The 144,179-nt window shown below is 23.8% G+C and overlaps 2 protein-coding genes across 2 annotated transcripts; both read right to left on the bottom strand.

Annotated features, from left to right (window-relative positions):
* Window positions 1-330: 330 nt before the first annotated feature.
* LOC129611580 (chymotrypsin-2-like) lies at window positions 331-1,173 on the bottom strand. The gene has a single exon (XM_055524786.1). It carries the CDS (start codon window positions 1,128-1,130, stop codon window positions 345-347), a length of 786 nt encoding a protein of 261 aa, XP_055380761.1. The 5' UTR covers window positions 1,131-1,173; the 3' UTR covers window positions 331-344.
* A 30,571-nt stretch (window positions 1,174-31,744) lies between these two features.
* On the bottom strand, window positions 31,745-100,193 carry LOC129611575 (GATA zinc finger domain-containing protein 8-like). Its single transcript, XM_055524780.1, has 3 exons — window positions 97,928-100,193; window positions 77,713-77,769; window positions 31,745-31,831 (listed from the first exon to the last, which is right to left on the bottom strand). Exons 1-3 carry the CDS (start codon window positions 99,266-99,268, stop codon window positions 31,745-31,747), a joined length of 1,485 nt encoding a protein of 494 aa, XP_055380755.1. The 5' UTR covers window positions 99,269-100,193.
* Between the last annotated feature and the right edge of the window lie 43,986 nt (window positions 100,194-144,179).

Genomic DNA, 144,179 nt, shown 5'->3' on the forward strand with positions numbered 1-144,179 from the left:
TAAGGCAAGAAATGTTGGATTAAATATTGAACAGACTGTACTGTTTATTATAGAAAGAGGTACTGTTTTTATAACAAATTTAAAATATTCACATATTAGCAGAAATTCCAGAAAAATATGAAATGTTTTAGCAAGATAACTGTTTCCGGTTCAGTTGATTTCTACAACAATTAATGTATAAGCAGGAGTTTATGAAATAATTAGCTTTTAATAATTAGATCATAAATTTCAGAACACTGAGCCTCAAGTTATTTGACTCTTTCAAATATTTTTAGCTTATTCAATAAATACATAACGAACTTTAAACGTAAAAACTACTTTATTTTTATTTAAATTGTATATCTTTAATGTCCTTGTAATTTATTTAATGTTGGTTTAATAAAATCTTCATAATAATAATAAACATCGGCATGTGCATCTGGATTACCACGTGCACATGGTGTTCCCCAATTAACTAAAGCAGCAACTTTACCATCAGCGACTAATGGACCACCGGAATCACCATGGCAAGCACCTTCACCGACTCTATTAAATGTACAGGCATGACCTTCTCCTACCCAAGGACTACCACCATGAGCTGCTTTACATTCGGCAAATGGAACATAATTAACATTTAAAATTTGTAATTTATCAGGCATAGCTCCACCCAAACTTAAAGTACCCCAACCAGTTAATCTTAAAACATCACCAGCTACTAATTTACGATCATTCATTGGAATAATTTTAACTTTTTCACTTAATTCGAATTTTTCTTTGACACATATTACAGCAATATCATGATGATAAGCTGGATTCATAAAACCTGGATGACTAACAATTGATTCAGCTTGATGTCTTCTACCAACTTCTAATATTCTTTGTGATCCAACTACAACGAATACATCAGATGGTTGTTTACCCATAACACAATGTGCTGCTGTCAATACACATTTATCGCTTACGATAGCTCCACCACAGAAATGTGATTTTTCGTATGTACCTTGTAATGATACTTGATATGGTGCAATACCGTCAGGTGCATCTTGACCGCCAACAATACGTCCACGAGTCACTTGTGGTGGAAACAAAACTTCAATTTGTGAAGCAAATGTCAGTCCAACAAAGCAAAGTGTTAAAATTATTTTGAGCATTTTAATTAGTTCTTCTAGTGATTTTATTTTAAATTAACTTTAATATCTTGAAAGAACAACTAATTTCTATAATATTTTTCAATCTCCTTTTATAGAATTAAATTGATATCATACTTAATCTATGAGGATTATGATTACAATATCATATTTATAGAAAAATCAGTTGAAACAATTGTAATTTGGCGATAAAATTCTTTTGATTATAGTTTTTAAATTAATTTTCAAAATTATTTAATTATTTGATTCGGTAGTTAATTTCGGAATTTAGTATAGTCAACAAATCATGAAAACTTTTAATTTACAATAAATAGTTGAGAGCTTAAGTTAGTTGAATACTGCAACGAAATTTTGTTTTTGTATTCAGAACCAACAATAATTTGCATATAATTTAAAGGTATTAAATTTGAATGCCCAATATCGTAAGAATGCACCATTTATGTTTTCGAAAGTATTACCGTATTACGTTATGACAACTTAATCAATTATTGGACTTATTTTTTTTTGCCACATAACATTTTATTTTGAATCGTTTATTAAATCCCTTTCTGTATTTAAAGTATTTTTCAACATAGAAATATAAGAGACAATAAAAACAGTAGCATTTTTTCAAGTGGCATAAAGCAATTTAAATGATAATTATGTTAAGCTATTAAAGTTGAAAAGTAAAAGAGCTACAAAAACAAAAATTTCAATTTGATTCACAGCAAAACATAACTTTTAACAGCTACTATCATAATAATGTAATATAAATATTGTCGGCATACAAAACACTTTATAAGAAAAAAAAGTAAAAAGAAAAATAAGGGGTCGATGTTGTGATACAATATGACAATTTAATTCTGTATGGAAATTTAAAAAGAAAAATTTGAAAATGAGTTTACACACAGTAGAATGTAAATTTGATGAACACTATACCACAGTCGAAAAATTATTTCTTATTTATTGTTTGAGTGAGTACAATGTATAAGAAAAGTATTTTAATAGCAATTTCAATGAATTCACTTTAGCAACATTTACTCTGAAAACACTTTATTCTTCATGATTACATAGTGTAAACACTTACATTTTATTTCATAAAGTTGAAGACACTGTAAAATAAACCAAATTCATATTTTTTGACCATTCCTGAATATAGACTAGCCTAACTTGCTTTATTCGATTTTCAATGTTTTTTTTTTTTGTAGAAAATAAAAATCAAAATTAAAGGTTGGGTCATACCTGGGATTGCAATGGGTTTTACGATGATATTTAATAACATTTCTGCAATCACGTTAATTTATTCAGTTGGAAAAACAAAAAGTCAATAGTTACAAAGATTTTATATAGTTAGGTGACTCTACGGGAAAGTTTATAATTTAGTACTAGATTACTGAAATTTGGAAGAATTCAAAGAGCGATTTTCCGTTATTACTTAAAATCTTACATCAAATAGTACGATCTAGGAAATACGAGAGTAATCTCAACAAGAACATAGTCCTGAAATAAAATTAACGAGAAATAAAAGATCAAAAATCTGATTGCAAAAATTTCTCTATACATTTATAATGACATTAATTCTCTGAATTTAATTTTTTGTTTAAATCTTTATTTCGCAATTGTCAGCGCACTGTCCAAATACTATTTTGAAATTTTGGGAAAAAATTTACTATGGTTAGATTTTTGGGGAATCTACTGTGTCTCATTAAAATGCTTTTTGAAAAATTTATCTTTTGTTTTATATTATAATAAAAGACCAGAAAGTGGAAAACATAACGCGTAGGGAGCACATAAAATTTATTTTTATTGCATATTTTTCTATAAAATCGTAATAAAAAAAGAGAAAAACAAAAGGGAAAGAGAGAGAAAGAAAAAAAATAGAGTTAAAATCTGACTTAGTTGGCAGTAAAAAAGTGAATTTTCAGTTTTTTGTTTTGATTTTTTTTCTTGTTTGTTTATTGAATGAAGTGAATGCATTTTTTAAATGAATATTGTAGATATACGTATATTTATGTACAAACGTTTGTATATACATAAATAATACACATACTATAATTATTAAAATAAAATTATTTATAGTAGAAATGTGACATTATTAAGAGTCATTTTATGACAACTTATTTTATTCATTTTTTTTTTAGTTTTCTTTGACAATTATTATTTATTTCTTGTTGTAGCTTTAAGGCAGAAAAGCTGTATGTGCTTGCACTTTGCATATATTCAAAATTGAATAAAGAAAGTTATATTTTATATTTAAGTATGTAGTAAAACGGATTTAGGGCAATTAAAACTGTATTCATATGCAATTTACACATAATACACATAGATACCTACATACATGCATAATATTGTTCATTATATAGGGTGTTTCAAAATCATATATCATTAATTCTATTTCACATATATACATTATCATATGTGATTTGAAAAGGTGCAATGAAAAATCATCTGAAAACTTTGCAAATTTATTCAAAAACTTTCTAATTGTAAATGTAAATTATTTTTTAGTTAATAAAAATTTTTACTTAAGTTTGCTAAGTAGAAGGGTCTCAGTGGCTTGATATACTGAGTGTGCACAATTTTATGCTCGTGTGATATAAGATATAGATCTGGTGTGATATTGTTATCTTCACTGATTTTAAATTATATAATTTAGGGAAAACTTATAAAAAAAGTCAAATTGGTTTTCGACTTGGGTTGGAAAATTTTAGCATACAGCAATGGCAAAAATTTTGTATTCTCGTTTATAAGAATACGCATATATTGGTAACAATATTGTTGGTACTTGAAAACTTTTTAATTATGATTTATAATAGTACAAACTTAAAAGTGTGTATATATGTATGTATGTATATATATCAGTAAATTAGAATAATTTGTTGGGCTATCTTTCATCAACTTTAAATCAACTTTTACCATTGTGTTAAAATCGTTTGTTAAAGAGGCAGGCTCTTAATTATATTTTACTGGGAGAGCTCCAACTTAATTGAATGTTTTCTTTTAAAGGGAGTGGCCATTTTTGAAGATTTTTTTTTTCAATTACCGATGGAAGAACAAGTTTTAATTACAATTGATATTTTTGAAGTAAGTTGATATTTTGTAAAGTGTACAAGTATGTTAGTGAGATTACATTGAGTATAGGGTTTTAGTGGCAAAATTTCTTTCAAATGCATGTTTCTTGTAAAAGAGTGTGTACCTGTACATAAATATTTTGGAGAAAACAGTATTTTTTGATTAGCTATCTAGTCTATAATGTATATATTTTAATCCATCCTCACGGACTTAACGATATTTCAATTAACGTTTCTAATTATTGTACACTTTGGAACGTAAAACAGAATTCTTGGGAGCTGATACCAATTCATTAACCATTGGAACCATTCGCTAATTTATTGACTCAAACAAACTTATTGATTCGTAAATTTTGGAATTTAATCGAACACATGAAAAACTATGAAAAATTTCGTTAACGTCTTTGTGAAATTGAGCCTATATTAAAGATATCAAACACGATTCTAAAAATTGAACCGTTCTAAAGTTTTCTATTTTGTTTTTTCCATTCTTTCTATTGTCGATGTACTCCTTATATTAATTGTATATTTAAGAATTTTATATTAAAAGTTTTTTTTATTAATTATTTTAATGATTGCTAAGCTAATATTTCAATTGACGTATGCAAAGTGATTAAAGAATCCCTGTATGGTTTTTTACGTATAAACTAACACGTACACTCTCAATCCTTGCAACTTTTGTACACCAACACAAACGGACATATAATTTCTGTTAAAAGTAAAGCACGTGTAAAATAGAACCTTTTATTGGGTAAAATTTTTTTTTAATTTTATTTTTATTCTAAATCTTTCTTCTTTTTTCTTACCTTTGCATGTTTGCTTTTTCCAAAAAGAGGAAAAGACTTTAATGTTTGTTTATGCGGCTTTTCTTTTTTTTACTCTGCTCTCATTATGGCTTTTAAACCATATATGTATATAAAATGCTATTGAAAAGAAAGAGAAAAAGTTTTATTGCATATTTTTTTCTTTTATTAAAGACAGGAAAAAGCAATGAATGGTTTTTTTTTCAAAAGTGTTTCTCTTTATTCCATCATAAAATTTATTATAAAAAAAAAATATACACGTACATATATGCAAAACTAGGACATTTTCATATACACACGCTTTCATAATTTTTTTCTATTTGCAATCACAAGGAACATTATAAGAAATGCTTTGCTTATTTTATAAATTGTTTACAATTTTTTTATGTATATTTGAGAGTTGAAATATATGTACATATTTACCTTTACTTATACGTTCTGTACGTGCATATCAACATTATTTTATAAAATATTTAGGCATACCTACTTGTATTCTAAAATAAAAGTTAAGTAAAAACATAATTTTTTATATAAGTTTCAAGGACGATCAGCAATTTTGATTTCTTTTTTGACTGCAATTTCGACTTTTTTAGGACAATAAAATGCCACCGGCACACGATGTCGTAATTTTTAACAAATTTGAAATAGATTGATAATATGTAGCGTTGTATTTGAAAGGAAGTTAATTTTCATTCTTGTTTTGAACGAAATAAAAAGGCAATTTAGATCATAAATAAAAAAAAAACAAATTAGATTATGTGCTAAATTGATCTACATACAATATTTTTATAAAAAAAAAAGAGAAAGAAACATAATGTTGAAAAAAGAATTACATAAGAAAGAAAAATTTAATGGAAATGAGTTCAAACTCAGCATGAGAATAACTTTTTACAAAGAAAATATTTCTGTTTTTGTGCTTGTGTGTGTGTATAATGGATTTAGTTTTATCTACCTATAAGTAATTAGACGTAAATATTTACACCCAAAAGAAAGAATGCTTGAAGAAAATTAATAAAATTTAGCACTTCGTTTGTAATGCTAAGAAAAAGATGTCTGAGATACACAGCCGGATCTACTACATATATGCAAAGTAACCAAATGCACTGAACGCCGTGTGTAATATTTATTGCATATTATTCAGTGAAAGAAAGGAGGAGGGGGGCGGGGGGGACACTTTTTGGAAATCACTTATGGTTTCAAACAAGCCAGAACCGAGGCTACTGTGGGCCACTTTTTTAAAACCACCTAGGCCGTCAAACAAGCGAGAACCAGGTCTGCTGAGATATAGACAAAAGTATAATGTTTTTGATTGGCGTCGAATTCTGAATTTATTTAGTCAAGTTTGTTTGTTCGTTCGCCAGTCTGTCTGTCATAACGATAGCTCGCTAATCAAATTTTCACCAATCCACGCATAAACCCTAAACTTTAAGCAAAAAAAGTCGTTCAAATAGCTGTCATTCAATTCTAAAAATAATTTGGTCATATTTCGGAAACTGTATTTAAAGCTAACAGTATTCGAATTGCAATTTTCGAATTAAATTATCCATAGAAATTGAAATATGCACGCAAATTAAGTACAACTAAGTTAAGTAATATGTAAACCCATTCCTTAAAATATAAGTATTCAATTATTTTGTTAAGCTGTCACATAACACAGATTTGACGCGATGAACTCTATTTTTTATCGTTTAAGATTAAAGATTAAAATTGTAGATTAAATTAATTTAGTAAATTCTAATCTTTGCAACTCTATAATTTGCAACTTATTGTACCAGATCAATAATCTGAAATCAGATTATTTTCTAGTAAATATAGAAGATTGCAATAATTGACTATAAAATTAATTATTTGAACGAGAAGATTATTTCCCATATATAGTCGAACGCGATAGATGATTTACTATATAGTATACGTGCGCAATAAGTATTGAATGTATGTACATAATATGACAAATTTAAATATAAATAGTAGAAATCAAATTATTGATTGTTGATTGCTAAATAAAGTATCTAGAAATTATTATCTATATTTTCCAATTAGCTTTTTTATACATAATTACTTCAAAATTTCAAAATAGAACAGTTGCGATTATTGAAATATTTCTTTTACCTAATTAATTTAAGAGAGCGGCATGCGACTCAATTATACGAAATCTTATATCTCGATAATCTTGTTTGAAATAAATGTACTTCAAAAATAATTTAAAATTAGAAAATAAAATATTTATAATTTATGTTTAAGCCCTCTATTAATATTGCAAATCATTTATTTATTAAATCTAAAATTATTATTTTTATGTTATCAGTTTGAAATTCCGAATTATTTTTTTAAATCTTTAAAGTGTTATAAAAATCAAATTTTTCACACTAAAAAAAATAAGAATAAGCACAATAATAAAAATTCACAATGATAATTACTTGTTGAACACTTTCAATGATAATAAAAGTGTGTAAAATTTTGAATGAGTGTAGTAATTAATTTTAAATTGTATAGACTTTTTGAAGTCAATAATCCTCTATTGAGCTTTACTATAATTTACAAGATTTAATATTATATTATAGTGTTATGTTTTGGAAGAAAAATATTTGTGTCAGAGACATTATTGTTAATCAATCGGATGTGACCTTTAATAACTTCACTAAAATATGAAGATTTTAAAATAATTTTTTGTTAAAATTCTTAAAGATTTATTTTAAAAATTGTAATTTATGTATTTAATTTTTAATATGAGCGAATAACATTAAGATTATAAGAATTTGGAAATATTTCCTTGAAATTAAAATTTTTCTATCTTGATTTTTTTTAATAGAAGAATAGACATTAATCTGTTTTTCAGCCTAAGTTGTTAATCCTATATGATTAAAAATAAATACGTACTAAATATTTAATTTTTTTTTATTTTTGAGTACTGCAATTTACATTAAAAATACGTCCTTCTGAGTTAAAATAAATTTACGATTCCGGAACAATAGGGTTTTAACAAGAATATTTTATGCCTGATTGAACAGCACTTTTACAGACCTACTTACTATACAAAAGCAAGTAGTTTCAGTGCCATATAGATTTACTACATTTTATATAATGATATTTTTATAAAATATGTGATTTAACAAGAATAAGCACTACATGAAAAATTTTAATCATCTAAAAACTGTTAAGCAAATTATTGTGATAGATGACCATATTTTTTGTTATTCTTAAAGCCTTTATCATACATAGAATTCTTAAGCTATGCATTATCATAATATGACTTTATTAATTGGCTAACTCTCTAGTGTTCCGACAAGCTACTATTATATATGTACTTATCAATATTATTGTTATTGAATTGTATCAAATTTAGATTTATGAACACTCTGTACGAGCGACTGGGCTTTTTGAGTTTACAAAATAAATAAATAAATAAAAAAAATATGTACCTGCACCTGTTAAGAACAATACACCATAACTGAGAATTTTTCAAAATTATTTTACTTGCATATGTATGTATTTCATGTTCTCACTATCCTTATTCACTACAGTTTAATTTCATGAAAAAAATTCGGAGTTACTACTATCAAATCAACATGCCTAAGTAAATACTTAAGTTATCTGGTAAGCAACTACGAAATTAGATTCAAATAGCTATCTTGAAATCAATTAAATTATGTATAATTACAGAAAAAGTTTCAATTAATTTTATAAAGGCAAAAATAAGCAATTTTACGGAAATTACGTGACATTAATTATATTACAATACTCGTTCTCGTTTTCTGATCGTTATTAAATTTCAATTTTCATAATATTTATTTTCCATTGTATTTCCCGCAAATTTTAATTTCCCTTTCATTTAAGGTACACAAGTAATAATATTAAATAATGTTTTCACTTATTTGTGGTTAAATTTAAACTGTATAATGATCTTCCGAAGATGTATGTATTTCAATTACAATATTAATTATAATTTACAATAATTTAATAATTTAAAGGTTGTTAACATTTAAATAAATAGCATGTAATATTTTGATATTGTTTCAATGAACGTTATATACTTTTAATTTGATCAAATTACTAACCGCAATTGTAATGTCGTTTTTTTTTGATACCTTGGCTTTAAATCATTGTCATTTGATGATAAATCAATTCGTGTGTGCATTTAATTACAATAGAATTGGTAATTATTGTGATTGGATTTGATACATAAAAAAATTTTAATTTAAACGGTATAGGTTTTAATAACGTTAAAGGTTTAATAACATTTAAATTCAATAATATTAAATTTCAATATATGGGGTTGATCACCTTCATTTTCAGTTCAAATACTATTTGTTGTTCTAATAATCTCGCATAAAAATAAAAACCCAACAAAATTTTATTTAAATTTCATTTTTGTTTACTGTTATATATTTCAAGATTTAAGAAAATAATCATTTTAGGCATTACAAAAAAATTAAGACATAATAACAAAAAGTTCATTGCCATAATTTTATAGATAACGTGGGCCTAAGTACTAACAATTGAAAATTCTAGTTTTATAAAAATTTTGTATTGTGAATATTATTATTTAACATGAATTTTGAACAGCTAAAATTACTTTTAAGATTAAGTATTCAAATGCGAGGATTATAGTCAAGGTTACTATACCGTAAATTAAAAACGAAAAATGTATTTATTGTTATCTTTAATCTTCCAGCTTATATATTGTTTATTAAGGATGTTGAGAAACATTGAGCTATTACCTCTTTTATAAAACCAAGTTAGCCAATTTATATTAATATTACAACAATATTTGTATACGTATATAAGCTCTTATTCTGAAATAGTCTTCTGTGGGTATATAAAAATATTGCATAAATTTAGGATCAAAAAATAAAATATTTGAAAAAAAGCGTTTACATAATGGTCGACTTGGAAGTTCAAGTAAATCAATATGAAAAAGAAACGAGGATTAACCTTGCAACTTAACAGATAAATTGGATCACAGAAAAGGAAGTTGTTTCAAAGAACTAAGTAAATTTTCTAAGTAAATTTTAAAATAAATGCTTACAAAAAATTTTTTTCCAACTCCATATCCTCTCGAAATTTTTGAAATTCGAATTTTCGGCACCATATATTTGCGGAACTTCAAGCTTTTCCAAATTTCTATTAATATAGAAGGGTAACGGGAAATGTCAACAAAAAATATGATTATTTCTTTTTTAACTGACATTATTAACTCTTACATTCGAACATTAATATTAACAATTCTTTAATTACCGACCGTACTGTCGGTCTGTCGGTCTGTGTGTGCACGCGTGTATCTCAAGTTCGGCTGAACCGATTTTGATGAAATTTTATATGTAAGTTTGTTTCCACCATGGCACGGATCGATCAACTTTTGGTTTATATCAGGCCTCGGGAACTGCACTTTTTAGCGGGCCTGTTTTACATTTTTGAACATTTTGAAGAAAATATTCAACCGATTTACTTGAAATTTTATAAATAAGCTCAGCTCGACCGTCCGCAAAAATTCGTATGTTTTGGAAGAAATCAGGCATCGGCAACTAGACGTTTACTACGGGCCAAATATACATGTTTGTGTATATAAAGAGAAATAATCAACCGATTTCATTGAAATTTAATATATGAACTCCTCGTATTAAAACAATGAACATGTAAATTTTTTGGAAAGATCAGGCATCGGCAACTAGACGTTTACTACTGGCCAAACATACACTTTTGTGTATATAAAGAGAAATAATCAGCCGATTTCATTGAAATTTCATATATGAATTCCTCATATTAAAGCAATGAACATATAACTTTTTTGGAAAGATCAGGGCTCGAGAACTGATTTGCGGGCCGATTTTACATTTTTCACCATATCCACAGAACAAATTGATGGAATTTCTTGAAATTTGATATTTGAGTTCTGGTTGTTACCGGAACTAACTGGCGAGCATTTCAGGGAATTCGGGTAGCACAAAGCGAAACTCTACTAAGAGCCAAATTTACATTTTTCTAAGTATGTTAACTATAAGCTTACTAATGTCCTAAAAATTGGAAAGAAGTATTTAACAGACATTTTTATTATATTCTGTAACACTTTCATTTAACTAGACAATACACAATGCTGTCGGTTATGTGCTGACCACATCAGATTTTTTTTTTTTTGTTTTATTTTGAGATGGCCTACATTGCTCATCCTAAATGTTGGCAATCTTTGAAATATTTTTGGTATATGAATGAAAGTAGTATTTTCACCTATTGAACGGAAAAGTGCTGATTTGCAAGCCGTTGCTTTTGGCCTATAACTTTATTCATTTAAATTTTATTTGAAAAATTCATATTATGTGAACAATATTTATATTTAATATTTAAGCCAAAATTGCAATTGGAGTCGGCTTTAAAGAAAAATTACCATTAATTCTAAAAATATTTTAATATTCTATTGCTTGTATATTCTAGAAATGTTTGATTGCTTTAATTAATTTCATGTATGTAATCTAACATTATTGTTTGCATGTATGTAATACGTTCATATAATGTACGTTTTCCTCATTATTTTTAAATTGATTTTAATACGAATTTCATCATAATTTAAAAGTCTAAACATTATTTTCATATTGTGTAAATCTTCTACATACATGACTCGTTATGATTTTTTTTTTTTTTGAAATAATTCTTAGAAAAAAAAAATTTCCTTATACATAATTGATATTTTCCGATCTTATTTTAATATACTATTAAATTACAATGCTGCATAATAATAATAAGAAAGAAAAAAAAATTTATATTCTTCGTCTCTAATATTTTTTAAAGATCTATAAAAATAAAATTAATTTTGTATATTGTAAGTAAGTACTAAAATTCGTTCAACTCTCACTCAATATTACTTCCCCATTTTTATTATATTGCTTTAAAATGTATACACACATTAAAATTAAAAGCATTAAACATTTCGCTTTGATATTGAAACTTTAAGAAAAATAATTATGCAAATCACATAATATGTGTGTTATTGCACTTTTCTTTTACTTTACTATATACATACATAATTTATATCGTTCATTCATATTATGCTATTTACTACAATATGATAATAAAATGGCATAATAATTTTATCTGATAGATTGCTGGCTATATTGTTGTTTAATTTGATATTCATTATAAATTTAAGACCTATTAAACAATATGTGTATATATGCAATGTATATAAAATGAGTTTAATAGGAAAACAATATATATGTATATGAAAATTGAAAAAAAAAAATTTTTTATAAAATGTAGATCAGTAGTAAATATTGAATTTATTATTGACGTGTGTAATAACAAATAATATAAAAAGCAATAAAACGTACGGGCCGCTCGCTTTTATACATACAATTTTTCTCAGCATTTATTTTATGAATATAGAAAAAGAATTGTAATGGTCTGTTAAGTGTTTATTTCTTAGAAATTTGTAATATTAATTTTTTATTCAACACGCTCGGCTGCAAAAAATTAAACTATGTGTACACATGGACATGAATATTATGAGAAATTTCAATTTGAAAAAGTATAAACGCATATTGTACGTGTGTAATTCTTGATTTTATATAGAATTAATTCGCTTCTTTCTTTTTATTTTTGTTTATTTTTTTTTAAATAGATTTTGTAATTGTATATATAATATAATAATTATGCATGCTTATAACGTTTTAATGAAATAAATCAGATTTCATATACTTATAGTTAAATAGAAAGAAAATGTATGTTAAACTAAGTGAAGGGTCTTACAAATTCGTTGTTCGGTTTGTTACACTTAAATTTTTATTACACAAAAGCCGCTTTTCATATATACAAATTATTCTGAGACATAATATCATTTTGTAGAAAAATATTAGCATAACAATTAAAATATTAATGACATTATGTTTTTTTTTTAGATTCGCCGCTCGGTTTTTATTGTCCAAAATTTGTGCATTTCTGGTACATATTATATACATAATATACAAATGTAATTTAAATTATAAATTTTTTTCCTTACCAAAATCGTTAAGGTTATATATGTATGTTGAAAATAATTACCTGGAATAAGAAAGAAAAAAACATTTATTAATTATTTATTTTTTAGAATAATTCTTAAAAATTATTGTTATATACAAATTATATAAGAAATGTAAATGTATGTGCTTTTGTTATAGTAAATTTAAGAAATATCTATTCTAATTGTGATATTTTTCGAACAGTAAGGAACAGTTCTCCATAAAATTAACATAAATATTTGCCGCTATTGTCTTAGAAATGATTTCGCAGAAAACATTAATACAAAGGGGGTTTCAAATGACAATAACAACATTTTTCTTTATTGTTATATTGATTCAAAATCCCTCATTTATAATCCTTAGTAAGTATAGTTAGTTATAATTTGTATTTTCAACGATTAGAACGAGATAAAATTAAGCATTTCAGTAATTATTGTATAAAATTTTGGTACTAAAGCTTCACTTATGTCATATGAAATCTTGATTGCTTATAGAACAAAAGTTTCTTCTAAAACTGCAGTCTAAAACTTCAATTCAAGAGACTAAGAGAACGAATTAAATTGAAATCTAATTAGCCATTTAAACTTTATCATGCCGAATGCTAGATTAGTCATAGAATTAAAATAGTGGAATTAAGCTTGTTTTTTGGCGCCAATTCAAAATGCTTACTTTGCATATAAGGCAGATCCGACGCTGTACATATAAAATGATTATTTTAAGTATGTACAGAAGAAAGTACATGTTTACGTTTAAAAAAAATATTAAATAATTTTTCAAAAATAAAAAAAAGCAAAATTTTGCAGTCATGACAAATAAGAAAAAAAATTCCTTTTCAAAAAGTAAGAGAAATTTTAAACACCCTCCTAAAACCTAAAAATATAATTTTTTCCTAATAAATTTTAAAAAAATTCGGGAATTCTGGGAAATATTTGTATATTAAAATTTTTTCATAAATTATTTCATTTTGCATTTTTTTTATTAATTTCTTTAAAATAAACCAATGGTTTGTATTAACATAAAAATCGACTATAATACCACTATTATTAATTAATGCATGCATACAATAAAACTTAACAAATTTAATACCAATATAAAATACCAAAATATTTGATTTTCCTCAATAAAAAACACAGCAATCCGGCATAAGTAGACGCCCTAATTCTAAACAAAATTCAAAATACAATAACCTTATGCCTATATTATGTGCCTATATTATGTTAACAATAACAATACTAGATAATACATTCGTGTGTATGTATATATATATTTAGGTATAGTTTAAAATAAAAGTTGAAAACTTAACCATTATTATTAACAATATTTTTATAACTGCTATTCTCTTTTTTTCATTTTGAGTGCATTTATATATAAATATATATTATTTAATCTGACATAATTTAATTTATTGGATAATCAGTAACAAAAACCTGTGATTAATATAACAATAAGGCTGAAATAACATTATTGAAAATGACAATTTTTCAAAAAAAAAAAATAAAGCGAAACAAGAAGAAAAAATGAATACTCGTACACTGACAAAAAAAAAAGTTACTTACAAAGAATCAAAAAAAAAATTTTTTATTGTAATTTAAGTTGAAATTACAACGAAATTCCCCTCCATTTAAAATGAAATATAAGACTCTGAATTCCATTCATTCAACCATTCATTTTTCTGTTTTCTTTTTTTATAATTTGTTTTATTCATTAATTATTCATTAAATGTCATCATATTCCAATGTATAATTTTATTCATATAAAAAGTATAATATAAAATTCAATTAAGTCAATTTATTGTATATCAAAAAAAAAAAAAGAATATTTTGAATCACCTTGTACATAAATTTTAATCACTTTATTATTATTTTTATTTATATAATGCTATTGGATTTTTTTTTGTTGTTGTTGTTTTTTTTTTTTTTATTTTCTAATATTAAATTTAAATTTAATTTTTATTATATTTTATTATGTAACATTTTTATTGTTATAATAGTGTAATAAAATAATGTAATGGCATTAGATGCACATACATGCATGTGGGGTTAATATATGATAATATGTACTTTGCCATAGAGAGAGAGAGAGAGAGAGTGTAGAGTTTATATTATAAACGTATATTATTGAAATATACAAGCATTTAATGCAAATGTATCTGATACAAAGAGTATTTTCAAAAATTCAGTTCCAGTGTAAATTAAGGCTGTAATACATTTAGAGAAAAGAAAAAGGTCTGATCTCGATAGTCTAATTGGGTTGGTGTGAAGATGCGAAGTTGTTTCAAAATAGTTAATAAACAGTAATAGTTCATTTTCGATCAAAAGAAGCTCAATTTTACTTCGGACAATAAACATCTATGACATAATTAAGAAATAAATTTTTATATGGTAACTTTCCAAAGGATTGGTAAGACTAACAAAAATAAATTTCGAAATAACCGAACAACGTCCCGATAGCTCAAAAATTAAACTTTAAACGAGAGAGCGATTTTTAGATCGATTTTTTTTAAATATGCCAGTGTGTTATATAAAAATTAATGGTAGAAAATTGAAATTTTAGAGATAATAATATTAAAAATGGTATCTAAAATTCACATTAATTAATAAAACTTTGTTAGAATTAGAAATTTGGCCAATGTTAAGAAATTTTACACAAAATTTTTTCTAACGTTGTCACTTCTTCTTAACTATTTAGCCAATGTTTTTATGTCAAACAGAATTTCAAAAACCGAATAGAGGTATAAATTTTAAGCTCACTTTTATCAAATCGAAACAAAATCTATGTTTGATGTTAAAATTTTTTTTGGAACTAATTTGATATTTCACTGCAGTTCATAATTTTATTGTAGCAATAGTGATTTTTTGAATGACAACATTTAATCTTTTCAATCCGACAAAAAAATGGTCATTAAACCTTAAATTCCAAAATAAATTTTTTTATTAATATCCGAAATCAATAAAATTCGAAACAAATTATTTAAAATTGATTTTTATCTAAACTACAACATTAACACTATAACTTATTATTAATTTACGGCGATAATCATTATGTAAATAAATTCTATATTATTTATAATTTTATTGCAATTTAATATCCAATTAAATTGATAATTTGATTTGATAAACGTCATTTGATATTTAATTTTTGATGTTAAATATATTCCATATGCAAACATGAAGTATGTGTGTACGAACCTTAGAAAATTTTTTAAGAATATATGTATATACAAGTTACAACTGATTCCCATTGTATCATACCTGTAACAGTGTATAGTATGATAAATTTTACATCATATATTTTAAGGCATAACAAATACTGCTAGAAAAATTTATAAATTGGTAAACTTACTTGAGAAAGAAAATTGTTTTTCTCATAAACTTCATAAGGGGATGCACTATAGAAAATTTTAGCATAAAAAAACAAAATTCTATGAAATTGAGGACAAAAATATTAAAAATTTTCATTTCATATTTATGTTCAAGTAGGTTGAATCAGATAAGATCTTTTTTTTTTTGACATTTTATTATTTTTGATTCGATTAAAAGTTCAGATAAGGTTCTTCATAAATTTTTTGCAAAACGTCGTATATCAAATTTAGTAATCGAGTTGATTTAAAATGAATTTCAGGGGATTTTTTTCAAAAATTTTAGTGGAGCAATGTGCAGTGTTATCTTGTTCCCGTTTCTTATATGATTAAATTAAATGGAATAGTGGAGTAGATCAAAAATATTAGAAGCAGATTTATAATGTTTATCACAGACATACCCGTATTATAACGATTTAATGAATTTCAGAATTAGCTACTTGAATTATTGCACAACTTACCAATGTTTTAAAGGTAAGTTATTCGAATAATTGGAAAGACATTTTCCTTTAAAAATATCTATCAAATACATACACATACTTGTACATATACGTATACATATACATAAATGATGGTACATTATAAATACATATATGAAAAGGCTATAAAAATTTTCTTTTAAATAGAATTTTAAGTGCCTAGATATAAATTTTGAAAACAACTATAAAATTATTATCAGCGGGAATATTTTTTTTGTAAATAAAAATTAATATTTGAATTAATTTGTATAAATTTCGATATAAAGATAATAAATTTAAAAAAGTGTAATTTTAATAGCGTTATACTTTAATAAAAATTTATGATAATCTGAATCATTTGATTTAATTTTTTTTCGATAAGAATTATTAACATTTTTTTATTACACTATCTATTATTCAATTAACAATTCATCAAATACATAAAAATTAAAAATTTAAATAAGATTTTAGGGAATTCATTTTATTGAAAATCGTTTAACCATTCAAATCTCATAAAGTTCAAATTAAAATATTGCAAAGAAAGTTTCTGCCAAAATAACTTTGTGCAATATGCCTAAACAAGTGCAAATCTTTTCATCACTTCGAAATTTTAATAAAGAGCCATCTATTTGTAACTGTATGAAGCTAATAAGACAATGTATTATTAAACACATTTAATTCAGCTATATTTGCATAGTTTACATATGTACATATACGTACAGTCCCAGTGATGTTTAACACAAGATTTAATTTGTTTTATTCATTAATTGAAATTGCAATTGAAATTTAAAATTTTGATTTTTTTTTATTTTCGACAAGTTGCACTTGGTTGTAAGGGTTTAAGACATCATAAACAAGACCGAGATTTTGTTTCATTTATATGGAGCCCTTACTCTTAGTTTTAACAAACAATTATATACATATAAACAAAATAAAATTGGAGATGAAATGTCAAGTTTAAACAGTACATATGTGTGTATGTATGTAGAAATTTACTAAATTAAATAGAGTCAATGGAGATTCCTTCTATCTAGTTTAAATTATATGACATTCAAATTTGAGAGTAGTAATTTTAAATTAAAACAAATATTACTTAATAACTACATATGTACCTTTATGCTGTATCTTATATTATATAATATAAGAGTGCTATTCATAAATATGTAAATTTTATTCTAATTTTATTTGAATTAATTTTGATGAGTAAGTTTTTCGTGTTTCGACATAAATTTACTCATGCAACACACATAACAATACATAAATACAAAAGATAAATATTTGCAACCATTTTTTGCTTATAACAGTTTTCTAAAATAAATTTTTTTTTTTAATTCTTATAATTTATGATATAGAGATTAGTCTAATTTTGTAAATATTTCAGTTTGTGATAGAAAATTTGCGTAATTTTAGTGAAATATTTATGAATATGTTTTTTAAGTCATTAGTAATTACATTAACATAATGGGTTTAATTTTTTTTTAAATCAAAATCGGCTCGGCTCATAAGGTCGAACAAAAATTTTAGTTCTTGCATTTTCCGTAGGAAGTTGCACTTTATTATATTCTAATTACGCACAAATGTGGGCAATTAGAATATAATTTTGGAAATTAACGCTATTTGTTAATCGTTATGAAAATTTTTCGTCATTAAAAATTTTTGCCAAATATTGGTCGATTTATTTTGAAAATTCAAACTGGTTCGTTAATTATTATTCATAAGTAGCATTGAATGGAAAACTGAATTTTTGAGAATATTTTCCAAAATAGAATTTTATAAAACCGGGTTCTATATACAAATATAATTAATTATATAATTATGTATAAAAATTTAAATCTTGAATGCTATTACAATTAGATTTTGAATTTTCTATTCAATAATTATTTTTCAAAATTTGAATTCATGCATATATGGAGGGAAGAACTCAGCAAATATGTATGTATGTATGTATATCTGAATTAAGGCAAGAACGATTACCCTTCTAACTAAAGTACATACACACTATTAATTTCTTAGAATTTTACACTTTAACAAAGCTTACCTAATTTTGTTGATATTCGCAAAATTTAAAGAATAAATAACAGGAAAAATTTAAAAATTTTGCTATCGTAGTATGTAATTTTTAATGGATTCAAAATTATACAAATGAATTTGAAATAAAGTCAAAAAAAAAATTTTTTTTTAAAAATAAAATTTAAAAAAAAAAATTTGATTTAGAAAAATAACGCGCAACAAACGGATATCAGATTCGTTACACTTCGTAGCTCTTGCGTGAAAAAAAACATAAACTCTTTTTTTTTTTTTTTTTTGTATAAGTTCAAATATTATCAATGTAAATATACGAGTACCATAAACCATACATGTAAGTAGATATATCTTTAATATACATACATCGGTAAATATAAACTTGCATGTCAGTACAATAAATGTAAATATACCTGCACAATACAGAAATACACATGTAAATACGTTATGTTCATAGTATAATATTTTTACAGTACACACATGCATAATTACATACATAGTGTTTATCAAAGTTTGCCTGTTTTCAGATTTGAGGTTATGTTTGATGTGTAAATGATTTTGCATATATATTATACATACTTACATACCCACGTTTTTATTCCACATAAAATATGCACGGTATTTGTGTATCTAACTACCATTTAATGATAACAATAAAAAAAAATAATCAAAAACACAATCAAATCTTTTCGTTCTTGTTGTTGTTTTTTTTTTTAAATATCTATTCCAATCGCTTTTAGTATAAATTACTAACAAAACTAATAGATTTATACTAAGTTAGTATATTATTTATTTGTAAAGGTAAAATATCAAAATTTAACATAATTCAACTGCAGATTTTTTGATTAATATTAAGGAAGACCCAAAAGTCGAAAAACTCTATTCCTTAAAAGGGCTTGTGTTGCGACATAATTTGATCATTGCAAACTAACTCATTGTATTCAAATTATATAAATGAAGTGTAGAACAAGCAACTTTTGATATAAGTACATATTCGAGGTTAACATTAAAAAAATTTTAAATTCACATTAAAAAAAATCTTAATTTATGGGCGATAAGCAGTAACTACAGTAAAGTATGAAAACAGCAATCCTAATTAAATAAATATAAGGTATTCGAAATTTTCTGGCCGATTCGGATTTATAAAAGTGTCTAATACACATTCACATAGTCAAGGCAAGGTATAAACTGCGATCTTCACTACAGTAAACATGCTAAGTCTGTATAAGACATACATGTTGATATTGATTTATTGACACCAAATATAAATGTGAATTTATTTTTTGTGTCAATATTTTATGAAATATGTATACATATAATGTGAATTACTTTTAGCTTTTAAAAATTAAAATCTGATTGTTTATTTTTGCAGACGTAATTTTTGTTGCATACAATAAATAGTTTCAACTAGCCAAAGTGTGGGTATATCCAAATTGGGTAAGCATTTTTCTAAATAAATCTTTTCTTTTAATTGAAAATAATTTTGATGTGCAAGCCCTTACTATAAAAGCATATACTGAAAAACTCTATAGAATTAAAGATCTGCACTATGCACAATTTATGAGCCGCACCGCGTACTATTATTAACTTATTTGTTTTTTTTTTTTTTAAATTTCAATTTCCTTCAAAGAAAACAAATTAAAAACGCGACATTAACTGCCATGAAGGTTTTATGTTCTGTTTTTTTTTGTTTCAGTAAATAATTATTATGTTTATATGCACACTATATAATATGTATGAATAAATGTGTATGTACGTTTGTTAATACACGTCTATACCTATAAACAATTAATGTACCTGTTCATGGTAGTATTTTGCTTGTTTCTAGATCAGTTCTGGCAGAATTTTTTCCCTATTTGTAGTTATTAAATTTAAACAAAAAAAAAAAGGAAATACGAGGGGGAGATAAAAACTTTGTGTTTACAACCTGTCAATTATAAGTCTATAAGAATTTGTTCTCATTTGAATTTGAAGATTTTTAAAGCCCCTTATTTTTTTAAATATTTCATTCGTCTTGTTCTTTGTTTTTTTCCTCTTTTGTTATTTTAGTATGGGAAAATTTAAAGTAGATAAAATAAAAATAATAAATTAATTCGTGTACAGTTATTTTTACACAAATTTTATGTAAATATGTATGTATGTTTGCAATATATACACTAAGTATATACACCAATAAAATGAGCCTTATAGTCTACTGGTTTGAATGCAAGCAATTTTTCCTACCAAACTCCCCTCAAATTTTTAAATATATGCATACATAAATCCAAAAATCTTATATATTTGCATTGTATTTAAAATAAAAAAGAATTTATTATGTAAATCTATATATGTATACGTCTACATATTGTAATAATCTTAGATTTTTGAAACAAAAGAAAATTTTTTAAAAGAAAAAAATTTCATGAAATATAAAAACAGTAACCGTAAGCGTTACTTTATTTTTATGAAATTTTTTTGCCAGGTTATTGTTTCATATTTATTTATAATAAAACTACACTATATATATAGCTTAATATATACCTATACTTGTGTATATATAAGACGATTATGTATTTACAATGGTATATACACAGTTTAAGCGATGGGAGATAACTAAGTTCGTTAATATATTATTAAAAGAACTGAAATGTATGCATGTATGTATGCATGTATGTTTGAAACAGCATTCAGCAACAATGTTGTTCAAAAGCGCCTATAGAACACTGCACTTTAAAAAAAAATCGTAAAAATGTGAAACAATGTAGGTAAAAATTTATAAGATGAAAATTTTACTTCTACTGGCAACAACTTAACTTGTTTTGAAAATATATACAAAAGCTTAATATGCAAGCATTATAAATTCTCAAAAAAATTTTGAATTGGCAATTAACCGAATTTTTATTCTATAGACTGTTCTTAAATAAGAATTTATAAATTATGTATTGTTGTATCAGTTTTATAATAATACTACTAGGCTATTTGATAACCTAAAAAAAATTTAGTTAAAATCAATTAAATCATCAAATTTTAAAATACAACATAAAAAATGCACAAAATACTTATACAAAAATATGGAAACAGAATTTGCTGTTAAAGGCTTAGATAGACAGAGCTCGTATATGCGTATATAACCAGAATATATTGTAACTGTGAAAATACTAGAAAAAAATCTAATGTGGTCAGCACATAACCGACCGTTATATACAGATACAAATATCTGTTAAATACTTCTTTCCAATTTTTAGGACATTAGTAAGCTTATAGACAACATACTTAGACAAATGTAAACTTGGCTCTTAGTAGAGTTTCGCTTTGTGCTACCCGAATTCCCTGAAATGCTCGCCAGTTAGTTTCGGTAATAGTCAGAACTCAAATATTAAATTTCAAAAAATTCCATTAATTCGTTCCGTAGATATGGTGAAAAATATAAAGTCGGCCCGCAGATCAGTTTTCGACCCCGGATCTTTCCAAAAACTTTATGTGTTCATTGTTTCAATACGAAGAATTTAAATATTAAATTTCAATGAAATCGGTTAATTTTTTCTCTTTATATACGTAAAAATGTATATTTGGCCCGTAGTAAACATCCAGTTGCTGACATCTGATTTCTTCCAAAAGTTAGGAGATTTCTTGGACAGTTGAGCGGAGCTTATGTATAAAATTTCAAGTAAATCGGTTGAATATTTTCTCCAAAATGGTCAAAAATGTAAAACAGGCCCGCTATAAAAAGTGCAGTTACCTAGGCCTCATATATCTCAAAAATTGACCAATCCGTGCCATGGTGGAAATAAACTTACATATAAAATTTCATCAAAATCGGTTCAGCCGAACTTGAGATACACGCATGCACACACTGACAGACAGACCGACATGTTGTTAAAAATAGTTTATACACTTCCCTACCATGGAAAAGTGTGTTCCCACCGAAAACTCGATATGCAAAATTTGTTGGTTTCACATACTCGTATCCTACCTATTGCATCCACAATACGGTTGGTAAAAAATATATATATAATATAGTTGAAGATATATCCCAATGAATGGCTTTTGAAGTTCTCACAAGAAGAGAACCTCTGCAATTTCATTGGCATGTCACAGGGGTTTATCTATCTATGGTCAAATCTACTATTTGTTGTTTTTAATTTATTTATATAAAAATAATCTGTATATAATTTTCATAAATTATCATTTATGATATTTAAGCAAATTCGAAACAAATTTATTAAATAATATTATATTAAAAAATTATTAATGAACAAAAATAAACCTAAAACAACGGCATAGCATGATTAAAAACCATAATCTTTTCTAACATAAAATTAAAAAATTATTGTTCACACCTAAAATATATTCTGATAAAGATCATAGATTATTATAATTAGTAAGAAACAACCGACTTTACACTATAAGAACATAAAATTAACTACATAATAAAAACATCAATAAGAACGAAATTCCATTATCCAATTCATTAATGTTGTAATTCTAATGAAGAAATCTGAAGTTTCTTATAATATTTTTCATTTAAGACGCCTTTAACAAAATTTAAAAATTAGTTTCACCCTCTCTTCATAATCTTCTTTTTTGTTTCTTAAAATCTTTTTGAAGTTAATTTTTAAAAATTAAAAGTTAATTTTTTTATGAATAATAAAAAAATAAATACAAGTTATCATTTTATTGCTCAATTAACCATTAAATTCTATCACCTTTTTTTCCCAAATATTAAAATATTATAGATAATAGATAAAATGTTAAAATTTTACATACACACACATACATATTTTTGAAAGATTCATAAATAATATATCGTCCATTAAATAATACGATATTCATAATAATTTCATAAATTATGTAGGTCTCATAAATTGTAAGTATACGTTCCTTCTCTACCTCTTTTTTACCGACCGTATTGTGTAAACAATAGGTAGGTTATGTGATGGCAACAAATTTTGCATATCGAGTTTTCGGTGGGAACGTACTTCTCCATAGTAGGGAAGTGTAAATAAACTATTTTTAGCAACCTGTCGGTCTGTCGGTCTGTCGGTCTGTCGGTCTGTCCGTCTGTCGGTCTGTGTGTGCACGCGTGTATCTCAAGTTCGGCTGAACCGATTTTGATGAAATTTTATATGTAAGTTTATTTCCACCATGGCACGGATCGATCAACTTTTGGTATATATCAGGCCTCGGGAACTGCACATAAGAAGAACATATTCAACCGATTTACTTGAAATTTCATATATAAGTTTTGCTCTACCGGCGATGAAAACTCCTAACTTTTGGAAGAAATCAGGCGTCAGCAACTGGACGTTTACTACGGGCCAAATATACATTTTTGTGTATATAAAGAGAAATAATCAACCGATTTCATTTAAATTTAATATATAAATTCCTCGTATGAAAACTATGAACATATAAATTTTTTGGAAAGATCAGGGCTCGAAAACTGATTTGCTTAAAATTTCATATATGAGCTTTGTTTGACCGTCCGTGAAAATTCCTAGCTTTTGGAACAAATCAGGCATCGGCAACTGGACGTTTACTACGGGCCAAATATACATTTTTGTGTATATAAAGAGAAATAATCAACCGATTTCATTGAAATTTAATATTTGAGTTCCTCGTATTAAAACAATGAACATTTAAATTTTTTGGAAAGATCAGGCATCGGCAACTAGACGTTTACTACGGGCCGAACATACACTTTTGTGTATATAAAGAGAAATAATCAACCGATTTCATTGAAATTTAATATTTGAATTCCTTGTATTAAAACAATGAACATGTAAATTTTTTGGAAAGATCAGGACTCGAAAACTGATCTGCGGGCCGATTTTACATTTTTCACCATATCTACGGAACGAATTGATGGAGTTTCTTGAAATTTGATATTTGAGTTCTGGTTGTTACCGAAACTAACTGGCGAGCATTTCAGGGAATTCGGGTACTAATAGCCAAATTTACATTTTTCTAGGTATGTTAACTATAAGCTTACTAATGTCCTAAAAATTGTAAAGAAGTATTTAACAGACATTTTTATAATATTCTGTAACACTTTCACTTAACTAGACAATACACATTGCGGTCGGTTATGTGCTGACCACATCAGATTTTTTTCTTCTTAATATTTTAATGTTATATGAACTACATATATGAGGTAATATTGGGGGAGAATAAATGTATCTATATGAAATGAAAAGAAACCTTTAAAAATAAACTGGAAAATTTGGCCCTTTCGAAATTCAAATGCAATAAATGAGAAGAACAAAAAAAAAAACATTTCTTTTGTCGAACTATTACAAGTCGAAAAATAAAATTTTTTCTTTATTATATTCCTGTTACGGTTACACCTTCATAAATTTATTCTTTCCCACATTATTTGTAATCTATTTTTTTTTATAATAATATGTACATAGATAAAATGCACATTAATACATACATTGTATGGTACATATCCAATAATAATATTTCTCTCACGATTAAATTTTTCACGGTTTGAACTAGAAAACAAAAAAAAAAACTTCAAGACAGAAATGAGGTTTTCATCTTTAACGAAGATGATCATTATAAATTAAAATAACAGAAAAGAATTTCGAAAAAAAAAATTTTAAGTATAATAAATCAAAAATTTAAATAGTATAAATTTTATAGATGAAATTCATTCATACATACATACTCACTTTTGCTATACATGTGTTAATAAAATTCACACAAAATACAAGAATTGCATTTAGAATTTAATTAAAAAAATATTTAAGAACTTAAATTGAAATATTAAAAGAATAATAATCAAAAACCAAATTTGTTATGTAGGTAATAAATAAATTTTTGAAAAATAAACCATGTTTTAATCGTGAATCATAATCAAGTACTTTTCTTGCACATTTACCTTATCAATTCAGTGTTGCCAATTTTTAAAATTTGCGTTTTAAAGAAAAAATTTTTAAAATTAGTCAAGATTCAATTCTCAATATCGAACAATTATGTGTAATCATAATTCGTTGGCAATTTTTATTTTCTGACATTGTAAGAGTTCGGTTATACCATGGTATCTCCAATATATTCGGTCACTGGCACATTTTCAATATATTTGGCAAAAAAAAAAATTTGATGTAAGATAATAAAGGCAAAAATTTGACAGTGACAAAATGGCCGCTCAAAATTCAGTGTAATTAAACATTTTTTTTTACGAACAATTGTACTACATTAAAAGACTGAGTATAACAAATCCACAATTTGTTTACCTACATAATACTAGTGTCCACACATATGGCAACACTGTATCATAATTTTTAATAATAATATGTATGTGAAAGTCATTAACCTTTAATTTATTTAAAAAATTGTTTTATAAAAATCATATAAGAAATCCAAAATTAAATAATAAGAAACTTAAAAAAATAAAAAAATCAATTAAATTACATAATTATAATTTATTATTTTCGTCATATTTCTTTTGATGTACAAAATTTTGAATACTTTATACGTATACATACGTTATCATATCACAAGTACATAATGTTAATGTATGCGCCTAGTGTGAATACTTAGTTAACAAATATGGACTTAAAAAGAATATGCGATATTTAAAAAGAAAATATTAATGTGTGACGATACTGCCGGAAATTAAAATTACAATGTATGAAATGAAAAACAAAAAATTAATTTATGTCAGTAAGTATGTGTGATAATTAAGAAAAAATATTCTTATTAAAATTGTAATTGAGTAAAATAAGAATCACTTTCATAACGTGTTCTTAATACTCGTATTAGAAAATTATGTTTTGAACCATAAACCATAATTAGATCCGGCCCTGGACCATGATACAAAAACAAAACTAGCTCTACTAATAAAATTAATTTTTCAATAAAAAAATTTGTTTTTCTTATGTGGAAGGGCCAAATAGATTTACTCTTTAATTTGAAATCTTGTACAAATTTTTTTCCTGCAAATTACGAAAAATTATTGCTATTTTCGTTGTTCAGTCTAAAAATTAAATTTTTGTTAAAGTGTTAACAAAAATATTTACGTTTCAAAAGTGTTCCAGAAGATTTTTTAATTTATAAGACAATTTTCAAGATTTTTTTAATCATAAGTAACCTTAAAAGAATTACCTATAAAAAAGTCTATATTTTATTTTGCCTTTGATAATGCAATCAAAATAATGAAATCACCTTAAAATTTTTGTTTTACAAGTTTAAATCTAATTAAGATTTGCTCAATTTCATGAAAATTAAAAACAAAGTAATTTAATCACAAAATAAATAATTATTAAAAACTAATTTTTTAAATAACATTTCTAAGGTCCTACTTTATTATACCACGAACAACATGAGTCATTTTACAATATTATTATGATTCTGGGAATGTTTTTTTTTCATTAAAAGAATTCTATTTTTAAATATTCTCTTGACTCTTGGTAATGTAGACCTAACGAAATTTTAAAATTTTAACGAGAAAAAAAAAATGTTTCACAAAATTCAAAAGAATTTATTGGAAATAATAAAAATTTAAAAAAAGAAGCAAAATGAATAAAATAAAAGGCCAGTCGTGACTTCTCTTGTCATGTTCACCTCATAAATGGGGCTATTTTAGCGTGCAACAGCCACAGCACACTTCATATTTTTTAATAACGAACAAAAAGAATAACAAGGAATGTAATTTTTGTGTTTTTTTTTCTCATATTTTTTTTTCTTTGTTTTTGTTTAGTATTTTTAATTTGTTTACTATGTTTTTTTTTTATAATTTTCTTAATTTTGTTTTCCATTTTTTGACGATTTAATTTTTTTGTTTTATTTTGTGGCGAGTGTTTATTTGCTGTATTTGAAATTTTTTTCTTTGAATGATTTTAACATACCGCACCGCAGCTCTGTAATGTGGTGTGTTGCGTGCACGTAAGTTTGATTGTATATCAGGAGTTGACAGCGTGCAGATCGTGGACCACAGGCCCTTTGAGATATTTTACGTGGCCTGTTAAAGTATCAATATTATTTTAGGAAAAATCAACAAGTGACCAATGACAAAAATGTGTGCTAACAGAAGCGCACATTTTTGTCAGAATCAGAAACACATATCAGAAAACTAATTTTACTGCATAAGTCTAGTCCCCGAGTACGACTTCTTAGCGAATAGGACGGCTCATTTAGCATTATTTCAATTCGCCAATTTGCTAGTGTGATATTAATATCCCAAACACAATCAAACTTGAAAGAATATTTAAATTGCATTTAAATATGCAGCCCGTATAAAAAGTTTTATTTCACAAATGATGCATCATTAGAAAGAGGGTGCCGATCTCTGCTGTATATGATGCATTATATATATAGATATTAAGAGGTTTTGTTGGACATGCGGAAATCTCTTTTTCTGAATCATTATGATGCCTTTTGGAATCCCTATGTCATCCCACAATAGAAAAAATAGTAAAAAAACCAAAGCAATTTTTTCTTTTAATTTTTAAAAATTTTTGATGTCTAAACGTCTAGATCATAATTTATTTTGATTTTGATTTTTTTTTTGTTCTATGTTATTTTTAATATTTTTGTACAAGTATAGGTCTAATGATGTATTTATGGTATCAAAAGATGTAAATTTAAAGATTGACTTCCTCTATCTCATTCGCTATTTTTGTTTATACAAAAACAAAGTGCACAAACATACGTTACACACATTCATACATCATTATTATAGAAAATTTTTTTTTTTGTTTTTGATTTTAATTTTATTTTTAATAAATTTTAATATAATAATGATGGGTTTTAAACAGGTGTCATTGATCTGAATGTGATTTCCATCAAAATAAATACACACACAAAGTTTTTTTAATTTTAGCATTGTACGTACAATCGGTTGATTTTTAATAAAGTCTTGATGATGCGACTGGTAAATTGCGATATATTTAAGATTATGGCATTTTTGAAATCATTTTGATTTAAAATCACTTAATCGCATATTTTTTTTATTTTTTAAATATTTAAGGAATTTTTTCTAAAGTGAATAAAAATTTTTAATAATTATGTGGGCATATGGATTCTTTCATTATTATAAGTAATATGTTTTAGTCAGACATTATAAAAGAATTTCTAAAGATTAATAAAAATAAATTTGATAGAAAAATCCTTGGCGCCAGTTTGGGGTTTTTTTTTTTAAATTTAAGAATAATGGAGTAAAATATTAGAAATATTTGCGTGATTCAATTGTAATAATTTTTAATACTAAAGTTGGTATGAACATAATTCATACTTATGCATTTGTATCCACGTAGAATGTATGTGTGTATTAGAAATTCAGGAAGAACGAGTGATGCATGTTAATTGAATAAAGTAATTTAATATGATGTGTTTTGATATCTTAGCCATTCTTTTTGAATTTTTTTAAATTCTAGCACAGCAGTTAAGAACACGGGACGTAATTTAAGTAAGTTTGAATTCTTAAACACGAAAATGGTTTTCAAAATCTATTCCAAAATGTTAAGAGTTCAGAAAATCATGCCCACTAAGGACAAGGTTAATTTCCGATTAAGTAGCTGAGGAAAAGTTTTTTATTCTTTTTATGGAATGGAATTTTTTTATACTTTTGTCATAATCTCGATATTACTATGTTCGTATAACGGTACACAAGAAAGTTAGACATATGATAATTATTTTTCTCAGAAGATTGAAAGGATTAGTTTGGACACGATGTAGGATTTCAATGTCGAAACGCATTCATAAATATTATCAAAACAAACAAACAAAGATTTAAATGAATAGGAAACTGGTAAATAAGTTTAAGAAAAATTTCAAAATTATATAAGGTTAAATAATAAGAAAAATGAGATTGTTTTTATTGTAAATGTGGAAATTGTAAAAAATTTACTAATTCAGCACTGTTAAATGTTATTGAATTGTGTAAAAAATTTATACAATTTTAAGAGTATGTATACTAGCAAATCTATAGCATATAAGCAAAATGAAAAATATCGTCCCTTCTCATACCAATTGAGATTAACCGTTCTACTTCATTCTTTTTTAATATAATTTATTTCAAATATTTAACACAAAAAAAAATTTACTTTGAACTTTGATACAACACGTAATCCATACAGCAAGTAAACCGACAAGTAAATTTTAATTATAAACGATTTCAAATTTTGATTTCCTTTTAATAAAATGCAATTGTTTTCAGAAACAATTTTTGTTGTTTCACTTGTTCATTTTTTCCATTTTATAATTTACAATTTGCATTCTAACGAGCTGCAAAATTTTTCAATTTACGAAAAAAAAAATTCCAGAGATTCAATTTTTAAATCCAAAAAATATTTTGCATAATTTTATCGACTAAATCTTTTGAAATTTTAATTTCAAAAATTTGAAAAATTTAAAAAAAAAAAGACTTGGGAAGAAAATGCATGAAAAATTACATAATTTTTATTTTAACAGTTTTCTAATAATCTTGAATAATGAGATAAAGTTAACCATCTTTTGAAATTTAAAAAATAGGAAAAATAATTTTTTTTTTAGTGAATTGAAAAGAGTGAATTGCAGTTGAATACAAAAATTGAAATACCGGGGAAAAGTACCATAAATAAGAGTTATCGATTGGAATTTTACAGTTATTTTTTATTATTATCGTACTGTTAAATTGTTTGTTACATAAACTGAAGTAAAATAACAACAAACACTCAACAATGTTAACACTTTTTATTGTGTTAGTTTTTTAATCCCCAATTTTATTTATTAAATATTTTGGTACTTGCTTTGGTTTTAATTGAAGCCAAAGTTGTTTAGTTCACTGGAATAATCCTTGGAATAAATTTGCTTGAATGTTTTTTAAGATTTTTTACACTTTGTTACGTTTGGGAATGCAGGAACATTACACTCGCAAAGCAGATGCTTCACCATGTCATCTTCTTCTAAGCACAGACGACTCAGATCATCCCCCACCTTGCTCATCCTCTTCAAATGAACCATGGTGAGACAATGTCCAGTGCACAACCCAACCACCAGACTCAAGTCTGGATCAGTTCATTCCCATCCTCGTCGTCACAAAGCAAGGCTCCGGCCCAACAACTCATTAGTCTTCTCATTCGCTTCAATTCCTCGATGCACCTCGACCAACCTCATTGTAAATCGGTCGTAATTAGCCGGAGCACCGAGGACATCGGCACACTATCTTATAATATGTGAGGTTATTACATCGAAAGAAAGGCGCCTTAGCACAGACCTGCTATTCGAAAAAATATAAAAATTAAAAGTTGATATATTGCTTTTAATTTTAATTTGAACTCTATAATTTTCAATTCAAGTTTATTATTTTCTTTTTAATGCAATCCACCTTTATCAAGTAAATTTTGAAATGGGCTTTTCAGAAGGGAAAATATATAAATTTTATTAAATTTTACCAAGACACATTATGCAGGGTGGATAAAAGGAAAGGCAATAAACGTTAACATTGGCCTACGTTATATGTGAATCGCAATTCTAAGTAGGTTCGGAAATATATACATATATGTACATACGTATATGTATGTATATGATTATATTTTCAATAAAATTAGTTATAATCGATTGATTTTAAATATTGAATAATTAATTTTACCTGGATTTTACCTGCATCTCAATTAATCAAACAAAAATTTTATTCTTTTCAACAACTATAAATCAAATATTTATTTTCGAATGACTAATAAAAAAATTCTCTTGACATTAAGATATCCTTCAAAATTTAATTTTGTGTACATAATTATTCTAAATTTGAATCATGATTTAAAAAAAAACAGCAAATAAAGATTATATGTATGTACATAAATATTAGCATACAAGATAATTTCCATTTCCCCTCATTAGAGTTTATTTAAAAAAAATTTAAAATGCAAAAAAAATTTATGTCTTGATCTTTTTTAAGAAATCAACAGAAAAACAAACAAACCACCAAAAACAACGTATGTGAATCAAACTAATTTGAATGCAATTCACAAACTTTATTATTTGTATGAAATTTTACCAACTTTGTTATGCCAAATTGTAACAAAAACAACAACAAACAAATGGGTTAAATTGAACACCAACAACTGAAAATAATGAAAAAATTTAAATGAAAATTTTTTAAGAAAACAAATAAAAAAAAAAAACAATTTTGCTGTTTTATTTTTTAATGCAGAAAATTAATTTGAATATTACGTGAAATACCTTAATAAAAAAAAAATAGTAAAAATAAAAACAGAAATGGCGATAATCTTGTTGATATGCAAAATCACGATTCATAAAGCAAACAAAAATGGCAATTGAAAAGATGAACTCGTCTGTTTTGCAATGCAATAAGTTGTGTTTAATTTTATGCAAGTACATGACGTATGTAAAATGTAAAAATTTCAAATCCAATTTATCAAAAAACAAATAAAAAAAAACATTATTCAAAAATATTTAAATTGTATTTGAAAAGATTTAATTTGTATACGAAGATTTTTCAGATTTTTCGAAAAATATTTTGTTAATTTTACATTTTACTATTTTATTTATATTTAAGAGAGACAGGTTGGTTAAGATTTCTATCATTTCCTGAAAAGGATCAGGTTATATTTATTTATTTATAATGTAAATATTTAAATAATTGTGTGTTGGTGTACAAAATATGCCAAAATGTTAATTTTTAGCACTTTTCCATAAAAATTTGAAAAAAAAGTACTTATTATTTTAACTCTGTTCGTCCGTCCGCCCGTGGACATGCTTACAAAACTGCAACATCCTTGAAAATCGAATACTCAAATTTATAGACACATGGGTCTTTAGACATAGGACTAGAAACTTATTTCCGCAGAAGATTTTCACTTATCTCACTCCCTCTAAAAGTTATAGCCCCTCAAAGTTCTAAAAATGCCGCTTAATTATTGTAGCAATACCAGAAAGATTGCATAGATGCTCATCCCAAATATATGCAATTCTTGAAATATTTCAGTATATGAATGAAAGCAATTTTAATAATGTAGTAGAAAAATTGCTATTTTATTTTATACTAATTGTATAAAATTTTTAAAGAGTTTAATAAAAATAATATGCATTTCCTGATCAGATGAATCTTCAAATTTAATGATTCATAAATAAAATTATACTATATCAGTTAATGTTTTATAAAAATGTGTAGAGAAAGTTATTATTTTATAATGCAATGTGAACAAAATAATTTTAAAATAGAAAATTTACAGGATTTCGAGATAATAATAATAAAAATAATGTTCAATTTATCAGGATTAATAAAAATATTTTAATTATCCAAGTTTAAACACTCTGCGCGGTTTTAAATTTCTTATTTGTTACAAAGAAAGTGAGTGTTCATTGTATTTGTTAGCATTATTTTCAAGCCAAAAAATTGTTTTTAGTGTTGTGAATTTCCAAAAAAAGAAAAAAAAAAATTGATCTTTTTGTCAAAATTGAATGCCCGCATAATAATTTTTTAAGAGCTTTGCTTAAGTTATTGAGCAAAAGTTGTAGAGTGAGTGAGATACTAGTTTGTTAATTCTCATCGAATTTTTTTTTGTCTCACTCATTACTGCCATAGTTAATATTTTTATTTTCCAACAGGTTCAACTTTACTTTAATTTTTTATATTGTCAGTGCAAATGCAACAGTATTTCATTCTCCCACAACAGTAAAATAATGTACTAATAATATAAAATAAAGAACAAAATAACAACTAAAAAAGAACAATGAATGCTTGGAATGCTTTTATTTTAAACCCTATTAAATATACCCCTCAAAAATAGAGAAACAATTTTAAGAAAGAAAAAAATTTTAACTGACCAAATAAATTTTTAATTTCCAATCAAAAGAATAATGGTTTATTTTTGAAATATTTTTGTAATAGTTATTGAAGCGAAACAATGTTATGTGAATATTTATGAAAAATTTAAATAGGAACTCCCGCAAGCCTATAATATATGACATTTCGTTGATAACACCGCATAATTGTCTTCCAGGAATTTGTTTTGTATAGTAATCTAAGACAAGTTTTTGCCAATATTATTGGTAATATTTATTTAAAAGGGATCAGATTCGCCCAAAATTACAAGACAATATTTGTACATACTTTTTAAAATAACATTCGTCTAATCGTATGCATACAGCCATCTTAACAAGTTTATAAAGTTTATAAATAACATATTGTATTCGAAAATTCTATTTCAAATTTGTTGATTCATTTGTAATATTATTGACAGTATAAAAAAAACATTAAGGAACTTCTATTTTTCGTTTCCAAGCACAATTGAAGAAAATTCAAAAAGAAATTGAGGCACGTTTTTTGCTTTATATTTTTTAGATTATATGAGCATCAGAACAGCATTTGTAATTAAAACCCAAATTGACTCAAACCCAAATAAACCAGTTCCCGAGAAACAAATTGTGCTATTTGTACCCCGAGAAAAAAATTGTGCTGTTTGTACAATTTTATTAACTACTCATAAATTTTACGAATAGCAGCTCTTTTAAAAATTCCGTCACACAAAATGAATTCAGAATCTAAAATGCAGAGTATCCCATAGTTGAGTTTAACTACTTACTTTATTTATTCTCATTTTTAATTAGAGTTTAAATAAAATCGCGTTATTATAAAAAAAAACCGAAAATATTTTAAAAAATAAAATTAATTTTATTATAAATTTTTTTTTTATTTTTACTTTTTCTTTCAGAAAGTATTGAGAGTGCGGAAATACATTATTACTTTATAAATTGAACTCAAATGACACACCTTAACACTGTATAGTATATGCAAACAATAAGAGCGTAACACCCAAAACATGATTTTTAGAAATTAACAGAAAAAAAAAAGAAAAAAACTGTAAAATTAGTGTACGAATTCTACTGATTTCGAGATCAATAGTAAAAATGGTGGAAAATTAAAAATTATTTTTTTTTTAAATTTTGGGAATGTTTTTCATTTTTCTATCAAAACACGGTTCTCAACCTTAAAAAAAAAAATACAAAAATTTAAAATGTTTGAAAAAGTAACAATTTTTTTCTCAATATTTTTGTATTTATAAATTCACAAATATACTTACATATAAATGTACATATATACACAAATATTTTTAAAAATGACATTACTGGTCGTGATGTTTCTAAAGGCTAAATTTTAATTTAAAGTTAAAAAAAATCTCTAATTTAATTGACTTAATTGCCTTAGGCTTATACGATATGAATAAATATTAGAAAATAAGTTCAATGTTTTGACTTGAATTGCATAAAATTAAAGAAAAAATTCCTTGAATAAAATTTTTTAAATAATTTTTTCTTTATTGAAGACATGGAAAGAGAATTTGACATTATAAAAATAACTGTGACAATTAACGGATGATATTATTTGAGGTTATATTATAATTTTTTTGACATTTTTTCTTGAGCATCCACCATTGTATACATATGTATGTATCTAGATGAAGCGGAAGTATTGATAAATGTTGGTGAAATGGAATATCACGTTTTCTAATAAAATTTCTAGACGTTAATATTGTTAAATTATTCATCGATAAATTTATGTATGTATATAGCTATTTGCTTGTTGGGGTAACATGGGTAATTTTGCAAAGAGCATACCAATTTTTAAACCAATATTAAGCAGTGCTGTCAATGTGGGGAAAATATCTCGTTTTTCAGGAAATCAAGCCACCTCCTCATGTTCTCATTTTAGTAAGTGATTAAATGAAGAATGAATGTCTGAGAAAATTTTTTTTAGTATTTCTTTTTCTCGCAAAGAAAAACCATTTTTGATCTACTATATTAGGTTGCGAGAAAGTAGGGCTCAAATCGGGAAATTTCAAGTAATTTTTCGAGAAATTTAACGATTCCCAATTGGCAGCACTGATATTAAGTCAAAATGCAGCGCTAAAACGAATGACAATGAGTTTGGGAAATGTGACAGTTTATTAAACAAAATTCAGAAAACATTCTATACACAGTTGTATAGAAAAATGTTGGGAAAAAATTTTTGTATTGAGCAAATTACCTGTATTGTATTGAGCAGCAACCTGCTTCAAAAAATTTGAGTAATTATTGCATATGAGTAAGTTTTAATTTGAATAAATTTTTTATAAAAAATATTATAAAAAACGAGTTGTGAGTATCAAGTGAGATCTTAAAGCGGGTTGTAAACAGCTTAATAGGTAAGTATTAATTGAGGCATTAGGCTTTGTTTTGTTAAATAAAACACATTTTGTTTTACATTTTCTAATGTGAGAATATCAAAATTTTATTTTGCTAAATATTTCAGGCAAATAAAAAAATATTTGTGATCTTAAAACAAACTTTTTTATGTTATTTAAATAAGAAAATCACATTCTAACAAAAAAGACCGATAACAATAGTTGGTGAGAAAAAAAATGTAAAAAAAACTTTTCAGGTCTGTATTATTCTTTATTTTAATAAGGTGATTGAAACAGTTTGAATTCATATTAGAAAAATATAGACGTTTACCATTCAGTTTCTCTTCAATCTTTTATAAAAATTTGTGATTCGTTTTCTTAAAAAATATTGTTCAAAGAATAGTCTTTGATATTTAAATGAAAAGACTACAATAAAATGTTGTTTCCTTAATCAATACACAAAAAGTTCAATAATTTTTTTTGCTTTCATCTTATATATGAAGACAAAAAGAACTTCGTGTTAAAATATAATAGAGTTTAAGAAGCTATTCACTGTTTAGATTTGTTTGATTCAAAAAATTTTAAGACACTTCTGTATTATTGTTTATTTAACTTGTATAAGAATAATGTCAAATAATCATGCTGTTTTAAGTGTTAAATGTTACAATTATTCTAAGAATTTCTATCATTAACTATATCATTCTTGTTCGCGATAGAAAATCTAATATTTATTAGAGATCCCTGAAGACCTCTTTAAGCTTCAATATAGTGAAAACTTCCTCCTGAAAGACCTTCGATTCCTTAGGAAAGCGATGTGATTCAGATATCTTATATGTCTTGGAGATAACTATGGTATCGAGTCCATTCCCATTCAGTCAATAAAACCTGTCTTTTTTCATTGACTACAAGAAATAAGCCAGATACGAAAGCTCTTATAGAAAACTATTCTTGGAATACAATAGTCAGAATATCAATATATTTTGTATATTTAGTAAGTGTAATATCGATTAATTGATCATCTTGGTTTAAAATAATGTTAAATTTTTTATACAAAGTTTGATATTTTTTTGTTTGGCTCATATAATTGTGAAATTTCTGTAACAAATTTTCATAATTTGAATAGATTTAAAAATTTTAATGAAATCCCAAATAGCTAGAACGTTCACTTACTAAATTCAAATAAATTGAATAGATTAGAAGTCGAATAAAGAAGTGTGAATGTTAAATGAATTTTTTATTATAATTGTTTTATAGAACACAAATTTTTTTAAAAGTGTAAGTGTACTAATTATAAATTTGAATTAGTTGTGATCGTATTGCTGAGTATTCTAGCATAGTCACTAATTGAGTTATTGATTCATTTAAGAAATCTAGTATTTTTACCTTTTAGTTCTTTAATATTTTCTTAAATCATATGTAACAGGTGGAATACTTCGCCTATTTACTATACTAAACTTTCTCAGCCGCATTTCACACTACACTGTTGCACTAAATAATGAGAAGGTAGAAAAGGAAGCATATTGCTTTTATAAGTAGAGTTTAATATATATCGCGGTATTCGTAGGGATGCTACGAGAACACGATTACGATACGCAATATTAGTTACAATAGTGACCGCTACAATCGTCCCATAATCACATAAGCTTAAAAAATTAATCATATAAGTTTATGTGATTAATTTTCCATTTAACATATTAGTTGTATACAAATTTTCAATAATTTGCGTTCTTCACTCGCTGGGAGTATAAACAAATCACCCGTACGGTCAACATAATTTTTTACATTATTAACAAGCATTTAAAGTAAAAACACAAAAAAAACACAAAATCCATTTTGCGTTTATCTCCGGCTGCATGATTTTTTTTTCTTAAAATCCTATATAAAACTGGTCAATTAAATTATCAAGATTTTATGTAACTATAAATACACTATTGAAGGTCAATTTTACAATTTTTATAAATCAAAATGCACTTGCCATTAAAATAATCGATAGTTTTATACGAATATTAAATAAGAATGAAATAAAAAGCCATTTACAATTTTTACTGTAAACAAACTATACAAGCATAAATCCCAAATTAAAAAAAAAAATCATATAAGTATACGCATATTTTAAAAATAAAGCATAAAAAGTGTTTTTTAATTGTTATTCAAAAAAAAAATTAAATAAATTTTGTAATTTCTGTTAATGCCTTATTTTACGAAAAAAATTTTCAATTTTAAGAAATTCTTTTCGAGGTCAACTTCTTCTCTAAATGTTAACTTTATATAATAAAGCCGGTTCTCATATGAAAATAAATTTTAATATTAACTTCATTGGTGGTACCTACCTATCGTACACTCCATGCAACTAATATTCTATTAATATAAGTAATAATAATAACGAATATTAAATGATGCATGCAAAATATAAAATAATCTTTGAGTGATGCAAGAAAAAAAATTAAAAAAAAAAACAAAAAATTATTCAAGTGATAAAACAACAACACAAACAGTTAAAAAATTTACAATTAGTGACTTTAATTTTACCCTTACTATACTTATACAACAATTATAATCGTAATGCTAAGCCAATGAATTAAGGGTATTGGAATATTAACCGTATTGAAATGATTAAATAATTTTTCTGAGTGTCGATTAATATTTTATTTTCTCATTTAATTCTTCAACTAAATAAAATTCGATTATCGTTTGAAATTAAATAAGAAGTCGACTTATTACGAGTATATCATGTTTCCTTTCTAGAATATATTCCCCATTATATTTTAGTATGTAAGTAATTCATCTCACGAGGGAAGATATTACTCAGTTAAATAAGGCCACTTCAATTGCGCCTTATTAATTCTACTTCAACAGCATTTTAAAAATCAAAGGATTATATTCAAAATTTGGGTGATATTCTTATGAATTTTTTGATATACTCAATTGAATTGAATACTCAATGATATGCTTATATAATTTAAAATGCTGCCAACCTGTATTCAGCCCTCGTGCAATTGCAATTGCTTACTAATATTAGTCCAAAAATTTCAAATTACAGAACAGTATAGTGGAGTTGCGTTGTCGAATTCTTTTACAAATGAAATTTCCAACAACAAGCAGTTGATTGACTGCTCTGTCTACAACTGATTAAATAGAACTTCATTAAATGCCTCTTAATTTGTCACCTATATTGTAAATTATTTATATGGATTGTATAATTAAAGTTGGTTTCATATAGTCTATTCTACACTTCAATTCTGATTAATTAAGATTTAAAGGTAATAATAGATAAAATAACCTTTATTGTTTTATAAAATACAAAAAATAAAATTTATTTTAACGTACTAAAAAATTGGTATTTATTCCGACATTTTTACGTTTATTTATCAAGCAAGATAATATGATGAAGAAAAAGTAAAAGAAGAAGTACAAGAACCTTATAAACTTGTCTTCTATATTTTCAAGTACCATGATCTTAAATTTAAATTACAACCTTTCTTACAGATTTTCTGTGGATAATAAATTTTTTTTTTTTTTTAGGTTTTTCTTTATGTCCAATTTACTCTTATTTGTATCCTTAATTATTACCTTTAGTTATCTATGGTTATGTTAAATTTAAGAGTCCAGCATGTGAAAAACATTTTGTTTTTTTTTCAGATTTTCTTTAAAAATATTTTTATTTTATTATCTTGTCTGTTTTACAATAAATTTTACTTAGTAATTTAGATTTAATTAATCTTAATATATTTTAAAAATTTTAATTTTGAATTCAAGCGACAGTAATTTTATATACCATTATACGGTAAAAACCAAAAAAAAAAAAAAACATGACAAGATGTCATTAAAAAAAACACATTGTGTTAAATAAAAAGTTGGACAATGGCAGAATTACAAGTGATGATTCACTTATTCACTTGTTTTACATGCTTTTGAAGGTTTATAATTTTATGCTAGTAGTTTATGCTAGTATAACTTGTTGATTACGCTAAAAATTATATGTGCATAAATTGGTATAACTATTTTCATAAAAATAAAAATTTTTAATCGCGAAAAGTACTCGTAAAAAGCAAATATTATAAAATGAATGACTCAATATACTCACTCTTCATGCATTTGGGCTCACGCGGGTGGGAGAGTGTAAACAATGTACATGAATTCGCAAAAAAAAAAAAATTAAAATTTTAGATTTATTTGCGACCGCGTGCGTTGTAAAATTTAATTTTGTAATCTCTTTTTTTTTTCTTTTTCTCTGCGGCTTATGTTAAAAAGTTACGGATGAGTGAAAATGAGAAGTGGAAAAAAAAATCCCAAAATTTTATGCTCTTCCTTATACCGGGTGTTAATGTTTAAGAGCATAAAACACGCATATTAATATATAAAATTTTAGAATGTTTCTATACAGTATGTGGTACAATCTTAAATTGTTATTATTATGAACGAAAAGTACCTTATATTTCAATCAAATGTTTTTGTTTTTTATTAATTACGTAATACATATAATAATTATGTGTTTATATATACATATACATATAATTCTATTAAGTCTAACTATGAATTAAAATTTAAAATTGAATTTTTTTTTTTTTGTAATCTCATTTTAATTATATGAATTTTAGGTATTTCCGTACATGTATGGTACACGAGCAATGTTTTCAAAGAATTTCATTTTTAATTTAAATACTAAAAACTTACACAATTCTTTAGTTTCTGGCTATTATAAATTATATTAATTATATAGCCAATTATATTACAATTAAGAATAATATTTTACAAAAAACTGACATATACATTTCTTAAGAACTATATACAATGTCATTTTACTGTAGGAAGTCATTTACAACAGGTGAAAAATTTACTAAAATAACAGCTAAAGCAAGAAATTTTTCTGAATTTTTCTGTCAATTTATCAATAAATTATGTTCCATATTAGAAGACCTGCAATTTTAAAGTTATGCTTGTTCAAAGAAAGCTAAATTGTTTGTTAAAACATGTGGATATTAAATGTACCAAGGGATCTTATTCAAACCTTTAATTTGTCGTGAAATATATCGAAAATAATAAAATATTATTATCGTAGACACAAACCAATTCATTCGAATGATTTGTGTACATATAGAGAAGTTTCAAAATCTTCACAAAATATATGTATATTATTTTCAGTTAGTTATTCGTTTCTGAGAATAAGCCACATATATTTACTTAAGGTATATCACAGTCTCATTAAAAACGTATATACAAAATCTTTAAATTTTAAACATCCATAGTAATCCGTCAGTAAGTTTAACCAATTAAATGTTCTGACATGCATTATAGAACCGTCCATTTTTCAAATTTTGTTTTTTTTTTTTGAAAAAATTCTTTCTATTCAAGATTTCTAAATTTTGCTTTAACAAAAAATGTATAGAAGCACTAAACTGGTGTAGCCATCTAGCAGGCAAATATTGCATAAATAAAATAATGTTATTTTGAAGAACTATCATTAAAAAGATCAACAGGTAAGCTATTATCGTCAAAAATTTAATAAAACTGCTTAGTCGTAATACAATAATGCTATATAAATCACTTACTAGAATTGTTATTTTTAAACTTAATTCGACTCTGTAAGTTTTTACATAGATGCAGCTAAAAACTGTATGATGTATAATTTTTAGCTGCATCTAAAAAGCATGTATTATTTTCATGACATTATACATACACAATTATATAAAAAATATACTAATTATGCGAACAGTAATAATTTAATATTTTGCACTCAATATTTAACGCTATAAAAATCGCATTACTTACACTTAATTTCATATACGGTATGATTTTTTAATTAAACGCAACTATATGTACAATCAAAATATATAATGTTTACAGTAGTTAAACTGTCATAAATTTAAAATAGAAAGAAAACAAGAATTGCACACATAACAAATAAGCGTAAATAATTTAAATTTACGGCAAAAACAAAGAATAACAGCGCTCTCTATATGATAGAAAAAAAAACTTTAAAAAAGAAAACATAAAATTAAAATAGTTTACATTTCCTCGCTATTTAAACCCCATGAGTGATATTGGAATAGAGAATGTATACACGTATTTGATTATGGGGCTATCCATGAAAAATTTATCGAATTGTACAAAATTTCATTTCAACATTTGAAAGTTTTTCATAGCTATTACTTGAATGACCACAAAGTGATTGAAAGTTACTGTAATTTGAAATACGCAAATGAAGACACTTATTTGGCAGATGACGATAATAATTTGACAAATCAATTTTAAATGTCATTATATTAGTGTTGTTTGTGTTATTAATAGATGAAAGTTTTGAATCAAAATCAGTTCAATCGAAAACTATTGAAGTAGGAAAATTATTGCCATAATGTTGTAAAAACGGATCAGTATTACAGTTTGCTTTAATCACTTCCATAACATAATCATTATCGCTTGAAAACTATCACAAACAAGCCAAAGTAAAATACTTCCAACTATGGAAATGCCATCAGTATAGTCAGCTCTGTTAAAACCACTGTCAATTCAAAAGTAACCATCTGGAACAAGATTTAAGATAATGGATTGCCTAATCTACTTTTTTCTTTTTTTTAGAAATTAAAAAAATGGGTTCATTTTTCCTTTCTTTTTTGTGTTTTTCTATCAACATTGATAACTTTCTTGAGACTTAAAATTTATTGTACTGAACTGCTCTTAAAAACAATATTCTGACAACAAAAACCAAATTAAATTTCAAAAGAATTTTTTAATCTTAATTTTTTAGTTCCCATTGTGTTTTTTATTTATTCGATATTGGTACATAAGTTTATCGTTTTTGTTTTCTAGATTATCTTTGTGTGCTTATACGTTAATAAAGCACTCTTGATTTTAATTGAAAAAAAAAAGAAAAATAAGACGCCATAGCTGTTAGACCTTATTTAAAATATCAAACCGAGTAAATAAAAGCGGAAACAGAATTGTTTGCTTAGAAACTTTTATTTACTTTTGAAATTTTTTTTTTTTGATTCTTAATATAAAAGAATTTCGTTATTTCTATCATCTTTCCACTATTTTAATTATTGATTCAACAGTTTGTAATTATTTATACAGTTGTTAACTGACTTGATTATAATATCTCTAATATTATGTAGTTTGATTTTTAAGGTGAAATACAAAAAAAAAGGTAAAGCACACACCGCACGGCAATATAGAATAATGAAAAATGTAAAGAATTATTCAGAAAGAAAAAAAAAAATAGAAATATAAAACCCTTGAAAACATCTGTGAACAATGAATATTTGCTCGGAATTCCGAGGCCATTAAAGAAAATACAATTAAATTATTTATTTTGTTTGGAAAAATATTAAAATTATAATTAATAATTATAGCACACAAGTAGAAACTCAAGTGATTTTTTCTTTAATTTGTACTGTACAATAGAAAAAATATAAGAAAAGAGTTCAAATATTCCAGAATCAAGTAAAAATCAGCAAACATTTGCACTCATACATGTTTTAAAGTCCTCAAATAGTACTTTGTCTTATTTTGAAAATATGGGAATAGCTGTGTATTTTAACCTATAAATATAATGAATTTAGAACTCTTTTGCGATTTATTGTACAAGAACATTTAAACTAATATGGAATTACCCATAACGAAAACTGCATTATTGAATCTTAGAACATCACAATAATATTTCAAACACCAAAGTATTATGATATGTTCAGTCTTAAGAGCAAATTATTCTTTAGCTAAAATCTGCCATCAGAAAACATAAATTTCAATTTTCGCGGTATACTACATAAAACAAAATTAGTTATGCGTATAATTTTATAAAACATTTAATTTTTTACTAACATATTTATAAATACATACATATCACATACATAATACATATCTACGATAAAATAAAACTTTCTAATAATATTAATTAACATCATGTTCGCGTTTTTACAATCATTGTTTTGTATGCCCACATTTAATCGTTCTTACTATATTAACCATTGCGTAAATTATGTTTTCTAAGAAAAATTATGTAAATTCTAAGAAAGAATTTACACAGCGTTTATCTAAAAACTTTATTATATTTATTCATACAATAAGATGTAATATGTATATATATATATATATATATATATATATATATAAATATATATATATATATATTTAAATGTAACCATACAATGTTATTATATAAAATCATGAAATCAAATCCAAAGTAATGGATTTTAAAGGTCACTTAACTCTTAATTATATTATAATTAGTATATATATATATATGTATATGAAAATTTTAAGAACTTTAAATTTAACAGGAAATTAATGGACTGGTTGATGATTCATTTATAATAGAAAAACTAACAGGGCGGAAATTAATTTTTAAATTACTTAATTTTTATAGTGGTGTTAATAAGAATATATAGGAGAATTAAAGTAATAAAATAACCCTCTCAAGTTTAAAATTAATTTGCATTCAATTATAATTTAAATTAAATAGATTTTAATTTTATTTCAATTATATTTAAAGTTGTTTTTACTAGTTAATTAACTATTTTAGAACAATTTGTTATTTAAGAGGGAGTTTTGACTATATTGCGATTAAAACTTGCATTTGTATTTTTAGCATACGATTCTGTAGTTTACAATTTAAAAAATCGTTGTCCTTTTAAACAAAGTCAATTAATGTTCGAATCAATAAAAAGTAAGAGAAAATTAAAAATTCTATATAGTAATGTAAAATTTTGAATTTAAACCCTTTATAAAAAAAACTCCATTCGTAAAACAAAAACAAATTCAATTTTATTGTTCATTAATTGATTTGGCAATGAAATATTGCAATTTAAATTCTATATCACACAAATTCACATACATATAAGTGTTTGTCGGAAAAATGATTTGATTATTTGCATTCATCATTGTTTGTTTTCATAAAAAAAAAAGTTTCTCTCTTAAATCTTCTGTTATAATATTAAAATTTTCCAACATTTTCTATTGTTACCATTACGTACTTGACATTTTGACTTCCTAAGCAATTATAATAAATTTTATTAAGAAAAGAAAAACAAAAATTAAAACTTCCAGTCTTTCACTCTCTTCTCTTCATTATTGTCTGAAAAGTTGCTGAAAACAACAAATTTTAAATGTCACTCATCTGTCACTTGATTTTGGAGAGGATATGAAGTTATAAAAAACTTTAGTTTACTATTTTTTGTTTTTTTTTTAAATAAAATTTTATCAAGATAAAAAAGTTTTGTAATATAATAAAATATGGGTATATAAACAATTTGTACCTATATAATATATATATATAGGGTGTCTCGTGAAAACTGATTTACAATGCTGTATTAATGAAAGATGCCTTATGATATTCTTCAAGCTATTTATTTTTCCAAATGTAAGCAAAACTCGGTTGTTAACTTGAACATTAAGAAAGACATTTTCAAGGATTGTTGTACATTTTTATACGTCATTGAAAAAAAAAATTTGGCATAAAATAACATTTGCAGCACCAATTTTTCTCAACAGCTCCTAAACCAGATCAGGTAGCATGATGATTCATATACCCAATTTAAGTTCAGTTGACAAGACTGCAAGCTTTGCTAAAATTGGATAAAGCTCCAATATTACGTTACCTAGAAAATTAATGTATTTTAAAAAAGAAAAGTTAAAATTTCAAACTTTTCGAATTTTACATTTATGTGATTCTGAAATCTGAGCAGATTATAACTGATGTAAAATCTAATAATGTGCCTGTCTTGCACAGACACGGAATTATACTTAAAATTTCAAAAAATAAAAATATGAGTCGAAATTGACTTTAAACTTCTGTAACTCCAAACCTGTTGAGCTGTGAACATCGTCTGCATACAGAAATTTTGTGTACTTATGAGTGTTTATTTTGTGGTATATACAGCAGTGCACTTTGATATGAGAAACCCTGTATATATAAATATTTGCTCAAGTATATACCGTATGTAAAATGCGATGAATGAAGTTAAAAACTTTTATTTGATAATTTTTATTTTTTTTTTATTCTTTTTTTCTACTACAAATTTTTATTCCTCCAATGCATTTTTATTGCTATATAGATAACGTACATATTTGTATAAAGTCAAGTAAATAATATGAATGAATTAATATAAAATATAAATAATATAATGAATTAAATATTTAAAGTTAAATGTGAAAATTTTTACAAATTCATTTACAAAATACATGTAGTACCTATGTGAATTTTTATATTGAAAAAGTTATTGAAATTTCTTAAAATAAAATTGAAATTGTTTTTTTTTTCCTTAACAAAAGAGATTTAATTTTTTTTTCTTGAACTGTGCAGTAATAATTTAAATTAAATTTTATTTTAGAGATTAAATTTATATTGTATATAAAGAAAAACTTTCTTCTCTAAATTTCTTTCAGTTGAAAAGAATAAAATTTGTGATTTTTATTATTCAAAAGTTGCACTATTTAATTAAAATATAAAAAAAAATAAACAGAAATAGACTAATCGCATTGTATTTGAAAAAAATCATCAGTTTTCTTTAATTTGAGAAAAGAAAATTATCTTAAATAATATTACAAAAGTATACTTGAGAAATTTCTTAATATGAAATTTCTATTAATAATTGTCTTAATTTTAAGCACAAGTTGTTACAAAGCAGGCTTTTCATACCTATTGTACTAAAACTCTTCAATTGTAGTACAATATACAAATTCAGATCTTCAATATTTTTTCTTCTTTTATGTAAACAACACATATTTCGAGTTTGAATATCATAATATTAAAGCGTAATATAATTAACGGAAATGTCATTTCATATAAATCGATTTATCGATTCTATAACCCAAAAATTATTGATTGAAATATGAATACTTCTACGTGAATGGAACAAAACTTACTTGTATCTGTTATTTTATTCCGATTACTTCATTTTTACCAGAAAAATTATTTTTTTGTAAAGAAGTAGTACTTTTAAATTCATAAAAAAAACTGCTGTCTTCAAAAATTCCTGCCTTAACGTGTTTAACATTTTACAGTTAACTCCACATTGTATAGGAAAAATATTTTTTTTCCCTTCACTACTACACAGAGAAGAAAAATTTTTTTAAATTTTTTCATTTAACTTTTGCATATCATCAATATTGTTGCATTATACAAACTGTAAATAATTAATTTAACATGAAAAAAAAAAAATTATTTATTGTTGTTATACTGTCTATGACAGTGTGTGTGAATGTGATAAATATTTATACTTCAACTTACATGCATGCACATAAAATTGTAGTTGAGAAATTAAAGCGTGGGTAAAGAAAGTTCTCAATTCTCTCAAAAAAAAAAAAAAAAAAACAAAAGAGATGAATGAAATAATCATGCACGAAATTTTTTTTCTTTATCAAAGAAAATAAATTATCATGGTTAATAATGGTATCAAAATGAATGACTCAACTAGATATTGTGATTAACAAAAAACTCTCACGATATATACAGGAATGAATAAATATACGTATTTTATTAAAAAGAGAGAGAAAAAAAAATTAAATCACTCACATGTTTGAAATTCAATTTTTTAACACTAACTCAATTTTTTTTTTTAAATTTTAAATTTTTGTAAAATTATGCGTGTGTATGTATACGTAAAATAATTTTAATTAAAAATTTTCAATTGAAAATAAAAATTAAAATTTTGTGCGGAAAGAGCAGAAAATTTTTAAATGTGTAGTTAAATTTAAATTTTTTATTTGATTAACAACTCTAAATTTCTAATTTAATTTCTAAATTAATTTTTTTTTTTAGTAAAATATTCGGAAAATATTTGCTGCACCTCGTTTCAATTCTAAATAAATTTAATTTTGTAGAAATTTATGTGTGGAAGCCATAGTGTCATGCATATTAGAGTCAAATCTGATTATTACATAAAGATATTTGAACAAGAGCACATCTTTACACTACTTAATTGCCAGAGCATTACAAATAAATTGAAATGATTGCATATATATATAGAGTATGACATATTATTATAGATTACGTTCTGAAATCATTTTTCTTGCACAAAATTTTCCTAATTATTTTTAATTCCAGCTATGTTTTAATGTATAGTCGATAATACCAAATTCTGGTCAGCCGCAAGACGGTCACCAATCGGCAATAAATAATTTATGATAACAAATGCTTTTCCATACCAAAAATTTGTACACAACTTTTTCATACAACTGGTTGCAAATTGCTTTAGCAACAAATTAGTTTTGATTTGGACATTTATAGAACTAAATTTCTAGCGCATTTTACATCCTCGAAACACCTTTATTCTTGACAAAAACACCATATTTGGGAACTCCTAAGTCATATATTTTACTATAAAAATAGGAAATATTAATAAACGCAAATCTAATTATGTATTATAGTTTGACATGGAATTTTAATAGGTATAAATTAAATAATTTTTATGTAATTTCTGTCAACTTTCAATTTTTCTGCATTTATATAATAATTTAGATTAAATATATATACTTATTATATAAGACAATAATTGTCTATTATTGTAAAAATTTTATAAAGATTATTATTATATTTTCTTCTTCATTTGGTATGTGATCATAATTATTTATATTTATATATATATATATATATATTATATACATAATATATATATAATATTTATTATGAAATTATTACAAATTGTATTGAATCAATTATGAATTATTATCATCAATTATTATGAAATGTGTATAAATTTTATCAGAGTAAATCGATGGAATTTTAAAAATATAGAGAAATATTTCAATTATAAGTTAATTAGTTCAATAAGAAAAATCATTATTTCTGCACAAATGTAATTGTTTATAAATGTATATGTATGTATAACTTCTTGAAGAAGGAAATTAAATCCAAAAGCAGAAATTTTTATCAATTTATAGCAAGAAAAAATTAATTTAAATGATTAATATCTTTAATATACAAAATTGGGCCATCCATCATATTTTCTTGTATTTTATAAGTCTATTTTTGAATAAATTGAAATATTTTTTATTGATTTTATTGATATTCTCCAGATTTACTCTGAACATATTTTATTGAACCTTTATCTTACTAGATTATAGTTGTAAGAATTGTAATGCTATTCGCAGAAAATAATAAATTTTATTATTGAACATAACAGGGAAAATGTAAATTGTCTGTTGTTTTTTTAGTTTACATAATTTATGTATGCATTTAGAATTTAATAAAATTTGTGAACTCAAACTGATTTATTAGAAAATTGTTACGTTAAATATTATAAAAAGGTAATTACTATAGTAATTTTGAAGAATTTAACCTAACAATTTTATACTTATTTTTACAGACATGTTGTTATTAAAAATTTTTGAAATTAAGACATTTTTTATGAAATTTTATTACAGTCTGACATCAGTATTCTAGCATTATTTTTTTATTAATTACTTTCATATCATCTTAGATAATTTAAATACATATAACATGCACAATTAACATTCAAATTGAATTTGGTACGTAATAGCAACTCATTTTATGTAAATACTTTATATTTTTATTCAAAAAATTTGATTTTTAAATTCTGAAATAGAATTTGAGAATTTTTATGGAAGTTTTCTTGTTCAAAAAATTTTCGAAAATTTGTGTAAATAAGGTGCCGGAAAAACCGTCATGCCCTAGGCGAGATTTTAATTTTTTAAAATGCATGTGGGGAAAAACCAAAAACAAAAAATTATATATTTGCCGTCAATTCACAAAAGCGGTCATGCATTTATCAGTTTTGTAATTTTTTCGTATTTTCTCTTCTTTTTTCATTATTCTTCAACTATCTTTCAGAAAAAAAAAATGTAATGAACTGGTTCATACGAGTACTATCGGCGTAAAAGCACAGAGTAGAAGAAAAAATAAAAAAAAAACAGGTGAAAGAAAAAAACTAGACTGTTAGCTATTTTCAACACGTTTTTAACTATTTTTAGCCATTTAAAACCATTCATTATAGATAAATTGTGTTTTTTCCTTCTTTTCTTGTTGTTGTTCGGACTTGAATTTTCTGCAATATTTAAACTTAAACTTTGAAAAAGTAATCATTTCTTTTTTTTTTTCTATTTTGCACTTATTTAATTGGAAATATTAATAATCTGGTAACAAGTAATAATAAAAAAATCTGATGTGGTCAGCACATAACCGACCACATTGTGTATTGTCTAGTTAAATGAAAGTTTTACAGAATATTATAAAAATGTCTTTTAAATACTTCTTTCCAATTTTTAGGACATTAGTAAGCTTATAGTTAACATACTTAGAAAAATGTAAATTTGGCTCTTAGTAGAGTTTCGCTTTGTGCTACCCGAATTCCCTGAAATGCTCGCCAGTTAGTTTGGGTAACAACCGGAACTCAAATATCAAATTTCAAGAAATTCCATCAATTTGTTCTGTGGATATGGTGAAAAATGTAAAATCGGCCCGCAAATCAGTTCTCGAGCCCTGATCTTTCCAAAAAAGTTATATGTTCATTGCTTTAATATGAGGAATTCATATATTAAATTTCAATGAAATCTGAATCGAGCTGAGTTTATATATAAAATTTCAAGTAAATCGGTTGAATACTTTCTTCAAAATGTTCAAAAATGTAAAACAGGCCCGCTAAAAAGTGCAGTTCCCGAGGCCTGATATATACCAAAAGTTGATCGATCTGTGCCATGGTGGAAACAAACTTACATATAAAATTTCATCAAAATCGGTTCAGCCGAACTTGAGATACACGCGTGCACACACAGACCGACAGACGGACAGACCGACAGACCGACAGACCGACAGACCGACAGACCGACAGGTTGCTAAAAATAGTTTATTTACACTTCCCTACTATGGAGAAGTACGTTGCCACCGAAAACTCGATATGCAAAATTTGTTGCCATCACATAACCTACCTATTGTTTACACAATACGGTCGGTAAAAAAAATCAATTATTTTATCACTACAGCTAGCTTTCAGCTGAGTTGGGATTCAATTAAAGAGAAGTTAATTTGAATGAAAACATTGTATGTTTTATTTAAGTAATTTGTAAAATAAGTAAATTTATAGTGAAAGGGTATACGGAAATGCAAACATTGAAAAGAATTTAAAATTTTTCAATATTTAATTTTGATTTAATAAAAAATCTTATCAAATATGAGGTCAAACAAAAATAAATTATGTATAATTATATTTTATACATATATGTATACATAGCACGTACGTACATATATATTATTAATTTGCTTAAGTTATACAAAATATTTTATATAAAACACCTTAAAAATTAAACACAAATTATACTTGTGAGTTACACATATTTAGAAATGGAGTGAAAATTTCTAACTATTCTTAATCCTGGTCTATGAAAATTTATTTTCGTTTCGATTCTGCAGAAATTATATTCTTGCGAATAACTTTGTAAATTTTCTTCAGAAATGAGCTCTTTTAGCATTTTACATTTCAGTTATTTAACTAGAATCAGAGAATTTTTGAGAATCAGAGAATTTTGGAGAATAGAGGTGCAGGGAAACGCTCATATGAACTAAAATAAAAACAAAAACTTACTAAATTTCTCATGAAAATTAATTTGTAAAAATAAAAAATAAAAATTTTCCCGAATTCTTTATAGTTTGAAACTTGACCATCATGAGTGTCATATACAATATAACTTGATATTAAGATTTCATTTCTAATGAAATAGATAAATTTACTTTTTATATAGAGATGCTCTATATATGTATATACATAATATTAACTTGTATTATACAAAACGTTGTCACAAATGCAACACTCTATATACTATTGAAAAAATTATTATTTTTTATTTGCCGGTATGTACACGTATATATACAAAAATATACGTATTATAAAAAAAATATGAAGCGCAAATTAATAAGCGGTATATAATTCCGCAGATGCATTTTTAGCACGCATATACAGTAGTTTTTTTTATAAATACACATAATATGTGTATAGAAATGTGAAAATGTATTCATAATACAATTAAAAAACTAGTTTTTGAAGAAAAAACGAAAAAACAGATACAAAATATATGTGTATGTATGTAGATTTCCTTGTAATAAAATAAATGAAACATTGTAATGGTTTATAAATACTTTAATCTACAACTATATATTGGACATTATTATCATTTGACGACCGTAAAAGAAATTAAAATCTACTATCATTTCTTATATATTTTTTTTTTTAGAGATGTAGGTACATGTGCATCATTCATATATAATATGTAGTATGTACATGCGGTAGGATACTGTCGGTATGACAACGGTATACAGTTGTATAGGGTAGTGGACTCACATGAATGATTTTAAAACTTCTATTATTACAAATTTGCGGTATATTATTTAACGTTACATACAATTGAAATTTAAAATACAGAGGAAAGGTGTATAAAATATTATGTATACTTTGATATAAACACATTGACATACATAATATCTACATGAATAAATTTATATGTATATATATCAGCTATTTTAATTTTTCTTATATATACACATATAAAATGACTATGAGAAATAAAAATTTCATAACCTGATTTGTTGCCTATACATTTATTCATAGCTGGACCGACAAATTAAATTCTTTTCCTATAGGGTAAATGCGTAAAATATGGCATGTAGCGAAGAAATTATATACATTATGTAAGACTTAAAGAATTAAACGGCATCTTTATACAAGTTTGATTCCGAAACATGCAATTGTTCTCATAATTTTTAGGTAAATATCAAATATAAGAAAATTTTGTGGGAATACAAAATAAACAAAAATCTCAGTTCTAATAACAAGATTTGTTTCTTGTAACGTATGTAAAGTTTTTTGGTCCACGTACACTATTTGCATTTACTTTCATTATTCGTTATAGCTTTCTCCACACTTGTTCATGGATTTGTTACCAACTTATTTTGTCAGAAACGTAAAGCACTGCAGTTTTTCTCTTACTTTGTACGTATAAAGGTACGTTTCTTTATACTTAACTTTAATTCAAAATTCTGTATAATATTGAATATAAAATTCTTTTTTTTCTTGTAGTACACTTTAAAAAACATTTTTGGAAATAGACCACCCAAAAATTAAATAATCGTATGTAAATGGCATCATGCTGACTATAAGTTAATCCAGATTTTATAATAAACTACGAATAATTAAGCTATCGATATAATGAGTAAAAAATAACTAAAAATTAATTTTTCTCATGCTTAATTTGTTGTTGACATTAGTGACAATAGATGGAAAAAAAAACTTTTTTAGAATTTTTTAAATTAATTATGCAATAATTTTCATTTGTTTAGAAAATATTTTGTAAATATCAAAATCTATTCTTTTTACAAACTCAACAAAATCATCATTTCTTTTTAGTGAAAATTCATTTAAAGTTTAAATATATTAAAATTTTTTTATAATTCAATGATTATTTTAACCTTAATATTTTTACCAATCGCATTATATACAATAAGAGATACTATATGATTGTACCAAATCTTGCATGTCGAGTTTTCGGTTTGAACGCGCTTCTCTATGGCAGGGAAGCGTAAATAAACTATTTTTAGAAATATGTAGGTCTGTCGGTCTGTTTGTGTGCTTACGCGTGTATCTCAAATTCAGCTTAACCGATTTTAATAAAATTTTTTGTGGGAGTTTATTTTGGCTACGTTACGGATTGATTCACTTTTGGGACATCTTAGGGCTCGGGAACTGGGCTTTTTTACGAGCATATTTCAGAATTTTGAATATTTTTAAGAAAATTTTCAACAATTTAACTTGAAATTTTTTATATAAGCTTCATTCAACAGTAAGAGAAACCTACTAATTTTTGAAAGAAATCAGGTTTCAACAATTGGATGTTCACTGCGGGCCAAATTTATATTTTTGCACATTTTAAGGCAACTAATTTACTAATTTCCTTGAAATTTAATTCTATAATTAAAATCTGAATATAAATTCAGTGTTAAAATAATTAACGTGTAAAATTTTTGGAAATATCAGGATTCGGAAATCGAACCAGGGACTGATTTTGCTTTTACTATCATATATAAAGAACTAATTGACTTCTTTAAATTTTAATATTTCAGTTCAGTGTGCTGTCGGAAGTAACTGACAAAATTTCCAGAGAATTCGAATGGCATAAAGTGAAACTCTACTAAGAGCTGAATTCACATTTTTCTAGCTATGTTAAATAAAAGAAGTATTTAAAGTGCATTTTCATAATGTTATGCAACATTTTCGTTAACGTCATTCGTCGTCCATTAGACGTCACACCTTGCCGTCGATTATGCGCTGATCATATCAGTTTTTTTTTTTAACAAAATACAATGCATATCTCTCTCATGTAATATAATTATAGTGATTGAATATTAACACTGATGAACAATTTTCTATGCGAGAATATTTTTAGATACAGATATATGCTGGTAATGCAATAATTTGCATAAAATTAAAATGTCGAAATTTTAAATTCATATTTTATCTAAATATTATATTTTAAAATTAAGAATAACCTCTGCTACTATTAAATAACTTTAAATAACTTTCAAAACTTTAAAATTTTAAAAACTTGAACTTAATGATTTTATTAAATTTTTTTAATTTAATTATTAATCATAATTAAACGGATGAACTTGAAATTATAAAATTATAAAAGAATTTTTTATAAAATACATACATACGTATATATTTTGTAATGAATATCATGATGCTGGCGAGTATCAAATTAGTATGTTATAGGTTGGGTTAATTATAAAAAAAAGGTAAAGTAACAAAGCGAAAAATTAAAGCAAAAGTCAAAAAAACCAATGTTTTTATTTTTCACTTTTCAAATGTACATATGGTACTGTTAATGTTAATTATTTTACGCAATTTAATGCTTAACCGTCCCATATTTTTTTTAATTTTTAACTTTGATTTCATTTTTTTTTTTTTATAATATTGTTGTTACTTTTTCAAAACCGCTAATTTAATGTTTCAGTTTTATTTTATTTTAATATTTAATTTTAATATCCAGCTGTGGTGTATACTCACATGATATAGTACATAGATATACATGAAATTCTAAAAAAGGTTACTCTTGTGCATAATTATATTTGATTTTAATATGTACATATGCATTTGTATACGATATGAGCACGGAATTTATTAATTTCAATTAAATTATCAATTAATTTGTTTATGGATTTTCAATATTAATTTATTTTATTGAACAAAATTATGTACATCATATGTATATACGTTTGTTTATGATTATAATAATATAATTTTTATGTTATAGTAGAGTGTTAGCAAGTATGTATTAATTAATAAAAACATTACCGTAAAAATTAATAAAAATATACAAATGGGGAAAGTGTAAATACGTAAATAATACAAAAGCTTGAAAATATTATTTGATCTTTTTTTTTAATACTGAATATACTTCTGTATTTCATATAACTATTTTGTATGCATCTGTAATATATTATATTTGTGTATATGGGAAAATGTATGAGCATGGTATATAAAATGTTAATATATAAATTATACCATAAAAATTATAATATTATGGTACAATTAAAAATTTAATGCGTAAGAAATTAAAAATCACAGTAAATTCTAGATTAATAAATACTTAGACGAAAATGCTACAATCGAATTTTTTACATTTAATTAGTACATTATTGTTGGCACTTGAACATTTTCATAAGCGCAATACTGCAGAACACAATATTACAAGAAAATAACGTGATGAATATGCAATACAGTTTTTGTTATTCTATAAAAGCATATCAGGGATATTTTCGTTACATGGGCAATTCTTCTTTTCCATTTTCTAAGTTCTAAATTTCTGATGTCTTTAAGTGTTCAAAACTATGCCCATATAATTCTAAAATAAAAGTAGAAATAAATAATTCAATAATATACTTCAAATCTCCCAAAAACGCATAAATTTCCCATATGGAAAAATAAGGAAATTTCTAAGTAAATTATTTATTAGTAGTCATCTATTTTTCTCTCAATTAAAAATTTGATTTACTCTCATTCCCTTTAGAGTCAGTAAATTTTATTGATGATAAATGTAACAAATTATGAAAAAATCATCGAGAGTTTACTGTATATGAAAAATTTGTTTTTTATTTAATGCTTATGCGTTTTAAACTTCAATGTACGAGTATATATACATTTATAGATAATTAAATGAAAATTAATTTATTCAGTGAAATTTGTGTAATGAAACTTAGAAATTATTTTAAATTGTTTTTTTTCTTTTGTAAAAATATTTTAAATATTTCTATTTTGTTATACTTTTTTTCAGGAATAGAAATGTTTCTTAGAAAAAAAAAACCTCTGTATCAATTAATATTTTATTTACAAATCATCGAACACTTGAATTAAACACAATGATAAAAATGAAGAATATTTTTTTAAAAATATTTTTTCCTATTATAAACTGTTTTAGTTTTCCTTAAACTGGAACTTAAATTTTTCTTACTTTTTTAAATGCGCAATTGTATTTGGTGAGAAGTGTGCGCATAACTTTAATATCGTATTAAAATAATTAATTAAAGATTATCCGGTTAAAATATATTTATGAGGAAAATTGCAATATTGCTTTGTGTGTGCATTATATTTGTATAAACATTCATGGAATGTGTTATTTTTGATAACATTATTTAAATATTTAAAATTTTATAGAAAATGAATTTCAGATGAATTTTCTTCGTATAGAAATTCATGTTATTTGCAATGTAATCTGGGGCACAAATAATATCTAGAAATTCATTTAATTGTTGTATTGCTTTGTGATGTCAGCAATGAGCATTTTTTTCATTTCAAAATAGGTATAAATCAAAATTATTGACTATTTGTGATCGAAAGTGAATTTGAGACTATACAAGTTTATTAAATATCACGCAATATCGTGTTCAAATGTTCATATATGATTAATATTTAACATATTTTATATACTCGTACATATGTATGTAGTATTATGCATGACGTGTATTTTTTAGTATAATTGTTTGGGTTGAAAAAATGCATAAATAATATTACTGTTTCCGGTTTTAGTTTCACTTTTTACTTTACACATTAACCTAATTTAGCTTATTTTACTATTAATTTTCAGTTAATAATTCTATAAGAGAATTAATTTGTCGTTCAGTTTTTTGTAGCAAAAATAACTACATTATATGTAATAAAAGTTTAATGTTATTCTTAATTATGCCTAATTTTATGTTTAAAGCATTAGTAAAATTTATTGTGAATTTTAAATAAGAAGTGTCTTTATTGAACAATTATCAACTCACACATAATACGCTTAAACACATTTTCCAGGACGTTATAGACACAAGTTAATTTTGATCATCCCCATGTTGTTTCATATATCGATTTGTTGGTTCCGTTGTGAAATTTCTAAATGTAAATTTTAACGAAAACCCATATCTAATGCTTTTTTATAGCTGCAATGTGTTAATTAATTATAAGGGCTTTCAAAAAATTAATCTCAATAGGCTGATTTAGCATTTTGACACACTTGAGGCGATTGAACGAATTTATTTGTAACTTTATATATTTGGAATATTTTATACTTAAAAAACAAACTAATAAAGTTTTGGTGGAAATTCTGTTTCGAAAATTAGGTCTCTATTTGACAATCATATTTTATGTTTTTCATTAATATTTTACGACATTTGTGAACAAATTCTTTTGAAATTTCATATTTTAGCTCAATTAATCGATTTATAAAGTTAAAAGCATTTGTGGAAATAGTGTCATATACATACAAACATCTTTTATTTTATATTAGTTTTTAAAGTATATGAACCCATTCATGCAATCCTTTCTCGCAAGACCATAACGCTATCGTACGAACAATTTTTTCCTTTTTTAAAAATTTGCAAATTTTCTAGTGCATTAAGAGTAAAAACGCTAATCAAAACTATTATTAAGAAAAGTATTTTTTTTTAAAACTAAAAACTTGAAGCAAAACAGTAATGAAAAAGTAATTGGTTCAATAGGTCCCAGATTAATTTATTACAGAGTGCTCATCTTTTCGTGGACAATATGATTTGACTTGCATTTTACAATCTTCTAAGTTACTTCAAACAAATTTAAAAATGTATTATTAAAATTGCAATAACCAAAATTTACTTTACATAATATTTTAAATACATACATGCAAATATATTATTTTACCAATAATGGAATATAAATTTAATTATGAAATTAATACCTAAAGTGTAAATATTTTAAAAATTCGCATTCAATAAAGCTGTAATTTTGATGGAATTTTGTGATATTTCCACCATATTATATGAATTATTCCATCATCTTTATTTGTTTGGCTTAAACTAATGCCATATTGAGAAGTATGAAATAAAATTCATAAAAATCTCAATATAATAAAAAAAATTGCATGAAATTTTTTATATTTGTTAACAGAAATTCTTGCATGTAACACCAATTTATGTTTTTATTTTTTTATATTTCTCATTTTCAAAATCGAATTACATTTCTTAAGTTTCTTACAATTTTTATATTGAATGTTGTAAAATTATATATACATATATACATAGACACATCTTTATAATATATATTTTTCTTCTTATTTGGATTTGTTAATTATGTAGTTGAAGATGTGATTTACACATTTTTCCAAACATAATTCATATAAATTTTTATATCAAATTTTTTTTTTATATAATTAATAAATGGCATGCATAATATAACAAATCATTTGTGAGATTTTTAAACACTAAGGTTCAAAGATACTGTTTAGGATTAAATATATATATATTTTTCTTAATTATGGTTTATAAGTATAGTGTAAATTGTATAAATTTCATAATTTTGAAATTATGATACAAAAAAATATTGAATAAAAAAATTTCATTCTCATAAATTTCATTTTTATTATTTTTAGCATTTTTTTCATATTAATTTCATATTTTAATTTGTAATTTGTAATTTTATAATTTAAATTATTTTTATTCATTTATACAATTTTTATTTCAAAAGTGTGAACTATTTTTTTTTTGTTACTAACATGAAATTAATATTTTTATATATGAAATGAATGAGAAAAAGTAAATGTAAAAAATTTTTATAATAGTAGATTATTGTTTTTTCAAATCAAGTTGTTGTATGGTTATCCAAGTAATTATTTGATTTTTATATCGCACAGACAACATGTCAGGGTAAAGGTATAAATTGCAAATATTAGCAAATTAATATTTATTTATAATAAATTTGTGAAATATAAATTATGCAATTCTTAATAAATTGAAGCTTATTGAGTGACGTTAAAAAAAGTGTGAAAAAGTTTAATTAAAAAACAGCAATTAATTTTAATTTATGTGTATATCTAGTTTAAAAAACATGAAACAGAACATAAAACTAAACTGAGCATACAGCCGTTTTTAAACATTCAGGATAAGTTCCGGTGGTGAGGGATAAGTTTATCATGTCAAAATAATGGCTTTTTAATAAAATGTATTAATTGGTGAATGTCGTTAGTTTGTTTGGACCCTGGAGCAGCATACGAGTACCTATCCAGATTTATACCAATTTCAATTCGTAGATGAAGATTAGTAATATTTATCTTTGCCAGTTCATTCCTGACTATTTCACACATTTTAACGCAATCTGTCTTTTAGTATGTGGGAGTAAGGTTTTATAGCATGTTTTATTAACTTAACACTCGCAATAGAAATTTTATAATCGGATATGTCGTTATTTTCAATTTGATATGTAATTTTGTGCTGGTCATCTATATGTATATTTAATATAATATTATCTATTAATTTGCTAGTAAATGCCGTTCGCCTTGTACTATACATCTCCGCGGTTCTGTATATCACATAGAGCAATACTCGACCAAATCGTATAACTCAAAAATCCTTGGAACTTCAATAAACTTTAAAAAGAAAAATTAAATTTTCAACGCAAACGTTGTCGTGTCACTGAGTATTGTGATGTAAGAGAATTTTACTCTACAAATTTTTGACGATGAGTACCTAAAGAAATAAAAATTTCGCTCAATTTGCCAAGCTTATACTAATGTGTCTGAGAATTGCAAGATCAACAAGGCCAAATTCCCATATTAAAAATTTAACTTTTTAAGCACTTTATTAATAAAATTCCAATAAAGCACTTCAATTTTGTGTCGAATGTTTGTAAAAAAACAATTCGCAAAAAGAGAAATAATTAAAATTAAATTTTGATTTTAATTGATTTTTTTTTTTTCAAATTATTTATGATCGATTTTGAAATTTATTAACCTTAAAGCTGTTAATTATTGAATAATTGAAGTATAATTTTAATAATTATAACATGCACATACAATATACCAATTATTATCAAACGGAAATTTTTAATACTTTTATTTTAGAATTATTTGTTATCCATTCATAAAAAGTGTAATGAACAATTAAACTTAAAAATACCAAGATTGATTACTTTAACCAGTTTTTTAACTCTGTTTTTTTGCTAGCAATTTTGTGTGTTTCTAGCTGTTGTCTGTTTAAAATGTTATTTAAAATGGCGTTTTTGTTTAATGTTAATTATTAATAAAAGCGATTTTTAATGGATTTCTTTATAATTTTACACAATTATTTTTCCTACTACTCTAATTGTTGTAAATTGAGCTTTTTCAACTACAATATTTTTTATAAAATAATTTTTGTTTTTCCAATTTAATTAAGTGTTCAGTTTCTTAACAAAGTAAAATTATATCTTAACAGTCTTTATAGGTAACTCGGTAAAAAAAAAAGAGTAGTAATTGAATTTATTTACATTTTTATGTTCTTCTTATAACAATACTACAAATCCAACATGTATCGTAAATTTATTAATATTTTCAAATTGCTTTTTTAATTCCTTATTTGCATTTTGAAAATATTATTTTATAGGAAATATTATTTTGTATTTTTAAATATGAATTTTTATAGTTTCTAAATGTTTTTTAAATAAATTATTACTTAACTAGGAAGTTTTAATTATATTGGCAAATATTCAAATTTTAATAGTAAAAAATAAAATTGATAATTGGAACTATATTTACATGCTGCTGTTTTATCGTAACAATTCATTTTTTATTTATTTTTCAAGTTTGATTTATTGTAGGAGTTTAAAATTTAATTATCTTGAGTCGAGCACTTGAAAAGTATTTTCTCTCTCTCTCTCTCTCTCTTTGAATGGAGTTTTGATGAGTAATCAATTTTTCAATCAAAAAATTCAATCAAAAAATGAGTAATCAATCAAAAAATTCAAAATGATTGAATGTAGTATACGTGTTTGTTATAAAAAATATCATCGAAACGCATTTAAGTGGCAAAACGAGATGATTTTAATGTTTTACAGAAAAATTAAACAAATAAAGTTCGTTTTCGCAGAAAATTTTCGTTTAAGCAAGAAGAGTGGCATAACAATAAATTTGTCGATATAAATTTTAATATTTGTCGTAACAATGCGGTTTAATACTGTTAATTTTACTAAAATTGTAGTTTTTTACTACATATTGACATTCTATACTACTGTAAAGCCATTTTTACTATTTTTTTGTATTTATAATAGAAAACGTCATTATTTGATATTTCTATTGTGTCATAACAATACAAATATCATTATTGACAGTACAAATATCGTTATTGACATTTGTATTGTTGCCATAAAAAATATTACACACAAGCATATATTATTTTGACACAAACACTTCTCGATATGAGTTTGTTTACTCAGATTCTTTACTTCTTGTTTATTGTTAATGATAACCCCAAACTGCTACGCTAAAGCTCTCCGTACTATTTTTTTTGAAACAAAATGCTACTAAGAATTAAGTTGAAAATAAGTGGTTTGTTTATTTCGAAACAAAGTTAACGTTTAACATAGTAAAAGTTTGTTGTACAAATTCATGTATAAGCACACACAAATTGGTAATTTATGCAGTTTTTAAAATTAATCAAAAGTATTCAATTAGTTGGTTTATTCGGAATCATTATATAAAAGTTGAACCTTTTATACGAATGTTTTACATTCAGAATGTTATACAACCTCAAATGAAACGCTATATTGTATAGGTTATGATTAGAATTAAAATTATTTATGATACGATGTTAAACAATCCATCGTTCGAAATGACGTTACGCCGACAAAATGTTGACAAACAAATGGTATGAAAACACGTTTGACTACGAATAAAATTAGTAATACAAATTTCGAAATCTGTTTTAAAAATATGGTCGAATTAAAAATACGAGGGTTTTATTTTATAATTATTTAAGTCTTATCTATATTTATAGATAAGTTTCACTTATTAAAGAAAGTAAAGAAACTGTTTTCACCTTTTATTTAATAACAAAGATTTGAATTCTATTTGATTAACTTTTGTTTTTCTAATATAAATAGAAATACCAAAATATTTTTGATTTAAATTTATTTGAAACACCAAATAAATAAATATAAATTTGCAAATTATTGCAAGATGTGTTTGTTTAATTTTTTATTATTTTTCATTTAAATTATTATTTTTGATTAAAAATTTTAGTATAAAAGGTTTTTTATTTTGATAAATAAAAGTAGTTTAATTTGATACTGAAAATTTGTAACAATGAAATTTTTAATTTTTTTTGCATTGGTAACGTTATGTCAATCGATACCTGACACCACGGATACTGCTAAACATTTTTGTCAGATGAGTAATTTATGTGATAAAGGAACACAGTCAGTAGCTTGCCTTTACACTAAGAGTACAGTAAATAATATCTAATAATATAAAAATAAAATTTAAGTGAAATTTTATATATAGAATTCTCAATGTGGTGGAACTATATTACCATTCAATAAAGAACTTGTTGTTAGAAAACATAATGAACATAGACAAGCTATAGCTTCAGGGGAATTTCAACCACAATATAAAACTGCGGCATCAATGTATGAATTAAGTTATAGTGATGAATTGGCACAAATGGCATTGTATAATGTTAAAAAGTGTGATTTTGAACATGATGACTGTCTCAATACAAATAATTTCAAAAATTCTGGACAAAATCTTGCACAATCTAATATGACATTAGGTACGTTTGATGTAAGTGAAATAGATGAATTTACTTCTGAATTTATTGATGATTGGTTCAGTGAATATGAATTTTCTAATATGGATGAAGTCAATAGTTTACCTGATGATACGTAAGTTGAAAAATATCTTATTTACAGTTAAAATATTGATTATAGTGTAAATGCTAACATTATGGGTTTATTTTTTTCGTTTTACTGTAATATTGTAGAAATGAGACGGGCCATTTCTTACAATTGATTCAAGAAAATTGTAAACATGTAGGATGTGCTTTCATTTCTTACATAGAAAATGGAGAAGATAATGTTTTATTTGCTTGCAATTATGGATATGGAAATCTTTTATCGGCTACAGTTTATACAGTTGGAGCGCCAGGAAGTAAATGTAAATCAAGGAGTAAATCTTTTAAAGCCTTATGTTCATCACAATAAAAAAAAAAAATTATCTTTGAATTAGCAAAGAAAATATTAATAATTTTTATTATTTAATTTCAATTCTGCGTTCTGAAATAAACAGAAATGTAAGGATTTATTGCCCTAAAAGGTGACATATATTGATAAAGAGGTAATTACGTAATTGACTTTTACAGCTTAGATAGAGCTTTGTTATAGCATTTAGTTTAAAACCTATAAGTAGTTATAGTAATATTACAGGGAGATTATATAGGGTACAAAATACTTCTAAAATTAAATTTAATAGTGTATAACAACAAAATAAGAACGTCAGTTTTCAAAGTTAATATATAAAATGAAAAATTGTTCCTAAAATATTTAAAACATTTTATTAGCAATTTGTTATCAGCAACTTTAGAAAACTACCATTATGATTAGCAGTCATAGGAGATGAATCCTAATATTTGTGACTCATATATTAAAAGTATAGTTATTATTTTGGTACTCAGACCATGTATTATTTGCATAGAATTTTTTCGAAAATATTTAACACAACAGTCTTCAAGTATGTACTTAGAATGCTATTAAAAAATTCCTTGCATTAAGAACAATGCAATGCATTCGTGTATAGTAGTTCAAATTTTTTATTTATTTTCAAATAACATTATTGTATACGGTAACTTGTTATACTAGACACATAAAAAAAAACATTAATTATAAAATTCATCACATATACTGTGTCTTCCTTGAATATTCACGATGTTTTGATTTTATTGTTAAAATTATAAAAAATTTCATTTGCATACAAAACTTTATACTTATACGTATTTAATTTTCTTTTATATTTCTTAGACATGATTTTTAACACATGCAAATTTTATGTTTTCAGGGAAATACCTTAATTCCATTATATATGGTTAAAAAAATATTTCACATAAAAATTTATTTTCAAGGTTTTAAGTTCTTATTACCATTTTTCACTCTTTTTAAAATAACTGACACGTACACAGGATATGAAAGGTAATAAAAATTCTTATTACTTTATTAACAGTTTCTCTGTTTTTTGTATTCACAATTTGACATAAAGGAACAAATATTCAAGTATTCATGTAAGTATGTGTATACTTAATAAAATTTTTTAAATTACAAGTTATTTAATCGATAAAATATTTTTATGTTAAATGAAATCATTAAAATTATTTAACTTATTATTTCCAAATTACAATAAAATTTCAGTTTGTGGTCAAAATATAATTGGAAGAATGTCAACTTAATTGCATATAAATTAAAATGAATTAAAAAATTTTTAATGAAAACTTAAATTTAAAACAAGTTTTAAATAAAATCAGGACAAGAGTTAATCAACGAAATTTAGGTATGACCCCATATAATTGAAAATTTTCCAAACGGATTTTAAATTCATAAATAAAGATTCGTATAACGATATCGTAACTGTATTCGATCACAAGTTGGGGTAGGAAATAAATTTAATTAATTATTATACAAATTTAATTTTATTTGCAATAATTAAAATTTAAATCTTACCGATTTTATAGAAAACTATTACTTGTACCATTGATCTTTTGAATTTCAAAGTAATTTGTAGTCAACATAGTTACTAATTACATTTTGTTAATTATACAAGATGCGTCACGTAAGGTGGCTATATAAGGGGCCAGAGATGATTCTTTAATCAATTTACAGCAAAAAATTGTATTGGTGGGGGGTGTAGATATACTCGTTTTCGAGCTACATCCTGTTGCAAAAAAAGGTACCGGACTTTTCCTGCATATAAATGTTTATAACTGCTTAGGCGATTAGTTGTTCTCTATTTTTGGTCTTACAATCAATTAGATCTGAGAAATAGTTTTCAAAATGAAGCTGATCAAAGTTAAAATTTTTTGTTTTTTTTTTGTAAATTATAGTTTCTCGAAAATTTTTGTTAATTTTTTGTTTTTCGATGCGTTATGATGAGATCCAAAAATTAACCAATAATAACATTTCTCTCTATCTCCCGTATACTTTTGCCAGTAAAACGTGTTAAATATGATCAAAGAATCATTCCTGAAATTATTTGCAATTTTATGGGAGACCCACTGTATACAGCAAATAATAGTGACATATTCAACTACAAATAGTAGTTGAAGTATTGAAAATTTTGTTTCTGATTTAAATTAATTATCGTTAATTACCAAACTAAAATAAAATATATTTTCTAATTAATAATAAATAAACACTTCATACTTAACGTAAGTATATGTAATAATATTTGATTCTTTGAGAGTAAATAAAATTTATTCATCTTTTAAAACTTAATTTGTGTTTAGGTGAATGACCAAAATGCATTTCTTTTAAATAAATCAATCAACAATTATTTCAGAAAAAAACATTTTTTTATTCATTTGTATAAATACGGTCTAATTCATTTATAAAACTTTGAATAAAAAATAATGAAATGAAAATAAGAAGCGCATTTAAAAAAAACTCTTGTTTTTGTTTTCTAAGTTTTACTTTTCCATAGATTTTCTTAAACAACAATAAAAGAAGAAAATTTTCATAAAAGAAAAATATTTTATAAAAATAACTTGAAAAAATTATTAAATTAGCTAGCATCATTAACTCCTATTATCCATTCATTGAAATAGAATAATATTTTCATTTTTAAATTAATATGAGGGGGCCACCATTTTCAAAATACAAAGCAACACTTACAACATCTACAATGTATGTATATGTAGTCGTATATATGTAGGTAGTTAAAAAAATATGTATATAAAAACAAAATAATTACTAAATGATTTATTAAATTGTTCAAAGTCATCTTTTTCCTTTTCCTTTAAAATATCTTCTTCCAATTGAAAAGTTTTCATTAAATCACAAATAATATAACCGGGTCTTTTGTAGTTAGAGGGAGACCACTTGTTTTCAATATAAAAACACATACATAATAAAATGTAACATATTAAAAACATTAAACAGCTGAAAACCAAAAATAAAAGCAGAAAAAAAAAACAAAAACATGAGACCCTAAAAATCAAGTGCCTTTAATAAATTCTTTAAATTTCCTTCCATCACCCTATATCACCCTTTCCATAACACTAATTTTCTCTGTATCAAAGATCATATCAATAAATAATGAAAAATGCTTTAAAAAAAAAAGAATGCAACACATTTTTCCATACATTCATACACAAACACATATATTTCGGGTATCAAAATATGGGTATAAATTTTATTTTATGTCTATGAAACAATCAACCTATTGTATTTTCAATAAAACAACAACAATAACCGCAGAAAAAAAAACATACTTCCATCTATTGTTGCCGCAAACAAATTTTTATTTTATACGTTCATAAACCATATACATACATTCTTACATACAAACGTGTATATAGTAAACAAAAACAAGAAAAAAACATAAAAAATATCAAAGGAATACTCATAAAAATGATAGTGACCCCACCAAAAATCACAATAATAACAACAAATAATAACAGAGAGGAAAAAAAACCCCAAGTAGAAATAACAACAAAAAAAAAATTTTGTTTTTTAACTTCCGGCCGTCGTTACAATCATTCACCAGACTGATAGATACATATACGTACATGCATACTATATGCTGATTGCTGTGGAACAATGAAGGCAGCCATTATAGCAATAAAAAGCCAAACAAATAAAGCAACAAAAATAAGAAAAATAAAAGGAAAAAAGAATCATATGCTTGCTGCCAGGAATATTATATATAAATTTGTGGTAATAATTTAGAGTTGCCATATTGTATGAATTTTGTTTAATTTTGTAATTTAAAACAAAAAAACTGCCGAATTTTAGTTTTTAGTTTCAATTCGCCATAATTCTATTAAACAAGTTTTTTATATTTTACTAGACACAAAATAGATCAGGTTAGCACACTGATAGGATAGTATTTCTCAAAATTAAAATACTCTGCTATTCGTATGATGGAAGAATATTTTTTGTTTCTTAATTGAATTTGTACTTTATGTTATATTTTACAAAATTTCGTTTTTATGTAAAAATTGTAGTTCTTAACAATTCCAAACGAGTTCTTTCATAAATTTAAATTTTTCATAGATCACAGCTTCCCTTTTTAGAGAATACAAAATCTTTTTAAAAATTTATAACATTTTTGTAAAATTTCGTAATGAAAATGCAGGCTACTGGCTTATTCTTCTCCTAAGAATGTTTTTTGGAACCCACATAGCTTGGATTTGGCTTACACCACGTAAACTAAATTCTTGGGAACATAAACGTAAAAAAGTTTAAATTGCATAGTTGCAATACTTTAGTTTTTATTGATATATGTATAAAAGTCTAACAGAAACTCGCTAATCAATTTGTCAGATCAAAATTCTAAAAGTATTTCCTGAAATATTGGAAAAGTAAAATGTGGTATAGTAGAAACTAGTATTAGTAACAAAAACATATTTTTAATGAAATAAAGAGTTAGCGAAGTTGGTAACCCTTTTATAAGTGTGTTTACATATTTATACAAAAACTAATTTTTTTTATATAAAAATATTTAAAATTACTCTGCACCTTTCAATATATCTTTTTATTTTAAAGGTACATACAGTATAAAAATTGGGAACGAAAAACTGAAAACAGAAAAAAACAAAAATAATAATGACGGACCCAAAAAAATACCATGTTCGAGCCACTTTATTCACCACTATAAATATTCCTGAATATCTTTGCCTGAATTTCTTTTATACTGTGTATGTTTGACTGTTTATATGTACCCATTATAAAAGAGCACCCTCCTAGTCTGATCTGATTTATATTTTTTTCACTTTTATGTTCAAAAATTGGTTCAGGTCTACGGTTTTCATACACCTATATAATAATATGTTCAAATGTGAATGTATGTATGTATGCATGTATGTCGTGATACACATATACAAAAAGGTTAATCCGTAAGTTTTATTTTTTGTGTTGCTTGTTATAATGAAAAAATTAAAAAGAAATGTATAGGAAAGTGAAGTGCATTTTGATGATGGGAGCAAATTCCAAGCCATTGAACTCATTGTCTTTATTGGTTTGTTTTTTTTTTTATATTTCACTTTTGCCGCATTGTGACTATAATAATTGTGTACATGATGAGGAACAAAATAGAACAGAATGATAGAGAACATTATATTTATACCTACAATTCATTATGAAAACGAAGCAGGGGCTATATAACTACATCTATACGCATTTAAATAAACGAGTACTGTAAATGTATAAGCATACACAAAAATACAGTGGAAAAAGAAATTGAATTTTACTTGAACAATCGGATATGTAAACCTAAAAGTAAGTACATATACATTAGTATGTAGAAAATGATGATGATTGTATAAGAGCAAAAGTATTCTCACAACGAATGAAAAAAGAACACGAGAAATAATAAAAAAAAATATTTTTGTTCTCTATATACTTTTACATTTCATTTTCTTATGGTGTTTCTTCATCACTACCACCACCGCCACAACAATCGGCAGTGGAAGGTTACACCTTAACAATAAATAAAAGAATGAATTGTAAGAAATAGTTTTGTTTTTCTCTGCTGGGTCTTAAGTTTAATGGTAGGTAATCAAATGAACAGTGATGTAACTGGAAAATATGCTAGAATTAACAAGAGATTAATAGAAAATATGAGTTCTTTATAACCATCTATTTGAATTTATCTTCAGTTTAAATGTTAAAAATGAAGAGTTTCCGTTGCGAATTATTTGGATTAAGGTAACGATATACTTTTGCTTTGCTGTTAATGAAATACTTGGAATCGCCCCGAAATTAAATGCCTATTAACGAACATCCGGTCATGTAATCTATATTTTTTTTATAAGTTCGTGGGTTTCCTGTAAGTAATGCTGCTTAATTCGGTCATAATTTAACTAAACAATTTTCGATTTATGTAGCAGAAAACTTTCTATATTTTGAAAAATTAACACTCTAGTTAGCCTATAGGAATTTTTATATTACACATCTTTAGTACGTAAATCCAAAAAATTTACATAATTTGTCTACACTCTTAAAAAATTTAAGAGTTTGATTTGAAAATGAAAAATTTTTTTTTTCATTTTCAAATAAATTATTATTTGAAAATGAAAAAAAAAACCAACGTCGCCACTGATTTTGAAAGGCCTTTATTATTTCACCTTGAGAACCCTATATAATCAATGTACAGGTACAATGTACAGGTGGTAATTTAAATTCCAGGGATTTTCATATATGTACATATATATATATATATAAATTCTTTTTTTATTATTGTTCTTTGTATGTTTTTTTTCATATTGTCAGTATTGCTCAACAAAATGATCTCTTCTAAGTTCATGAGTCTCATGAGTCTCATGATTCTTATGATGGAATATATATACATACATATATAAGTAGAGAAACATGCACATTTTATTGATAAGTTGAATCTTAAGAAAAAAATTTTTTTTTTTTTTGAAAGAAAATCCTAGAGCTCTTAATCTTAAAATTATATAGAATTTTTTCCATTTAATTTTTATGCCCCCACAGATAATAATAATAAAAAAAAATCCGAAAAATTATAATTTATTAGTTGAACCCTTCTTGAAATCGAATGAATTTGGTTTTTTTTTCTTAACATCTTAAATCGCCAGAAAATAATATGTTATGTTTCTTTTTTATTTTTAAAAATTTAAAATTCCATTTATTCTTATTTTAAATTGATGATAATTGATTTTCTACTTTGATTCAAGAGTTTTTGTTACACAATAAACTGATCCATATACTTCATATACAAATATAGTTTTTGGGTAGACTTCACGCAGTTTGAAAGAACTTAAAACAGTAGAGATAAAAAGGGCGACAAAGAACATTTTGAGAAAAATTTTTTTTTTTAAATTTCTTAAAAAATCATCATTATTTTAAAATAACTTATTTTATGGCATTTTTTTGGAGATTTGAGTAGGTGGTGGTAAAATAAATGAGAAGGAAATGACACTCTTGATTTTGAAGAAAAAAACATTATTATCACTTTCGTTCTTATATTCAATGTGGACAACAAAAAAAAAATTTAAACAGTTTTAATTATAATTGACGGTGTATAAATGAAATTTTTAAAAAGAACTCATGGCCAGTTTTAATGTCTCGGACCCAGGATTTAATTAATAAGGAATTCTTATATGATACCGATATAATAAATAAAAGGATACGGAAATTATGTGAAATATGTAGGTTTGACTGCGTACTATCTAGAATTCAAGATTTGGAGAAAAAATATTAAATTCCTTTATTTTTATCTAGTGTAGAATGAAATTCAAGCCTTTTGATTTCTTATACAAAATTTAAAGATTTTAAAATATTTTTAATTTACCAATTTATAGTGCTGATAAAAATGTAATGTGATATGCATTTGACATAAAGAAAATCAAAAAGGATTAATATTATTACTTAATAGTCATAAATAGCGGGTGGTCTTGGTAATCAAATGAATGAATTTTAAGAATTTAAATTCAAGAAATATAATAGTTTCTTAAATTTTATGAGCCTCATCGAAATTTGTACATAAAATATGTGTATGACAAATTTTTGAAGACATCAGAACAAAATTTGTGATAAATTTTTAAATGTTGAATCACTTTATGTTTTGAAGAGAATTCTTAGATCCAAAAAATTTTTGTTTTGTAACACAATACCCACTATTCAGGCGATAATTTATAAGTTATGATTGAAATTTGAATACATATTTTAAAGTTTTTGTAAAATAAAATTCTAATGAACGTAGAAATATCATAAAGTATAAAAGTTGACATGAAAATTTTTTAAAGAAAATATTTTTAAATACTTATTAGGTAAACGTTCTACTGCGCTTTAACCGGTATAATTATTAAATAGTCTTATTGGGATAGAAATGGATAATTTTTGTACTCGAAAAATAATTCTTTAAATTAATTTAACTAGTGAAATATTGTAGATTTTCCCTGTAGAATAAGGAGGTGGGAAACGCTATAGTTTTATATGTTTAGGCTTTCTTAACACTGCCAGCATCTTATTTGTTGCCTTATAATGGTAAATATTTAAAAACTTATTTTGTCAGTTCGTTACTAACAGCCTAATTGTGTAAACTATAAAACTAAAATGTCGTTGCATGTCAAATTATTTTTTATAGTTCCAATTAACATTAGGTAATCAGATCATCAAATTTTATGTAATTTTAGTTTACAATTAAGTCATACTGTTTTAATCCTGTAGGAATTTCATTAGAATAATTCAAATTATAGATTAGAGGCAGTTGTTAACATTCTAATGTAATTTTTATTTGTTCTAAATTCTAAGCCACTTTTTGGATAACACGTTGGTTTTCAAGCTTGAACAATTTCTGTAGTCCCAAATCACTTATAAAAGACAAAATTTCCCTATTTTTTAAAATAAGGTCCTTATATAAAAATTATGGACAGTAAGATCGTATATCATTTACTTTTTCAGATCACGACATAAAAACAATTTTTCGTTAATATTTATAAATTTTTTTTTACTTAAAGAAAGCACATTTTTCATTTAAGCCAAAATAAATTAAAACAAAAATTTTTCTTATAATAATTAAACCACCCACAAATTTTGAAGTTTCATCTTTCTTTTTCTATGATTTTTGTATATTTTTGATGCTTGTGTTATGATGTACTCTCTAACTTCAACAACTCCATCTTTAAGTATATTTATTTTTATATTTATATATGTACATATATACAAGCATACAAATTTTAAAATTATGTCATCATTTCTCAACCCACTAAGAAGAAGAAAATATTGGTATAAGAATACAAACAAACATATTACATGAAATAATGATTACAATGAAGAAGAAAGAGCAAGTGCACAACATATGTTAATAGCTACATCTATAAGTTACATAATAATAGAAAGGAGAAAGAAAAAGTAAGCCTCCATGTAAGTACACCAAAATCTTAAATATGCGGAAGAAAAATTTTCTTTTAATATTTTAATTATATGTGACATTTTGTGTCGGGCACATTGTATGACACTATCTTGACTTCAAGATGTCAAATTGTGTTTTGTTTTTCTATTTTATTTTTTTTGTTAATGTGTAAGTAAAACAAACCTACATGACAGTAATTTTCAAAAAGCCTTACAAAATATAATTGCTGTGGTTATTACAATAGTGCACAAATACAAGTGTACTTTTCATTCATATATGCAAATTTAATAATTTTTAGTCTAGTTTTGTAGAAACTTTTCTTTTTTTCTGTTACAAATTGGAGTTTTGAGATTTATAAGAAATGAATGACGTGAAAAAAAAACTCAAATAATTGAAACGAATAAAAAATTACGTTGAAAAGAAAAAGAAGGAGAAAATAAAAACAATTTTTTAAATTTGAAAAATGTCACCATTTTAGTGTTGGATTTTGTTTGAATTTATTTTTTTTCATATACTTTTGAGATTCGATAATGCATGCATAATAAATTCAATTTTTATATAAGAGCATGAGGTATAAACAATTTTGAGAATAATATTGGAATACACATTTGTTTTAGGCTAAACTCATTAATACTATTAAATCATTATCCGCAGTAATCTACGGAATCATTACTACCGTAGTAGACCGAATTTACTCTCTAATGTCTCCTTAATAATGTTACCAAAATTTGCCAATTTAATGAAGAATATCAAGCAACCTCTGGCCCAGTCAATTTAAAACCTAAATACAATTGAATAAAACTAACATCCAGACCAATTTCGTATGATTTCACACACAATATTTTCACATGTTACGAGTATCAGCATGTCATTTTTTTAACTGGAATATCCGAATTACAAAGGTTGACCTAATCTATAGTACCGATACAGATCAAAAAATATTTGATTAATTTTTTTTAGTGCTTATTATTTAAGTTGAAAATAACGTTTGGATTTTTATTTTTTGCAGCCTTGCTTTCTTCTAATTTCTATTTTTGTGATTATTTATTTTTAAAAAATTTCGTGTGATATTTTGACACAAAGGCTATATGATAAATGATATACGAATTACGGAAAAAAGTTTGTTTGTACCCATAATTAAAATACTTATATTTTGTGTATATGTACATATGTACAGAGTGAATCATTTACCGTGTATTAATTGCAGTGAAACAATTAGGCTTGGAATACAAGCAATTTTTAGTTTTATAATTGTCTTATTGCTTATTTGTCTTACATTATAGTTTTTAAATAAAAGCGGGCACATATACGAATGAATAAAATCAAGTTATTTCAGCAATTTCTAATTTTTTAAAAAATGATAGCAATTTTTAACTCACACAAAATTTTGTGATTAGATATGGCTATGTGAAGAACTAAAATAGTAAAATTTTAGTAAGAGCATGTCGAGAGTAACTATACAAAATCTTAGATTGAGAAGAGCTTCGCTTTGAGGTCGAATAGGAATTGGCCAAGATTCGACGAATACATGACGAAAACACTATTGTCATTATATAGAGTTAGCGCAAACTAAAGAAACTCTATGGAGTAAGAAAATTTATTATAAAAAGTGCGCTTCATTGTACTCTTTCAAGTAAAAATATAACGGTACCCAAAATCACTATTTTGTTCATGATTTTCTTGAAAAGAAAACCGTAAATGACCCACCCAGTTCTTATAAACACATTATAGAAATAAAATAAACTAACCGACGATTATGAACAGGTAGACAATAAACAGTGATTTTTTTAAAAGAAAAAGAAAATTAATTTTTACGTTCACTATAGAAATGTAGTGTTAGCAATAATAGTGAATTAAAAATAAACGGTGATAAATTTTCCTTTTATGAAAAAAGTGATTAAAATTTACGATTGTGTGTAAATATGAGTACTTGATAGCTTTATAAAATTATAAAGTGTACAAAATTAATAAATGTACATTTTATAAATATTAATAAATAAAAAAATTTTAAATTCAATCGAATTGGTTTTCAAATATTCAGTCAATATCAAAACTGCTGTCACAAGGGCCTTACATCAATATAGTAACAGAATAAATGCATAGTGACAGTAAACATTATGCCACAGTAAGCATTACAGTTACTCTGTTCAGAAACATAATGTTGAAAATATTTACATAAATTGGCTTCTCAACATCGTTTGCTTGACAAAAATCCACCGCCAGAGCTCTTTATTGAAAAACCAAGTATATTTTAAGGCTGCTTATAACGTAAAACTAATATGTTTTAATTATTTACGTGATCTTACAAAAAAAATTTGGGCCAAATATTTAATTTTAACTATGCTGACCGTATAACATTCTTGCTTTCTTGTGCGTTTGTTAATTTGTTTATCTATTCGTAAGTTTCCTTATATAAGTTAGTATTTTGCTACGTCATTGTTATGTCATCCTTAATATAAGATGGTATAGCAGTAAATATTGGTTTTGGTTATTCAAAATAATTGCGTAACAAGTAACTGTGTAATGTCACACAATTAATACTTCAAAACATAAACAGAAACAAAAAAAAAAACTGCGTGCTGCTGTAATAAAAAAATTCCAAACCATTTTTTTTAACTTTCTTGTTTTTTTTTTTTTTTAATTTTTATTCATTAACTTCCTAGATCCGATAGATACTTCACCTAATAAAAAAGTCACTATTTATCATCGATAAGATACCATAATGACAGCTATTGCTTATCTCCTTTCACTCCACCTTTCTTTTACTTATTTAATTTTTTTCGTATTATCTAATTATCTGAAACTTTTTTTATCGTGCCGTTTTTTTTCTTCTTCTCATTGTTATGAATCTTATAGTTAATTTCATTCCTCATGGTCATATCTACTATAACTGTAAACATTTTAGTAATGCTCATTTATTTTCAAATTTTTTGATCAGAGATGGTTAAAAGTTTAATTTAAAATCGGGCCAAATATTTTGTTTGAATATTTTGTCGGTATTTTCAATGCCATAAATCGTTAATTAGATCAGGTTTTGAGATTTTTCTTTTTAGAGGGTTTTCGAGATTAACTTCCTCTAAAATGCTACTAGTATTTGAGTTTACATTTAATTCCATGCCAGTTACTATTGCATGTCGATGTTAGTTACTATTGTAGTAAAGTTGTTTCGTAAATTAAGAAGACTTCGTAAAAACAAAAATCTTTCACTGTGTTATCACGTTAAACGAAAAATTTTGACAGAATTACTTTTACAACGACGGAATTCTCTTTTTTAGAACTATTTATACCGAGAGAATAAGTTTTTTTTGTGTAAAGTTACAGGCAAACAATCAGTTAACATTAAAAAACAATCAGCTGTTCTCGTAAATTTTAACATATTTTATTCCCCAAGTCTCCTTAGTCTCTCTAATTAATTTACGATATCTCTGTAATGGCTTTCATTACAGTGATTTTAATCCTAAATTTATATTGGAATTTGAATTTACGATATCAACAATATTTTATTTTTAATTGCTTCAACATTACAAGATGTTACAATATTCCTTGATTTGATATTAAAAGGTAAGCCATAACTGTATAAGAAGAGCATTATATGAAAATAATAAGTAAATAAAATAAAATGAAGGAATTTGATTTTGATATTAAACCAAAGAAAAAGAAAAGTTATTATAAAAATTACTGAAAGTTTGGTACTTAAATTCAACATAGCATAATCATCGCATGATTTATTACATTTAATGCTATTGAGCACACGGTTTAACCAGTTAGCCAGATTTACAATTTTGTCTGGACCAGGGCGTTGTACTTGTTTTTTTTTTTTTTACAATTATTGTTTGTCTGCAAGTTTTTTTAATTTTTTATTTCCATTTATAGTGTAAGTGGTGGCGCTATCTATAAGTATCCATTCGTCCAAAAATATCATTAATAATGTACCTATATATGTACATATATACTTGTATATATTTAGGTAAAAACTTTTTTAAATTTTTAATTTATATTGTAAAATAAGTTTCTTTTTGTTCTTATTTTAAGTTGATTTTTGCCCAAAATTAGTAACTTGCTGAGTTAAAAATTCAATGTACATTTATACCGAAAAAACAAGAAAAAAAAATAACTAAGTAACTGAAAATTGCATCATTGAGCTACTTAAAAATTTCAACTGATATTTATAACTAACCAAACTGACTAGTTATTATAATTTTTTCTTTTAAACATTATGTAATTTATTTTACGATAAAAGATAAATAACCAATTTTTTTCCTCCCTCTCTCTGCCACTCTGTCTGAAATTGTTAATTAAAGTTATCGAAAGAATTTTATTAAAAAAAAATTGGTTGAAAATTAATTGATTTTTATACCAAGTAGTGCAGCTATAAAAGGGATTTTGAAAATTAAATAAAGAAAAGAAAAAACTGCTCTACTATTTAGTTTATAATTGTTTTATTATCCGTTATAGTCAGTTATAAAAAGTCAAAAATGTTAAAATGATTGATTACTTAAATTTCTAGGTCTAATAATATTGAAAGAAATGAAAATAATATTCACCGTATATAACCCTAACTTTACCGTAACTGCATTAACATATTTTTATAATATTAGAAAAATTTACTCGCCTTCATGGTTGAATATATTCAAAATTTTTGAACAGAATAAAATGAAAAATTAGAAAAAATTTAATTGAATACGATCTAATTTTAACATGAGAATTGAAAAACTTGTCTAAAAATTTGGCGATTTTTGAAATTTGTTTTAGAACGGAAGGATTTTTTTTTTAATAATCTGAGAAAATGTAAAAATTAGAGGACATTTATTCAAATTACGATCATAGAAATGTTTGAACATGTGAAAAAACAAAGTTTGACTTTATATATGAGGATATCGTTTGGTAAACAATTAAAGAACTGCTAAAATATTTAAAATTTTACTAAACTTTTAGTGACAATGATTTGGTACAAAGCCTAAACTTCTCAAATATATACGGCAGAAATTTTTTTACAAACAGTAGCTTTATTAAACTGTAGTTAATAAGTTGTTGGAGCTCCCAATATTAATTCCATAAGAATTTGCTCTTCATATCATTATCACAATCAACAACAAATCAATATCGTGAAATGAAAATGTTGAGCAAGTTCACACAATTTAAGCAGCAAATACGGAACTGCCTTTGTAATCTATCTTATGATAATTAGCACAATTAATATGTCTAATCTGTAAATTTGTTAAATAATTAGAAACTATGAAATATTTTTTGGAAGGTGTAAAAGGGTCAATAATATAATTCTGTTTAATATCAATAGTTTCTTCAGTTAAATATTTCTCGTTGATAGTTTTTCACTTTTTGTGTAATTAAAAATGCATTTCGTTCAAAAGTATATAATTGATTTAGTTGGTTACTTCAATATAATTAGTTTTTAATCTAGATTTTAAATTTTTAAATTAATTACACACAAAAGTAAAAAAAAAAATACAAAAACTTACCTTTCTCAGTCTTAAAAGCTCTATTTCAGAAGAATCCAAACTACGCCGGTTGAAATTCTGTAATAGAGAAAAAAAAAATTAAATTAATTTTTTTTTGTTTACCATTTAAAGTCAATTTGGTATTTGGTTTGCGGGCATTGTTTAAAATTGTATAAGAAATTTTCAAGCTTTTTTTATTTTCAATATTCGCTTTTTGTATAAAAAATAATTAAATTTAATCTTAATTTTTAATTAACTATGATTTATTGTTAAAAATTAAATGGTATTTCAAACAAATTTCTTAATAAAATCAAATTATGAAATATCGTAAAAATTCAATTTCACGTTATAAAATGCATTAAACGGTTAATATCAGTGAATTTTAATAAATGAAATATTTTTTTAAAGCAAAAATATTAGTTTTCGGGATTTCTATTTGATTGTATGCAACTTACAAAACGTGAAAAATACGGAAATATTGGAAAGTTTAAGGTTTACACTTTTGACACAAACACATTGAAGAAACAAAGAGATAATATAAATAAATAGCATCCTTCAGGAAATATCCTTTTTCAAATTCTATGAAAACCAAATAATTTTTATATGTACAAAGAGAAAAAGTATTTTTCCAAGTATGGTAAATTGTGAGACAAAACGTAGAATAAGTGAACTGAGAATAAGAAACTGTTAAGAGCAGAATATTAAATAAAATGAATTGCTGTGTCCACAAAATTTTTAAAACTTTTGTGATTGCAATCAAGAACCTGTCTAAAATTTTAATTTTTAAGATTTTGATAGAATTTTGCTGAAAAACGAAAGAGAGAAGGAAAAAAAATTTCTGATAAAAAGTTTTTCTTCAAAGACTATTTCAGTTCGTAAGAAATCGGTATAGAATAAAACTATTAAGCTATTGCATGAATATTGAATGAAAATATTAAATTTTATTGGTTTTTATAAAAATTCTGTGTTGTCTCTTAAGTTGAAAGTGTTTCAAAAACAAATAAAATAAAAATTAAATTAATGGGAAAAAAAATGAAATATGATGGGTCTCCAATCTAAAATTTGAACTTGATTCTGAAAGTATTTTCTTCTATTAATTTCTTTGTAATTAATTATAAGAATTTTCTAATTATATTAAGCGTAATGAAAAGCAGAATCCCAACATATAAGTGAATGAAAAGTTAAATGCGAAGTGTCTTTATCTCTTCGTCCGAACTCACATGTTTTTTTGTTAATAAATTATTATTCAAAACACGTTCAGTTACTTTACTAAAATCAATATCTCCAACACATAAGACACATACATTATAGGTAAATACAATTAAAATCGAAGTTATGAGATAGATTATTTGAATAGCATCCTTGGGGTCCATATCCTCGTCCTTCTACAATTACAAATATCAAAACCCTGAACTGAAACATTTTAAAAAATTTAATACAAAAATTTGTACAAAAGTTTATAAAATTTTGATTTATTCATATACAATATATTTATGTACATATACTCGTATGTAAATATGAAGGTACATAATTCATTTGTGTGAATATATTCAATATTGCTATAAATGGCAAATATTTTGTAATTTAAGATTTCAATATAAAAATGAGGCTATTTTGTTTCTCTTTACTTAAATACCCATAAAGTTATAAAATTTATGAACGACACCCAGCGCACTTATATATACTCATAGAATAGATCAGTCAACCTAGAGATTCTCTCTATAAAATCAAATTCTTTTGAAAATATCAAATTGCCTTCTCAGACTTTTTTATTTTATTGTTTTCGTAGTTTTTTGTTTTTGCAAATTTTTAAGTATTCACCTTCGAATAGTCGTTCATTCAAGTGTCAATTTTTTATGTATATTATGTACTTGTATGAATACAATAAGCTGAAAATATAAGTAAGAAATTGTGATAGAATTTAAAGTATACAATGTTGTAAATAAAATTTTTATCAAAGAGAACAATAATTAATACAATAGGTGTGAATATATTTTGTACATGTACTCGAAAATTTCATTAAGCAACGAGTCACTAAAATAACTTTAATGGAAGTCTAAGAATTTCAATATTTCTTAATTTTCTTCTCTTACAAATGACGTATTCAAAATTATATAAGTTCGGATATAATTATTTTTAATAATTCGGAATATAATTCGGAGACATTTTTTCCGAATAAAATATATTGGTTAAAAACAATTGTAAATTCAATGCAAGCTTTAACGCCAAAATATTGTCCCAACTAGTTACATAAATTCGGAATGTTAAATAATTCGGAGTATAATTCGGAAACATTGTTTCCGAATAAATGTCGTTTAAAAATTATCGGAAATATCTATATAAGCTTTAATCCCAAAATATTTTGATTAAAATCTTTTCAATCCGAATTTTTAACCCGAATATCCGCCAATTTTTATTGGAACCATAGTTTATGAATTTTTGAGTAAATATTTAGCGACTGTTAGAAACCTGATAAATTTGGACCATTTTTTTTAAATTTCGCTGCAAAATATTTTGCAAAAATCAATGTACAAGTAAGTACTTAATATTAAAAAGTTCAATATTTAAAACCAGTATACGTGCGTATATTTCAAGAAAAAAAAATGTTAAAAAAGTACGGTTGTTGATTTGATGATGATAGAAATTTATAAAATGATATACACAATTTATAATGACGATAAGAGTATTTAAGGCTAAAGATTGAATTCGAAAATTTTATTTTTATTATACTACTTTGTGTTTATAGTTTTTGCATAATAAGTAGAATGAAATTTGAGATTCTCAGTTAAAAAAAAAAAAAAAATAAAAACAAAAATAAAGTAAAGTAGAATATCAAGCTTTTCTCTCTTGCATTAAAAATGCCCGTTCGTAATAAGACTTGATTACTTGTGTGTTTATGTGTCTAAGTATATATATTATTATTTTACAGATTTCAAAAAGTAATCGGAGAGCCCCTATATATGTGTGTACAACTATTTATATGTATATACTTTTAATCTATATAAATTTTACTTTATTATGCTTGGATGCTTCTTAATTTATTTAAGAGCATTTTCTTAATTGTAAATTATTTTGACATTTTGCGAATATTTTATATATTTAATATTTCTGTTTTATTTTTTCTTATTTTCTTCATATTTTATTAATATGCAATTTTTTATTCATATCATAAATTCCATAAATTATTTTGCGGGTGAAGTATTTCAAAAGGATTATAATAATAAAAATTTTATGTAAAAAATATAATTTTCGAGTTGCCATCCATAAGGAATTTGAAATTCGAGTTTCTGTCGGAAATTTTATACATTAATAATCAAAGGGTGGTTAATCAATAAATTGTAGACTTTTATCAAATTGAAGATATTTTACCATTGTAACAACATTTACCACTTATCTTTATTCAATATTTTCAATTCCCAATTGTTTTTAATAACTAGCACTTTTGAATGCGGTAGACTTTAATAGGTGCCTTTTACTTCTATATAATTACGTCATTTAGAATTTGTATATTATAATATTGCAGCTGCAATATTGCACGCATTAGAATTTATTATATTACAATATTGCAACTATGTAGAACATGAGAACAGTAAAGATGTTTGTAATCAGCAATCACGGGAATTCAGAATACTTTTCACTGTTTTCAACGTGTTAAAATAATAAGAACAGCTCATTAAGAACTTCATATTATTAAAAATTTACGTCTCCATCACTATCAAAACTCGCTATACATACTTGTTTTATTCACTAAAAGAATGTGGTTTAGGTTTTGTGTGCTTAAATATCAAACAACTGTTTGAGAAAAATTTTCCTTTCACATTATTCATAAATTATTTTCATAATATTCCAAGTGATTGGCCTTAAGTAATAAAAGAAAAACTAATTTTAATAATTTGGTAACTCAAATTTTAACACCTAAAAAATTATGATCACACTTTATTAGTGCCGCCACAAAGAGATGTTAAACTAAGTTAAAATTCAATTTCAAATTTATAAACTTATTATTATTGGCGATCCGATTCAATTTATCATGCTAAAAAAGTTATGTTTTTTTCTTTTTTAAGAAATCGACGACTTAAGAAATAATTCAATGCTATGCTTAAATTTTTGCTCTAAAAAAAAGCATTTTAGAATGTTTGAAATATTTATAATGCAAAAAAAAAATGGTGAATTATGAAATTTACAATGTAAAAATTTTCTTGAATGCTAAGTTTTAAAAGAAAAACTGAAATAGAATTAATTTCAAAAAAAAATTCAAAATTTATTTATAACTAAATAGATCACGTTTATTCATTTAATAGTAAATTGTAGCTCACAAAATGAACTATACGTATATTGTATAGAGGGTATAGAAAAGTGAATTAACGCAACAGAATTTATTTTAAAAATTGATTTGTGTTGAATATTCAATAGCTATGTACGTATGCTACATATAAAGTAATAATTCAAAGAGAATAAGAAGAAAAATAAATTTATTAGTAAACGATAAATAGATTTGTAAAATATAATAGCCATTCCCAAATACAGGGTTATTCTCATTGAAAATTAAATTAAATACAATACGTTGTAAAATACGATTAGACTTAGACTCGTTTCAAGAGAATAAATTCAAGTTGAAGTGAAAGCGTTAAGAATGTTATTGGTATTTACTTATTTTTAATTTCAGAACTGTTCTCACCTCAACACTTTGATGTCAATTTAAATTTGAAAATATGCTGCGAATACAATCACATACTCATGAACTAATTATAATAGAAAATCAAATAAGAGCATTGTTAAAATAGGAAACTTTCGATATTTTACCATGATTTGGAACACGACCTTCGATTTACTCTAAGATTTTCTACAATAATATTATTTATTTAAATATTCTATATTATTTATACAACTTTGTAAAATTTATATAAATTTTATATATACTCATGTATCTCGAGTAAAATTTTATGTTGATTAAATAATTCTTCTGTACACTTGATATTAATTTTTTATAAAATTATTAGCAGTGTTCCATAAAATAATTTAACAATTACTTGAAAACAAAAACGAACAACCTAAGTATTATATTTTGCGCTGAACGTTAAGTGATTGAAAATATAAAAATACTTAGATGTATAATAATAAGTACAAACAATACTAGTTATGCAAATGCAGAAATAATTTACAGGAAACCAGGTTTTCTATCACAAAAAAAAGTATTTGAATATTAACAGAGATATGAAAAAATGATCGCATTCGCAGTGTAAAACAATGTTCTTATGAGCATAAGATTTTGTGATATTTTTCTTATTTGCATACTATACGAGTATTTAAAATAATAACGTTGAATAACAGAAAATTCTAATTTATTGAATATTTTCACAAATAAAGCAGTTTTTTGTAAAAAAACTGAATGAAAGTAAGAAACTCTTAGAAAAATACAAAAATTTTTTATGAATATACTAACAATTTTTCATTGTCACAAAAAAAGTTGCAACATTGCTGAACAGGGGTCATTATCTCTTATCGATCGCAAGTCACCTCTGACAGCAGCTGTCTGCAGCGGTCGTATGACACATGTGAGATAACAAGTTGGATCATGTTGAAACAAGCGGCCTATTAAATGATTGTCTTTTCAGTTTATCATTCGATTCGAGATCATCAGTTAATGAGGAGAGATTGGATGGGAAATTATATTGTAATATCTTAATATTTTAAGAAACGTTTTCAGCTTTTCTCTCACCTTTATTTAACCTTGATAGTACAAGCCATTTTAAAGAGGCAGTTATAAGGTAAGAGTAAAATACAGTAAAATAATATATTGCATTCATATAGCATACACTCTCGTTTTACTGGCTTAAATTATAAAATCCAGAATTAAGCAAAAGTTTTTACAGATTTTAACGTTATAACCCAATTTTAACATGACTATTTTCCAAATTAAATAAAAACATAAAAAACAATGATAAAAAATATTTCACAATAAATTTCAATAGAAAAGAATACAATTTTTAATTACGTAATAATTGCATACCTGTATATGCATATTACGTAATCAAAAATCAGTCAATAAAAATACACACTTATCTTCTATTAAGTGCGTACGCACATGTACGCTTAAGACACTTGAAAATCTTATTATTTTACACTATTCTTAACAAAAAGAATAGTAGTAGAGTAGCTCTTATTAAAATTCTTTTTATAAATCCTTTGTATAGTTTTCGCTCATACATTGTATATCTTAAGTATATATACGCGTACATACACCTACATAATGTATGTATACGACTATGTGCGCATGTATATATAATTTTTTTTTAAATTATTTTCATTCCATTTAATTTTAATTTATAGTCATGTTTTGTAATTCTCTATTATTTATTATATTATATTTTAACTATATGTAGATACATAATATATACATATAGTATATATAATTTTTGCAATCCATATGCTTAATATGTAGGTACATTATTCGCACATGACATTGAACACAAAAGAAAAGTAGTTAAAGAGAAAAAATAAGAAAACATCAAAAAATATAATAAGAAGAAAATTGAGGAAATTTTTTTTTTCCATGGCCTTCAATACCATAAACCCCTTTATGAGATACATATACTTAATATTATTCCAGTATACCTATATTCATTCAGATTAAACATAAGAAAAAATTATGGCACAGGTTGTTATCAAAAATATTATTTTAAATCTGAAATGCATTTGAAGGGAAATACAACTACTGTGCTTGGAATAAGTAAATATTTATTTTACGTGTATTTCATACATGTGTATACCTGTATATTATGTATGAATATAATATACAAGAGGTGTTCGTTGACATTACGTAACAAAATTTATAATGTAATGTTATATTCGACTTCATTCAGGATTAAATGCTCAGAATAGTCAGAAAGTAGAATTTTAGGCGGACAAGTTTCAAAATTGTATGACATACATGTATATTTCAAAATCGTTTGAATTCTGTATGAGAGGTATGTTCGATTACATGAACATTCCTCTGTATGAGAGGTATGTTCGATTTTTGTAAATCGTATAACAGATTTTTCTATTTTATTCAAACAAATCTGTGATTTTTCTATTAAAATTATTTCTGTCATTTCTAACTTGTCTTCAATCATTCAGAGTTTTACCGGTCCCTTATTTATTTTAATAATTTAATGAGATATCATTCAAACATCAAAAATTGTTCAATCAAAACTTGTCATATATAATTTCAACAAACATGAAAGATTTTCACGACTTGGAAATTTTGCACCTTTGTAAATTTAATAAATAAATAGTGGATCTCGGTTGTTAATTACTGAAATGACCGGGAAAAAATCGGAGAAAAACCAGTTTCATTACATAATTTGCATGTCTCTATTCATTGTAAGTATTGAGCTGAATACATTTATATTTATATGCATACAGTTAATAGCCCTTCAGTGCCTTTACATAATAATCTAGGTCCTATAGGATTTATTAATTCTGTCAATGTAGTTTTTTTTTTATTTAATGCATGTAGGTTGTTTTTAGGATTCTCATTTATAAATTGTTGTTATTTTATTTGTTTATATTTTCATTGAAAGTTTGTATGTGATTTCCTGGTCATAAATTGCATTCATGTTGCATTATAAATATGATAGGTAAAATTATTGTGATAGTATATGTAGATATATGAGTTGATATATTCGTATAGTAATTTTTGAATACTTACATATACGCGGATATTTTGTTGGAATTATGATGATTATCAAAAAGGACTTACATAACATGAAAAATATGTAAATTTTGCAGACATGTTGGGATTATTTTTTCTTGTTTACTATATAAAATTATGTGTACACGTACATATATGGAAATTTTTATTACATTAAAAATAATTTTGACATTTTTATTTTTAATTTAACGTAATTTTATTTCTTTTGAATTAAATTTTGATTTTATGCTTGTGTACACCTATATTAGAATTAAGTATTGTACTATACTTATTAAGTAATTATGGAGATGATTTTATGTTTTAAAAATAATTTTCGTATACATATATTTACTTTGTTCTTATGTATTTACAAATGGTAACATTACTTAATGGGTTTAAGCTAATATTAAACTTTATTAAGAGCGACGAAATATTGCTTCCGTATTTAAACATGATTTGATAGATATAGAGAATATAATACACAAGCTTCAACAAGACTATTATTTATTTTTCAAATTAAATTTGAGATGTTCTTGAACGAAGCTGAAATTCGAATTTTCGAACTTATTTGTGATACAAGCAAGTGACTCGAATTATGAGATTATCATTAAAATTTAAGCTACCTGATATGAAATATTTGATATTTTCTTGAAATAAAAATTATAATTTTGATTCAAAAAATATTCCCATTTATTATATTAGGCTCAACAACCATTCGTTTGTGTAATTTTCTTTGTGGCTTTTCTCATATATAGAAATATAATTTTTTTTTAAATAAATTTTCTTTATAATAAATTTAGAGTTTCGGAAACTTATGTTCTGAACTCTTAAAACATACCGCAGTCATAATTGATACATATACAAATTGTGTCAGTAAGTATGATTTATTATACAAAATAATCACGGTCGATTTATAGAACTTCAAAGAAGGAGCTTTACAAACACACAATAATATTTTAGTTTAAAATCCTAAATTCTTGGAAACACATAAAAAATTTTATTTGCTTTCGAAAGATTTTACTGAATTCTTAACCTTTCCAAAAAATTATCCTTAATTTTCTTAATATAAAAATAATTATTCAAAGCCAGTTCCTATACAAAAACATTTCTATTTTATGAATAATTTTGTCCATCATTAAGAAAATTAAAGGAATTATGCCGGTAAGTTTTTTCATTTGTAAAATTTGCGTGCCAAATAATGAAAAATGAAGAATAAGAAAAAACATTTTTTTTTTTTGTTTTCGTGACTTGTTATTTTTGTTTTTTGTTCTTATCAAGGACAAGGTTTAGATATTTGAAGGTTATAAATTTGATAGGAAAACAATAAAACGTGATAAAAAAAAATTATAGAACTAAAGTAATTTTTTCTTACGTTTCTTTGTAATCTCACATTTAACACAAGTTGATTAAACCATAGTTCATGTAGGTATTTTTTTGCTATCAAATAAAATGTGTACGTACAATATTAAAAAAACTTCGCATAAGTATAATTGTATAGAATTTGTTAGTCATACAATATAATTGCATTTGATAAACATACACTAACATACTATAATAAAAAAAATTGCTTAGAAAATCTATATTTTTTTTTTAAAATCTATTTCTTGCCCTGAATATGATTATTGTATAGTCAACTCAAATAATTACGTCCTTATTATTATGGTAAGAGATAGAAATAGTAGTTTTAAGTATAATAAAACCTGACATTCGGAAATGTATTTGCAACATCGCATGATCGGAAATGTGATAGAAAAATTTTTTACAATGTGTCATGATTGGAAATTTATTTTACATCCATTTTCGCAATTCAATTTGTTTTTGTGAACCCAAAAAATTTCTTGAAATTCCTTAGATATTTTACGTTATGTGTTCAATGCGGTGAACATGAAAGGTCCAGGACCTATTTCGGAGAAATTGTACTCATTGTGCTTAGCATGATCGGAATTGTGAAAAAAAAAAACAGTAATAGATTGATGCAACAGCAATACTTATTGAAAAAAATTGTTATTTTATGTTTTTTACACATATTAATTGGCTCAGGTTGAAAATTTTACAAAATATTTCGAATATCGCCATATCTGTTTCATAGGCGGCAGGTGTTAACCTAAATATAATTTTTTTCTACAAATTCAACAAGAGTACGAAAATGACATACCAAATTTTCTTAAAATCTTTCCATCTCGAAAATCGTTGAACCCATAAGATAGAGCAAGAATTATTAAATCACTCTGTATATATATTTATGCATATATTTGTTGAAAATAGTTTTTAAATAGTAATCACTTCTACAAATTTAACACGATAAATTACAAATTTTACACAAAATTAGAATCTATAATAAAAAAGCGTGATACTTAATGACATACTTATAGAATTAAAATGGCTTTTATACGAATTTTCTCTAATCTCAAAATTCTTTATTTCGAACCTGTATTTGCATTAAGCTACCGTTGTTAAATTTGATTTAATGATGCTTAATTGTGTTAACAGCGGTACAAAACTATTTTTTTTTCCATTCCATTGTGCTGTTCTATTGAGCTAACAAGTTGCAATAACCGTGGTACAAAATATTTTATTCACATTATGTACGTAAGTAGTAAAACTTTGTAAATAATCGAATATATGAAATTTATTTAAAATTATTAAAATTAATCTTTGTTAATTTTTTAAAGTAAATCAATCAAAAATACTGTGTTAAAGTATAAAGATGCCGTCGTCGATCATCATAATTCTTATATATTTTTAATTTTTTTTTGAAAAAACTATATTTAACGCGTTTCAAGCTCTCATTTCCAATTCCAACCAAAATATTATGACTTTTCCGATGAATTAAACAACATTTTATTATTAAATTTTTTATTTGATTGTACAAGAATTCGAAAATCTAACGTTATCATCATTAATTACTTCGATTTTTCTAAATCAGTCTTAATTAAAGTTGAAGTTTTTAAATACCAATTTGTTACGTTTATTAGCATTCTTGAATTTTTCTTTTTGGTTTTCCAAATTAAATAAATCGCACTTAAATGAACGTTAGGAGAGAAATGTTTTTTTTTTTATATTTATTTCAACATTCAGCTATAAATTTATTATGATAAATTAATTTCATTTTATTTGTGGTGTTATGTTCTTTAATGGACACTATTTTTTTTTTATTAAATTTTTGATTATAAATGTATTTATAATAGTATTCTTAATTTTAATTTTATTGTATAGCAGAAAAACCACATTTTAAACCCATAATTTAAGTTTTAAAGAAAAATCTCCAAAATCAAACCTTTTTTATTTTCTCAATTTTTCTAATTTTTGTAGTTTTTATGCATTTTTTTTATATAATGTTCTAGTATTTTATGTATCTGTCATGATAAAAGATAAAAGAAAAAAAAAGAACCTTTAAAATTTATAATATTCTATGTATGACAATATTTTTCTAACATTTTTTTTTTGATAAATATACAAATTTAAAGGTAGATTTTATAGTGACTATAAGTAGAATAATAACTTATAAAAGAAGAAGGAATAAAATACCTTCTAAATTATTAATGACCCTTATTGAAGATATCTATAATTAAATACTTAAAGAAAGAAACAACTTTTTTAACTTCTTTATTTGCATATAAATATTAATGGGAAACATATACATACATGCATTCACAAATATTAGATATAATATTCCATTGATTCGAGAATCTCGAAATTCAACATTAAAATGACCGCATGAAAAAGTGTTTTATAAAGTAAAAATAATGCAAGGGAAAAGTTCAAGAGGCAAAACAACACTAACAAAATAAACCACAAAAATTGTCTACTCTATAAAATAAAACCCATAAAAATCCAAAAAAAAAAAAAGAAACCTTTTCTTTTTCGTTGTTTTTTTTTTTAAGCACGTCATTTTCTAATTCCAATTAAGTAAGTTCTGAAAAAGAACCACGAGACAAAAACTTTAAAATTTTCAAACTCAGAAACAACAAAAACGAAAAAATTGAACAAACGCCAAGAGTTCAAAATTTAAGAGATTCGAAGAGAATGACAAACGGAAAGCAGCACAAGCACACTAATCAAATTATGTAAATTTTTCTACATATATAAGTATGTACTCGTATATAAGTATAAAAATTAAATTTATTTGAAGAAGAAAAATTAAATACGAATTTCAACTGAAGGTTTTTTTTTTTTATGTGGAGAAAGAAAAACAAGAAAAAAATTAATGATATTTTATAACTAACATAAGACAGTAGAAAATTGATAATGGTAACATTAAAAAATATAAAAATAAATAAAATAGTTTTCAAGATTTTAAAAATTTACAATTTATACATATACATATATATGTAAGTATATTAAATTTTTCAAGAAATTTTCGGTTTGATTAAAAATTTAAATAATTGACTGCTGTTGCTTTAGAAAATTAATTTTTTTTTTTTAAAGCGATTGAAAATTCATTAATATTAAACGGTAATAGTTATTTAAATTTATAAAAGTAATATACTTGGAACATTAAATTAAGTATAACAAAGATTATATAACAAAAATTTTATTATAGAATAAAATTTTAGTAGTAATATAGGATTTTGTTTTAATAAAGTAGGTACATTTGAATATTAATACTTATATAATAAATAATTGAGATTAAATATTAAATGAAAAATGACTTTCATATATATATATATATATACATTAGGTAGATATAAGATGTGTGATAACAAGAATTACTTAAATTATTGTTGTGTATTTAAGGTTAGGAATATATTTTTTTTCCTTCTTCACTCCTAGGAGGAGTATAGGGCTAGTGCATGATAATCATGCACTAGTTGCATAGCGTCATAGAGTTTATTAGGTAGGTGACTAGACTGCCGTAGTTTTATTTATATTAAATATTTAAGTTTATTAATATTTACTGTTTATTTTTCTTAGTTTTTAATATCGAATATTTTGAATATTTGAAAATTACTTGTATAATATTTATTATAGTATTGTATATTAATTTATATAATATTGAATATATTTTTTATATAAACCTGACCGAGTTTTGAACCCGAGACCATAGAAATATTGTATGACTATAATTACCGACCGCATTGCAAATTTACAATGTGATGCCGTAACAGGTTATGTGACGGCACCACATTTCGGATGTCGAATTTTCGGTAGGAACGCACTTCTCTATGGTAAAGAAGCGTAAATAAACTATTTATAGCTGTCTGTCTGTCGACCTGTGTGAGTACGCGTGTGTCTCAAGCTCGGATGGACCGATTTTGATGACATTTTATATTGATCAACTTTTGGGATATATTTTGTTCCTCAGGAATTAGACCTTTTGGCAGCTCAATTTTACATTTTTTTGCGCATATAAAAAAAATAATCAACCAATTTTAGTGCAAAGCAGAGTAAGATTTAGAGGATATGTGAAAGCTCTACATTCTCAACGGGAATGAAGAAAGGATAAAAAAAAACATTTTACTTGAAATTTAATATTTATATCTATGGGTCTAATTAATGGAATTCCATTAAATTCTGATTCTTACCGAAACTAACTGGCGAACTTTTCAGAGAATTCGAACGGCACATATCGAAACTCCACTGAAAACCAAATTTACAATTTTCTAGGCATATTAACTAAAAGCTTACTAAAAACATCAATTTTTTTTATTTTGCTTTACATTCAAGTCTGTTACTTATTTTAGAAATCCTGATACTGCAATTTAATTTTCACTTTTTACAATTACATTATGTACAAATTACTCTTATGAAATGGAAATTTTTCTTCTAAAAAAAAAAATAAAATTTATAATTAACAAAAGACATGTACAAAATAATTTCGCCTTGAAAAGTTCAAAAACTATAATGTCAGAATATATTGTTCATTTAAATTGTTTTACTCAACACTTTAAAAACATTTTACAATTGCATTAATTTCCGGTCATTTTACTCACTTTTATATTTGACCTTAAATATTATCAACTATATATTAACGCATTATAAATCAAACCTACATAAATAAATGATTTTTAAAACTATGTTGTATATAAATTTGTTGATTGAAATTTTTAAAATAATTGAAAGGAAATAGTAATTCCAACTGATGAATATAAATGATGTTAAATTTTTTTTTTGAGAATAAATATAAGATGTCTGAAAAGGGAACGTTCTCAATGATATTATTCAACAGCATTGCATAATTATATTTGAATAATGTTATTATTATTCAAAATATTTAAAAATGGTAAAATTTTCATTAAGCGGTGAAGCGGATGATTGAATATTTTAAGTAAATATAATTTTAATAACATTTCCACAATCTAATTATTACTAAAGAAATTAATTATTCTGTATAGAAATGAGTTCAATTAAGTTTCATCCTGTTTTAGAATTGAACATTATGTAAGTTCTTTCATATGGGAACCCAGCAATTATTATTTGGAGAAAAACTTAACAAATTTGTGAAAATTTTCACAAATTATTTAAAGATTTAATTTTTTAGCTGTAATGTATAATAAATATAGAAGAAACTAATAATTCTAGAATAAAAATAATTATAAATATTAAATCGAACATACTTAGTTGTGATTATGATTTGGAACTTTTTTGAAAAAGTTAAAATTTATTAAACACTCAAGCACATTTTTGCTTTTGCACATTTTACTTGTTAATATAGCTTAGTGTAGTACGTATAACATAATGCAGTACATGATCATAGAACATATATAAGTACTTAATTAATTTTATTTAAGTATAAAATTTGCAATTTATAATTACTAAAATTCTCATTACTTGTGAAAAGAACATTTAACTGAACAAATCAACAATAAATCATTCAAGAAAATATATTGAAATTTATTAAGTATTATTTTTCCAATAGCAGTGATTAATTAATTTAACAAACAATTCCAATATTAATATTAAATTTAAATCACAGAATAAGGATCAAATTCTAATAAAAATAAGTATAGACCTTGGTTCTTATACTACTTATTTTACTATATAAATGATTTTTATATCAATTGACAATATGAAAACTCACAACATTTAAAAGTAAATACATAATACGATGGCAACACCCCTTTAAATATAAAATATGAAATTTTAATAACTGATTTTAAATATGTATTTCAAATTTCCGGTTTATTACTGTAATTTGAAAATTATAAAAATAATTCATAAAAAACCAAAAATGACCAATTACTTAATAAAATGCGTTCATATAGATTTTTCAATTTCCTTTATAGGTTTATATTCTATAATCTATTATATGTAAACCAACTTGTATGTACATATGTGTATGAATGTTTGTTATAACTATATATAAAACTATAAGTAAATACAATAGGCACACAATTCTATTGCAGCAACACAATTTAGTACAAGTATTGCAATAATTATTATCGAGTAAACAAACAATACAGAAAATTTTAGTTACAGTAAATGCCATGATAATCTTCTTTACAATATAAGAGTAAATATAGTTGTGTGAATTTATGTACTTATGTATGTTATTATTGTGTGTATGTTATTGTGGGAATATGTTTGAAGTGTATTTTAAATGTAAATATGATGTGCACATAAATACATACATATGTATATATAAGTATATAAGTCAAAAATATTTTCCATAAGCTGCACGCAATCTCTTTAAAATACAACAAAAAAAAAATTGGAAAAAAAAATTAAATAAAAATTTCAATTAAATGAAAAAAATTGTATATGAAATATTTAAAACCTACTTTACTTAACTGACATAAATCAGTAAAAATACATTGTTTACGATCATTTAACAAAGAAAAAAAACAAAATACAATACTTACTTACATGTAAGTATGTAAGTCTACATTGTATTTTTTGTCCGTCTATTAAAGATTACAATCTAGTTACCGTTTTTTGTGTTTGCTTTTTTTTTTTTATTTATTTTTTTTAATAATTTATTTTTCATAACAATTTTTTACCTTGACTTACTAAAAGGTTTTTTTTTTCTGCCTCCCTTCTACTTCATATGCTACTAGTCTTAAATTTTAAAATTATTGCAAAAATGTTAATTCATCTAAATGTTTCATAAGTACAGATAAGTACACGTATATATGTATATGTTGTTATGTGTGCAAATATTATATAAGAACAAGTTTGTAGTGTGTGTAAGATCGCGAACTAAATTTCAATTCAATTAACAATTTAAAATAATTCAATGTGCGCTTTAAATGAACGTGAATCTTTAAAATCAATCAAGCTACTTGACTATAAGTAATGAAATCATTAAAAAATTTGGCTATTCATCAATTGAGTATTTTAAACAATTTTATTAAAAGTTTATCTTAAATACTTTATATATAAACACTTAAAAGGTTAATAAGGCTTTAAAAATCAATGACTGAAATTTAGTACACTTAGAAAATTTTTATATAGAAATTTTAAATAATTTGAGAATCCAGAAATTATCTCATAAAACTAGAATTAATTTGATGTACTTGTGCTTTAACTTTAATTTCAAGTGCAGTACTTATAGCAATTGAGTACAGAACTAAATTTTCGTAAAACTACTGCATTAAAAAATAGATGCCAGATCAATATTTTGTAAAAACTTTGTAATCTCTGCATGTATAATTAGTATATTTTGAGTAAGTATACAATATATTTCTGATAAAACCATTAAATTTTTTATTTTAATTGAATATTTTTTTTATATATGTGTATGCCATACATAATGTTAATTCTGTTATATTGTTTACACATGCCTATTATTGATTCTGTTATTTTTTCATTTTAATATTACATAAATCTTCTAACTATTTGGAGCGACACAATATATAAACTTATAAACTGAAATTATTCAAAATTTTATGGTGTAAGGATGCATTCGTATACCAGATCATTGCAGGTTATATATTATATACATAACTATGCTTATTCTATATTTATATGGAAATATACATATGCAAAATAAAATGTCATAAATCATTTAAATTCTCATGCTAATTTTCACTCCTCCTTAACAGAATTCTTACTCACAACCTAAGTACTATCAACAATATATACACAATAATTTTAATTAACGTAATTGTAAATTAAGTATACAAACAATAATTTGTTTTTCTTCACGTTAAATTTCTTAATTTGAAATTCTAGACTAAAATAAAAATCTAAAATACTGTAACTTTAAAGCAAACATATTCGAAGATGCCGTAATACTAAGGTGTACTTGTACTACTTAATAAAATCTAATATTATTACGGTATATTTTTATTAAAACGGGTACAAATTTTTTTATTAAATTTTAAATTGAATTTCTTACGCACATAACATAAATTTATGAGTGAATGTACACATAAATTTAATAAAAATATTTGTTCTAGTTACTACATTTAATAATTTTAACTATGTCTCTCTGTAAACAATGTCTCTTTATGTTTAAATTTACTTTATTGAATTCTTTACCAATTAAAAAAAAAACAAGTAAGTAAGTAAACACATAATGTCACCTACATAGTTAACATTCTTTATATCCATAAGATGTTCAAATAATAATAAAGATTTTTCTTTTTTTTTATGGGCAATATAAGAATTTATTACTGTGCAACATGCATTTTTTATAATAAATTTATTTATACACAAATTATATATATACTGAGAATTGTACTACTTGTATAACACAAGAAAAAAATATCAAGTAAAAATTCTTTAGTAACAACGTGTGAAAATTTAACAGAATTTAGAAAAAAAAATATAGAAAACATACAAGAGAGAAAAAACTACAAAAAAAAAAAAATTTCATCATTAATGATTAAATATAATTACGTAAGTATGTACGTTTATAAATAAAGATAAAAATCAGGACAACTGGTAACTTTAAAACTGTCATATTGCAGTAAAAAATGCAAAAAGAAAAACAAGAAAAAAAAGCATTAAGCCATACAAAAAAAAAAATAAAAAAAAAACAAAAATCCTTTTTCAGATTTTTGTTATTTGCAGTATTTTTGCTACACAAAAACACAAACAACACTCTGGTCTCTCTCTCTCTTCTATACTATACACAACAACACAACACAGCATTCCCCATTCATACTTATACTATATAGCTTTTGTTATCAATTTATTAGTTTAGTTTTTCATTGAGTGTTAACGTTTTGATATATATACATATACATATATATATGTACGTATGAATGTATGATGTGATGTATAAAATTCAAAACTGATATTTTTATGTCGACAACAATAATAACGTTTAAGCTTAGTTGAATACTAGTTATATATGCTATTATAAATTTCCTGTTATATTAATGATTTTCCTATAAAATATTGGCATATGCATATATATATACATACATACATGCAGACGTAGTATATTATAATGAAATAATAATTTTTTAGACACTAAATGAGAATGTGTGCAAAAAATAGAGTATATATAATTGTACGTAAATTGTGATGATGTGTGTATTGAGAAAAAAAAAAGGAAAATTCAACAATAATAGTTTCTTCTTACTTAATGTACATATATGCGTTTTGCTTTTGCAATTCAATCTTCTTTCGAAGAGGAAAAACAACATTAAATTTTAAAAGGATTTCTATTTATTTTCTAGTATGGTATAAGTATAATGTAAGTATATATGGATTTCTAGTTGTTGGTCCTATTATAAATTCTGTTTGAATATAAATATGAAAATGTTGTAAGTCAAAAATAAATTGGTAACAGTTTTAAAAAGAAATTTTGTAAAAATATTAATCGAATACAAAAATGATAATTGAAATTTCTCAATTTTGGTTTGATTATCTTGAAAATTTACTACACTAATTTTTTATATCAGACATCCATTGGTTAGACCAAGCATTAAGCAAATCGCCAACAGGCGCAAATAAAAACATCATTTAGTCGCAACTATGCAACTATCAGTTATCAAGCAACAGCGCCATCATTTATTTATTTATTTTTTTTTCCCCTCCCTTTCCTATAAGGAAAGGGAGGGGAAAAAAAATAAAGAATAAGTTTGAAAAATAAAATGGAAATTACAAAAAAAAAAGTCAACTTGTTAAATAATTTTGGAATAAAATTAATACTGAGAACAGTGTTAAGAACAGTTTTTTTAACAGCTGTAAATATTATAATAACATTCGCACACAAATCATGATCTACAAAAAACTACATACTTAAAGGGACATTTCTAAATATTTAAGGACTACCAATCACCGTAGAAAAAATAAAATTTTAATGAAATCTCAAAACTATTTCTAATATTTTTGATTAATTAATTTTAGAAATGAAAGTCTTAAAAACCAATAATTTTTACAATAAAGTGTTTTGGTCGATTTACAACCGCCACTTCTTAGATTACTCAAAAAGTATTACATCGTCGCACGTAAACCTGACATAGAAAATATAATATAAATTCTAAGGCATAAGTATGTAAATTTTGTACAAATATTGTTTGTAAATTACAAATTTTAAAAAGAAAATATTGTAAATGCTTATTTTAAAGTAGCAATCATTTGCTCAGGGTTTGTAACCGCACTAGGAAGTTAAAACAAAAATAACTTAATCAGGTACTTCAATACCCTAAACTCTAAAGTAAAAAAATACAACAAGTAATAAGGTTGTAAAAATATCATTTCATTATCACCACATTCTATGTTAATAATGGTTCTGAGGTTTGTGACTTGATGTTCAGTACAGTATGTTACAGGTAATTTTTTCCTTATATAGTTAACAGAAACTTTCCAACGAATTATAATTTTAAAAAGATTATTAATATTAAATAATCTTTTTTGGATAATTTACAATACTTAATACTTTATCAACACTTACTAAAGTCCTTTATCTTTTTATGACATTCATAGGTATTAAAAAGATAATAACATTTATAGTAAACAAGTTGTGTTCCAACACAATTATTATTGGCACCGTAATAAAAATTTTGTGATAATTGTGTTTATAATTTTGTAATTTGTTGCCTTTTACAATGATAAAGTGTAAAATATTTCCGAAAACAATTAAGTAAGTTACTATAGTTATAAGTGTTTTATCTTGAGTTGCTAGAACAGGAATTCGATTATTTTTTTTTAATCTTATTGCATTCGATAAGATTAACAAAAAGAAAAATTTAATTTAAGATTATTTAGAAAGATTTTAATAACTTTCTTTATTTTAAACGAGAACAATAAAAAAAAATTAAAATATATTATAAAATAATCAAAGGAACAGGAATACCAAAAAAATTAGCGTTACGACATTTTATTTTTAAATGGATTTTTATTACCGCTGTGTTGTAAAAAAAAAAACAGTTAACAACGAGAAAAACTATAACCGATATTTCTTGATTCTTCTGATAAGAAATTCATAGATGAATTGAAGAATAAATTGAAACTGCGAAAAAAACAACAGGGCACTTAACAGAGCAACAAAAACAGATTAATGGAGAAAATAATGCTAAAAAGTTAAAAGCAAAAAATTGAACATATGTAAGTATAATATAACAAAACAAAAAAATGGAGACCTAGAATTTATTCTGGTCTGAACAAAAATAGAAGTAGTAGGAATTTGAAAAAAAAAAAAAAAAAACAAAAAAACTGGTTTACCTGTTTTCTTAACGAAGATACTGAATTATTGCATGAAGGCGATACTGTTGATAATGGTGATGATGCTGATGATGTTGTTGAAGTAGACCAGACATTACTGTTATTACTATTTAAATTGCTGTTACTTGTATTACTATTATTATTGTTATTGTTGTTACTATTTATATTATTATTTGTAGTACTATTCAAAAATTTCATTTTTCTAGGGCTACTGCATAATGATGTACTATTGTTATTAGTAATAATATTGTTGGTAGTAGAATTATTTATAGTTCCATTAGATATATCTGTTCCATTGATACCATTACTAATATTTGAATCTAATGAATCATTATTTGTTGAAGACATTATTTTTTGATTAATTTTATTACGTTGCTGTTGTTGTTGAATCAATGTATTATAATGTAAATTATCATGAAATGTACTAAATATTAATCCTGATGATGAAGTTGTTGTTATTACTGGTAATGGAGGTGGTGATAACATTGTTGATGATGATGATGTTATATTTTGTTGACTTATTAATAATTGTTGTGTTGTTTCTTCAGTAATTGATGAATTTCTTGATAAATTAAAATTTATACCAAAATCTAATGATTTTGTTTGATTTGTTGTATTACAATTTGTTATAATATCACTACCGCCAACACTGCCAACTGGATTAGAACCAGCTAATGAAAGTGAACGTGCAAAAGAACTTTTAAAATATTGACATGGTGTATCTAAATCAAAATCAGGAAGTATTGTTATATTATTTGATGCCGGTGTTGTTGACGATGATGATGATGATGATGATAATGGAGATGATGTTGTTGATGATAATAATATATTTGATGGTACTGTTGTTTTTGTTGTACCTATTCCAGATGTTGCTAATGTTGTTATAATTTTATCTGTTGATAATTTTGTTAAAATATCTGATTTAAAATTTAAATATTCCATTGTTTTGTTATTAATATTATTAGGAGCTGTTTGATAATTTTTTGATGATAATGATGATACAGAACCAATATTATTTGATGTAATTATTGTTGATTTTAAAATATTATTGGTATTATTACTAATAATATTATTTGTATTACTGTTAGTATTTATATTACCGGTGGATGTTTTTGATGAATTATTTCCTGAATTTGATAAATTAATGGCAAGATAACTGGTTGTTGCTACTGATGTTGGTATTATAGATGATGATGATGATGATTGTATACCAGTTGTTGAAGTTAAACTTGAATTGTTACAGTTTGATAAAATTGTAGCGGCAGATGATGATGTAGATGATGTTGATGTTATAAAACGTTTTGGTATCCTTATTTCATTACTTTGTAGCCTAGACTCCATAATGGTTTCACTTTAAAATTGGTAGGTCTGTATGTATGTAGGTATAACCAAAATAAAAAATTCAGGATTATTTTTTTTTTTTTAAATTTTTAAGTTTTGGTTTCGTTTAAGAAATTTTTTTTGTTTTAATTTCGATTTTTGTTTTCTCAAGTTGATTTCATAATTATTTAAATTATTATTTAAATTTTAACTCATTTTTGGAAATACAATTAATTATTATTAAAAATATTTTAACTTTTGAAAATATTTTTTAATAATTTTTCCACTAATTCACATATTTTCATTCGATTTTTACGTATAAATGTGTGCTATGTATGCATGTGTGTTTGACATTCGTTTTCTTAAAAATTAAATTTCGTAAAATATTTTGACAATTTTTTCAATAAACATTTGCTCTGTTTTTTTATTTTTTTTGTTACCCTTTTTTTATTATTACTCAATAAATAATTTTAACTTTGAATTTTTTTTATTACTTTCAATACAAGAATTTGGAAACCATTATACTACTTGTATAAAATCTGTTATACCTTATGCCTGTTAAGTACACTAGCACTTTATATTTCAAATTTTTTTTTTTTGGATATTTATTTTACAACAATAAAGAACGGATCATTTTTTCGCACTTCAATTAAAAATTATTTTTTTAGCAAATTTTCTTAATTTTTTTTTAACAGAATTAACAACCGTATTTTTTTCATTTTTATGTAACGAACGGGTCTTTTATTTTATTTTTTTTTTTGAATTTCTTCTCCAAAATAAATTTTTATTTGAAAAATTATAAGCGAAAAGATAATTTTCAAAAACAACAAAAAAAAAACACAAAATGTTGCTTTTTTTTTTTAAGTTTTCCCTCGATTTTTTGTGTTTATATTTTATTTAATTCGAAATTTATTTTTATAAAATATACACGATGCGAACTCAACCAGCGACAGAGTGCAATTGTTAAGTTAAAATAAAAATTTTACTCAAAAAACCATCGATGATTGAAAGAAGAAAAGGGAAAAGGTACGTACATAAAGCAGCATAACAAAACAAAATGAGAAAAAAGAAGACAAGACAACAGAAAAAAAAAAACGGTAATAAAAGTTGTAAGCTGAATTGAAATTATTGGTATATGTGTTTGTTGATTGGTGAGTATGTTATACGGTGTATGCCTGTTCAGTATAAGTATATTGTATATTTGTATAACAATATTTTTTGATAAATTAGTAATGTATTTAAAAATTATCACAGTAGGGAGTAAAATATTTAAAAATTAAGAATTTTATAATGCAATTAAAGTGGTTTCACTTAAAAATGTTGCCTAAATAAAATTTGGAAGTTTTTATTTTAATATAAGTCAAAATTTTGACAACATATTTGTTATATGAGGCGCTCATTGCATTAGTGGTCTGTTCAGCACTCTCTCAAAAATGAGTTATTATGTTCAATAGACCTGTAATGGCCTAAAGAATTATTCTATATTTTCAAAATACTTTTAGTTTACTTCTCTTTTCACTTTATTTTGACATAAGTTTGTTTTTGCCTTTTTAAAAATTTCCTTAAAAATTAAATATTTAACATTTAACTTGCAATTTACTCGAAATGTCATTTTTGAACGTAAGCCATTAATGCGCTCAGTGTCTCATATATACTGTCAAAAATTTTTTACTTAAAAAAGTAAAAAATGTATAAGTGTTTTTTTAAAAACTAAAACAAACATACATACATTTACACTAATTCTAACGGGTTATTTCAATTTTATCGATACTTTGTAAAAGTTGCTTATTGTTCTGCACATAAATAATTTAACCGAATCGCTGAATCCTAGATATTAAAATAAATACGAAGGAATTTTAATGTAAACTGTTATAAAGCAAAGATTTTTCTGTTTTGACAGAAACCCCCTTTTTCCAAAAGACATACATATGTACATATTACGGACCTTAATGTGTTTACATCAATTTTTTTTATAATTGCTGGTAACACTGTATTATCATCATATTAATATAATACTTCCCTTAAGGCATTTATTTTACATTAAAAATTCAAAACGAAATGTAAATTCTTGAATATCAAACCAGATTATGCACAATTAACAAAATTTGAATGTAACATATATGCTACAATTTTCTAAAACATTACAATATAATATTCTGCCTGCTGGATATTAGTTGACTATGATATTATTTTGAATCGAATATACAATGCACTGCATCCTAAAATCTCAGTAAAATAAAATTAAATATTTTTCTTTCTCTTATATAGTTTTTTAACTGTTATAAATTTGAATGTATTTTATAAATATTCATGTATATACATACATATTGTATGTACATATGTATAGCGTATATAATTGTGTGCATTGTATTGTAATACATGCAGGTAAAGCAGTTTATGTATGTATGTAGGTAGTTTTGTTATTTGATTTTTCTTTTAGATCTCATCATATGATTTAATAAAATTATGTATTGAGTAAGTATTTACTGCAATAGGAAAAAGAATATATGTACAAATAAATATATATATACATATATATGTATATAGCAATGTACATTAAAAAATATTTTGACTGGAGAGTGGAGAGATATAACAAAAATTATAGTGATGGAATTTCATAAATGTCAAGTGAATTGAATTTGTTTTTGTTTACATACAGTTTTTTTTTACTTGTTTTGTTAGGCTCTTCAAATGAAATGAATTGCTGAATATTGAGAGTATAACAGTTAAAAATATTTTCTCATGGTAACCGGCACTTCTCAATTTATGAAATTTTAATTTTTATAATTTATTGTAAATTTAGTTTTTTTTTTATTATTTGTTTACGTTTCTCCTAAATTTTGGGTTTTTGCTTTTTCTTGGCGGTCGTTTAGATATTTTTTATTTGTTTTTTATTGTTTTTTTTTTTTGCTTTTTGAAACCATATAAGCGTACATTTTTGCATAAATTTTATTGAAGTAAAAATGGCAATTCGAAGATTTTCAATTTTTTTTTTTCAAGTGAATTTTGAAAAAAAATTTAAATATAATTTGGGTTTTTTGTTTTAGAATCTTTTTTCAATGTTGACATTTTAACAAGTTTAGAAAGTTTTCAATAAAATATGCTAAAATTTTGGTAATAACCTACATTTTTTGTAAATTACTAAAGTGTTCAAACAAATTTTACATGAAGATGTCATTTAGTCTTTTTAGAAATTTTACAATAATTCATTTTCGAAAACTACACACACTTGTAATTAACACTAAGTAAAATAGAAGAAAAATTTAGAAGTTCTTTTCTGATTCGGAAATTTGGAAAGTGAAATTAAGTTTTCATCTAGAAATTTCCCATCTTACTGGAGTGCCTGAACATTCGCGATTCGAAAAGCATACGCACTTTAATAAAAGTAATTACGGAATAAAAGTTATTATGAATCCCCGTTCCTTGTCGGCCAAAAATTTTAATCTTGAATAGCCATACGATAAACATTAATAAAAAGAATGAATCTTGAGATGTTTGTTTTTTTTGTAAGTCAATATGGATGTTACAAGTTACATAATATTTCATTTTAAAAAAATATTTAGAAATTTTTCTAATATGAGACATAAATTCTAACACTTAAATTTGAAAATTGAGTGTAAGAATTTATCTACGTCTCATAAAATTTGCACGTAATTGAAAATCATATTTGCAAAAACATTGAATATATACATAATTGGATGGAAATTTTAAAAATTGATTCAGCCTATACTCAACTTATTTTGTTAACACTGGTTTACTTACCCATTGCGTTTGATATTCATATCCAATCAACTTAAGTACATGTTCAGCTTAAAAGCGTTTAGAGCTCCAAAAGAAAAATTTTTATAGAGTAATCATTTCCACAAATATAAATAAATACATTTTTTTTCCCCGAAAACTATTTATTGGAACTAGTGTAAAGCTTCAATGACAAAATGCGCTTTTATAAATTAAAATCTTTTTGAGACTAAATTGTGTAATTTAGTGTATGTATGTATGCTGTTAAAATCTTCAAATAATGCTTTATACATATGTACTCGTATGTATGTATTTTCAATTCGAGATTTCTAATAATAAATAGAGGCTTTTATGCTGTTAATTTTACGGTAATAAAGTGAAAAGTGCGATATTTGTACATTTGTGTGAAAGTTTGTGTGAAAGTAGATATATATATATTTATTAAATTAAAAATACATAATAGGAAATATATCCACATAAACATTAAATTACATACTTACCAAAATATAAATGATTTAATTTTAAAACGGTAAAGATTAAATTCTAAAAACTTATTTTTGTTAAATTGTATAACAGTTGCTCCGTAGCAAAAAAATTTATCAAATACAATAACCATTTAATCTCACTATAATAGGAACAAAGTTTTAGATGCACTGATATTTTTTAAATTTATGCACATCCGAACAATTTGATTTTATTTTATAATTTAAAATTTTTGTGTTCTATATCTCACAAGATGACTCTGTATTAGATACTAAAAGTATTTTTATTATAAAACGAGAAGAACTTAAATTAAAAAAAAAAAAATATAAATAAAATTATTAAGACTTCTATTACGAATTTCGAAAAAATTCAAAATTTTATTAAATAACTTTAATTATTGAGGATGCATTTGCTGAATAAATTTTTATTAATTTTTCTCAAGTTTATTATTATGGGAACAAACCAATAAATTTGTTGTTTTTTTTTTCTATCATCTTTATAATATTACAAAATTTTCTCAGCAATATAAAATTAACAACAGATCCATCTGTTAACACTTTTGTATATTATATTTTTTATCATATAAAAAATATAATATATAAAATTACAGCTCTGCTTATAGGTTTAAGTATTTGATAAATTCACAATAATTAGTATTATAAATTTACCGTTTCGTATCAATTTAACATTATTTTATTTTTGTCGCGAAAATAAGGAAAATTTATATTAGAAAAAATTTTCCGAATTAAATTCATGTATGTGTGAATGAATGCATGTGGATTGTTGAATTGTTTTGCTTATATGTAAGCCAATATACACAAACCCACCTATAAAATTATTTGAAACTACATATTTATAAAACTCTTTAAATAAAAAACACAAGAGATAAAAAAAAAGAAAAACAAAGTAGGAAAATAGAAACAGAAAGAAAAAAGGTAAAATAAAAAAAAAATCAAACAAAGAAAATCATTGGAAAAAGTGTTTTCATTAAAAGAATTTTCTATTTTTACAAAAACTCGCTTCAACTAAAATTCTAAATATTCAAATTTTAAATTTTCGTTCATAACATTGAATTTGTTTATTAAATTAGCTTTATTATTTTTGGCTACTTTGAAAAGGATGACAGTTTTCTTGTTACTCGGCGAATTATTATTGCTAACTCTACATTAATTTATATTTACAATGTTTATTGTAGTGATTTGCTACTATTAGAATTTAGTTCTAAATTTTACGTGAACGTTACGTTCTTAAGCAATTTAGAATTTTGTAGGTCAAAAATGCACGAAAATCTATTATTATCAAATATCAATGAAAAATATTTACGGGATTAAATTAAATTTAAAAATTTTACAAGATACTTTATTTGTCATAAGAGAAATGCAATATTTTGTGGTATACCTTGCTCTCACATCAAATTGTTAGCGCTATATAATTTTGTGACTTTAAGCCAAAAATTGCCCATTTACATAATTTTTTTTTGTGAAATAGAAAACGTATATTACTCCACTAATTGATAATTAATTAAACTCTACATACAGTTGACTCATACTTATATGAACTAATGAATTTGAGAAACAAGGATTTAGATAACCGAATTGCTCATATGAGTGGAAGGGTTATTAAAAATGCTAAAGAGTAACTGAAATGTTTATTTTATAGATTTTAAAATTATATTACAATTGTAGCTTAACAATATAACAGTCTTTATTTTTTACATTTATATCACGTATATTAGATATTTTTGGATTTCATGTCAAAATTTCTATTGTGCATGTAAAATGAGCACTATGTGACAGAGAAGTCATATGAAATGATCGTGCATTTAATAATAAGAGTACATGTGAATATAACTGTTCATGGAAATATATTTAGTAAATGAATTGTTATCATTCGATTTACGCAGGTGTTTCCTGTTACCACAGAATTGATACCAAATTGGCTGAAAAAAAAAATTTACAATTTTTAATTGAAAAATCAAAATGTCACAAGTGATTTAAAACATTTTGGCTCTCATTTGTTTTTATTTGTTTGTGTTTTTTTTTTTTTCATTTTGTTGGCACCCACATAATTTTCATGTTTTCATTATAGAAAAATTTAGAGATGCTCTGACCAACTAGACTTTTTAGATAAATTTTTATGTATTTTTTTTTGTTTTTGTTTATAAGTCGATACATGATTTTTTTTTTTTCGGTTTTTTTGATTTTATTTAATTTTAGATTCTAATCTACTTGCGTTTTATTTAAATTAAATTTATTTTGCTTTTGTTTTTTTTTTCAGAAATATTTTTGTGAATTGCAATTTTTATTGTTTTTCATTTCTATTTCTAATTTGATTCTATGTAATTTGAAATTGATTAGCGCCTAACTATAGGATTCAAATATTGCATTCAATTTTAATGACAAATGAATTCTATATAGACTTGTTCTGTTTAGAGTGAATAAATCAGAATCAAAAAATGGTTCATTTGATTTCTCGCTCTTTTCTTTGTTTTTTTTTGTTAAATTATTTAAATGGTTTCTATTTCTAATAGGTTTTGCATTTTTTATTTTAATTTTTTTGTTGTTTTAGTGTCATACATAAAATTTTTTGTCATTATTCCAAACTCTCATATGTGCCAAATAATTAATTTAAAAATTTTTTCTTTTTCGTTTCTTGTTTTTTTTTTGAATATCACCTATATATTATTAATGCACAATATCCATGAATTGCATACCTCAATATTTTATAATAGGCGCATATGACTACCAGAGATGCATTTGAATTGCAATACAAAACAAAAATGAGAAATGCAATATTTGCATTGAAAAAAAAAAATAATTTTTTATTTGTTTTAATGTTTTGTTCTTATAATTATTTAAGTTAATAATTTGACCTTGTACACAACATAAATTGCATTATTGAACTATGGTGTGTTGGGATTATAAAAAAATAAAGGGAGAAAGAAATGGTTTGCTTGTTCTTTTTTATGTTTTTCAAATAAATTAAGTTTTTAATTGAATGTGATCATCGAATATGATTTTTTATAAATTTTATTGTTTATGGTTTGTTAAGATTAAAAGAGAGAAAATTAATAAAATATGTTGTCCAATTTTTATGCCTCATATAAGGTGCCTTTTACACTCATGCCTCATATAAGGTGCAATATAATAATATTAATTTAATATTAAAGTTAAAGTAAATAAACAGTGAAAAATGTTATTTGTAATTGTAATTTAAGAGAAATATTATAATTTAAGAGAAAAATTACGATTCAATGAAAATTGAAGTAGAGGAAAGTATTTAAATAAAAAATTCTACTCTCTTATGGTAGGGTTGACATTGTACTTATTTTTTATATATATACATGAATTTTAACCGAGCTATTGTGAATATTAATTGCCTCTACTCATAAGAATTTGTTTTTATTTAGTGCAGTATACAAGTTTATTAGAAACTAGTGAAGATAAAGGTTTTCTATACTGTAATAATTATGTACTTTTGGGAAACTCACGATATAAAGCAAATAAAAAGAGGTCACAATAATAAATCGAATTTATAAGTTCCCTTTTTCATTAGCAGAAAATTAATGGACTATGAAATAAGCGCATACGAGTTGATATCTTTAAGTTTCTGAATATGATTACGATTCCAAATTTCGACTTAATCTACTCAATTTTGTACAAAAAAAAAATAAAAATAATTCTCTAATAAATAAACTTAAATAAACTTAATAAATAAACTTAATTTTTTTCTAATTAAATTTTTTAGTTTTTTGATCCGGATTTTAGTTACTACCATTATTTTACACTAATTGCAGAAATTTTACTTTCTTTGCAGTTACAACAACAAGCCTATGTGTACCTTTCGGGGAGCTGCAACAATAATCTATGTTATATATGATTTATTGTTATATGACCATCATTGTATGCCACAAATCATTGCATAATTCTTTTAGCTGCACCTAAACTGTGAAGTAATTATAAACATTTCAATCAATAATGGAGTTGAGATTTTAAAGCGTACAATAATATTAATCGATTTATACAATTAGTATCCAAAAATTTGAAATCGTATAGCTAAGAAATTTTAGCTTGAATGGCAGAAGATGCCTAATTTGATTACCTCACTGAATCTAAGTTTAATTTTTATCGATAATTATATGATTCCACAGATACATTGATTTAATTTCCAAGAAATTTATATGAGAACAAGCACATTTACATATTTTCATATTACGAGTATCCTATGATTGGACAAGCATTTGAATTTTAAAAATATATTATTTATTTCGAATATAATAAAAAATTTTTAAATAATAAAAGGGTAGAATATCATTTTTGTGAGAGATTTTGTAAGAGTTATTCTTGCTCTTAATTTTCATGCAACTTCAATTCAATAGGGGAAAAAAATAAATTTTTTATATAAAGTGAGAATATTGAGAAATTCGGAATTTGTAGTTAACAATTAAAAATCAAACAATCAAATACACAAATTATGATATTTAAATAAATTATCTTATTGTGCTACCTGGGATATTTTTAATTCCCATGAAAGCGTAAGGAATTAATCTCATCAAGAAAGAACAATATAAATGCACAATTTAATTGTAAATTGTTGATATTAATTCTCTTCAAGATTTCGAGGTATCGATAAGGGAAATTTATTTTAAATTTACCTGCGGAAATATGAGAACATTATGGAGAAGTCTAAACGTTTGAAAATTTAATTGATCCCTTTCAGACTAGAATTGTTGTTCCTCTTAGCATGTTTTTATTTTAATAAAAGAAAGAGTATAAAATAATTCGTTCGATAAAAATAAACCTTTTGGATTTTATTAACTTTACATTTCGAGTTAATTATGAGCCGAAAAAAAAAAATAATGCCGTATTGTCAACACTATAGAAAAATTGTGTCAATGTTTCAAATTTAGATAGAAAAAAAAAATTTTTACTTATGTTGCCAATTATGCTTTTTTTTTTTTAATATTTTCCATACTCTTGTTTTTAAAGTAATAAAATTAAACATAAAATTCATAAAAAAAACATTAAGAGAAGTGCGAAATTTAACAATGCGGGAAAATTGAAAAAATTTTTTTTTCCGCCGTCACTTAATCATTAAAAATAATAATTATTATTTTGCCATTGGTACAATTTCTTTTTGGTATTTCCGCACTATTGAGTTTTTGTTGTTGAATTTTTATTTGCCTTTTCTTTGTTTTTTGTTTGTTTTTTGCGTGGAGGCGGTAATAAATTCGCCCTTATGTCATATTTGTGTTAATGATTTGTTTGAGCAAAAAATATAATTTTTTATTTTTTATTTTTTGATAATTTTCAAAATTTAAAAATAATTTAGGATTTTTGGTTTTCATTTAGTTTTCTGAATGGTAATTGCTGTGGTACTTTTTTTTTTGCAGTATTTTTATATTTCAGGTGTTTTCTCGTGAATGTGATTGTAGAAAGCTATGGTCATATTGGAAAAACTTCAAATAAGAGTATTTTTTCAGTTTTTCACCTCTCGAGTGACTTTGAGTGCGTTGTAAAATTGTTACCAAAAAAAAAAGGAGGTGTCATGTCACTCAACAATAATGAAGAACGTACAATTTTGGTACATTTACAATTAATTATCTCTTTAATGTTCACAAATAAATAAGAAAAAATAAGGTAAAAAATCAGAATTAGAAATTGAAATTTTCACGGGTAATAAAAACTATTTCTATCCAAAATTCGCAATAAACACAAATATCTTTAATTTCTTTGACAATCTTGTAAATGTTTAATGCAGCTTGTATTTAAATTATTAGTAGTACATTTACACTTTCATTCTGCAATGATGTTGTATGTCTTGTTAAACTTCTAATAATTCTGTTCCCGGGACATATTCCTTAAAAGTATTCCAGTGAATACTTTTTATTTCTCATTTCCACTGTACTTCATTTTTCACTTATAGTGTTGTCAAAACCTATTTCTTTCCCTCTGTGAAGACTACCTAGAATAAATGACTAACGATTTTAATGACGTGTAAAACAGAGAATATAAAATAGTAATAAAATAAATAAAAGCCGCCGTAACCAAAAATCTTTGAGGCCGTAATAAGCTCAAATGAAAATAAAATTTTCAATATTTTTCTTTAAATTTTACTTTAAGAATTTAAGAATTCAAGTTTTTATATTGCAGAATTATTAATAGAAATTGATTTTAAGAGTTTGAGTTCGGTTCAAAATTCTACTTTAATAACTATAATAAAAATAATAATAACAAAATAAATGTTGGAATTATTAAAAAGAGGTCAAAGTTTACATATGTAAAGTTACAAAAAAACCAATAAAAATAAACATAGACCTAGAGCTATATTCAAATTAAATTATTTGTTTAGTCTTTTGGGCACCACCAAAATCCGTCATAAACTTTACGTATACAAGTAGTCGTATATAGAAGACAATTTTGCGTCAGCAAATATTTTATGGTTTTTAGGCATCTACGTTGATCTCATAAATATTTTCATGTATGTACGTATGTGTTTTGCAATAAAAATTATATTTAACTTTACTATAACTTTAAAAATATTGAGTATATTGTAAAAACAAACAAGAATAATACAAATAAATATAGAACGGTACAATCACTATTTTTATTTAAGAATTTTAATAAATTTAAAATTTTTTTTTGTTTTAGTATAGAAAAAGAAAATTCTTAATATTTTGATGACGTCTTCTTAATCTTGTGCTGACGAAAATTTCTTCAATATTAAAAATTTCATAGTTTTTCCATTTTTATTGTTTTTTCCCCTTTTATTTTTAGAAAACTTTTATAATATTATGTTTTACGTACAAACATAAAATACATTATAATGTATGTGTGTGCATATTTTTATAAATTTTCTTTTTGAAACAAAGGAAAACTTTTCTCTATGCTATTAAAAACTTAAAAATTAAAACGATTAGTTTTTTTTTGTTCTGTTCTCTATTTATTATAAAAAAATAAAATGGTTTTTTAATAATTTATTTGAATATTACAGTACGGTCTCGATTTATTAAATTATTTTGTGATGGTATTAATTATTAATAAATTCGGAGCAAATCAAAGGGTAAAAACTTAAAAAGAAAACACTTTTAATTCAAAAAATAAAAAAAGCAAAGTAAAAATTATAAGTTTTGCCAAAATTATAATTTTGTACAAATTAAAAATTATTGCATATTTTTAGGATAACAACTGAAAGTAAAAGAAATGTTAACAAAATGGCTGATTTCGGAAGTTAATTAAGTGAGTTAAGGATAAGATACATAACCTATTGGCATTTACCGTTACTTTTTTGCAGTTAATAGCAACTTAGAAAAGATTGGTGCTATCTAAAAGACCGCAGTGGTTAAAGGCTATTTAGATGATCCGATTTATTAAATTGGATAGGCTCCTGGTGATGTCTCGGCGGGACACTGCTGTCTGACGGCACTCTACACGATACACTGACCGTTGAGGATAAGCTGGGATTTTCCTTTAACACAACGTGTCGCAGCTGCAGGAAAATGGACAATAAGGAGACAATTTTTTATTATTTCTGCGAGTGTCCGGCTCTGGGCGGACGATATATCGAAGACATTCTGCGAGTGGACGATATATCGAAAATTAGCATTGGGGATTTAGAAAGATTTTTCAAGAGAACCGGATGGCTTCGATAGGAAACCTTTAGTTGTACGCTCCATGACGACCTGCCGTACGGGCCATGTCAACTAAACAATCAACCAATATGTATATGTAGTAGGTATAAATGGTTTGTTGCCTCTAACGTGCATTTTAATTTACATAATTTTATAAAAAATTCAAAGCTATTTTCATTAGATTTAGAGATTTAGATTTCGTTTTCTTCTTCTAGCTTAAAGCAAAGAGTTTTTTCAACAAATTTCAATGACACTTTTTTTTGCACACACCATTGTACATATTTCTATGGTCACCAAAACGTTCTCTGACTTTTTTAAGAATTGCAGCTTTTATTCAAATATGTTCAATGTATGTTATCTTTTTTAAGTTTCAACATTTTGTAATAGAACCTTCTTTTTAACAAGTTCCAAATTTAAGAGTTCTACTGTATACACTTTGAACGGTTGTTGTATAGGATTGGTTATTTATGTTTTTGATTCTTTTATAAAAAATTATAATTAATTTTATTTTTATGTAGGTTAAGTATGTTAATCATTTGATTAATTTATAATCCATGTAGACTGTTATATTTATAATGGTTATTCTACAGTTGTTTTTTTCACGGTTTGAATAAATTTCAAAAATTATTATACGTTATGATTGCGACCTCGAGACTATATTCTGTTAGAAAAAGTGCAAGGTTTTTTTAAGATTGAATTTCAAGAGTTTTCGCCTTTGTGGAAATTATTGGTAAGAATAACAAAGAACGTTTTTTTGTATATTCGTTCAACTGTAGTTTATGCAGTGCATTTTCTCATTTTTTGGTTTTTTGTCTAAAGTCACATTAAAATCACGGTTAAATTTGTAGAATGAAATTATTCAGAAAGCTTACTGCACGAACTATGTTCGTTTGGTGTTATAAATTTGTCAATCACTGTAGAATGCTTGAAAATTATTAGCCGCAAGATTGCATGGTAGAAATGGCGTTTCAGAGGAATTTTTTTTGGTAATTTTTCATATAAATTGCGTTCCAAACGACCATTTCTTTTTTTCAAATTTTATATGATTTTTATAAAAATCGCCACATCTATGGTCTAAGATTTAAGAATTATGGGTCTAAGATTATATGAGCTCTCATAATAGCAGAAATTATTTAAATTAATACGCAGGAATAAAAATACCTGATTCGATCCGATTATCTAGACTTGAGAATCCATTAGAAAACTTCCATCGTTTTTCTGAATTCCTTAAATTTTGAAAAAGAAATTGCACTAAAGCTCTGCCTAATTAGCGTTCCCCCTTTTATCTGAAAAAATACTCATACCATTCTCTATTCGAAACTAGTATGATTATATTTTATTTTAAGATCATCCAGATCATGTTCATCTTATGAAATATACACACATTCACATATACATACATGTGTTTGTATCAGCAATTTAAAAGTATTTCAAGAAGCCGCGCTTTAGAACAAAGTTCAATTTAATAATAACTAATAAATAAAAAATAAAAACAAAAAAGTTGTTTACAAAAAATGTTAAGAAATTAAAATTCTCCAGTTTATTAACGGTGTGAGATGTGTTAGTTAATAAAAAAAAAAAAAAAAAAAACGACCACGTGGTTAATATTAATGTAAACGTTATAATAAAAAATAATTAAATTGCGTATATACATATGTAGATAATAATACCATCTTATAATATATGTGTGTGTGTATATTTGAGAAATAATAGATAGATAGGTATCAAGTAAATTAAAAATATTGTTATTATGCAAAAAGAGAGCAAACACAAAAATTGATTAATGACTAATTAATGGATGAAGTTAATTAGCGATTAATCATACTTTACTCAAATTTAAAAGCTTATATGAAAATTATTTTGAGAATTTGTACAGGTGCTCATTTAATTTGCATATTAACATAAATATATAAATATATGCTACGTAGAATTACTTGCAAAAGATTTAAGCATTTTACGTATGTATTTCAAATTCATATAACAGTTATTCCACTATAGAAGAGTACGAATATTTGCATAGTAACCTAATTTAACAAAAATTCTTATAGTAACCTAATTCTTAAAGGACACCCAAATACCTAATTCTGATATTATTTTTGTGTACCTACAAATGGAAATGAAGAATAAGTTAATGTAAAAATGAAATTTTCCACACGTGACTTTGATTTGAGTAAAACTTCAATTTTTTGTATAACTAATACCAATATACATTTTTATATTTTATGCATATACGTACAGGTGTTCAACAATAATATAAAAAAAAATTACTATAAATAATAACATTTTTTTTTATTTTTTCTCTAGCTATTTAATTGACTTGTTCACTTACTCCAAAAATCATACACCTTCTCTTTACTTCACAGTATTAAATAGAATTTTTCAAGTATCATAAGCATCGTGTACGTATAATAAAGAGCTTTCAAAAATTTAAGCTCTCCGGAAAAATTTAATTGTATTGGTTCTTTATTAAATATTTTGTAAAATAATATTTGTCTTTGGTTTTCTCATTTATTTTCATTTGAATTTAGCAAAAATAGATTTGAATAAAAGTAGGTAATTTGAATTGCAATATTAAAAACACATTGGATAAATAAGAGCAAAAACTAAATATAATAATGAGTAAAATGCTCTAAATTTTTACAATATCAACTACATAATGTTAACGAAATGAGAATAAATGAAATAAGAGAGAGAATCAATATTTTAATAATATTGTCATTGTACTATAAATGCGAGCGGGTGTACCCACCTACCGTACACTGTACAGTAAACATTTACGTATGTATTTTCATACTACAATATGTTCGTTTATGATTTTTATATACAAAAAATTTTTATATATACAAAGCAAAAATAAATATATGATTCTATATATATATATATAATTATATGAATACATAGTTGAATGTGATTTTAATATGTGAAGGAGAAATTGAAAGCTTTTATATAGTTTATATTTCATTTCATTTGAAAATTATGGTGTCTGTGTAAAAGATTCTCTTTGAAAAATAGAAATTTCATATTGTCATTTGAAATTAATTAAAAATTATTATTTTTTCTAGCACTTCTTACTCTGTTTGAACCTTCGTCTGGCGTTTACAAAAATTTCTAAACCCATTATGGTAGGAAGGCGAAATATATTTGCAACCAAATAGAGAATGATTTTTTCGAAAAAAAATTTTTTAACTACCTATCGCACTCTAAAATACTCTTGGACATGTCATTCTTTGACTATTTATTATGACAGAATTAAGATTTTTTTTCCGCCTCCTTACTATTTTTAGTTATCTCCTATATCAAAATTAGTAAAATTTTAATTTTCAATCATTTATGTTTCAGAAACTGCAAGTTTTGTTAAATTTCTACAAAATTGGGGCGGTAAATGGCATGTCACAATTTTAAATTTAATTATTTAACTTTAACTCACCTAAATATAGATCCACATTTAATTGTTTTAATAATTCTATTTACTTAAATTTATTTCAACATTTAATCATAGAGAATAGGCTAAATTAAATTTTATTTGATTAACTCATGAATTTTTTGAAGAATAATATTGATATTAGTAAAGAAATAAACGATTTAGTAATAATTAACATTAATTAAATTAAATTTTTCCTATAAATATGCAATTTTAAGTAATTACGTTTTGGAATATTATACAAAAGCTTTATACATAATTATAAGTATTAAATTATTACTATTAGCTATAATAATATTGCATGTTGTGTAATTATCCTTAAAAATTTTATATATAAAATATTTTAAAAATAAAAGATTTATTTTGGAATTTACATATTTTACTAAATCTAGTTGACTATTAAATTTTTATGGTATGTTGATGTTTTGATGCATATTTAGAATGTAATAGATATATGCACTACACACTTTTATGTGTTTAAATATAAAATTTTAATTACTTTGTAAAATTTTTGTTCCAAAATATAAAAATTTTAAAAATAAAATTATTTCAAAAAGTATTATCCCGTAACAATATTCATATCTGTCCATCATAAATCATTTTATCCAAATAACTCACTAATTATTACCACTTTTATTTCAAAAAATATTATGTAGCCTAGCTACATAAAATTTTATTTTGTTTTTGATTTTATTTAAAATGAAAAAAACCAATGGTGCAGTTAATACTGAACTCAACTCTAAAATTATAATTTAACAATATTTTATTTGGGTATAGCAGTAATTTTTAATGCATTTGAAATGATTTTACAATTTGAACAAGTTTAATTGCTACTACTATCATAATTATACAGGTTGAAGCTGTAACGTGTTTCTCGGGGTCAGAAAGGTTGGACAATTTTATGAAAAAACTTGTTCCTAAGAAAATGAATATTTAACCCCGAAAATCCCAGTTGAAAATTTTTAGAGTCGAAAAAAAGATGTTCCGACTTAAATTGCTATAACTTTTATAACTATTGAACCCCCACCTTCGGAACCTTTTTGACCTGAGATATTATACCTCGTTTCAGGTTCATTCTGTATAAATTTTTTATTTTGAAAATATTATATTTTTAATAAAGTAATTTTTTTTTATATTTGCCTAAAAGTATGCAAAATTTTTAATTATACTACTATTGATATTTTGTAACTATTTGTTTTCAATTTAAAATGTTAGCTAATATTTTACTATTTTTATTAAGTAAAATAATTTTCTGTTGTAGAATAATTCTTAGATTCTGTGAGGTCTTGATGAATTTTGAGCTTTTTGTTTTAATTTTTCGCAAGCAACAGAAAAAAATATTACAAAAATTTTAAGTGCACATTTAGGCTTAAAAATAAAATTTAATAATTAATGCTTTTTAAACTATTAAATAATTTCGAAAAAAAAAAAACACATAAAAGAAAATAATGAAAATCATTTAAAATTTATTTTGGAATTCATCCAAAATAGTTTATTCTATTTTCTTTATTTTTCGGTTCACCATTTTTAACTGTTTGTCAATTATCATATTTTGACAAACAGTTGACATTTAGCCTTGAAATTTTCTGCGATGACATAAAAAGCAAGGAAGAGTACCATAAAAATCGAAAAAACAAAATAGAAGAAAAAACAAAATACGCTTATTTGTTACAAAAATTATTTTTAAAATATTTTATTATTTTTTTTCTTTTCTTATTTCATTATTTCTTTCGACTTTAATTGTCGAAATTTACAATAATTAATGTTATGTTTTATGTTATTTAATTTTTCATATAGGAAACTAAATGTCAAAATCGTTGAAAAATGTAACAAAAAAAAAATAACATAACCTAGCTATGCGATTTTTAATTTAAATTTAATTAGTTGTTAAAGCTCTGTTTGAATTAGTATAAAATATTTGAAAACAAAATGAATTTTATGGTAATAACAGAGAATTAATTAAAATAATTACACGAATAATACGACACCAACACTTTGCTAAAATTGAGATATATTGAAATTTAAAGGAATTATTGCGAAAAACTTATTTACGTAGTGAAGGAAATTTGTCAGTCAAATTTGCCTAAATTTATAAGTAATTTCCGGTAATTATCTCTTGTCCTTGATACTACAGTCAACTAAAACTTTAATTTTGAAAATTCTTTAACTACTAAGCTTTAAATATTATTTGTATATTTCCTCTACGTTACGAATTCTCGAATTCATAATATAAAGTAGCATGTATGATTCGGACTTTGCTATGTATATTTCGGCCTCTTTAAATCTGTAAAATGTAAATATATGCAGATAATAATTTTAAAGCAATCTGTCAAAATAATTTTATATTTTTGCTTCAATTAAAAAACAATTTTTCCATATAACAATTAATTTTTCATTAATATTTTTTTTCGTCTTTTCTAATATTAAATATTGTAAACTTACCCTAATAAAATTTTCTAATATTGTTTTCAACAACAGAACAAAATGTACAAACAAATGTTTTCATGTACTGTGCACATACAATTACCTTAACATAATTTTTATAAATAATGGGCAGTAGAGAGATAGAGAGAGAGAAAGAGAGAGAGAGAATAAAGCGAAAAAAATTTTATAAAATATTGTGCACAAATTTTTATAATATTTTCTCTTTCTAATACTTTTTTAATACTTATTTGCTTATTAAAAACATGTGACCTGCATCATATCAATCGAATTTATGATAGTAAAATATCAAAATAAATATATACGACATATTATGTATGTATGTATGTATGCATGAAAATATATTCTATAGACACAAGTGTATAAAGAGGTATGAATTTTATATTATGAATTATTTGCGATAATTTATACCTGTAACAAACATAAAATTGTATACGTATGTCACAATATGTTATATTATGTTATGTTGTTATACACATTATGTGCATACATGTTATATATAGATATAGCATGCAATTCAACAGCAGTTTTGTTGTATGTACATTAAATTAGGAAGAACATTTTTTTTTTAATTTCTATACGCATTTTTTACCCGATTTTAATTATTGAAATGTGAAATAAACAATTTATTATAAACAATTAAAGTACAATATAAAAGAAAATTTTTTTTTAATGAATCATGAAAGTAAATTTGTATACGAAACTATATACGTACATATGTGTGTGCGTATATGTTTGTAATCATATACTAATTTTAAAATGTTATACTAAAAATTATAGCTTCTCCGAATTTTAAAAATTTTTGTTTCATCCATAAAGTTGTTATGTGTAAAGAAATACTTTTTTTTATTATAACAGTAATTATAATCGTATTGTTAATTTCAGAATTTCATCACTATATTTGTTATGAAAAGAGTCAATTAAAGTATATAAGTCGAGTATTTAAGAAATTGTCGTAATATTAAAATTTATCTTTTGAATATATTGCCTTAGAGATTAACAAATCGTATAGGATTATTGAAATTGAGTATATAGAAAATATTCTCAAAATTTCTTTTGAATAAATTCAATGACATTCTAAATTTTTGATAAATTACACTTGATCAAAGTCAATTATACAATTAGTCATTAATTTGTTATACTATTATAGCATTAGAACAATTAATATATGCATTATTTTGAAATAAATTTTAATAAAGACTGTTATATAAATAAATTATAGGTATAAAAATGTTGTGATTTTTTAGGTATACAATGAAATTTATGTTACAAAATGCTAAGATGTGAAATATTGTTGTTCAACATTTCAAAAATTGAATTTTCAATTTATTAAAATTTTAAAGCAAATTTTTTTGTCCAAGCAAATTGTCCTCTATTTTTGCTCGTTTAAAGAGAATCTAGAACACTCTTCAACATCAGAAGAACTTGATATGACCCAAAAATGCATAGTGAGGAGAGCTTGTTTGAAGAACCTATACTATATATACAAAATAGTAAAATAGGATAATTGAAGCGATTTCTTTAAGTTGACTAAATAATATTGAAACCCCTAAATTTACTATGAATAATAAAGACCCCAAATTATTAGCTTAAATTAATCAATATACAAATATAGTTCGGTTTTTTTAACTGAATATAATACAAAATAATTAATTTTCAAGAATTTTTCAAGAATTTGATTCTACTAAAATAGTTTATTTTTATTATATAATTCAATTTATTTATAAATCTACATACATATCTATACATTACGTACAAAGTGTTCTTATTATAAATAAAAGAAGAAAAATAAAAAGAATTCAATAAGTCAAATTAGTTTGGCAATAAGAAAAGAGAAATGTGTTACGTAATAAACTCATAATAATAATTTAATTATAAGGTGAAAGAGAAACAATTCTCATAACTTCAATATTTATTGTTCTTATATAAATTTTATATTTGAAAATATTGTATAGATATATATATATATATATATATATATATATGTAAAATTTAGCACTTAGCACCTAGTTTAGTTCTATATTTAAAATATTACCATGTTCACATTTATAATGTACTTTAAGATAAGAAATGAAAAGAATTAAGTATGATTAAAAATTTATGTTCATTTCGCGATTTGTCATTGAAATTTTTATATAACGCCATAAAATTATATAATCAATATATATAATTTGTCGTTATATATATATATATATATATATATATATGTAGTTATTTATAATTTTTATTTGTATATTTTATAATAAAATATATATGTATTATAAAATATAATATAGATAATGAGATTTTAAAATAATTTTTAGGTTATTATGAAAAATTCTAATATACGAGTAATGTGTGAATTTATGATGGGTGTGCGCGATTTTTTGTAAATCAAACCTGTAAAACACATATTATCAGTGAAAATTGAACTACTGGTCAATTAATTGACTTTTAACGCTTTTTAAAATAAAAATTTAATATAAAATTTATTGCGTATAGTTGTATGGAAATTTTAAATTTAATATAAGCATTGTATTTACAAATTACGCTGTGATTGCTGTAACAATAAAAATAATGGCATAAAAAATTAAATAATTTTTATACAATTTAAGAAAAACTAATTTATATTTTAAGAAATGTTTTAAATTAAAAATGAAATTATCAGATTTGTAATTTGACGTAAATTTGCTATAGCTGTGAATAACACTTGTAAGTATAAGAAATGACGTTTGTTGTGACATTTATAGGCATGTAGTTTCCGCTCTATATATAGAAAGATTTTATACTTTAAAACGAATGGTGTGGAAAATGATGAACAGAGCGTTTTATGTACATCTGATGACTTAAAACTCTAGTTAAAATTTACTACTTTCGCAGAATGCTGTTATAATTAAAATTACTGTTATATTTCAAAATAGTTGCCTAATTTTTGACTTCTTCACTTACTAATTCCTATAGTACAATGGTATTTTTATTTTTCAGTGATTTTCGACCATTTTGATTTTATTTTGGTTTTTTATTTTTCCATTTTTTTTTTTTATTTTTTTGGTTTTCTATTTCATTTCTATTTATTTGACGTCTTTGTGTGTTTTTTTCTAAATGTCAAAATGCTAAAATTTTTTGGCAAAAATGAAAATTCTATTTTTGTCTACGCTAGGACTAAAACCTGTCATTTCTATTTTATATACGATAATTGTGCTTTTATTTTGTTTTTATTTTTTAATTTTATTTTGTAGTTGTGTGTTGAGAAAAGAAATGAAAATTTTCCATTACTTGACGAGAATAAAAATACAACGACGGCGCACCGGCATCGCTCAATATTTATAAAAGCTATTTTTCTCTCAAATATAAAATTTTTCTCGTAATTTCTCTCTATTTAATGTGTTTTTATTTAAAGATATTTTGTTTTTTTTTGTGAGTGTGTTTATTTAAAAAAGAAAAAGAAAATTATAAAAACTTTTCAACTAATATTAGTGCAATTTAAATTTTAATACTTAATTCTAAATCTGTTATTTATGCCAGCATATTATTATTATATTATGTACGTGCACAAATATATATTAAAATATATGTATGTATGTTAATATTATAGAATGAAAAGCTTAAAATGCAATATGAAAAGAAACTAAAATGGAAGAGCAATGTTCTAAAAACAATTTTTTTTTTTACTATATATAAATACATGCAAGGTTTTAGAAACTTGCAAACACGAACGAATGTCATAAAATTTTTTAGTAATTATGAGAATAAAATAATAAGGGTTTACTAACATTTTAATTTTTGAGAAAAAATAGAGAGTTAGGAAGAGAGAGAATGTGAGAAAGAGAGACAATGTCTTGAAGGTGATTGGATTGGAAGCCTGATAAAATGTGATAGTGTATAGTTGCCGTTTTTAATGTTGTTTGATGTTATTTTTTTTTTTTATTTTTTTGTAATTTTGATACTTGGTACAATACTACACGATGTGAGAAATACAAATTTTGATGGATATCTTTTCGTTTTAGATTTATAAATGTGTAAAATTTAGAATAACAACTAAAATAAAAAACGTACAAATGAATTTAAAAGTTTCGACCCCTAGTATAGATTCTGACTTTATAAAATGTTTTCCATTATTATTCTTGTAACTAAAAAAAAAATTATATATGTATTAAATTTATCCAATGAATTGATTACAGTAAGTTTTGCATTCAGTATCATTTTAAAATTAAATCGTAATACAAGTATATAATTTTTGGATACGTCAATATCTTCCTTTTGCAAGTCTAGCACTAAGGTTCACAGTTACAGCCAGCATTTTTGAACGCTTATGGAATCCGATCCCGGCTGATTCGAACTACGGAGGGGGTAACTTACTTTTTAGTTTATGAACAAAAATGATCAGTTAGGAAAAATATAGCACCAAATGTTGAGATTTAATATTTTCGATAGTCTTTTTGTTCTTAATGTAATCCGAAATTTTTTAGAAATAGACAGCCAATCATTCGGGCAATTCGCAATATTATTTTTTCTTACAGTAATAAAATTAGAATAGTATCGATACCGGGTCACTGCAGCATAAACAATATTTCTGTGAATAGGGAGACCAGATCTGTTATAGGTAGTGTTAGTATCAATAGAAATTTGCAGATTATTTTAAGGTCATATGCTGTTAAGGTCATTGTATCTATTTTAATAATACTAGCGATCAACTTGTTCATTTTGTGACAATATTTATGTTAAACATATTTTTATGGAACACAAGGAATCAAATTAAATTTTTGCTTTCGAATACTGTGAATATCAATTTTATTAAGATCGCATTTGTGACTTATTTAACATGTTAAATATGGTTTAATGGATTCTATATATAGTAATGATTGAAGTTATTTGTAATGGTCATAATGATCAGAAATGACAAGTAAAATTAAAAATATTAAAATTGTTAATTAAAATAAAACTATCCCTATAACATAATTATTATGTTAAATTTGTATACCCATAATGGTTCTGGCAGCCGAGGGTATTGATAATATTCTAATAATTAATTATATAATGTAGTACATTATGTAAATTGTTTTTAAAAGTATTATTTTCAGTTGTTAAAAGGAAAAGTGCTACATTACAAACCATTGGGTTGGCTTAACTTTTTTCATATTTCATCAAGCAATATTTTGTCAATATTAAGCTTTTGCTAAGTTGAAACCATTAAAATTTTCATCAACTAATAAAGTTGAAATAAAGTATCGAAAGACCAGTATAAAATTTTATTTTTTAAATTATTTTACTAAAAGCTTTAAATTTTAATATATTTGGAATTTTCTTTCGACTCACAGAACCATTATACAAATAATCTTAAAGATTCTCGTTGTTACTTTTGAAATCTTAAACAGAATTTCTATTAGAATTTCATAAAGGAAAACTAAATTACAAAAGTTTTCATTTTTATGTTGCTCATTTCTATATGTGTATGTGTATGTACATTATACATTCATATTTTATAATATATTAGTTATGTTCTATATCAATTCAATGAAAAAAAAAAAAATAAATAGAAAATAAAAAACAAAATAAAAAAAAATTAGAACTGTTTATTTCTATTCTATCTCTGACCAAGCGAACTTTTTTGGTTACCGCGAAGAGAATATAGTTTTAGATACGTTGTTCTTGTTCATTCGCGTAAGTTTTAAAATACAATATTCACTATATATTTTTGACTTGAAATACTTTTCATATACATATATACATACATATATTATTAATTATAATATGTGAGTATATTTATAGGAATAAATGAATATTTACAATATTTTTTATCACTTTTTTTTTTTTTTGCTTCTTCTTCTATTTATTCTCTTATTTTCGATATTATTATAATATTTTTTTAACATTTTCAACTCAATATATACATAATATATTTATGTATATATATATATAAGTATTATTTGAAAATAGCGCATATATTATAATTATACAAAAATAACATACATATACATGGAAAAAAACATAATAACAATAAAATAATAAACATGAAACAGAGAAAAAAAAGCAAACAAGAAAAAAAAAATCTAAACTTTTTCATTACTAAACGGGGCTGACGGTAGTTGGCGGTAAAGTAGAACGGGTAGTGCATGGCGAGTGGCGCGCACGCTTTTGCGATCATAAAAATAAAATAAGAATAAAATTTTAAGAAAATAAAAAAAAAAATAAGAAAAATTATTATAATAATTACCTACATATACAAATATTTTCCCATATATATATATATATATTTTGTTCTCCTTTTCAACAATATATGTACATGTATATATATAATTAATCAGTCAATCAAAAAATAATAATAATAATAGTAAATAAATAATTATAAATAATTAAATTCATATTATACAAAATATTTTAATCCTTTAAATTTGAAAACTGTTTTTCTTTTTTTTTTTTTTGTTATTGTTTTAACTCAAAAATTTTGTGTTTAAGAGAAAAGTGTTTAAAGAATATTGTTGAAAAATTCAAGTAAATATTTACATACATATAAAGTTTACATAAAAAAACAAAAATAAAACAAATTTAATAAAAATTATTAAAATTTTTTTCTGTGTATATTTTTGATCAAATAAAAGGACTTATTGTTGAACTTTTGTAAAACAAATAAATAACATTTTTTTTGTTATTGTTGTTGATTTTAAATATACAAAAACACTCTGTTTACTGTGAATATTTTCAAAAAGTGATTTAATAATAATTTTTATATACAGGTGATTTTTCTAAATTAATTTTAATAATTTGAATTATAAAGCAAAAAATTAATGTTTGCATGGTCCATTTAATTGGGATAGGTTCATAATAAATTAATTTTAGTACTTTTCTGTGTATTTTTGTAAAAGGAAGATTTTCAATGCGAATTTTTGTTAATAAAGGGAAATAAATTTTCAATTAGGGAAATTTTAACAATTTAAATAAGAAAATTTATTAAAATTTTTTATTTTTAATTCTTATAGAAAAAAATTTATTTAAAATTATTTTTTTAAAATTAAAATTCATTTGTATATTAAGCAAGGACACTCAAAATTTAAAATATAGAAGTAAAATGTTTGTTTTTTTTTTTTAGAAAAAAAAATATTAAAGAAATTATAAAAAGAAAATGACTAAATAAAATTAAATAAAAGAAAATTTTAAAATTTATAAATGAAAAAAAAAAAAAGAGAGAATAAATAAAAAAGAATGTTTTAAGAATTTTCGTAAAATAAACATAAAAAAATTAAAATAAAACAAAAAAGAAAATTAAATAAATTTAAGAACTTAAGAAAAACAATAATAATGAGAAAAAAAACACATAAAAATAATAATAACAAATATAAAAAAAAATTAAATAGAAAATAACAATATAAAAAAGAAGAAAGAAAACAGAAAAAACAAAACAAAAATTTAAAAAAAAAGAAACACGAAGGACTCAAATGTCAAATGAAAATTATAACATTTAAAAAAAAAAAAACATAAATCTATACACACATACATATATTCTATATAATATCGTATAGAGAAAAAATATTATACACACACGCATACACATTTATGTACATAATATGGGAATACATTAAATTTGTGTAGCCGCATACTTATAAATTTTTATGTAGAGCATTTTAGTATGCTTTATAAGAGCGAACATACAAATTTAATGTATTCGAAAAAATATGAAAATACAACAAAAAAAATAATTAAAAAGAAAAAATATGTATTAATGTATGCATGTATACAAATTATATATATATATATGTTATTAATAAATATATGTACATATGTATGTAATATATCTACAATCATAATTTCAAGGTCGTTCATTTTAGTACCTAAACATTTTTTCTCTTTTCTATTTTATAATAATTTTTTTTTTTTTTTTTTATTTTGTTTTTATTTTATTTATTATTTTTTTTTTCTTTACATACTTTCAAAATGTGATGTGGTATTAGATTTTATTATTTTTGAATTACGTTTTTTTTTTGTTTTTTGCTTTTATGCGAATACATCAGCAACGTCATTCATATTATATACATATACATATACATACATATGAATATTATTATTATTATTATTATTATTATTTGTGCTAACAATTAGCATTTTTATTTAGAAGAGTTAATAGAAAAAAAATTATTGTATGTATTTATAGATGAATGTATAGAAATTGAATAGTAGATATGCTTAATATGCTCTTATAAGATTATTATAAGCGATTATATATGCATATGTATAGAGGAATGATAATAGTAGTAATAATAATAATGATATTATTGATGGTATTAAAATAATAAAAACCGCACCACTGAATAATATTAAAGAAGCATTTAATAATAAATGGAATATTGTAATGCAAAAAGAAAAAATATTTTTATATATGCAATTGTAGGCCGAACAATTAATTATGTTTTTGGTATATTAAATAAAAATTGTTTATATATGAGAGAATATGCAATATACTTAAGAAAATTTTCATTAATATTTTTATTAAAAAATTTATTTTAATTTTTTGTTTTTTTTTTTTTTTTGTTATTTGAAATTTTCCTTAATTATTCTCTCTATATAAGATTTCTTGCATCTCTATCTTATGTCTCTCTATTTTATAATTCTCTTGCATATTTTGATTATTGTAAACAGAACATTATAAAATGTTGTTTTAACATTACAGACGGCAAAAAAAATATGTAAATGCGAATTTTGAATTTCTAAACTAAACTAAGTCATAGTTTTGAATACGAATAAAAAAATTCTTAATGCGGAATTTTATTTGTAAAGGATAATGTGAAATTGTTTAAGGATTATACAATAACGCCGTAATTATTATAAAATTATTATTAAGAATCACATTTTTTAATGCTTATTATATTAATAAGAATTGCAATTCGATTTGAAAATTTGACACAATAAGGACTATAAATAAAAATTTAAATTATAAAAGGTGTGTAAATTTTTAAAATTATGGTACCATAATAGTACCATAATTATGTGAATTCAATATATTATCCATAATTATTGGGTTTTATATCATTTTTTTCTTATATATTATAAAAAATATTAAGTTTTAATTGAAGTTGTTGAATTATTATTTATTGAAATATTACCAAATAATTTTTTCTAAATTTATTTTACTACTTCGTAAATGGTATTCCAAACATTTTGCAAGGAGTTTTTATTTACAAATTTTAATTATATTAACACTAAAATTTTTATTTTAAAAAATAATTTTAATTTGAATTATTTAAATTGAAAATAAATTACAAAAAAAAATTTGCCTTATCAAATATTTTTAATAAATATATTTTTCCTACTAATTAAACATTTTTATTTTTTAATTAATAATTTTCAAATTTTTATTATTTTTATAATTCATATATATTTTTAAAGTAATTTTATTAAATTGTAATAAAGGACTGAAAAAATATTTCAATTTTCATTCATTCATATTTATTATTTTTTATATTTTATTTTTAAAACAAATTTAATTAAATGAAAAGGACATTCGAAAAATTAAAATGCAATGAATTTAAAAATTTATAAAGAAAAAATTTTAAAAAAGAGGAAAACCGCAATAATATTATTGATAATCATTTTGGTTTTTTAAAATTTCATTTTTAATAATAATAATAATAATAATATTACAAAATATATATAAATAAGCAAAAAAAAAAAGCAATAATATAATAAAAAAAAGGAGATAAAGGAAGAATTTGAAATTAAGGATAATTGAATTTGGTATCGAATTAAATAATGGAAAACAAAAAGTTTCTTTATTGATAAAGGATAAAATTTTATTTCAAAAAAAAAATTTTTTTATAGTGCATATACATACTTATATATACATGTATATTTTGTATATAATTTGTATTAAAGAAATGGCATTTATATTATTGAACTTTGTATTTTTTCAATTTTAATGAATAAATATAATTAACAGAATTATAAAAATATAATTATGGGGTAATTAAGCCTAAAAATATGTTAAAATGTAGAGGAAGAGAAATTTTATTTTCTACTATTAATGTTAAATTGATTATTTTAAAATTTAAATTAAATTTTAAATTAATAAAGTTGCCGTAAACCAATTGTGTGTAAAGTAACAATTTTACCTGCTATATATTACTTAAACTACTTTCATTCATATACAAAAATATATCAAAAGATTGCATACATTCAGGATGAGACAAAAAAAAAATTTAACAAAAGCGTTAATATGACATTGAATTCAATGGTTAATTGCTTGGAGTTCAGATTTTTAATTACATTTTTTGTTGACATTTCATTTACTGTTAGCTTTCTGCATTTATAGAAATTTGGAAAAGCTTGCAGTTTCAAAAATATAAGGTGCCGAAAATTCAATTTTCTTCTAAAGAAATAAACTATTTGTCAGCATGTGAAAACTGATAAAATTTTAATCTTCCACATGTTGCCATCTAGACAATATCGAAAATTTGAAAAAAAATATATATTTTATATAACGGTTAATTTTAACAGTAATTTTATGTTTCAAACTTCAACTATACTAAGACACGATAGAAGAAGCCAACCAGTTCTTTTCCGCATTTACAGAATTTAAAAAATATTTGTGGTTTTATTAATTATTCAAAAAAGTGCTTTTTTAGGACTGTAAAAGGGGCTGTAACTTTTTGGAATATGTAAAATTTTTCTTCTAAGGAAATAAGGTTTTAGTAAAGCTTTATTTATATGTAAAATTTCTGCTGTCGAAGTAGAATTTTTGTAAATATTTTTACTACAAAAGGAAATATTAAAAATATTGCATATACTTAGGTGCAGTGACAAGTATTTATTGCAAAATATTGAAATTATCAAGAGTTTTCAATAAATTTATGATTTTTATTTTCAATTTAAAAAATTTTAATAATATTCCATCCCGAAAAATTTTTAAATTTGCATTTTTAGTAAGATATGTGTCGCCAAAACGGATTATAAAGCTTGTATATTTTTAACAATTATTTTGTAATTAATATTTTGAATTATTAATTATTTTAATTAAGAGCTTTATATGAAATACCCTTCAAAACAACAATCTATAATATATTTTCTTACATCCAACCAATTTCAAAATTTTTCTACTATATGTGATCAAATGTAATATAAAAAATTTTCAAAAAGTCAAAATTGCATGTTCTACAAAAACAAATTATTGAGATTTTATTTAGTAAGTTTATTAATTATTCATTCTCATTGTTAAGGGCTACTCCCACTTTAACAATATTGTTTACAATTGTAATATAGGTTGATTATAAACATACTACATTCTTATTACATTTATTATTATATATATATAGATATATATTACATGTATAATAGTCTAATAATTCAAAAGAAAGTTCTAACAATAAAATTTTCTGTTTCTCCTATACATTCCTTAATTATTAATAACTATTTATAGAACTTTGTATATATATATATATATATGTATAATAACAACACAGAAGTAAAATAAAAAGTGAAGGTCACTTACCTGTAATTAATATCAAACAGAATATAAGGGTATAAGCAATTACCTTTGTATATATACATACTTATATGCTCCATATTGTAAGTAAATATAAAATTTCTAATATCTAGATTAAAGGGTAACAAATATTTTGTTGTGCACATACTTGTAATATATAAGAAAATTATATACCTTCATTGTTTAATGTTAAAGTATTATTTAATCTTTTACCGTAATAAGAAAATTCAACAAAATATCCTTTAAGTTTTTTCTTCTGTTTTTAATTTCTTTTTTGTACCTATGCCTTTTATCGAACTCATTGTATACAATAGGAATGGTATTGTTTTCGTACTAAATTTTATTTACCAAAAATTTATTTTGAAAAGATACAAAAGAAACCACTAATTTTTTAAAGAGGAATGGGCTTATTTGTTGAAATTTTGGTTTGTGCATTTTTTTGTCTTAATTTCAGCAAAACTGGAAGTCACTTTCGGTCAAAGTAGGAGTCATTTTTATAAATTTTTATTTAAGATCTGAAATAAAATTTTGGCAGAAAAGAAATTTCAAGAAGAAGCCCTCAAAATCTACTTTTACTTCCTTAACTATCACTAAGATAATAATTGAAAATTTTTCTTTTAAAGTTTTGTGTTCTAGATTTGTTGTGCTGTTCTTTATGGACAGAATTATCAAATTTTTATTTTTACTTATTATGGCTTCTTAATTAGGAATATTTTTACAGTCAATTTCAGAGCTATTAACTCACCAAATAATTTTTAATTTATAATAAGTTCCTAAAAATTTCAATTCAAATTACTAAGCAGTTCCTTAAATTAATATTTGAAAACTATATATACCTATTGTTGCAATATTGTTGATAATATTCTGACCGCATTAAAATTTTACCTTTTTTCATAAAATATGTGTGGGTTGATGTTAAATGTACTTTTGTAATGAAAGACTTTTCTTAACAAGAATGCATGCTCTATACATACAAAATGAATATGTACGTAAATATACGGATTAAATAATAATAATAACATATACAAAATATATATGTATGTATGTATGTTCAAAAGAGAATCAATAATAAAAAGGAAATGGTGTATATAAATTTATTTAGAAAATTATAAGTTAAATAAAAAAAAAAATATAGAATAAAACATAGAAAATTTTTAAGGATAGTAAAAGAAAAAAACGAGAAAAAATAGAGTTGATCGTGTCAACTCTGTGATACCCGTACGAATTTATTATTCTGTGTGCGAATAAATACATATATAATTGCTGATTATGAGACACACTATGACTTTAAGTTGCTATAGTACCATATTAATTTATGCAAAATTTCAGTATTTTCGATATTTTCTAAGATATTGCCAAAATAGTATTGAAGTTCAAGCAATTTCAACGAATTTTATTAAACACATTGGCCTTACAAATATATTCGCTTGTGTGAAATTTCAATATCATAACTTTTCTAGTTTCTAAGATACAGTCAAATAAGTTTTGAAGTTGAATGGCACCTACCCGAACCAGTACCCCGATCATATCCAATTTAAATTGGGTTCTAGCATTTACTTAATCATATAATAAATCATTTGTGAAAATTTGGTGAACTTAGTTCAATTAGTTTTTGAGTTATCGTTAGAACGGAAACAAAGCTAAATCAACTCAGAATTCGACGATGCTCAAAAGCACACATTTGAGTCTATATCTTAGACCATTATTTCTTAGCCTTACTAATAGTAAGGCAAATTTAGCATACCCTTCGGACATACGTTCGTATGGGTATAAAAATAATAAATTTTATAATTTAAGTAATTTTTTTGCATAACTCTCGTCCCACCTTCTTTCTTTCTGTTAACATAAAAAATAAATATGAAAAATATTTATTAATTTTTTTTTTTATTTTAAATTCACCCTACATATACACATAATAATAATTATTATTCTTTATTATCAAAATTGAATTACAAAAATTATGTAAATTAAAAATGAAAATTATTTAGGAAATAACAATAATAATAATTAGGTTAATAAGCAAATAATTTCGTATATAGTTAATGATACAATTATAGTAATTAATTAGTTATAAAATTTTTTATGATTTCACATTTAATTTGAATATTGTCTGTCTACATATCTAGATTAGGGTAATAACCATTCAAATAAAAATTTCAATGAAAATTTTGTGTCATTAATGAAACTTTAAATTTGAATTAGTTTAATAGGAAATTGAAAGCCTATTTATTTCACACTGGCAGTTTCCAAAATTTTATTTATTAATTCTATTTTATAAATATTTCGAATTCAATTCTCATTTATAACATATAATGTACTCAATTAATTTCAATATTTTATTGTACTTTTATATTGCAAGACAACAATTTGTTTTTCAATATACCGATACTGGTATTGAATTCATTATGCTATAGAACATATTATTATTTGATTATTAATTAGAAATTATCAAATGCAATTTAAATAACTGTTCTACATTACGCATTGAATATATACATACATTACAGAAATTCTTATACTGACAAAAATTTTACATTAAATTTTATTTATTTAAAAAATTTTCTGTGATCTTAAGGCCTTCCCCGTATCAAAGTCAATTCTTCATAAATTCCATTTTAAATCTACTAAAATTTATCAATTATTAATTAATAAGTGAATTAACATGTTTTTTGTGAATTCTTTTCATCGGAATATGATGCCACAAAGAGGCGTTAAGATTATGTCGTAGAGGCGTTTTTTAACACCATAGAGAACGACATTGTTCTAAGCAAGCTTCCAAAGTTGCATTATCATCAACAGTTTATTATTAGAGCTTTATTTTTTTACTACATTTTTCACATATGAACATTTACATTTTATTTAATAGCTTCTTCATAAAATTAGAAGCTTAAACTTAAAATTTTATTTGACTTTCGTTCCCGAACGAAAATTAATTTAAATCTATCATTGATCTTAATATTGATAACAAAATGTAATTTCTGATACTAAATTAACATGTTATCTCTAATAATTTCTACTTTATAAAAGTATAACAGAGTTATGTGTTAGTATAACAGTTTATATTCTTATATTTAATTCAAGACCCAAATACATTCTCCTCAACTACTCCAAGAAAATGTGTCTTTTTTTTTTATATATATAAAAGAAAATTGCCTAAATAACATTTTATTTTAATAAATATAAAAAATTAATTATAAAAATAACTTATATCAGAAAAATATAACATTTTACAAAACAAAAAAATAAAAAAATTGGCCATTATCCAATAAAAATAAATTATTTATTATCAATCAAAAGAAAGAAAAACAAAAAATAAAAGAGAGAAAAATTCAAAATTTTAAGCTATTACAATAAATGAGTCCTTTTTATACAGGATAATATTAATGAATTCATATATGTGTAATCAAGACATGTATGAGTAATACTAATATTTATATATAAACAATAAGAACCTAAAAAAATATTTTTATTAAAATTTGAATTGGAACAAAACAGGAACAAATGAAAAACCTAAGAATAAAATTTCAAATATATGAAAAACTAGCACAAAAAATCTGGAAAAATTTTTAAATTTTCTTAATATTTAATTTTTAAATATTATATATTAGTAAAATATATTTTTATGAAAGAATATTTAAGGATTATAAATTTTAAAGTCTTTAGGGATACAAAAAAATAAATTTACTATTTTTTTTTTATAATTTTCAAACACTTTAATAATAAAGGTCGAATATATTTATTTTTATTCTAAAAGTAATCGAGCACATTCATAATACAAGATTACTATTATATTATACATTATATACATATTATATATAGAGAAATTAAATATGTATTTTATATAAAATCAAATACACCGCTATATTTATGATAGTACACAATTCTCATTTATTTCATATACATAAAAATTACATAGTAAGTACATGTTTCCATGTCCTTTTTTTTTATATACAATATAATAAATGAAAAGGAATAAAATCGAGAAAATTTCACCTACTTTCGAATATCCTTTTTTATATTATTTTCGAAAATAAAATAATAATATTGTATTTGTGTTTCGAAATTTATTTACGTAAATTATAATAGTATTGTTATCCTTATTCGAGTATACTAAAATACTTTAACGTGAGTGTATATGTGAATTTAAAAAATGTATATGAGTTTCAAAAAGAAAAATTTCCTATATAATTTTAATCTTCTTGAATTTGAAATTTTTTCATTAAGTATTGTATTTTCTTAGTATTAAGAAAGTACGAAAAAAATATTCGCTCTCCTCGCATATTTATAACACTATAATACTTACTTAATATAATAAGGAGGGTTAAGAGAATAATAACTATAAAAAATTTTCTTTTTATTTTTTCAATTTTAAGATACAAAAAAAAAACGGGAAAATATTAATAGTATAAAATTTATTATTGAAAAAAAAAAAATTATCCTTAAAATTTTATTGAATTATTTTTGCTAAGAAAAAATAAAATTAAATAAATATTTTGTATAAGAATTAAAAATATAAGAACAGAAAACAAAGAAATTGAAAAATTTAATTTTCATTTAAAAATTTTTCAAAAAATTTATGTGTGTTTCCTTTTATTCTTCCTTTTATATTTGCAGAGTGAAACGAGCAAGGAATAAAGAAGAAAAAAAAATTCATTTCATATTTTGTTAAAATTAAAATTATTTTATTTAAAATTTAAAAATATACAATAATAATTATATATTGCAAAATAAAACACCAAAGAATAAAACAAAAAAAAAAAATTTGAAAATAAAAAAAAAAGAAAATTTTAATAAAATAAAATTTTTGGTGCTGTTGAAGAAAATTACAAAAAAAAAAAACTAATTTTTTTTTTTTTGTTAGCTTCAAAAAACTTTACACATATAGTAAAATAAAAAAAATACCTTTTATATGCATACATATATGTCTATGTATATTGTATAACAGAAGTGTATTCGATATAAATATATGTATATATATATATATATTCTCGAAAAAGGATATTGAGCAGCTGAGTGTATATATTTACCAAAAAAAAAAAAAATTGTAATTGAATAAGAACTATCAAGGGTAAAATATTAGAATTGAAATCAAAGACACACAATAAAAAATTCGGTTCTCTTATGTTTTGATTTAATTATACGGGAGCCCATTTTATTAATTTGTTACAATTTTCAATCCTAAGTAATATACATATATATATAGAATACACGAATAGTGAAAATAAATGAAAATTAATTTTCAAATATAAAAAATAATATAAATTATTAAAAAATTCACAAAAAATACCTGATTGTTTTAATTTGTTGTTATTTATATAAATTTTTAATGCAAAATATTAATAAAAATAAATAAATAAAATTAAATAAAATAAAGTGTTAAAAGAAAAAAAAAAACATTTTCCTATAAAAATTGTTTGTTATATATAAATATATATGGATATACAATTACATGTAAAGTGTTATACATAATATAATATTGAATAAAAAACTCAGTTAATAAACATATATATAAAAATTATATTTAAAAATTTAAAAATATAAAGTGAAACGATTGTACACAAATACAAAAGAAGAACACCAAATATTTATATATTATATATATACATATATATATATATATATTATAATGTGTATGTTTTAAATTATTATATACCAATTATTATATATGAAAATTTATTTTAAGAATTTTAGATTAAAATATATTATTAAACTCTTGTTATTTTTATTTTATGTTATACATATATTAATAGACATATTATTGTTATAAAATATATAACAATAATTTTATTTAATATATAATTTAAATATAAAAAAATTGATGATATTTTCAATATTTAATATAAAAGTGAATATATATAAGTAAACAAAAAAAAAAAAATAAAATTGACCGAAAAACAATTCAATTGAATTAAAATTTTAAAGAAACACAAATATTATTTAGAAAAAAAACAAAAAGCAATTAGTTTAACAAAAATTTATTTAATAAATTTGAAACAAAATCAAATAATTAAAAGCAATAATATAATAATTAGTTTTTTTTTTTTTTTTAAATATTTAAATGAGAAAATCTATAATTTGCCAGAAAGAAATCAACATATTTTTCAAAAATATAAAAAATAAATAAAATTTTTGAAAAAATTAATTTTTAAATTCTATTCTTTATTTATGTGTTTTTCATTGTTTCTTTGTAACAAACACATAAAATTTTTACAAAAATAATTTGCCCAGTGTTCAAAAAATATCAATTGAATTTTATTTTATATATATATATTTTGTTGAGCGAATATTAATTATAATATAAAATTAAAAAAAAATATACAAATTATAAAGCTAACACTGATTGAATGTTACCGTTATTAAGTAATATTGTAATTGTTAAATATATAACACACCTATTTATACATAATATATTACAATATAAATATATATTAGTATAAATATATGCGTGTATATAATATGAAGAGGAAAAGTTGTGCCTATTAAAAATTAATAAAAGAGAAAAAAATAAAAAAATATTTTTGTTTTCAATATTAAATTTCAAAAATTTAATATTAATAATTATAAATAATAAAGAATAATGAAAATTTAAGAAATTCAATGCAATATAAAAGAAAAGAAAAAAAATATATAAAGTAAAATAAACAAAATGTTAAATTATTAATAAAATTAAAAAAAAAAAAATCACACCAAAAATATATAAAAATAATTAATTTATATTAAAAAAATTATATTTAAAAAAGAAAAATATATATATATATATATTTATTTTAAATAAAAATTTATGTACACCCGCCCCCGAGCCCGCGAATGCAATTTAATTAAAAATATAAAATATTAAAAAAATAATATTATAATAAATAAATTACACTATAAATAAATTATTATAAATTAAAAGTTAAGAATACAAAAAAAAAATTTTTGCAACAACAAAATTTATTTGCAATATTTTATTTAATAAAAAAAAATAAATAAATAAAATAAAAAATTTAAAAAAGAAAATTTTCAAAAAGCTTTTTATTTTAGAATATTCAAAAAAAAATAAATAAAATATAGTTTATTAAAAAGTTATTGTAATAAAATAAATAAAAAAAAAAATAAAATTTAAATGTAATTACAAAAAAAAAAAGTTAATAAAAAAAATATTTACAATTGTGATATTTATAGTTGAAAAAATAAATAAAATAAATAAAATTTATTAATAAAATATATAAAGCTATATATATATATATATATTGTTACATTTACATAAATTATAAGTACATAAGTATAGATAAATAAGAAAAGCAAAAAAAAAATTATTATAAAAATATAAAACAAATATATATATTACATATATATATATATTTATTATTATTTTTTTTTTTCTTGTAAAATAGTGTTATTTAAAAAAATTTTATGAAAAAATGAGTGACAGGGAGCGATCGTCCCCAACACTGATCGAATCTGGATTAAAAAATCTAATCGGTGGACGTGATAGTAATTATCCGTTAATAAGTGGGATAAATGGTAAGTTTAAATGAATTTTATTTTATTTTTTTTTTTTTTTTCAAATACATTATTAACAAAATTTAACAAAATTTAATAAAATTTCATTTGTTTTTAATATTTTTTTTTTTTGTTATTTCATTTAAATCAATATTATTATTATTATTATTATAATAAATTTGTCATTCATCATAATGATGCCATTCTCAGTCAGAAAATAAAAAATTTTATTTTTACATTTTTATATTTAAAATCTAAAGGCTTCATTTTATTTAATAAAATACATTAAAATACACACCCATAAATAATAATAATAGGGGATTCACTGTCGTAAGACCATTGGTGCAGTGGTTATGGCACCGGTCCTTTAACCGAAGGGTCTCGGGTTCAAACCCCGGTCAGGTCACCATAAAAATTATATTCAATATTATTATAACTTAATATACAATACTAATAAATATTATACAAGTAATTTTCAAATATTCGTAATATTCCATATTAAAAAAAAAAACTAAGAAAAATAAATAGTAAATATTAATAACCTCAAATAATTAATATATAAATAAAAAAACTACGGCAGGCTAGTCACCTACCTAGTTAAACCCTATGACGCTATGAAACTAGTCCATGAGAAATAATGCACTAGCCCTATGCTCCTTCTAGGAGTGAACAAAGGAAAAAAAAAACTGTCGTAAGAAATTTAAATTGAATATTATTCGACGGCGGCATTAAATGTGATTTTCAAAGTTTAAATGAAATTCAAAATTTTTTAATAAATATATAATACATATTTTTTATTTGTATATATTATTGGTTATAACGAAAATTGTTTACAACGTTCATTTTTCCCGTCCCTTGATTATAACCGATTTCTACTGTTATTATCTACATTTATTTACGATTATTTATATTTAGTATTGATAAATTTAAAAAAAAAAATGGAGGAGTCTCGGGTATGTATTATTCAGAACACTAAAAAAAAAGAGGCTGGTTAAGGTTAAGGTATGGTCAATTTTCTTAATATAATGTTACAAATCCTGTATTGTTCTTAAAAAGGAAGCATATTGTAGGTTGGAATTTTTGGAAAAGAAATTTTAACTGTATATTAGAATAGATTTTGTATTTAAACGTGGTAGATAAAAAATTTGCCGAAGTTAATAAATGGTTTTCGTGATATGCAATGTTATTTCCAAATCGATACAAATATAAAATAATAGCGAACACATTAATTTTTTAATTCTTGTTTCGAATTATTAGGGATCAAAGGTAGTCATACTATGAAGTCATCTTGTAAATCTGTCTTATAATTTTAAGTGGTTGCTTATTATTACTATATATACTTCATCAAATACCGATATTGTCTTTGTATATACTGATATTTACACCTCCACCTGAAAACCGAATATAATTGAATTTTAAAAATAAATATAATTCAATTTTATTTTGTAAAATTTTTAAAATCTGAAATTGCGGTATAGTTTTTAAGAATTATTTTACGTATAGGCAATTTTCATATAAACTATACTATTTTCATAGTGAGAGAATAGTCATATACTATTTTATGATTGAATTTGTGTTGATTAATAACACTGTGTCAATTACAATATAAAGACATGAACAGCAGCTCTCTTAGAGTTAGTTTGAAATATTAAAAAATGTTTTCATGTAAAAATGTGTGTGTGTTAGCATACATACGAGTATAAAATATAGCGTGAACAATATTTAATATGAATTTCACTTTACAATTATTAATTGTAATTATAAATTCTAAGTCGTTAAATTAAACTAGAAATAAGAAAATAAATTTGCTTTTAACCAGATTTTCATACTTTAAGGAATGACGACGTACAAATTTTATTAATTAAACACAATTTCATTTTGAGTTCCAAAGCATAATTCGAATTTCTTTATGATTTGGTATAGCCATTATTACTATTAAATTTAAAATTATGTGAAAAATATTTATATGTCGTTTTTTACGTAGATATAGGTACGTATGGCACAGTCAAAATACTCAGGTCTAAGAAAATATTTAATTACAGTATATAACGACACTTTTCCCCTTCCTTATATATTTGTATTTTCAATACAATAATCATAAATATATAAGGTATATTTTAAATTCTAACATCATTATTAATTATTATTATTGACTAATTGAGATGAAATCAGATCAGACTGACGCGCGTCGTCATATTTTGTATTTTATTAATTGTAAATGTACATATAGTAATAAAAGAACAGTTGACATAGTTATAATTAAAATACAAAAAAAAAATTAAAAGTATAATTGGTTTTTATTTTTTGCTGGGCTGCGATGCGATATATTTAATTAGAAAAAAAAAATTACAATTTCGTCGGTTAAAAAGCAGAAAGCACTAAGTGCATATTTTGAGAATTCGGATTTCATAGATGAATTAAATCAGAATAATATAATCTTTGTTGTGGCAAAAAATCATGCAAATCCAGAATGTAGTTTATAAATCCAGAAATTACCAATCCCATTGCACTAATTGGTTAGTTTTACAATTTTACGATTTTTTCAAAATTGACTTTACTCAAAACGCAGTTTCCTGACTTAATGCTTTCTGCTTTTTAACCGACGATTTAATATTCCCTAGTTTTCATATGTCATTTAAGTTTCACTTAAAATTTAGTGATGAGAACGCGAAATAATTTTCAATGTAAATTAAATTGTTTAATTGATCGTTTCCTTGAAAATTACTAAGTTTTTTTTTTTTTTTGTAAATAATTTTAATGATCTTATCTAAATTTTTTGGAGGGAAAATTTTTGTTTTACATGACGGTTTATATAGTGGCATATGTATTAATAAAAATTAACATGTGGATAAACATGTGCTTTTAAACATACATACATACATATGTAAGTTTGAATTATAAAAGAGAAAAAAGAATTTCCAATGTAATAGATTATTAAAAAATTTTCCAATGAACTTTACAAATTATTAATGCATTTTATTCAAAGGTACCCATAAAAAATTAAGAGTAAAATGACAGTAATGATTAGTACGCCGTTGTAAAAAATAACAAAAAATTTATTTAAGATTTAGATATTAAGATAAGTGGGAAAATTTATTCTTAACTTTTGTTTAAGGCTTTTTATCTAATGCATGTTAGTATTAGATAAACTGCTAAATTAATTTTATATGAAAGTTGTTAATTAAATTAATGATTATTATTCCAAACTCCGGTTATTGGTTGCTGAATGGGGCAATGATGTATCGCGACCTAAAAGATTTATTGTGCTCCCCACCATAAGTGCCCTGTATGTCGAGTAGAGCACTCCCTTGAGATCCACACCTCTGATGTATCCGAATCTGAGCAATTTTTCCAGGAAGATACCCCACAAATCACAATGGTATGTCTACCACAATCCATAATAGAAGATCCACACTTATTGAGAAGGTGCATTAGAGTATCCTCTCCTTCCTTAGAGTACCTACAAGAACCGGTTGTATAGAGTTAAAACTTTTAAAAAATTAAAATTTCTAAATTATTCTGAACTATTTTAAAAGCTATTAAATTAAGCTATTCCCTAAAAAATTTGTTTTTTATACTTACATATCTTTGTCTCAAAAAATTGGAAACCCAATCTTATACAATACTCATGTATAAATCATTTTCGATTTTACATTTTTAATTTAAAACTGATCTTCCTTTGAAATATTCATTTTTTATCTATTATTATATTCTAATATTGTCTTCAATCCAAACCAACTGTCTTCAGCTGAAAATAAAAATTTCATGTTTTATAAGCATTTGACTGTTTTTTTAAAGCAATGTTAAAATTCCCAAAAAAATTAGAATAAAGAATATAAAATGAATATAAAAAAAGTTTGGAATTTAAGACCTTCGAAAGGCTAATTTCAAACAGATACACTTAAAGTGATTCAACTATAATATTAGGATGAATTTTGTTAAAAAATGAATATAATTAATTTTTGTAGTTTTACGCCATTAAACATCACATATAATTATAATTTTTGGCAATGATCCAATAATAATTTTCTTTCAAAAATTTTTCTATTAATATTTTAGACCAATAATAATAATGTTTGAATATAGTAGAAAAAAAAATTAAAAATTTACTTATCTACTTAATTATATGAACGTGCCCTTTTAAGATTTTTTGAAGAAAAAATGGAAAAAAAATTAATTGTATTTTATGTGAATTATAAATGAAAATATATGCGTGTATATTATGTATGTATGTAATTATTAAATGTAAATGTTTAGAAATTTAATTGGAACTTGAAAATGCGATATAAGGATTATCGTATATATTTTAGATATATATAATTTTCTTTATGTGTTCTTCAGTTCTTTAGAATACCACCAGGTGAGGCAGAATATCAGTCAGCTATAGATGATCACACAGCTATAGAGCCTGATCGTCTACCCCGCTAATTTACTTGGCAAGTGAGAAGAAAATGGATAACTATCATGTACGTTATAATGTAATTTTCGAGTGAGAAAAATTATTCGGTATAAGAAGGTGAGATGTTCATTAGATAATTTTAGAAAAAATGGAAAAATGTTATATCCATTAGGAAAATAGAGAATTCTCATTTGAAAATTAATAAATAAGTAGTGAAATGAAAAAGTATAATCTCATTTATAATTTTGTGCAATATTGTTTAATTAGCCTGCTAAGCAATAAACCTGAACAGTTACACAATTTTGATATTCTTCTTATATATCAGTTGATAATCTTATTCAAATTTACTGTATCTGACATATATCCAATATATACGAGTGAAAACTTCTTCACTATCTTCTGGTAATTTCCTATGCAGAAAAAATGTCTTTAACTTTCATATTAACATTCGTTCTTCTTCTAATTCTTGAAAAAGAAAGCTAAAGTTGACCTGTACTAAATGTTTAATTTGTACCTTATAAAAATTAAGAAAATAAAGTTTTCTTATAAATTGAATTTCGGAATCAGCCATCAACTACAGTGATCTAGTGAGCTGCTTAGTATAAGGATTTTCAAATTATTGAATTTTAAAATAATTATTTGCTTAAATTTAAATTTTAATTAAAAATATTAAAAAAATTTTCCCTGATAATCTAAAAATGACTCTCATTTTTTACCGTCTTCTATACCAATATGAATATGGGTACAAAAACTAACAATATTTCAATTTCAAAACAAAAATACAAAAATATAAAATTTAAAAAATAAAATTTGAAAATGAAAACAAAAGAAAATTGCAATTTATTTTATGATGTTGTACAAAACTGTTAAAATTGCAATTTTAATTCAAAATTAGTTATTTTCAATTCTTTACATTTTTTTCTCTTTCTATTGTATATTTTTTCTTTTTTTTTTGTACAGAAGATAAAAAATAAGTTGTAAACAGGGAATAGAGAAGATCTGGAAAACGTAAAAGACATAGGCATAAAATGTAAAAAAAATTAAAAAAATTTCTGACGGCAAAAATTTTTATTTTTTATTTTAAATTTTTTTTTCCTGGTTTTCTTTACAAAGAAACTTAAACATTTTCTTTTTGAAATTTTTTATTTTTCTCTTCCACACAGGGTATAGACTGCTCCAAATTAGTATTAAACTCCTCACAAAGTGATTCCTTGTTTTTTTTTCGTAGGGCACCTAGAAGTAGTTTCGGAGAGTGAAACAAAGTCTTGCAATAATGAAATTTTTGTTTTGGCAGATGTTCATTTTTCTTAGCTACGAAAAATTTGATGTTTGACCAGCTATTTCCGAAAACAACTAGTCTTACATCAACCATTAACATTATCATTGTATGACCTTTAACTGAGAAAGAAAACTTGCAAACAACATATCACATTAGTTTCCACAGTTTCAACACCTTGTTAGACCGAATTAGAAGAAGACAAAAAAAAATAACGAAACCAATATATTGAATATGGCTTCTAATGCTGTCCTCTTATTCTTCCCTGCTCTCCCTTAGTAAATAATTTTCGTAGCAAACCTTAAAGAATCACCACCCGAGAGTTTTACAACTATTTTCGAACTACCCTGTATATAAAAAATTTTTTGAAAATAAAATATCTTTCAAGTATTTTAAATATGTACAGACATTCATGTATACGTACACAAGTATGTTAAACATACCTACATACAAACTGCATATAACATATTAGGAACAAAAAAAAAAACGAATCACAGATAATAGATAAAAGGAGAAAGAAGGCATATACTGTTTTCAAAATGACACAGTCAGGATACTTAGGTGGTTTTCTACTCTACTTTTATAAATTGCAGTTATTTTCATTTTTAATGTTTTGTTTTTTATTTTTCTGCATTATTCCCTGTTATCTTTTTGTTATATATATTTTTTTTTTGTGGCCACCCACTTATTCTGATTTTATTTCATTCACTTTATCTTTTCGTTTCTCTTTTTTGTTTTTTTTTTGAAGAAAAATTCTTACTACATTAATTTTTCTATAGAAAAATGTTATGCATGTGTGGTATGTATGTGAAAATAAGACTAAATACATAATATAGAAGTAAAAATAATAACAATAGAAATGTAAAAGAAAAAACAAATCCTTTTACGGTATATGAATAAAAAAGGCACCTTTGAACTCCTCTATACTACTGCCTTACATTTTCTATCATTTCGTATTATGGGAAAATAAAATCATTTTTTCTTGTTCATGCATTTTCATTTTCTCTATAAAATTTTTTTTTATTTATATTTTATTTTTAAAAATAGCTTCGAAATGAAATCGTACAAAGTGTCATCACAAAATTATTTTGTGATATTAAGAGAAAATTTTGAGAATATTATAGATTATTTTCAATAGAGATCGTGTATAAGAGTATTAGTAGAGTAGTAGCGAATAATTACTGCATTTTATATACAGATAGTCTTATTTTTATATAGGATAATTTGGTATTGGTAAAGGAAATCCTATCCGAATTAATATTGTACTATTTTTGAAAAATATTGGTTAAATGACCTAAAAACTTGTTAGATGATATTGAATAAATAATTCAGAAATTGTCGTCTCAAAATGGTATTATGAGGAAAGGAGAAATAAAAATGCTTAAATAGTTGGTTGATTAAACATTTGCTCAGTGTTGCCGAATCGTGAGAAATTCCCATTTTGTTGGAATTTTGAGGGCCAAAAATTGTGGGAAATTCCATAGAAATTTTATTTTCTCTAATAATTCACCTATTTCAATTTCTTTTACACTAAAAAATTTCTCAAAGGGAAAAGTAGTGTTTGGAAAGAGAAAAAATGGGAATTTTCGAACTAATGCTGGTAAATTGAGTAAGAAACACTGCATTTGATATTACGATTTTTCAATTAAACGATATTGTTCGATATTATATGATTTATGGCTATTTTTTAATTAATTCTAATGTATAAGGAATACTTGACAATTATTTGTCTTGTTAATAAGTAATCGTATTCTATCAATTTAGAGAGCACATATGAGCTGTAATACTAATCCTAAAGCTTTTTAAATATTGAAAAAAGAATTTTAATTCTATTAAAAAATATTTATTCACTGTTCTACACTTGCATCATAAAAATTGATTGAATACAGGAAATTTGTTTTTTTTTATACTCTTAATATTCTTATAATTCGTTATTATGTCAGCCATGCTTTAAAAATTACACAGAAAACTTCAATTTGTTTCGACTTGAAAATGTTTCTTTTAAGCCGGAATTACACTAGTATTTCAATAGTTTAATTCAAATTTTCATTGCTATACCAAAAAAATCATTATTCGCTCAGAAAATTTCAAATCTTTCGTACACACTTTTATGTTATTCGTACAGATTCTCCATTTCACCTCAATCAATTACATTAGAATTTTTATGAATGGTGCACTTTGTATTCTCGTTTCTATACATTTTAATAATATCCTTGTATTTATTTATTATTATATTTTTTTCTGTTTCTTCTTATTTTTGCCTTTTTTTTATATATAGCTACACATTTTATAATATTCTTCTTCTTTCAGACATAATGAATATACGTAAGTACTTACATAGACGGAAGAAAGGATCAATAAAATGGTTATACAAAAAAAAATGAAAAAATGTATTTATTGTATGACTCTTTTATTTTCATTATTGTTATTGTATTCAATATACAATAGAAAAGAAAATTTATAAAATAGGAAAAGAAAAAAAATTTTAAATTTGCAAAATATTTTTAAGGTTTTACATTATTAAGTGAGTAAAATATAAATCTTAAAACCAAAATTAAACTATTTTAGAAAAAACAAAAACACATATTATTGTATGAAATGTGTTAATG

The sequence above is a fragment of the Condylostylus longicornis genome, unplaced genomic scaffold (genome assembly GCF_029603195.1).
Source record: "Condylostylus longicornis isolate FDR11 unplaced genomic scaffold, ASM2960319v2 ptg000053l, whole genome shotgun sequence".
Taxonomy (NCBI): Eukaryota; Metazoa; Arthropoda; class Insecta; order Diptera; family Dolichopodidae; genus Condylostylus; species Condylostylus longicornis.

What these genes read in the sequence shown, in the direction of transcription:
- LOC129611575 (XM_055524780.1), bottom strand. Translation starts at nt 99,268, where the DNA reads ATGGAGTCTAGGCTACAAAGTAATGAAATAAGGATACCAAAACGTTTT. An exon ending in TATCTTCGTTAAGAAAACAG is followed by an intron (nt 77,770 to 97,927) that starts GTAAACCAGTTT and finishes TCTCTATTACAG; the next exon opens with AATTTCAACCGGCGTAGTTT. An exon ending in AGCTTTTAAGACTGAGAAAG is followed by an intron (nt 31,832 to 77,712) that starts GTAAGTTTTTGT and finishes CATTATTTTCAG; the next exon opens with TTGTTGGTGTTCAATTTAAC.
- LOC129611580 (XM_055524786.1), bottom strand. Translation starts at nt 1,130, where the DNA reads ATGCTCAAAATAATTTTAACACTTTGCTTTGTTGGACTGACATTTGCT.